We start from the raw sequence: 144,179 nt of genomic DNA on the forward strand, positions 1-144,179 counted from the left end.
CTTGTTGCAATGCATGGATTTTACACAACAGCAAACGATTATTTGTAACGTGTCTGCAGTTGTACATCAATAATACATTTTTAATAATAGACTGTGTGTTTTAGGGATATTATCTGTACTTCGGAATTAAGTAGTTTATCTCGAAATTAATATATTATACAAAAATGTAGTGTCAATGCCGGATTGAAATGCTGAATATAATATTGATTACAGCGGTTTTATTAGATTCGTGATCCGGCACGATTCAGTTGCAATAAAGGCAGTGCCTTGACACATTTATGTTTAGATCTGATTTACGTTTTCGCTATATGGTTAACCTCGCGTATGAACATAATATTATACATCAAAGCAAGTGAACTTTTATTGCCAATCGAGAGCGGTGCTTCTATGTCTATGAGTTTATCGGCTGTATGGTTTTAATTCCAGTAAAAAAAATAAGGATACGGATATTGCCGCTATATATATTATTCAGGCGAATGAATATTGTAAATGATATTTGATAAGCAAGATCGGAACCGAAGATCGAAATATTCAAAATAGAGACATCTCTTTCTACTTTTACACAAATGCATATATACAACAATGGAGTAAATCTTTATTGTTTAGTCTACAGGCATGCTTTCCTGAGTTTATCGGCTATTATGTGGTTCAATAGGTATTCAATACTATTCTAGGAGCAAAACGCCACCGCAACACCTGCATGGCCACTGTCAACTTCCACATACAATCTAGTCTTATCAGTTTTATTGTTCTTATATATTGAATACAATGGAAATATTCAATGGAAATTGAATAAATTCAATATTTTTTCATTGATTTTTACATATCAAAGTTTGCTTTATAACCATGACAGGTATTATTAATCAACCTTATGCTACTGGTTCTTCATTTTCGCAGTTAAATTATGTATCTTTGACAGCAATTTTTCCTTCTGATAAGAACGTCTAGTTCATAAACCATATATACAGTATCTGAACGGCTTTCGGTGAGCAAAATTTATGAGTGCGTTTTTCTTAACATAAGACAAAACTAACCAAGAATGTTACCACAAATATAGACTTGTCCTTTAGTTAGGTTGAAGTAAAAGCGGTAAATTTACATTCGAATGTCTTTAATTAATAAGAAAATTTCAACTTAATTTCAGGTATTCTCATTATAAACAGACATTTCGTCTTATTAAGCAAACAATTCTGCCGACGCAATTTAGCCAGATATACAATAAACTCAACCTTTTATTTTTATTTGTTTTCATTGTTTCACTGTTTGTTTTCATTTTTATTTACTTTTTTACTTGTTCACGCATAGTTTTAAATAAATTTTGTCCGGTTCAGGCGGCATAAAAGTGTGGAAAATTTAGCCCATGTTTCGGCAATTGATTCTGCGAAATCCTGCAACTTTCAGGAAATAGTAAAATAATACAGGTATACGTCGTAATTTAAAAGTATAGTATCTGAACTTTCTAAGCATTAGTATATATGCAAATATGTATTGTATATAGTGTCAATCAATTATTAAAATTTTAACTAAAATGTGACTCTTGACAAAAACGTTATAAAAATTCAATTTGGAATGAAATAATATATATATTAATTAATTATTGATATGATGATATCAGTATATGAGTCTCTTTTATTAAGAAGCGCTCTTTTTGTGAACATGTCGTTCAAGATGATCTTCGTTTGAAAGAATTTTAAACATGAAGCTGAGAGTTTAGTGATCATAATAAACTAAATAAAGAGGTATATTAAATTATTTTCATAATAGTTTGTATGTATTAAAACATAAATGGAGGGAAAATCGTCTGAACTGAGCTGATAACGATTATTTTGTTTGAGCTATATAACATCAGTTTACACATAATAATTATATTCATCCTTAAATTACAATAGTATGAATAATTATTGTTCTTTGTTCAATAACTGCTGACCAGGAACGTTTGCGAAAAATATGCAACTATATTGTTCCCTGATAGAGATCAAAATATACTAAGATTATTATGCGCGGCCTTGTCAGTTTCTCATATCTAAAATTCTGCGTGATAAGCAGAATATTTCGTAGGCTGTATAAAAGATTTTGCTACTATAGCCGGATATCCAATACGGAGGTTTCTCATAGTTTAATTTTCACATCGACTTCAAGGAATTGTATTTTATCTTCATTTTTGATAGGGCCAACATCTGTAATAATGCTGCCAATCAATATCAGTGGTACACAGTACAACGATTGTAATCAAACATGGCTGACAGGCAGAAAATTGTCCATTTTTGAGGAATTTTATAGAAGACTTCTTCTATCACTCGGAATTATATTAATTTCCATCACCATTTTTACACTTTTGGGAAATACTTTGGTCTTGATTGTAACCTGGAGAGAAAGAAGTCTTCATCAACCAAATAAATATTTTATTGCTTTTCTGGCTGTGGCTGATCTTCTCGTTGGTGTGTTGGTGATACCATTGAAATTGTACAAACAAAATCTCGACATTGAATCTCTACGCACAATGTCTGCTCATCTGAGTCGCTTTTTAGTGTGGATTGACACTTTTGCGTTATCAACGTCCATTTACACACTGACTTTCATCAGTTTTGATCGATATCTCAAAATCAGCAAACCACTTCAATATAAATCACGAATGACAACTTCCAGATCAGTAAAAATAATTTTCCTGCTTTTTTTCATTTCATCGTCCATTGCCACGTACGCCGCCACTCCGTTCGCTGACAGCAGAGGATTTGTGAACAGCGATGGCGATTCCTGCCGAAAAGAAGGCGAATTAAATAAAATGAAAGTTTTTTATACTTTTTTGGCAATAAGTACGTTTATTCTTCCCACCATATTCATAATGATTATGTACGTTCTCATTTTTCGTGTTGCTCATAAACGACAAAAGATGTTCTTAAACGGGGACCTTGGTCAAACAATAAACAATCAAAACCAACGAGGTACATTTCGTCAAGATTTAAAAATAGTTAGAATGTTGTTGGTTGTCGTTGGAGTTTTCATGTGTTGCTGGGCACCTTGGATCATAATAATATTGCTTTCGAATTACCATTCAAAAATATTTGATGTAAGAGATTCCTCATTGGGCACCATTTACCTCATATACATACTGTTGTTTGCAACGCGTTCCCTTCCATTACTGAACAGTATGTGCAATCCAATAATTTACGCCTGTCTCGACCAAACATACAGAGAAGCCTTTAAACGCCTTTTGTGTAAACCAGGCATCAGAAGACAACAGCAAACATTGCAATTACCTCAACCAACAAGCGAATGACCGATTCTATTCCGGTCTGTTGTATAAACTGAATAGGAAACCCTGTACTATCCGCGGTTGCGACTGCGATGTTTTCCCTTTAATTATTTAAAGTTACTATCAAACGGTTAACAATATTATATTACACGTTTAATTATGACCATAAAAAATACGGAAGCACCAATAAATGCATTTCTTAGGGCAAATCTTAGTCTTTCCGCCTGGAATCCTATTTTTTATGCTTGAGCGAAGCCTATTTGCTTTGTTCTAACAATTTATTTTCAGGTTAAATATCTTCCTAAATAGCTTTAGAAAATTGCATGAATGCCTTAATTTTCTTTGGCGCCGTTGCCAAGTCTTTTAAAAAGAAGAGTTTCCCCTAAAAATTTCCTATAAAATTTGTGTTCCAGACTGCTCATGCTTGCATGTGGTGTGAACGTTGAAGATAAGAACTCTCTAATATAGAATCTCTACGAGGCTTGCAATTGAGTGGGAGGTGTCGACGAATATGGTTGCCATTTTTATGACGCCATATTAGACAGATCTCTGTTACATACAAGAAATTCGGAGACACGGGGTGGGATGACTTGCTGTGAGGTGGGATGGATACAAATATCTCGACTTCAGGTTTGAACCATTCAAATGCCAGAAGCAATACTGTAATTATTTGCACAAGCGTTCAAATCCAATTTACAGCGTCTACGTATGCAAACTATAATATTTCCATTTTTCATACAGCCTGTAGAATCTATACTCCTATAACCTCATTGATATATTGTAGTCTTTGGTGCATGGTATTATTTAAAATGTAATTGAAGAAAGTTCAGATGAAGTCCTTAATTTCAATATTAATAGTTTATTAAGAACACCGAACCTCTAGTAATACACATTATGTCAAACCATTACGTCAGCATGCGCGTTAATCTTCTTGACGAGGCCACACCGTTTTCTTTTAATCAGCAGAATAACGACGACAATACAAATTGATATGAGTACCATTCCTGTTATGGTTAGAACATAACCTGTAGATAATAATGTCGACTTTGTCTTGTAGTGGGTAACTTGCGATAGCGAATGATTAGGGAGCTCTGAACGTAACAAGGAAACGATAATTAGTATACGTAATAGTGTGATTTCAGTCGAGTGCAATTACGGATTAACAAGCAAGCACGAGTAAGTTTTTAAGGGCTGCAAAACGTTCTCAACACTCAAATAAACTCCACATTTTCGCCATCCACGTATTATTCTCTATATGTTCAGTTTTGAGAAAGTGATCAGGACTATTTTCCTAAGAATATACTTGTCTTAAGGCTAATTTTCACTCCGGAAAACGAGCAGCGGATCGGGTCTGATCGAAACGAAAGATAATATGCGCGTGCGCCGTTTGTTGAAATTTTTTACTTATATTGATCCGAAAGCGTCCGAGACCGGATAAAAAAAAGTTCAAATAGTTTTAACTCTTTTTTATCCGATCCGAAATCACTTCATAGATCGGACCAGGCTCAGAAAAAAATCCGATCCGCTGCTCGTTTTTCGGAGTTAAAATTAGCCTTTAGTTGTCCAACTTTTTTCTTTTATTTATGCCCTGACCTAATGTTAGTGACTCTTCATTCCATGCACCTCCACATTTTTGATAACGTGATTATTACTCCGGCGTCAGCGACGGAGTTGAAAATTCGCCTCGGTTTTGTTTTGTTTTTGTTTTTTTTTTTTTATTATTTTTCGTCGTCGCAAGTCTGAAATGGCGCGAACCATTCTAGTATTTGAAATGTGTATGTGACTGTATTTATCTACGTCCCAGTCTTATCTCTTAAGAGTTGTGGTGTACAGCTTCAGTGGCTAATTTTCCGATGCGCGATTCGATTTCGCTCGCATGATACGGCAATTCCTCCAAGAGGAACAAATAAACCGTTCTTTTCATGCTGTTCGATTAAGTTTAGATTGAATTGGGGTAAGAATATATTTAATACATGTAGATTCTGGTCCTATTTTAATAATATCGCTGCTATTTCGCCGTTTAACAAGATGAAGTGGTCGTGTATGGGCGCGTTGACACGTCGTAGTTTGCACAGGATTGAAGATTAATATTTAATATGACTATAAGCGCCTATTCCAAAAGCAAAGTGTGAGACAAAGCGAATGTATCATGCGGTTTATTTACATTTTTGAACAATTGAACTTCTATACTTTTTAAAGTACGACGTGCTTCTAAATTTCGCAATCGAACATTTATAGGTTCGCAACTCGCAAGGCATCTAAATGCGAATATGAACTGTATTGTTTATGTTCAGAAGCTCTATATTAAAGACTGGGACGTGCGCCGGAGTTAACGCCAGAACAGGCGTCTTGTTAATCAATAAAGCCGGTCAACGCGCGTTCGTTCTCTGAATCAAAAACAAATATAGTCCTTGCTGGGCTATATTTCGATGGCTCAACTTGAAACACATAGTTTGGCGTCTTAGTTTGACTACTCGTCCCCGAGCCGGTGCGAAGCACCGGGCGAGGGTACTAATTCCGCCCGGAGATTTTGATTACGCCCGGGAATGCAAATGCGAAATGAAAGTTGTCCGCCATTATGTCATGGACGTTGGGCGTTTTTGTAAGTTATGCGCATGCGTGAATTTAAGACGAGTTAAAACTGGTAACCAGCAAACGTTTGCAAGCGTGCGATTGGCTAAATCAAAATTTTGGTTCGCGTCAGCATAACTGATATTTTGAATTATAAAACTTTTTTAAAAATATTTTTCATTTGGATGGTTTTGAAAATATACGGAAAAATTCACTCGTAAAAATGATTAAAATGTAAAGTAGATGATGCTTTCGGATAGAAAAACTTTGATTCAAATAGATGGTGAAAAATCTACGATTTTAAAGCATTTTTGGAGTGTTTTGAACAGGTATAAATAGGTAGATTATGTATTTTAAAGCATGCAAGTATTTCGTAGTTTAACTTGTAGATTTATCAACAAACGTACGACACCTCTTTGAATTTATTCGTCAATATCGTTAAAATTATTTTGATTGGGAAAGCATATATTTTTAAAGGTCAATCTGTTTAAAAAGGAATTGAAATTTCGCTAAAAATTGTAGTATTTAAAACTATTCGTAGCACAATTTATAATGAATTATGATTATAGTTGAATGTGATAGCTCGAGAGTCAACTTTATACGTAATTGTACCAAGATATAGGATTTTACTTGCACGGCTTCGATCATTCAGCAGAAACGAGTATTATGGAATTTCAGTGATGGAAATATAAGTTTATTGCTTCAGACGAGGGGACTTTGCATGCAATGTATTTCTAGTATAAAATAATAACTGGTTAATGTTTTGTGGTTTCTGCTTCAAAACAAAAACATAAAATCCAAATCCATCCAAGGCAAGCACATAAGAAATAAATTTGACGGCATTAAAGCGCGAAATAACATGCAACACTGCTGTTTTAGTCATTATGAAGGGTTTTACGTGATCCATGTGGTGAAACTATCCTGGAATTTTTTCCAACCTTCTATGCATACCTAAACCTTTTCATCCTAGACACTACACGACGTTACCTGGACGATGAGTGGGGTTTGGATCATCATGCTGAATTGAATTAACATTAACTCTCTTCTTCTTTTCAAAAGGGGGTATTGTCGATAGAAAATCCAAATATTTCCTTACACCTGTATTTTAAAAAAAAAATTTAACGAGGGATCATTATTCAACTACTCAATTTAATACCACGTATCGTATTTTCGCTATTCCTATTATCTACTCATAATTTGATGGGTGCAAAAGAGCAAATAGTTATGAAAGTCATGAATACAAGCCCTTATATGAACACTGAGAAGGAAAAACACTTGTCTGTATTTATTGAAACAAGAGAATCGCAACAAATTGTAAACAGCCTTCATTCGATGCAACTGACTTCGGAATATTTTTATAACCTGAATCTAGATTAGTGAATCTAGATCGATTATGACAACTAAGGACAAAATTTAATTATAATGATTTGAAAAAGATATACTTACGTAGAATAATGTCGTCATAATTCTCAATTATTTCGTTTCCAGATACATATTGTGCATGACAACGATATGTTCCTTGGTCACCTGCAGTTACTCTCTTTATTACTATTTTACATCGCTTAAAAGCTTTTTCCATATCCACAGTACAGCTTCCAGGAACAACATTTTCACCATTGGGGAACGTAATGCTGACCAACATCAAGTTAAACAAATATTGTTGTTTTTTATTGAATGAAACTTTGCAATATAAAGTTACGTGTGAATTTTTAACAACATTATTTGTCTTCATGGAGGTTCCATTCAATTTTGCTCTGATCGCAATGGAAATTGAGACGTCATTGTTGAATATATGAGAACCTAGTGAATGGTAAATTTAGTGAAATTTGGTGATGTTTTCTACGCTTCTTCTTTCTATACTTGCTGTTGAACAACATATGACAATAATGAGGGAGTTGTTCAAAAGGTGATTAGCTTAACCGGTACCCTTGGTTTTAATAATTATATTGATATTTGTACCAGTCAAGTTTTATAACAGTTTATTTATTAATTCGAATCGGTTGCCTCCTGTTCCAACATAGATTTCATTATATAAAGGCCCAAACAACAAGGGGAGATTTCGTTTTACACAAATCAGCAAGTTTGTTTACATTTTCAGTAAACCAATCAGAATGCATTCTTAGGTACAGTATAAAAATTTAGGCATTCTGATTGGCTTAGGTTTGCAAAATGTAAACACATAAGCCGAATAATTTAAAACGAAATTCCTCGTTGTTCGCCCGAACGAGCACCCATCTATAAATATTGTACATAAACTATAGCGTTGCCAGCCGACGATTTAGTTCCATTATACTAAATTTTATTTTTCACCGAAAGTCTAAAATTCTACTTTGGAATTTCGCTAATTGGGCAGCAACGACAACAACAAAGCAATGGAAACATTTACTTCGTGCAAATATATAGCTTGATATAGACGAACCCTGATTTCTTGGTCATTAACGATTAAAGACGTTGCAACCAGTCAAATCTTACAAGCAATAAAATATAACATCATCAATTAATTTGTACAAAAACGTGTATTTGTTATATGCAGTGCTTTTGGTTCGTTAAACCGGCCTTTATCAGTGCAATTCCCGGGTTAACGGACCGAAAGCTCCGCTTAAAACAGGTACGCGTAATGCTTCTACAATTTAATTATTTATTTTTCTAATTCATTATTCAAAACTTCATGAGTATAATTACATTGCATTTACAGCGATATGTATATTTGATTCCTGTGTGATACTTGGATTAAATTACATACTTCATTTTGGCAAGGGTTAAAAAGACCATGTTTCTTTGCCGTGCAATTTGTTCCCACGTTTTCTAAATAACCGCGAGTCATGTTAACGTAGAATGAGTTCAGATGAGTTTCATCGTGCAATAATTGATTGGTCTAAGTAATATATGCTCTACACATCTTCAGAAATATTACGTTTCCTGACCTGACAAAATAAGCTTTGAATTATTTCAGAAAAAACACTCATGTTGTCGCAAAGAATTTCACAAGATAGATATTATATTACTTTGATTGTGGCAAACGGTTTTGATATACAAAGAACGCACTTCTGGGATTGACGTAGAGAAGGTAATGTACAGAGAATTTACTTGTTCCTATATTCTTTCACTTTTGAGAGACTTTGAAAAGAGATTCGAGTGGTTACCTAAGATGTATGAATTGAAAGAGATTGATTGTATAAAGATCCATTCTCAGCATTAACATTCAATAAAAATTGTTATCACAGAACTGTCGACCTCACGAAATCCGAATATGAAAGCAGATAGACAGATCACTAGATAATTCATTGAAACACTACCTTGCCGTCTTGTGTAGAATGACCGAACATAATGTCTCTCAAAAATATCTCACTAATTCAAAGGGATATGGCAATAAAAATTATTTCTGTTTTGTTGAAAAGAAAATTTGCATTTTTTACAGAGCCTTTGTACAAAATTTGTTTATCTTCCCTATGGCAATCAAAAGCATCGACTATCGAGATATATATCCGCCATCTTGTTTTAAAATCAGGTCTATTTACGTGATGTCAAAATGCAGGGTTAGAAATTAGCCATTACATGTTTAAGGTTCAGTTTAAAATTCTTACAATTTAAACGCCATAATTTCAGATAAGAGCGATTGCAATACCATGGAATTATCACTTCATTGGATCGTTAATTTGAAGTTACAAAACAAATTTTCACCCAGCTTATGCCGTAACGCATATCAGAGCAAGAGTATATGCATATCCAAAATGCGGATAGAAGATTATTTCATTCGAAAATATCTTGAGAAGTAATAAAAACGACTTTTATAAATAATCATGACGTTCTTTTAAAATAGACAAAGATCATTCTTATTGCCGTATCCCTTTAAATTTAAATGATGTTTTATTCAATTTTGATCGCGTAAAAAATCCTGCAACCAGGCTTTCCCCCACTATATCACTTTCCCCCACTATTCTTTTTCTCCTATATACCTGAATCAATCAAAGGCTATGCAAGATATTCGATTAGGCGCTAATCCTAAGATCAACAAGCGGTAGATATAATATATTAGTAGTTGAATATATATATATGAACCTGGCTATCTAGGCTCTAACATGCAGTGACCCCGATTGACCTCAGATCAAAATTCTGATGCATCGTTCAACTGCAACTGCGAAGTTATCTATACTTATGCTCCAATTGATATTGAAGATAACAGCAAAAAAGTTAATGTATTTTTAAATGAAGGTTCAATTGTTTCCTTTCTTTCACTCGATTGATTTCTTTAGTCTTAATTGACTCTGTATAGTGTGTGTCTTTCTTAAATATCCGGTCATTATGCTTATATCAAAGCCAGATGATATATTGCCATTTAAAACCAGAGACCTCCTCAAGAAAATTGACCAAATAGGAAAAAATACTCATAATTGCAAGTAATGCTTTAAGCGTTTTTAACAATATTCTTCTATATATTGCTGCGTGGTTGTCTGTAGACTCGGAGAAATGAAGATATCTTTGTTTAAAACATGCAAATGATTACATCATAACGTTATAAGTTCGCCGGGGACGCGCATAAGTCGGTGTATATTCAATTTCAATCGTGCATGAATGAAATAGGCTAAATGAAAGGTCAAAAATTTCTGCGATTAAGTATTCGTGTTGCAAACACTTGCCAATTGTATACCGGTTCGAAATATGAGTATTCTAGGCTTGACTATGGCAACAAATTGAATCTCATTTTTTATAATCATTCACCTTACAAATTGCTCTTGCTAAAAGTATTTATTTAATAAAAGCTATCTTGAATTAATATGAGTGTATGATTGTAGAAGCCTTCTAAATCTTTCTAGGCGTATAAGAGTTATATATAGGCTATATACCGTTTTAGAGCTTCTATTGCATTACTATTATGTAATGTGTCATATGTATATAATGTGTCTTAAACATCGCAATTCTTGAGTGCGAAAAGCATACGTCTTAATAATCTGCTAAAATTAACGTTTTTTTTATTTCATTGACATTGTGCACTAGGCACACTCTATCTTGAACCACAGAATTCGCAGGCAGAACTAACCTGAATCGTTTCTTGGTCTTGTAAAAACGGTTGTTATCGATCCAACTGTCAAGGTCTGCAAAATTAAGATCAGGCAATATTTCCCATACATGTTGCCTACTGACCTTCCCGCATGTATACTGACAAGTACGTATAGTGAGCTAAAACCAGCCACGCGCACTTATACGCGATATATGGACACAGTTATGTATTATGATGTAAGATTCAAAGAGTTAAATGAGTATTTCCGTTGGGTTAATTATTATGGAGTACAATCTGGGGAATATCACGCAACGGAATAATATAATGTGTGAGCAAATTTTGTGAACAATAACTATAGCTTATGACGAGCTATGACGACAATCTGTGAAAAAGTTGATGGATGCACCACCTACAATAACACTGGGCCTATGACAAACGCAATAAAAACATTGCAACTTTCACATATTAATAATTTATTCTGCCTTTGGGCTGTTTATATAGCCCGGCTAGCCGGGCCGACGCGGTCGCTATATTAAACAGACCTGGGTGGTTGCCAAGTGAAAATTGGCGGGGAGTCCTGTGTTTACGAGTTGATAGTGTATGGGATTTAACAAATAGGTTGAAATATAACATTGTTCAGACTTACCTCTATTCAACAGACTGACCTTAATTGTAAACTGATGTTGCTAATGAGGTTTAACACATATTTACTTTACTGTTGAAATTAACAAATTATGGAATAATTATGAGCTTATGAATGAGACTATGTTCACAGAGTGTACGAACAGGAGATTGGTTCACAGTTTAGTTCACAGAGATTTTTTTATTTTTATGAATGCGCTCCTTCGCAAGAAGGATTGGAAACCGAGCGAGTGGGCCTAGCGATCGATCATTCACAACGCGTGCAAATAAAATCGTACAAAAGAGCCAACCATATTAGAAGTAATTACTTTGCTTATTTTATTAGTATAGAGATTAACTTCACAATGGCAAGCTTTCAGAAAGCAAAGATGCAGCGAGTACAAGACCATATTTATCGCAACTTCGTTTCGTTTCGTTTTCATTTACGGAAATTTGCCTTTGACTACCGCGAGTATAGGATGAATGCATATATACAGGGTGAGTAAAAAAAAAGTCCCCCTATTGAAATGAAGCCTTTGTTGATTTGAATGCATGATCAACGCAGTAGTGTGTAAATAGCATAGTTATTAGGTTGAGGCATTCAAATAAAGCGTCTTGCTTTCAATTGGGTTTATCATAATATTAAGGCAATCAGATTCTAACAAAGGCTTGATTTCAATAGAGGGGACTTTTTTCTGACTCACCCTGTATGTTTTTCCAAATTGGAAACCGAAAATTAAGCTGTCGAAGTTTCCGTCCTGGAGTGTTAATATAAATCACTAGACTAGTCAAGTTATAAACATACATAATTATCCCCGAGCGGGCGCGGAGCGCCTGCGAGGGTACTAATTCCGCTCGGAGATTAGGAATTACACCCGGAACCCGGTAGAACATGGGCGGATCCAAAGTTGTCCAAATTCTTTGTCATGGACGGTCGACGTTGGGTGGTTTTGTAAGTTATGCGCATGCGCGAGTAACGTCTTTTAATCAACGAACGTTCTGATTGGCTAAGACAGAAAGTTTGTATTTCAATGAGAACGTCAGCAATTTATATTAACTGTCAACTTTGTATGCCGTTTATTTGTTAAATTTTAGCTTTTTATGCAAACGCATAAACCTGTGAAAGGCTATTACACCTTTGCTTTAACTTCTAAAAGTGTTTTTGAAAGTGAAATTTGAATTTTAATATCAAAAATACACACTATATTTATAAAGTATAAAACTTTTTGCCGCCGGCGTCGACTGCAATTACAGAATAAAATAACATTTGAAGTTTTTTCTTTGTCTGTGAAGATTTTGTACTGTTTTAATCGTTTGAAACTTCGATTTTAAACCGTTACTTAATTGCTGGCATGGTATAATGCAGAAAAATTGAACGGGGAATGTTTACACTAGCTTTATGATTATTTTTGTATTGAATCATTAGCTATAATATATTCGGTAAAATATAATAAGACTGATTTGAGTTTTGTGTCATTTCATAATATAAGTTTAGGTCAGGTTAACTCAGAAAATTGTGTACTTGGTTTGAAATAGCGAGGGGTTGCTGCATGCACGTATTTCTAGTAAATCATTAACACAGCATTGACAACTCCTTAAAGGTCTGTTTACACGATCCAATTTTGTTGGATCCATGCAATTCACTTTTGGCGCATGGAATACAGTTGATGAAGCTGTAGCGCATTGAAGTGTATTGACTTCAGTGGATTTGCTCATCCATCACAAGTGAATTGGATCCAACAAAATTGGATCGTGTGAACAGGCCTTTAAACCGTAACAATCGTTTGTTAAAGTATCGTTGAATCGTTGAGGAATCGTAGATTATAACTAACCTTCATTCCTGTCAATCTTGTCAATCCGCAATTTAAAGAGTTTCTAAGAGTGTCCACACATCTTATATATAATACACTGGATAAAACACTGACTATGCATAGCTGAAATCATCTGGAATATTCAGTTTTCAGAAGCACATCAATTAAAATCTGGAAGAAAAATTTTGAATCTATCGACTCCAGAACAGTCAAATTGTACGATCGTTAAATAATCAACAAGAATATAGTGATAGGGTAAAGCGTTATTTGCTTTTAGAAAATAAAAAAGTTTAAAAGATCGCGCAGCGTTGTGCTGGGTTGTGGGTCTGTAGACCGTTAAATGTGAAAAGTTGCATGTCTTGTTAATTTTAACGGTTGCGCGATGACGTTTCTACTTTCTATGCAGACATTGACACGTTTCTAGCGCGTGGATTCAATGTTTATGTCTAAAATTTAAACGTTGCTGACAAAAATGGCAAACTGAAAAGAATGCCGAAAAATGACAGAACGTTAAAGCCAAGCCCTATATCGAAATAAAATTAACGTGAAAAATATTCACATTTAACGTTTTACCAAAATCCGCAGTAAAATAATTTTTATAACCATTGTATAAACTGGTGTTAAATACAAAGTCCTACTGAAAAAAATTTAAAGCCATTAATTGCACAATGTGAAAAAATAGATGCTGGGGAAAAGAAATAAACTAAAAAATCATCAAAAATACGAAAGTGAATAAAAAACGCTGTAAATCACCCACTTATCTGGATAGATTTAGCAGATCTGCTAAGATCATAAGAGAACTGCAATTTAATTAGGTAGTTTTCAATGAATAGATTCTTTTGCAGGTTTTTCCTGAAGCGTTGTCTTTACGGCGCAAAGGGTTCACATTTGTCGTAAGAGTCTGAAATTACTTTGTCTGAGATCATCCGTGTGCATACTTTGTCTGTCGGAAAATAATACACTGATGGATCCCAAGATAATAGAAAAGGGAAAAACCCCGCAAAAGTGCGATTAATCTATAGCAACCTCGTTCCCAGGGCCTTGGTGGGAAGGGGGCGAGGTGGAGAGAAGGGCTTGGCAAAGGCTGGTATCACGTGACCAAATTGGGGGGATTAAATTAGATTATATTAAAGACAATAATTGTAAAAGGGTTGCTTCTAAAGAAAGATTTCACCCTTGTGCTTGCACTTCGCTCTAAAAAGTTGTAGCATGCAACGGCGGAGGTGTCTGTAGTTAAATGCAAACTCGCCTGAAGTATTTAGTGGGTATATAATCATAGACACATTATACGAATTTGAACATGAAATATTGTGTAAGTGTATTTAAAAAGAAAGGATTAACAGGTCGTGCAATAAAGATTTCGTTGTTATATGGAAAATCTTTTTTCATCTAAAATTTATCAAATCATCTAAAATTTAATTAAATGTTCGTTTTAATTGTTTGCTATTAAAAGGGCAAGTAATATGTTTGTTTTGCTTATTTTTTCAGTCCAAATACTCGCGGACGGATTTTCATCGATGTTGATTTCAGGGAATAATGATACCCTTTCCACGTACGCCAGTGGATACCATCAGCATATGGGTTGTATGCACCATGATGATACAGACCATTGAGATTAGATGAAATGCAGTCACTATACCACCAAGCACCCTTGAATGACACAGCACAGTGGCTGCTATGTCTATCATTGTCGGAATCTTTTGTTGAGAACGACATTCCTTTGTGTTCAGTGAAGGAATCTCCTGCATTGCCTAAATTAGATTTAGAAAATTGTAACATTCCCTGTAGATGGTAGTGGTCATATGCTTTGGTGCAAATAAACCATTCCAAATAAAACCAAATATTCAATTGGAAAAATTCGTCGGTTCAGATTTGTGCAGCTGGAAAAAGTGTTCCTGAAAATTCGCAAAATTAGAAATTTTTTGCGCGCGATACTAAAATACACAAATTTTTGAAGTTCAGATCAGGGCCGAAGCTAGACCGTTTAGTTTTGGCTGGGCGGTTGTATATTCGTATATTCATGTTTAAATATCGTTATCAGGCGTAACCCGAATAATATTAATATGCACCCTCCCGATTACGTTTCTAGCAGCGATGTCCCTGCTCAGTCGGACATTAGCGAAGTTCCCAGCCAAAACCTAGAATAATTGGCTCGTGCAAAACATTAGAATGTACTGCTGCTTGACAATAATCACAATATGCGAATAAAACGAAAACAGATAGATATTAAAGAACTTTGGTAATCATAGAAAAGCACATCTTAATTTGTTTCAGCTATGTAATAATAACGATAAAGCAGAACCGCTAAAAAAGACAACAGTATTTAATTGTTACACACACCAGAATAAGTCCCAAGACTAAGCTGATATTTCTGCCGTTCGCTGGTCACAGCAAACAAATCATATTCTGCGTATCTTCTGTTCCCAGAAGTGTCTTCCATATCAATACGAAGCTCATTTTGCGAAGCGGATGTAAGCCTGCGGATTTTTTCCAGTCCAAGCCAGAATTCTCCCTTCAAATCACCAAAGCCATGCTTATAATCTTGCCATCCTCGGTAGAAATCAACACTGCCATCAATACGACGTTGAAGCACCGTCCATCCTCCACCAGATGTCGTCATATCACAGCGAACATTGAAACTGCCCTTGCCGTCTGGATCTATCTTGTAAACTCCATTCTGTTTTACACCTTTTTTGTACAAATCAGCACAATGTTTACCTAAAACCATTACAATTTTTTAATTTTATTTTATAATTATTTGTTTAGTTTGCACCACTTCTCCACAGCCTCCTAGGACGCGTGGTGACACCGAAAACGAGTGTACCTCTGGAATATATAAATAAGTCCACCCCACTTAACAAGCTGGTGCCGCCACTGAGACGGGATGTTTGCCGGGATGAGACAATGACCGCGGGATCTCGCCTTGTATATGTTTGTATAATATCTTTCGTTCGGTGTTTATATGAAACTAGGATTTTTTTGTCCCGTCCCCCCATTTGAACGCCTTCCTTAAATATTTCAAATAACGATTAATGACAAACATGGCACTGCTTGCACTGTGTTTACAACATTCATAAGCGAAGTTCATCACTAGTTTTGTTAAGTTCCAAAGAGTTAATTTTGAATGCTTTTAGTCCCAAACTCTCCCTAGTGGAAATTTGCGATTCTTACTAATACATTTTGTATCAACATCGGACCCGATCATTTTTTGTACGTCCATTTGGTTATGAAAACATGTCATTCCATCGTTAAAAGCCTGTACTTTCGGAATGAGTAAAAAAATTCGTTTATAGACTGAGTAGTTCACGCACAATGGCGTGTTAAAGTTGGATTACCTTTTCAGTATACACCCTGTATACTTATCATTTATAGACCTTCCGCTCGGGGAATTCGACGAAATATTACCCCCTCGGGAAGATATATCCCGAGGGCTTATCGAAACAACGTGTAGGCAGCGCAAAAGCTGGGTGAAATAGCTTCTTTTGCCTCCATTTTGAAATTGTTGACAACCTCGAGTCGTGTGCGAGGCATCCACGCGTGGTACACGCAAACTCGAATACCCGCTGCAGCGGGGTATTCGACTTTTATAGCATAATGTGAAAAAATTCGATGGAACTCCATGATCAAATTACTGTTCACGTGGTATAAATCGAGCTTTCTGATTGGATGATTTACAGTTGAGATATAATATTTTAAGAAAGCCTATAAGCAGCTCAGTCAATGCGGTTACGTCACAGCATATATATACATAAGATAGACAAGATACTAAGTATTTACCGCATTTTCTGAGAGTTCACTGATTGCAAGTTCTTTGATAAACACGACTGAAAAGCATCGTTATATTTTAAACATTACTGAAATGAGCTTGTTGGTTTACCTTTCACTGTATTTGAATCATTGATACAGACGACTGATTTCCCCAGTGTTTTCTTTAGTTCCAGTAATTCAGATTTCATCTCAGACAACAATGTCTTTATATTCATCATGTCAGATTTACAAGCACACTTTCCAGCCGTGGTGGTGCTAAACGTTTAATTCCAATACGTTTTAATTAAAACACGAGTCTTGAATTTGCGGGAAGTACCCAGTGCATATGGCAAATGTTTAAAAACGTATGATTTTTTAAGGTTTTCTCCTTCTTATAAGTTTATATTATAGCGGGTTAATTGGGGGTCGTTTTCAAAGGTAATGCTCATGCTGTTGCACAAAAGAAAAATAATATAAGTGCATATACCACTTGTGGGATCTTTACGGATTTGAATAGAGCTTGAAAAATTAGTTTATAAGTTCTACAACAGTTCCCGCATTTTTCACTTGAAAAGCGCAAACTATATCGCAAGTGAAACACTTCATGTTTATATTATAAAAGACGGCGTGTTTGCAAATCATTCCTGAGTCCCAGTCCCCCCAACCGACGTATTTTCGAAACTATTTAATTATATCAAAAAAGGATGTAGAACTTATAAACCAATTTTTCAAGCTCTATTCAAATCCGTAAAGATCCCACAAGTGATATAGGCACTTTAAAGCAGTAAGCAGAAGTAAAAAGTCTAATTAAACATGTCAAAATTTTGTTACCACCATATGTGTACCTTCATTATTCCAGAATTAATCAAAATAAACTCTACCAGGACCATTTTATTTGAACCATTCTCTTCACACATCATATCCTACCTCTACTATATACAAGCCTCAGAATTACAACCCTCACCTCTAATTTAGCATAATATGTTCACATTGTATGACATTATTAAAGTTGCAGACCGTGTCTAAAATCCGCTACGGTCGAATTCTCGCAATTGAAAAGAAATCCAGCGAAAAATTTCGTTCGGTTGAAAAATTCCGCCTAGTGGAAAACCGGCTTAAAGGCGATTCTCCATTACCGTTCGCTTCACCCGCGCGGGCGAAGCGGCTTTTGAAATTCTGTCCATGCAACCGTGACGGGTCTGAAAAACAAAGCGCGCTTCGCCCGCGCGGGCAAAGCGGACTTAATGGAGAATCGCCTTAAGACAGTAAACTGAAATAAGACTGGAACGCCAGCTCTGCGTTCTAGTATGAACCGCATGAAGCCTTTCTTATAGGTATGATCCAGGCTTCCACGCGGAATTTTGAAGTAATATAGCGGCAATTATGATTATAATTTCTTTTGAAATGGGAACACTCAAGACGAACTATTTTATTTATTCTGTTGAAAGAAAATATGGAAATATTTCGCTAGCGCGCGAACTTAGGTTTTTCTATGTAATTTAGACAGGTACGAATTCTTCGATGCGAAATTAAATGTTAACCATAATTTAAAAGACAAGTCAATTGCAGAGTATTACCATGATATGAAAAGTCTTAAAAGATTGTAAATGTGCTGAAACGATTGCTCACCTTTGCATTCCCCATATAAAGAAACCGAGGAAGAACGAAAACGATTTTAGCATCATCTTGTGCATGATCACCGTTAATGCTGTGAGAATTTCTTTGACGGTAAACTAGAAAAGAAGAAAAAGTCCAAAACAAAATAATGCATATTATTTTCGTACTCACATGCAACTCAGGATCATAGTTTGTGGGAAAGAAAAGGAGAGCTTTATCAGAGCTTCTGCTTTAACTCAGCTCGTGTAGCCAGCTCACCTTTCTTTGATGAATTGTGTCTTCGTCAATGCTACCAAGTCAACAGGAAGGCTGAATATGAGTTAGAAAACACTGAAACATCATTGATATTTATCTTCCGGAATCATTTCTCTATTATGACGCGTGCTGAAACGGAAATTACGAAGAAGAATTATCAGTGGATAAATTTTCGATTAATAATAGTATAGATGATATTTGCTTAAAGCATGATTTAATTAACATATACAATTATCATATAAATGGACATATTGGCAACTATGCGATCACCAATGTACGCAGATTTTGAAACGAGAGGGCACTCTACCAATAGTTCTTGCCACGTAACAAAAAAATTGTTTCTTGCTTTCTTTTTGTCTGAGTTTCATTTGCCTTTAGATTTCGAATCCAGATTAATGTCGCTAGATAACATTAACGATTATATTGGCTATTTAAGGAGAATTGCATTGTTGTATAATTATGAATTTTATCATTGTAAAATCAGATAACTCGTTTTAAGAAAACTTTATTTACTTTTACAATGGTTTGTGCTTTTATTATCAATACTTGGTAGGTTTTGTGAGTTTTGTTTAACCGAGGAGGTGAAATTCTATTCTACGGCGCGAGTATCACGATGATGAACAGCTTTCCATGCATCTGTCTGTTTTGGCAAGGACGTGGGCGGATTCTTTTAATTTCCTTAAATTATTATATAGATTGACTTGCTAAAGGCAAGGCTTCAATAAGATATTAGCCAGGAATATCATGGGACACATGAACAGGTGAAGAGTAACCTACAAAAGCACTTACGTTGTCGAGTTATTTTTAAAGGAAATCTTTCTGTTCACAAAACAAAGATCAGTACGTAGGCGATATTTATTTAATGCATGATTTAGCATTGATCTTTATCATATAAATCGACATATTAGCAACCAATGTACGCGCATTTTGGGGCTACAATGCACGTTTCAATAGTTTCTCAATTGCTTTGTCCTCTCAGTTCTTGCCAGGTACTTTTCCTTGCATTCTTGTCACCCCTTCATTCCCCTCCAGACTTCAAATTCAGATTAGTTTTGTTATAAAAACGTCAACAATTATACTATTTACGTAATGGCTACTTTGAATAAATTTTAATTAATTTTGTCATGTGTTGTGCTTTTATATAATTATAACGATATAGATCTTTTAACTTGTTCGTTTAACTTTTAACAACCCCAGTATTTGTCATATGCACCGATCTTTTGCTATATATTTTTTGTCGAAAAGGTTGTCCTGTCCATCAGTGGTATATTTTAATGTAAAAATATTCTTTACGAATCAATAACCAACATGCAGCGTTGTTATTAAAGTGTTTTGAATTTAAAATTAAGCTCTGTAATTTATTCTGCACACCCCTAGATCCACCCACCACTGACTGTCCATATATACATAAATACCTAAATATGAATATTCGCGTAGGTTTTTCGTGGTTTTCGCCCTTCGGCGACCGACTATAAAACATCTATCAGAAGTGAATTGGATCCAACAAAATTGGATCGTGTGAACAAACATTTAAACCGTAACAATCGTTGGTTAAAGTGTCGTTGAATCGTTGAAGAATCGTTGATTAATTAACCTTCAATCCTGTCAATTCGCTATTTAAAGAGTTGCCAAGAGTGTCCACAGATCTTATAATACACTGGATAAAACACTGACAATGCATAGCTGAAATCATCAGGAATATTCAGTTTTCAGAAGCACATCAATTCATATCTAGAGGCAAAATTTCGAATCTATCGACGCCAGAGCAGTCAAATTGTACGACCGTTAAATAATCAACAAGAACATATTCATATAGGTAAAGCATTATTTGACTTTCGAAAATAAAAAAAATTAAAAGATCGCGCCGCGTTGTGCTGCGTTCTGGATTTGTAGACCGTTAAAATGTGAAAAGTAGCATGTCTTTTTAATTTTAACTGTTGCGCGATGCAGTTCTAGTTTCTATGCAGACATTAACACGTTTCTAGGGCGTGGATTCAATGTTTATGTTTAAAATTCAAACTTTGCTGACAAAAGTGTGTAAAATAGAATGCCGAAAAAAGACAGAACGTTAAAGCCACGCCCTATATCGAAACAAAATTAACGTGAAAAATATTCACATTTAACGTTTAACCAGAATCCGCAGTAACATATAACCAATGTATAAACTGGTGTTAAATACAAAATCCTACTAAAATAAATTTAAAGCGATTGGAGAATGTGAAAAAATAGAAATACTGTGGAGAAGAAATAAACTAAAAATTTATCAAAAATACGAAAGTGAATAAAAAACGCAATAAATCACCCACCTATCTCGATAGAGTTAGCAGATCTGCTAAGATCATAAGAGAAGTGCGATTTAATTTAGTAGTTTTCAATAGATCCTTTTGCGGGTTTTTTCTGATGCGTTGTCTTTGTGGCGCAAAGGGTTCATATTTGTCGTAAGAGTCCAAGATTCCTTTGTCTGAAATCAGCCGTGTGCATGCTTTGTCTTTTAGAAAATAATACAATTGATCCCAAAGACAATGGCATGGGGAAAACCCGCAAAAGTGCAATTGCTCCATAGTGAATCGGGGCGACTAAATCACTCATTCAAAAAAATGGGAAGATTAAAGGTTGCTTCTAAAGAAAGATTTCGCCCTCGGGCTTGCACTTCGCTGTAAAAAATTGTACTATCGCATGCCTAACCATGCAATGGTTGAGGTGTCTGGTATTTAATGCAAACTCGCCTGAAGTATTTTGTCGATAAATCATTATAGACACATGAATTTGAACATGAAACACCCGCATATGCATATTAAGTAGGCATAAATCACATCAGGAGAACATTCCATGAACAATGCGGCGGCGATGTCAACTTTGTATCGATAGGGATGGTGGTCAAGTTGAAGGCATCGGCGCATAATCTCTTTTAAAAAATGTAAATGTAAATAATTGCAATAAACATGTTGTAAAACCAGTGCAAGCTGTGACATGTTCGTGATTAATTGTTTTTTCTTTTGTTATGCACTGCTTAAATTAGGCTCAAAGGTGAAAATATGCGATTGTGACTAACATTTTTTATCAGCCTCGTATGTGCTCATTTTTTCATCATTTGGTATTAAAAGCATGTCATCAGATAGTTAAAAGCCTGATCTTTCCGAATGTGAAAAAAATTCGTTCATAGACTGAGTAGTTCACGTACAATAGCGTGTTGAAGTTGGATTAACTTTTTTTGATACACCCTGTATACTTATAAGCCCGTAAACAGCTTGGTCAATGCGGTTACGTCACAGCATATACATAAGATGGACAAGATGGTATTTATTGTACCGCATTTTCTCAGAGTTCACTGATTTCAAGTTTTTTGATAAACACGATTGAAAAGCATCGCTATATTAAACATTATTGAAACAGGCTTGTTGGTTTACCTTTCACTGTATTTGGATCATTGATACAGACGACTGTTTTCCTCATTGTTTTCTTTAGTTCCAGTAAGATCTCAGATTTCATATCAGACAACAATGTCTTTAGATTCATTATGTCAGATTTACGAGCACAATTTCCAGCCGTAGTGGTACTAAACGTGTAATTCCAAAAAATTTTAATTCTAACACGAGTCTTGAATTTGCGAGTACCCAGTGCATATGGCAAGTGTTAAAAAACGTATGATTTTTTCAAGTTTTCTCCTTCTTATCCCCGAGCCGGTGCGGAGCATTGTGCTAGGGTACTAATTCCACTCGGATATTTACACCCACGATGTGCAAATGCGAAATCAAAGTCGCCCGCCATTATGCAATTGTCCTCACGCCATGGACGGTCTTCTACGCCATGCGCATGCGCCAGTGTGAACTACTAAACTCTTGATTGGTCGAGACAAAAACGTCAATTTTCAAACGTCAATGAATAACTGTCATTTCGAAAAATTTTAATGAAATTTACAAATCTATATTTTCCTAAATATGGAATATATGTATTTTTACTATACTAGGTGGAAACTCGAATGTGGTTAGGACTTCTCACGGTTTAACAAATAACAATACCAAATTTTCGACCGAATTCATCGTGTATATAAAAGTCGGAAGATTTTACACTTGATAATATCTCATCCGGCAGTCCGGCACAGCTTTAAAAAGTAATTACTTTGTGGTAAACACAACTTTAATATTCTCAAATGTATTTCACAATAAATCTGAATGTGTCATGTGATATACGACATTATAATTCTATTTATAAACTCATAATGACAAAAAGAAAACAAAATCAAAACATTCCGTGCAAAAAACAGTCGAAGCGTAACATAAAACCATAGGCAGCCAACTTATGTATGCATGTATGTTTATATATAATATATATATTTATAAAAGGTAGGCAACTCTACGAGCTCTGGCCAAGTATACGATGTGAACAATTGAAAAATATACGCACAAACACTGATGAAAACTAAAAAAATGTTAAGAAACAAAACAATGACAGTTTTCCTCAATTCTCATAAAAAATTTTGTTTAAATAGAGTGGATAAGTGCGAAAATATAGGCAATTTTTAAAGCATTTGCTGCCAAAATTTCTTGTCTCAATGCTGGATGCCAAGGGTGCCGGTATTAGTCATTTTTTATAAATACAACACGCAATATGATTAGGCAGAATATTTTTCTATACTTTTCGGGCAGAAGAAGACCTTCGCCCGATGGTATTGATACCTCAGTAGCAAAATCATGAAAGCTATTAAGCTAACAAACGTTTTTATTTTCTGCGTGTATTATGGAAAGCAATCAGACTTATCATAGAGTATGCCGCCCTTGTGTGGTCTGCAGTTCCGGATTACCTAAGTGCTAAAGTCCAAAAGGGAGCTTTGAAAATAATTGACCCTGGCCGAGTCATTGTGCAGAGCTGCATGTTGTTCACACACTGACTAAAAGTTGGGTAGCGGTTTCTCGTTTAGCGAACGCTAGCTCTATTATATATAAGCCTCCGAATTACGACCATCACCTCTAATTTAGCATAATATGTTCACATTGTATGACATATTAAATTTGCAGACCGTGTCTAAAATCGGGTACGGTCGAATTCTCGCAATTGAAAAGAAAATCAAGCGAAAAATTTCGTTCGGTCGAAAAATTCCGCCTAGTGGAAAACCGGCTTAAGACAGCGAACTGAAATAAGACTGGAACGCCAGCTCTGCGAAAAATTTGAAGCTAAGACGGCGGTATATGAAGCCTTTCTTGTGTAGGTATGATCAGTGGCGTAGCCAGAACGATAATTGGGGGGGCCCATATTCATATATTCGTGATGCGCAGGTTTGATTTCTTTTCAAATCAATTGTCTTTACAGTCTGTTAACATGAATATATGAATATGGGCCCCCCCAATTATCGATGCTGGCTACGCCACTGGGTATGATCCAGGCCTCCACGCAGAAATTTCGTCGGTAAAATGGCGGCTATTATGATTATAATTTCTTTTGAAATGAGAACACTCAAGACGAACTAATTTATTAACTCTGTTAAAAGAAAATATCGAAATATTTCGCTAGCGCGCGAACTTAGGTTTTTCTATGTTATTTAGAGCGGCACGAATTCTTCGATGCGAAATTAGATTTTAACCATAATCTAGAAGTCCAGTCAATTGCAGCCGGAATATTACCATGATATGAAAAGTCTTAAAAGATTGTAAATCTGCTGAAACGATTGCTTACCTTTGCATTCCCCATATAAAGAAACCGAGGAAGAACGAAAACGATTTTAGCATCATCTTGTGCATGATCACCGTTAATGCTGTGAGAATTTCTTTGACGGTAAGCTAGAAAAGAAGAAAAAGTCAATAACAAAATAATGCATATTATATTTTCGTACTCACATGCAGCTCAGCATCATAGTTTGTGGGAAAGAAAAGGAGAGTTTTATCCAAGCCTCGATCTGCTTTAACTCACCTCGTGTAGCAAGCGAGTACACAATACAGCCTTTGCCAAATCTATTTCTTTTGAGTCTACAGTATGCTCACCTTTCTTTGATGAATTGTGTCTTCGTCAATGCTATCAAGTCAACAGGAAGGCTGAATATGAGTTAGGAAACACTGAAACATCATTGATATTTTTCTTCCGGAATCATTTCTCTATTATGACGCGTGCTGAAACGGAAATTACGAAGAAGAATTATCAGTGGATAAATTGTCGATTTGTAATAGTATAGATGATATTTACTTTAAAGCATGATTTAATTGAGATATACAATTATCATATAAATGGACATATTGCCAACTATGCAATCACCATTGTACGCAGATTTTGAAACGAGAAGGCACTCTACCAATAGTTCTTGCTACATAACAACAAGATTGTTTCTTGCTTTCTTGTCGTTTCAGTTTCATTTGCCTTTAGATTTCAAATTCAGATTAATCTCGCTAACATGAACGATTATATTGGCTATTTAAGGAGAATTGCATTGTTGTATCATTATAAATTTTATCATTGTATAATTACATAACTCATTTTAAGAAAACTTTATTTACTTTTACAATGGTTTGTGCTTTTACTATCAATACTCGGTATGTTTTGTGAGTTTTATAATTAACCGAGGAGGTGAAATTCTGTTCTACGGTGCGATTATCACGACGATGAACAGCTTCCATGAATCTGTCTGTTTTGGAAAGGACGTGGGCGGATTCGTTTAATTTCTTCAAATTAATATTATATAGATTTACTTGCTAAAGCTTCAACAAAATGTTAGGGAACAACATGGCCTTCGTGCGACGCATGAACAGGTGAAGAATAACCTAGAAAAGCAATTTCGTGGTAACTTAGTAAACGAATTGAATTATTTTTAAAGAATATTTTTCAGAGCACAAAACAAATTTAGTGAGTATATACAATAGATCAATAGGCGATATTTATTTAATGCATGATTTGGCATTTGTCATTATCATATAAATCGACATATTAGCTGCCAATGTACGTGCATTTTGAGGCGATAATATACACTCTTCCAATTTAGTTTTTCTTATTCTTTTTCCTCTGAGTTCTTGCCACTTAACAACAGGATTGTTTCTCCCATTCTGATCGCCCTTTCATTCGCCTTTATTTTTCAAATTCAAACTAGTGTTGCTAGACAATGTTGACCATTATATGTATGGAGAATTTTATCGTTGCATACTTTGTTTTATAATAAAGTTTCGGGAAGTCTTAAATTGTGACCAATATCACTTAATTGAGGATGTGAAATTATGTAGTACGTCTCGTGTTTTGATATAATCTAAACCAAGTGATTCAATTTAGCATTTTGTTTGTAGCTATATCCATGAGTTCTTAGAATTATCGAAGCTATGATTTATCACGAAAATATGCAGCTTTTCATGCATACATGTGCCTGTTGACACGAGGACGTGGGCGGATTCCTTAAAATAGTTTTTTTAAATATAGATATAAACAGTACCAAGCCAAAGCATGCTTGAAAGCTCAGGATTCAAAGGTATAGGTGAACTACGATAGGGAATACCACAGGACGCATGAACAGGTGAACTGAGAGTAACATACAAAAGCACCTACTGTGTCGAGTTCTTTCAAAAGGAAATAATTTCTGGTCACGAAAATTAAAGAGCTATTGTAATTGGCGAAAGCTGTAGCAAGTTCCTGCCATTGTATGTCCCTGTCATTGTATGTCCCTGTCATTGTATGTCTCTGTCATTGTATGTCCCTGCATTCTGTGTCTGTACACTGTATGTCCCTTGTCTGTTTGTTTCAAGTATGTTTTTGGCAAAGTTGAATAAATAAATAAAACAAAACAGAGATCAGTAGGCGATATTTATTTAATGCATGATTTAGTATTAATCATTATCACATAAATCGAACAATGTACGTGCACTTTGAGGCGACAAAGCACTTTTCAATCGTTTCTCAATTGCTTTATTTCCCTCCAAAGGTATGAACCTTTGCATTTTTTCATTTTTGTCACCCTTTCATTGACCTCTAGACTTCAAAGTCAGATTAGTTTTGCTATAAAAACGTGCAGCGAATATATTATATACGTAATGGCTACTTTGAATAAATTTCAAATGCATGAATTTTGTCATGGTTTGTGCTTTCATACATAACGATATAGATCTTTTAACTTTTTCACCACCCAGGGTTTGTCATACGCAATGATCTTTTGCTGTATATCTATATGATTTTATAGTCGTCGTTGCTGAAAACGTTGTCCTGTCCATATATACATAAATACCTAAATATCAATGTTCGCGTGGGATACTAGATACTTCGCGTGCGAAAAAGATACTAGCGAAAAATAGACTGAAAATTTATTAAAAATATGACCTGAATGTATCGTATATATGTACTGATTTTGTCCTCTTAAAATTTTAAGAATAAAAAACGTAGTAAATCATTCACTTATCTCGATAAAGCTAAAAATATTGATCATAACTGAATTGTAATTTTAAATTTAGTATTTTTGCGACTTTTCCTTATGACAATGTATTGTTTTTACCGCAAAACATTAAAGCCTGTTCACACTAGCTCCTATAATAATAAGAATCGGGGCCGGGACCCATTGTGTCATTTTCCGATGGACAAAGCATATTGCGCACCAGTGACCTCAGTACAACAATACAGTAGATACCCGATTCTTAGAAGCGAAACCCGCAAAAGTTAAATTAATCCACATGCAGTGAATAGGGGTGACTAAACCACTCGTGGTCTATTACACTGAAACACGATTTCTACTGTTTTGTATATATATATATATTATATATATTATATATATATATATATATAACATGTGTAAAACAATGTGCCCTCCCGGCTATCACCAGAGCGCAATGGTGACTCCTGCACCAGGGACACAGGACGATATAAAGAACGCGAGAATTCATTATTATTAAAAGAAAAGTTTTAATTATTCCGGGGGTTTTTTCGGAGTTGAACCACAAAGAGTTGTATTCCGTTCAGTCGAAGTAAAATAGCGGTTGTTTATTTTAAATCAATCGAAGAAGTTTTGTATTTTTAGCGAAAAAACGTTTAGTATCGCAAAAGTTTTATTTTCGAGGTTCAGCTCCGAGGAAAAAATATTTACAACTAAATACGACTAATTTCATTCTTCTAGCAATAAAACCTGGTTAGATATCCTTCTCACAAAATCATCAATACTCCAATGATTGAGCGTGTCTGGTGTTCTTATCTATGGTGACTGCGCATTGATAAAACTCTTTTTTTGGTCAGAATAACCCCGGCTTAGTAATACAGGAAGACTAAAGTTTAATGTTCAAGACAAGTTCAGAAAGTTCCAACGTTAAGAAAAAATATATTTAGATTATCAGACCCTCTTAAACATCATTCGAAAAGTGAGGGGATTAAATCAGATTATATTAATAAAGGCTATGAAGTGGTAATCATGGTTAATCATCAAATGGTTGTTTCTAATGAAAGATTTCACCCTCGAAATTGCACTTAAAAGTTGTCCCATGGCATGCCCAACCATGCAACGGTGGAGGTGTCTTTAAATTAAATAATGCAAACTCGCCCGATGTATTTGATTGGTAAATCATCATAGACACATAATATGAACTTGAACATGAAATATTGTGTAAGTTTATTTAAAAGAAAGGATTAACAGGTCGTGCAATAAAGATATCGTTGTTATGTCGAAAACAATTTTTGAGTCTTAAATCGAGTTACATGTTCGTTTTGATTATGGCTAATGAAAAGTGCAAATTATGCTTATTTTTTCAGTCCAAATGCTTGCGCGTGGATTTTCATCGATGTTGCTTTCAGGGAATAGTGATTCCCTTTCCAAACACGCCAGTTGATACCATCAGCATACGACTTGTGTGCACCATGATGATACAGACCATTGAGATTTGATGAATGGCAGCCACGATACCACCAAGCACCCTTGTGTGAGACAGCACAGTTGTCGCTACTTAAATCATTGTCGGAATCTTTTGTTGTAAACGAGCTTCCTCTCTGATAAGTGAAGGAATCTCCTGCATTACCTGAATGAAACAGAAAAGTAATGTAACATTGACACGGCACGGTACACGTGCTGAATTTTATTAGTGCTCAGACTACCAAAACAAAGGCCGAGCAGAGATAAAACATTGAATTGTAGGTAAATTGGAAGGCTAATTCCTGACAAACTTCTCTATAATTTTATTAGCTTGAAGCCAAAATAGTTTTAGTTATGAGCTGAAATACTTGACACCAGACGTTGGCCTGGGTATCAAATTAAAGCTATTTAAAAGTCATGTTTTATGTGGAAGTATTCAAGACTTAAACTGCACAGGAAATATATATAAAAAAAAATTACTAACCGGCAAAAAACCGGGAAATTTTAAAATAATTTTTAGATATTTTCTTTTAAGCTGAACTCTCGAAATTTCTACACGAAATATAACCTTGTAATAGCTTGAATAGCGTCTAGTATTTCAGCTCAAAACTCAGAAAAAGTAAAAAGCACTGCTTCAATTTTCCGTCCTGAGTTATCATTCCAGTTTGTTTACAGTTCAATTAATGGGACAAAATGGGCACGGGTATTCATTTTAGCCGTGCTGCGTGCCAATAAGGACTAATTACACGCGCTAATTACACACCAGAGTAAGTCCCAAGACTAAGTCGATATTTCTGACGTTCGCTGGTCACAGCAAAAAAATCATATTCTGCGTATTTTCTGTTCCCAGAAGTGTCTTCCATGTCGATACGCAGCTTGTTTTTAGAAGCGGATGTAAGCCTGCGGATTTTTTCCAGTCCAAGCCAGAATTCCCCTTTCAAATCACCAAAGCCATGCTTATAATCTTGCCATCCTCGGTAGAAATCAACACTGCCATCAAGACGACGTTGAAACACCGTCCATCCTCCACCAGATGTCGTCATTTCACAGCGAACATTGAAACTGCCCTTGCCGTCTGGATCAATCTTGTAAACTCTATTCTTCCTTATACCTTTTTGGTATAAATCAGCGCAATTTTTACCTAAAACCATATTTATCTTATTACATCTCTGTTTGAATTGCACCACTTCTACACAGCCTGCATGCTAGGGGCGCATATCAGTTGAAAAATATCCCTCGTTGTAAAACGTGTTTTGCTGTAGTGCGCGAAATGATTTAGGTAACTTTTAGTCGAATTTGATTATAAGTTCTTTGATAAACGCGTCTGAAAAGCATCGCTAAATTAAACATTGCTTTGGCATGTTGTGTTATATTCTTACGTATTTAAAAGAAAGTCTCGCTCGAAGAATTACATACAAGTGTTTTCTATTACACAATGTGGTGTCTTTTATACTAAATATTAATATAATCTATGAGTATCGAATATATTATTACAACTCCCTCTTTTTATTGTTTTATTACCTTTCAGTGTATTTGAATCATTGATACACACGACTGATTTCGCCAGTGTTTTTCTCAGTTCCAGTAAAATCTCAGCTTTCATCTCGGACAACAATGTCTTTATTTTCGATATGCCCGGTTTACAAGCACAATATCCAGCCGTAGTGGTGGTGCTAAACGTGTAATAATTTCCATACTTTTTATAATCAAAACACGAGCCTTGTAATGGAGGGAAGTAGCCAGCCACCGGCCGTGCGTGTATATGGCAAATGGGGAAAAACCTTTTCTTTCTGCAAGTCTATAATTATTATAGCGAGTTATTGGGGTGATTTTCGAATATGATGCTCATGCAGTTGCACAAATTAAAAGGAAAGAATATTAAAGGGGATGTATGGAACAAGTGAAATATTTTTGTCATAGAATTACCATAGTTATATACCTTCATTATTTTAGAATCAATCAAATAAAAAATTATACTACAGCAGCTTAATGCTAAACCCTTAAACCCATAAAATTTGTGCAATACAGGTGTTGACCTTTTTATTACTATTCTTAGACAATATTTTCTGAGGACTCAAAGTAATTCCAACTCAAAGTGATTTTCAGCGGGGCTCTGAGTTTAAATATATGGAGTAAAATTTAGAATTTTAAACTACGTTTAAGTTAGAAGATCATCATAGAAGATCGTGTCAGAAGGAAATCACATAAACAAGAATTTCCTAAGCCTCAATTTGACTGAAATTCTAAACATCTCATCATTCAAACAAAATTCTCTACGCATCTCGTGAGGGAGCATATCTTCCATATTTTCTACGCAAAACCAAAGGAAACCAGTTCAGGGTTCTCATGCAGGGCTTCGGTAGCAGATGATATCGGCTGCATGTCCAGAATCACTTCAGCAAGGCTATTATGCAGTATTTGGATTTGGTTAAATTTAATAAATAATTAAATTTATTATTAATAATAAATAATTTGGTTTTCATTAAAACTAGGTTGTTTTTAAATCCCCATACAAAGTAAGCATAGAATTACTCAGCAATTTGCTAAAGTAATTGGAGCAAAGAAGGTAGTAAGTGTTTAATTCTCCTAATGAGGCCAATACGCTGAGCAATTTTACTTGATAGCGTTTCAATATGACCGCCCATGTTAATGATTAATTTACTCAAAACAACGCCAAGATACTTAAAAGATGTTACACGGCTAAGATCATAGTCGCTAACACAAAGTTTAACTTCGTTTAGCTTAGCCAACTTTGCCGGATTTCCAAAGATTTAGATAAATTTAGGTAAATTTCCGAAGATAAATTTACATTTTAAATGACGAAGTGTTGTCTTGAAGTTGTTGAGTCGATTTGGTGTTGTGACTTTACACTTTTCACAAGCTTTTGTAATATCGTTTAAATCAACTTTATCGAACATTTATAATTCAATAATACTACCATATTTTGATTATTGCTCGCCACTGTGGGATAAATGTGGCAGTGTGTTAAGAGATAAACTCCAAAAGCTTCAAAACAGAGCTGCAAGAGTTATTTCAGGGGCATCTTATGAAACTCGTTCCTCTGATATCCATGCACCAGGCTGAATCGATATTCATAATTATGAATTACATAGGGAAACGTATTTGATTATCCCTAAACCTAAGAGCGAATATCTTAAAAAAACTTTTAAATTTAGTGGAGCTGTAACATGGAATTCGCTCTTTACAGATGCAAAGCTATCAACTACTTAAAGTGCTTTTAAAAGGCATCTTGAAGCCTAGTTTGATCAATAGCTATTGTCAAGGAACTTCTAAGAAACCTTCCATTCAAGTTTTATTTTTTTGTAAATATGTTTTATCTCTGTTACGCTTCTCAGGAAAAACCTCAATTTAATGGTGATGAGAAAGGCGTCATTAAATAAATTGTTTATGTATGTATGTATGTATGTATGTATGTATGTAAACAAGGAAGAAGGAAGAGCAGTGGCCTCAATATACTCCGGCGGCGGCACTCCGACTTTTCAAATTTTGACGCCGATGCCAACAGTCTAATTAGAAAAATTAGGGTGGAATGATTTAAGTCAGCAAAGCCAATTTTTATAAGCGCAGATAGTGTTTAAATCTCTAAATAACCTTGCACCATGCAGAGTACCTGCATGTGCTCAAAATTTATCAATAGTAATGTAGCTCCTTACACATTTCGAGGCTGAGTATAAACTCGATGTTCCTTCACCCAGCACAAATTATCTTAAAAATAGCTTTACCTACCAAGCAATATAAGGCAAGTGGAATCTTTTATAAAATTTAATAGAAGCTTAATTGGGAAGTGTATATTTATTTATTCATCATATGCCCGATTGATTTCTTCTGTACGCTATTGTTCCTATGAGCCGGCCCTTTGATTACGTAATCATGAATGTATATTGAATATACACCCACAAACGGCCATTTACATGATAGGCCAACTTGTTATCTAAGTAACAAGAGGGAAATAAATCACCACAGCTAAAAAGAGCATACTGAAATTAGTATACGATTGCCAAGTTTCGCTGCAAAATATGAAGTAGTACGGAAAATATAGTCATATGAACATGGCAATTTTTATATACTTTTGTATTACGTAACGGAAGCGTGTAACTAATTTAATTACACCCTTCTGACCATAACACAAAAGTAAAGAAATTTGCAAACTTCGCAGCCAAAGTTTCAATTTAGCTTACTCATATATACAAACACACCAAACCTGGCTAGTTTAGTATGCACTTTTCGGAAATTCCCTTTTTGTCGCCTAAATCAAAAGTTGGTCTATTATCCATGCCAGTGGCCGTTAAACAGGCGCCTAATTACCGCCAAGGAAATAAAGATTTTTTGAGGTTTGTTGAACGTAAAAAAGTCGAAACTTTTCATTCTTTTACCAAATAAAGCTCCAAGATAATGTCTGAACCAAATCATATATCAATTGAGTCATGATAGAATATATTATTCTGTCTCATCAGTTTTTACCAAGGACGTGGGCGGATTCAACGCCTGTTCTGGATTTAACTACGCCGTGCCGTGCACGTGCCAGTCTTCAATATAAAGTTTCTGGACATAAACAATACAGTTCATACTAATTTAGATGCCTTGCGAGTTGCGAACCTCAATGTTGTTCGATCACGAAATTCAGAAGCACATCGTACTTTAAAAAGTATACAAGTTCAATTGTTCAAGAATGTAAATAAACCGCATGATACATTCACTTTGTCTTGCACTTTGCCTTTGGAATTCGTGTTTATATAGTTATATTAATTCAAACTGCGACGTGTCAACGCGCCCGTACACGACCACATCTCGTTAAACGGCGAAATAGCAGCGATATTAATGAAATAGGACATGAATTTACATGTATTACATATATATATTCTGACCCCAATTAAGTCTGAACCTAATTGAACAGCATCAAAAGAACGGTTTATTTGTTCTTCTTCATGCAGCCTCGTACTGCAGGCGCTTTATTAGTAAAATATATAACGTTGCAATCAGGTATTGTATAGAGTTCAGCTGAAAAAAGCAAGCGCGCAGGGGTGCTTGGGGTGGTTTTGTTTAGCAAGGAAGCGCTTGGCAGAAAATGACCGATTTCTGACAAATCGTTACCGATTTCTGAAAAATCCCGAATCTAAATCAAGTAATTATAGTATATAATTATATTGTATTATATTGCATAAGGTCTCAAAAACAGCCCGAGGTCGAAGGCCGAGGCTATACGGACCGACTAGATAAATAATACTGGTAAATAATAGATTCAGATTTTTAAATCCCGCCCCCCGTGCGTGCGTGCGTGCTTTTACATCTCGCGCCTTATACGGACCGCTCGCGTAGCCAATCAGGAAACGTTTAAATATTAATTCGAATCGCAAGAAAAAAAATAAAAACTCATATTCGTTTGTTTACAGGTTTAATAATCCGATGAGGAATTCAACGCGATATGGCAACAACTTGAATTTAAAAGTAAATCGATTCCATACGTGATACTTATCGGATATAATTCGTAACATGAAATGTTCAATATTAATCAACAGATAACATGCATCTTTAAAAACCGGTTTATCTGTAAAAACCTGAATCTAATTCAAGTAATTATAGTATATAATTATATTTTGTGTTGTGTACTGTAATCGTTTTCTGCAAGGCGCTTCCTTTGCCAAAACCACCCCAAGCACCCCCGCGCGCTCGGGTTTTTTTCAGCTGACCTCTATACAGTAACTTGAAGAATCGTTGATTAGTTAACCTTCATAGGCCGTGGGATGAGCATCCAAAAGATGCTTAGAAAACGGATTCCGTTGCACCCCTCGTGGAACTACATAATTTTCACATGAATTAAGAGATAAAAATTTACTTTATCAGAATCGGTTGTTCCCCAAGCGAAACAGACGCACAATTGGGAAAACAATTCCTCCAAAGTTTGCTAATTTCGCGTTTCGAAATATTCGAACCGCCATTGTTTTAGCAGCAAAATACGCATGCGCTTGTCAGGCAAACTCGGACTGCGCACGCGCATAAGCACGCAAATGCTTCGAAGTGGAAACACGCTTAGTTATTCAAAACAATAATGGCTGAAGATATTTATAAAACTCGAATATCCTCATGTTTTATTCATTTTGATGGCGTTACGGAGCAACTTTGCAAAGTTACACGCCAAAGGCTTAAGAAATTTCTTGAGTGTAGGTCTAAATGGCTTAAATGTCAACAAGCTGAAATAGCTAAGAAATCGTACGCGAACATCGATGACGGATCTGTCAATTTATACATGGAAAAGAACCCTGACAGCATTCACTTAGAATGGTACCATCATATGAAATGCTGGAAGAGATTTTGTGATGAAGAGAAGATCCGTAGACAACAGCGAAAAGAAGATAGCTCTAAAACTGTAACTTCTACCGAAGAACTACATGTAGGAGTGGAACCAATGGAACCAAGGCGAAAAATTACACGCCAATCAGTCGCAGATGTTAATAAGACCCTGCCTAAAAGAAACGAGCACGTACTTCCAGAGATATGTATTGTTTGTGGAAGAGACGCCTCTTGGTTCTCACTAGACAAGGTATGGTCATTTTGATAGATATAATTATACTAGTGCAATGTGCACTAGTAGCACAACATTCTCGGGTTTGGTTTTAAAATATCTTGTTCACACCAGGTAACTAAGAAGAGAAGAAGAACCCCACTCATGTTAGCAGAAACAATATTTATTGATGCTGGTCTTCTACGTACAGCTGCCGAGAAAAGGAATGATGAACGGATACTCATGCAAATCCGAGGGAAAGACTGTGTAGCACTGGAACTCCTCTATCACAAAGTTTGTTACTACAATTATACAAAATTTCTCACCAGAGAGGCAAAAAAGCAATTGGAGACTAAAATATCTACATCAGTGTACGAGAAGTCTTATGATGTCTGTAAGAAAGTAATCGAGACTGAGGTCATTGCAAATAAGTAAATAAGGTATATGAAAGATTTGCTGGAGAAATTTGTTATCATTTCTAAGGACAAAGAGAATGTGGATGCATCCAAATATAGAGCTTCATCCAAATAACAACTGATGAAAAGTTATCCCCAACTTTTGTGTTCTATGTACCGAAAATGAGAAATGTTAGTGAGATTGCATGTAAATGTGGAAAATTTGGATTCTTCCAAATTGGTTGAGGAACATATGTCAAACAAGTCAGAAAACAGCTATGAAGACTTTGATGAAGAAAGCTATACCATTGATGATGATGATCTGAACACAGAAACTGAGGGAAATTCTAAAGTCAATGAGTTACAAATTCTATACAATGCTTCATTGATTCTTTGCCAAAAGGTCCAAGAAATACCAAAACTAAATCTTTCTTATTCACCATTGGATCTGATTTGACAATGGATAATGTGCAAAAAGTGGTTCCATGTGAACTTTTTAATGTATTGACTTGGATTTGTGGATTCTCTTCAGAGCCAACTTTAAGTGAGTACGTCAGCAGGGCCGTAACTAGAACGATAATTGGAGGGGTTTTTATTCATATATTCAGTTCTGCCCGACGGATTTCCATTGTGAGCTATTGCACTTACAAAAAAAATCCGTCGGGCAGAACTGAATATATGAATAAACACCCCCCCCCCCAATTATCGTTCTAGTTACGGCCCTGAGTACGTGCCAATAAATATGGCAAGAACAGTGCCATACTAACATCAATTTTACAAGACCTTGTGAATTTAGCATCTGGGGGAAGGAATCCTATGCCCAAGAGCATAGCACTTGCCATGACACTTAGACAACTGACAGGTTCAGCCTCAGTAATTTTTCTATTGAGTGGCTTTGGACATTGCATGTCACACTAATTTGTATTGTGCCATGAGACTGCCCTTGCACAGATGAATATATCCAAGGAATCCGCAGTAACATATAGCCATTGTATAAACTGGTGTTAAATACAAAATCCTATTGTGATAAATTTAAAGCGATTGGAGAATGTGAAAAAAATAGATACTGGGGAAAAGAAATAAACTAAAAATTTATAAAAAATATGAAAGTGAATAAAAAACGTAGTAAATCACCCACTTATCTCGAAAGAGTTAGCAGATCTGTTAAGATCATAAGAGAAGTGCGATTTAATTTAGTAGTTTTCAATAGATTCTTTTGCAGGTTTTTTCTGATGCGTTGTATTTACGGCGCGAAGGGTTCACATTTGTCGTAAGGGTCTGAGATTACTTTGTTTGAGGTCAGTCGTGTGCATACTTTGTCTGTCGGAAAATAATTAAATGGATCCCCAATATAATAGAAGAGGGGAAAACCCGCAAAAGTGCGATTAATCCATAGTGAATCGCGCGACTAAATCACTCTTTCCAAAACTGGGGGAATTAAATTAGATTATATTAAAGACAATAATTATCAAAGGGTTGCTTTAAAGAAAGATTTCACCCTCGGGCTTGCACTTCGCTGTAAAAAATTGTACTATCGCATGCCCAACCATGCAATGTTTGAGGAGTCTGTTATTTAATGCAAACTCGCCTGAAGTATTTTGTGGGTAAATCATCATAGACACATAATTTTATGAATTTGAACATGAAATATTGTGTAAGTTTATTTAAAAAGAAAGGATTAACAGGTCCTGCAATAAAGATGTCGTTATTATATGGAAAATCATTTTTGAGTCTAAAATTTAGTTAAATATTCGTTTTGGTAATATAAAGTGCAAGTAATACGTTTGTTTTGCCTATTTTTTCAGTCCAAATGTTCGAGGACGGATTTTCATCGATGTTGATTTCAAGGAATAATGATACCCTTTCCACGCACGCCAGTTGATACCATCAGCAAATGAGTTGTGTGCACCATGATGATACAGACCATTGAGATTGGATGAATGGCAGCCACGATACCACCAAGCACCCTTGAATCGCACAGCACAGTGGCTGATACTTGGATCATTGTCGGAATCTTTTGTTGAGAATGCGTGACCTTTGTGAGAAGAGAAAGAATCTCCAGCATTGTCTAAATATATATAAGATATAAAAAATTATAACTTTCTCATTTGAGCTCCGTTTACTCTACACTCAATTTATTGTCACGGCACAGTACCCGCGCTGAATTGGTACCCGGGCTGAATTTTATTAGTGCTCAGGCTAAAAAAACAAAGGCCGAGCAGGGATAAAACTTTGAATTGTAGGTAAATTGGAAGGCTAATTCCTGACAAATTTCCCTATAATTTATTAGCTTGAAGCCAAAATAGTTTTTCTGAGTTATGAACTGAAATACTTGACGCCAGATGTTGGGCTGGGTGTCAAATTAAAGCTATTGAAAAGTTATATTTTATGTGGAAATTTCAAGACTTAAACTGCACAGGAAATACATAAAAAAATAAAAAAAATAAAAAAATTACCAACCGGCAAAAAAGCAGGAAATTTTCAAATATTTTTCAGATGTTTCCCTTTAAGCTAAACCCTCAAAATTTTCACACGAAATATAACCTTTTAAGAGCTTTAATTTCATATACCGCTCAACATTTGGCGTCAAGTATTTCAGCTCATAACTCAGAAAAAGTAAAAAGCACTGGCTTCAATTTTCCGTCCTGAGTTGTCGTTCCAGTTTGTTTACCGTTCAATGGAATAAATTGGGCACGGGTATTCATTTTAGCCGTGCTTCGTGCCAATAAAGACTAATTACACGTGCTAATTACACACCAGAGTAAGTCCCAAGACTAAGTTGATATTTCTGACGCTCGCTGGTCACAGCAAACAAACCATATTCTGCGTATTTTCTGTTCCCAGAAGTGTCTTCCATGTCGATACGCAGCTTGTTTCTAGATGCGGATGTAAGCCTGCGGATTTTTTTTCAGTCCAAGCCAGAATTCTCCGCTCAAATCACCAAAGCCGTGTTTATAATCTTTCCATCCTCGGTAGAAATCAACACTGCCATCAAGACGACGTTGAAACACCGTCCATCCTCCTCCAGGTGTCGTCATATCACAGCGAACATTGAAACTGCCCTTGCCGTCTGGATCAATCTTGTAAACTCCATTCTTCCTTATACCTTTTTTGTATAAATCAGCGCAATTTTTACCTAAAATCATATTTATCTTATAACATTTCTGTTTGGATTGCACCACTCCTCCACAGCCTGCAAAAGGCGCACATGCATCAGTTGAAGAATGTCCCTCGTTGTAAAACGTGTTTTTCTGTAGTGCGCGAAATGAATTAGCTAACTTTTAGTCGAATTTGATTATAGGTTCTTTGATAAACGTGTCTGAAAAGCATCGCTATTATAAATTAAATATTGCTTTGGCTTGTTGGTTTACCTTTCACTGTATTTGAATCATTGATACACACGACTGATTTCGCCAGTGTTTTCTTCAGTTCCAGTAAGATCTCAGCTTTCATCTCGGACAACAATTTCTTTATATTCATTATGTCAGATTTACGAGCACAATATCCAGCCGTAGTGGTGGTGCTAAACGTGTAATAATTTCCATACTTTTTAATTAGAACACGAGCCTTGTATTGGAGGGAAGTAGCCAGGCACTGACCATGCGTGTATATGGCAAATTGTGCAAAAACCTATGATTTTATCAGGTTTTTTTCTTTCTGCAATTCTATAATTATTATAGCGAGTTATTGGGGTGGTTGTCGAATATGATGCTCATGCAGTTGCACAAATTAAAAGGAAAAGAATATTAAAGGGGAAGTAAGGGACACGTGAAATTTTTTTGTCATAGAATTACCATAATTATATACCTTCATTATTTTAGAATTAATCAAATATATTACAGCAGCTTAATGCTGAACCCTTCAACCCATAAAATTTGTGCAATACGGGTGCTGACCTTTTTAGTACTATTATTAAGACAATATTTTCTGAGGACGCCCGACTCAAAGTGATTTTCAGCGGGGCTCTGAGCTCAAATAAGGTGGAAACATGTACAAATATATGAAGTAAAATTTAGAATTTTAAAGGCAAAAGATCATCATAGAAGATCATGTCAGAAGGAAATCAGAAAAACAAGAGTTTCCTAAGTCTCAATTTGACTGAAATTATAAACATCTCATCATTCAATCAAAATTCTTTACGCATCTCGTGATGGAGCATATTTTCCAGTCTGTAGCCCCCAAATAGGTGGAAGTATGCTTGCCGTAATTCCTGTTCGGTTTAGAAATATATAAATACTGTTTATTACGTGAATTCTATCTATGCACATCAGAGGTAAGCTTAACGTTAAAGTCAAAGTCAACTCCCCCGTTCAGACATTTATGCTTCAGGACACATCGATGATATTTTCTATGCAAAACCAAAGGAAACCAGTTCAGGGTTCTCAGGCCTTCGGTAGCAGATGATCTCGGTTGCAGGTCCAGAATCACTTCACCCAGGCTATTATGCAGTATTTGGATTTGGTTTATTAAAACTAGGTTGTCTTTATATCCCCCATGCAAAGTCACCATAGTCAAAGAATGGAATTACTCAGCATTTGCTAAAGTATAATTCGAGTATAGTAAGGTAGTAAGTGTTTAATTCTTCTAATGGGGCCAATATATATACGCTGAGCATTTATACTTGATAGCGTTTCAATATGACCGCCCATGTTAATGATTGACTCAAAACAACGCCAAGTTACTTAAAACAAAGTTCAACTTCGTTTAGCTTACTTCCGAAGATGATGATAAATTTACATATTAATGCACTAAGTGTTAAGCGATTCTTGGGAAACCACTTCGATAAGTGGAAAAATATAAATTGAGATTGTCTTGAAGTTGTTGAGCCGATTTGGTGTTGTGACTTTACACTTTTCACAAGCTTTTGTAATATTGTTTATATAAACAAGGAAGAGCAGTGACCCCATCCCATACGGAACTCCGACTTTTCTAATTTTGACGCTGATGCATGTCAACAGTCTAATTAGAAAAACTAGGGTGGAATGATTTAAGTCAGCAAAGCCAATTTTATAAAAAGCGCAGGTAACGTTTAAATATCTAAATAATCTTGCACCCGAGTACCTGTGCTCAAAATTTATCAATAGTAATGTAATTCCTAACGTATCTCGAGACTGAGTATAAATTCGCTGTTCCTTTACCCCGCACAAATAATCTTAAAAATAGCTTTAGCTACCAAGCAATATAAGGCAAGCGGAATCTCTTATAGAATTTGAAAATTGTTAAGGTATCATTAACGATAGACACACCATTCATGGAAAGCAGGTTTAATTATATATTTATTAATGTATATATAGGCTTGCAATTATTACCTTTGCAAATATTAATTTTGTTGTAACCTGATGAAGCTACCGTGTTTAAACAAACAAACATCGACTTGATTGAACTACATTATTTGGGGCACCAAAAATGTTGAAGGAACTACAAGATTTCAGCGCGCCCTTTTTTGATAAACAACTGCAACCAGTGTCCTTTGCAAATGATTTAGGAATGGAATTGGATGGCCGTTTGAGTCATGATGAACACTGTCAGAACACATAACAAGATTAGTATCGAAATGCATCAACTCTGTGCATGTGTCAAGTGGTGCCAAATAAACCGAATTAAGCATATCTTAGATTATCAAACAAGAACATCGCGAAACAACAACGTGTACAAACTTTGCTGCAAGAATAGTAATTGCGAAAGATAAATTTGACTATAATTATAACACCAGCGTTACATCGTTACAGCGAATAAACAGAAAACTCATGCTGTATAGTTTATGCCATGTGGTGATTATCAGAAAGCAACTTTCACTAATTAAACCTGCAGAGAAGCGATAATTGCGATGGATATAAAAGTTGTACTGTGTAAAATATAAAAATAAATATATTTGTAATTCTTGTTCTGTCATTCAAGCGGTAAATGAAAACAACGTTTACCAACGCTGTAAACTCAGAAAACATATCGAGATTTCGATGAAAAGCACAGTGTCGTGATTGTCGGTAGTGATTACACTAAGGCTATTTCAGGCTACGTCTACGTAAGCAAAAGGCCTTTATATTTTTTTCTGCAAAGATACTCGAGAAACATTATAGCTCAGTTATGGTTACTTATTGTAACAAGCCCACTTAGCTTAAACAGGGTGGTTCAGTTCAAAAAAGAAAGCAAGTCTATCGCTTTTGTCAACAAGCAAACTAAATGTAGTTAATCGCTTAATACAAACTAATATACTGTTTATAACTACATATTCAGTGCATAATATCCAAGTTGACTCATTTAAGAGAGATGTAAGGAAAACAGAACTTCATTAACCATCTCTGCAGGTGATCTTATTATAATTACAACACTAACCAGGCTAACAACAAGGAAATGATTATTTACTAAGAGAGCTCCGTTAGGTTTTTCTAGGTTATTTAATGCAGGTATCAGTTTCTCGGTGCGAAATTACATTTTAACCAAGTCAAGCATGAATTGCAGAATATTACCATGTTATGAAAAGTCATAAAAATATAAACCTGTGAAATGATTGCTTACCTTTGCATTCCCCATATAAAGAAGATGAGGATGAACGAAAATGATTTTAGCATCTTCTTGTGATCACCGTTAATGCTGTGAGAATTCCTTTTGCGATATGAAAAAGCCAAAAACATTAATTATAAAAGATACATATTTCTTAACATACGCGCAGTCGGCGATCCTAGTTTGTGGGGAAAGGATAGCTTTATCCGAGTTTCCATTCAAACTCAAGGCGAGGACTCGATACTTGCTTTGCCATTTCTTTCGAGTCTGCAGTATGCTCACCTTTCTTCGATTAATTGTGTCTTCGTCAATGCTATCAAGTCAACATGAAGGTTGAACATGAGTTAGGAGACACAGAAACATCATTAATATTTACCTTCTGGAATCATCGCTCCATTATGACGCGTGCTGAAACGGAAATTGCAAATACAACTTAATTCGGAAGTGTATATTAATTTATTTGTCATATGCCCGACTAATTTCTTCTGTACGCTATTGTTTCTATAAGTCCTACAATATGTAAACATGAGTGTATGAATGTATGAATATACACCCCAAACGGCCATTTACATGATAGGCCAACTTTTTATCTAAGTAACAAGAGGGAAATAAATCACCACAGCTAAAAAGAGCATACTCGAATTAGCTAGTATGATTGCCAAGTTTGGCTGCAAAATATGAAGTAGGCCTAGTACGGAAAATAAATTATAGTCATATGAACTTGGCTTATATATACTTTTGCATTACGGGCGGAAGTGTGTAATTTAATTACACTCGTCTGACCATATAAACACAAACGTAAATAAACTTTGCTTGGCTATATTTTCGATACTTTACAATATTTCACAGCCAAAGTTTGCAATAGGGCTAGTTTATTATTCTCCTCAGTTTTGGAAATTCCCTTTTTGTCGCCTGAATCAAAAGTTGGTCTATTATATATGCAACTGGCCCAGCCAATAATATATTATTAGAGGTTGGTTGAAACGTAAAAAAGTCTAAACTTGTCATTCTTTTACCAGATAAAGCTTCAAGATAGTGTCTGAACCAAATTGTATTTCAATAGACCTTTTCAATAATTACGTCACAAGATTTTAACGTCACAACGTTTTCGAGACGGATTTCAAATTTAACTCTCACGAGCCACGTGCAAAGATGCAACATCCTTCTTTAACACATGCATGAAAAATATTTTTTATTTTGACCAATAAATGTGGAAATAAGCCATAACACGAGAACGAGGCTCAGGGGCCAAGAAGTTATGTCGTATTTCCATACTTATTTGTAAAAATGAAAAATTCTTTTTCATGCATGTGTTGAAGAAGGATGTTTTGCATCTTTGCACATAGCTCGTGAGAGTAAAACTTGAAATCCATCTCATTTAAGGTGGTTCGAAATTTAAAGCTACAATGTTGTGACGTACCAAAAAGGTCCATTGAATAATTGAGTCATGATAGAATATATCATTCTGTCTCACGAGGACGTGGGCGGATTCCTTAAATTCCTTAAATATAAAAATGACCAAGCTTGCCAAGGCTTCAATAAAATATTAGAGAACTTCATTGGGACACACGAACCTAGAAAAGCATTTTCGTGGTCCCTTAGTAAACGAATTTGGTTGTTTTCTAGAGATGCATTTGCGAGCACAAAAAAAGTTTAGTAAGTACAATAGAATAGTAGGAGATATTTAATCCATGATTTGGCATTTACCATAAATCAACATAAAATAATTGGCAACAAATGTACCAGCATTTAGAGGCTAGAAGGAACCCATAGTTTTAGAATTTCTTTTTTCCTCTGAATTCTTCCACTTATCAACAGAATTGTTTCTTGTATGCTCGTCATTCTAGCTTTCATTCGCTTTTAGATTTCAATTCAGATTAGCGTTGCTAGACAACGTCAATGATTATGTGCTGTGTTACCCCCGTGCAACTTTCCCGCTTCCAACTTTCAATGCAATTATAACTTTGAGGAATGTTCATTCGTAAAGAGTGTTCGAAATGCTAGCTAAGAACACAGTAGCAGATCATAAATTAAGAAATGTTCGTGTTTGACAACTTTAGATGCCTCGTGAGTGGAATTGCTTTGCAATTTGCAAGGAAAGTTGCATGCATATTGTAACACTACATTGAATAAAGTTTTAATTAATTTTGTAATTTCGCTTTAAATGTTGTATGTATAAAAACTGCCTTAAATAGACAAAACCACTTCCGTTTCGACGTTTACGGCATGCACACGGCTAACCGCAATCTGCAAATTTTAAATCAGAGTTGGAGGCCAACTTTTAGTTGTTCAAACTTTGCGGGGCAATTTTTTCTATGAAAACTGAAGTATGAATTAGCTACCTGGCGGGTAAAAACTTGTGAAGTTTGCCTCTAAAAGCGATTTGAAGTTTGCCGTTTGCTGTTAGCCGTGTGTCGTAAACGTCAATCTTAAGGTCCCTAATAACTCTCCTGACGAAGGCCCTGGGTCGAAACGTCCAGAAATGTTTTGGTCTTTTTCAGGCAATTATTATACCACATTTGAAACGAAGTTATTTGATGACCCTGCCAAGCTGCTCCCTGGTTATCAAATCTATAGATTTTGGTGCAATTTAAACTCGCTTATAACCAGGGAGCAAAATAAAATATTTAACAAAATTATTCGCTGCAGGCGAGGTGATTATCGGGAAATATCCATGCACCGAGATGAAGTCGAGGGGAATATTCCCCGATAATCGCCGAGCCTAGGGCGAATAATTGTTTTAGTATTTTTGACACAAGAACTACATTTGTTCGCTTATTTCTTTGTACGAAACGTCCACAAAACAGCTAGCTGCCACAGCAAAATACGTCAAATGTGACCAATCAGAATGTAGGATTTCTTATATTCACTTGCGCAAAAATACTAAAAATGTATAGATATAAGTATGAAAACTGCTGCTAGTGTTAGGAAACCAGTATTAATTTGTTGTACATACGGCTTTGACATTGTCTATCAAAAGAGTCTATAATTTTCCTTGCAGTTTAGAAACTGTGGAAATTAGAGAAGTTTTATTTCACGTCTGCGTCGTAGATTCGGTAAAACTTAAACTCACCATTATTATTGGAACGATTCGGGGATTAAGTTTAATGAGTAATATCACTGAAGGTGGCTCCCTACAGTTTCTGGTAATATTTAAATGCACATTTTAATATAAACAGGGATATTGAATATTGATATTCAGCATGACTAGAAAACTAAAATTCGTTTATTGCTCTTCGAGCATTTTTAAAACGGTTGAAAAAATTCACTATCCAGTGGATAGCGCTAACCGGCTTTCATACAACTGGCCCCATAGTGATACCCTTTCCGCAAATACCAGTTGATACCACCAGCAAATGAGGTGTGTGCACCGATATGGTAAAGACCATTGAGATCTATGGCATTGATAATAACACCATCCCCCCCCCCCCAAATAGGAGAACAGCATAGTGTGCGAGAATGCCATGCCACTTTGAAACAGCGTTTCCACAACTTATATTTGCATAAAGCTGTCCTCATGGGGAGATGGTAATGAAAAAGAAAGAAACAAAAAACTTTGAAAAGAATGCATAATATATCCTATTAAGACTAAACCTCCCTCCCTCATGGTTGACATTTTGAAGGAAATTTCCTTCAAATGTGGAAACGCTGCTTTGAAACCTATTCCTAAACACGTGTGTTTTAAAAAAGTTATCAATAGACCTTTCCCCTGGCTTAGCTTTCAAGCGCGCAATGCGTGACGTTAATTATTAAACAACTTTGAGTTGCGATATCGCTCTGATTAATAGCGATTGTGTTTGTAAAAAAACCTTGCCGATTCGTTTTGCTTCTTTGTTAAACTAAATCGCTCCTGAACATGGCGAAATTACAACTCAAATTGACCTTAATAATCAACTACAGTCACGCGTTGCGCGCTTGAAAGCTAAAAGGGGAAAGGTATGTTCATGATTAACGTAATACTATTATAATGCAATTGGTGCACCGTCCATAGTGAATGGAGGAGACAAAGCTTTTCAAAGACTAGAACAAATTAGACTGATTTCTTATACAAGCATATAATATCTGAGATGGTTGCTGTAAAACGTTGCGTCATTACGACGTTGCAACATGGCATGCGCAACATTACAAAGGACAAGGTTTCTTTAGTTAAACTACTCGTCTGAAGTGTTCATTGTTTAGAGGGCCCTAACTTTGGGGCAAGCACGTTTAATGGTGTCCTGCGACAACCGCAACGACGCGGAAATTTAGAATTCTAGGGCTTCTAAAATTCTCAAAAATGGATGTTGCCAAACGCGGGAGATTTGAGCAAGATTGCAAGTTTCGGTTTTTATCTTGTAAATTTGCCTTCTTCACAATGATAACCCCCCCCCCCCTCAACGGTTGTCGCTAAAGATTGGGGGTCAGCTGCGCCCTTTGCTTTTCCTTGGCTACGCCCCTGTCATAGATGAGCATGAAAATGAAATATTGAGTAGATTTATTAAGAAAAAATTGACAATTACTTCACTAACAAAGGTTAACTAACTTCCCTAAATCATATTTTTGTGAGCCTTAAAGTGAGTTACATGTTCGTTTTCATTGTTGAATAATGCAAAGTGCGGGTAATGATAGTTATGCCCTCAGGCCAAATGCTCGTGGACGGATTTTCATTGCTGTTGATTTCAAGGAATAGTAATACCCTTTCCACGCACGCCAGTTGATACCATCAGCAAATGAACTGTGTGCACCATGATGATACAGACCATTAAGGTTGGAATTATGGCAAACCTGATACCACCAACCACCCTTGTATGCGATTGCACATTTTCCGGAGTATATGTCATTGTCGGAATCCTTTGTTGAGAACGCCATATCTTTCTGACGAGTTAGAGAATCTCCTGCATTGCCTAAATATGATATAGAAGAATGTAACTTGACGCTTCTTGACATCTGTTTTGCAGGCAATTATACCACACGTTTCGCAGCCAATTATAACACACGTTTTTCTTCTAAAGCTGGTATTCGAAAGCAGCCCTCCCCTCAACCTGGCATTAGTGTGGGGCATTTGGCCAAAACACAGCCAATTGGATAGTGACTTAGTCGATTTCGAGCGTTTTCAAAACATTTTTGTCCATTTTATTGTTTCTACGCCCTATCCACACGATGCAAGGAAAAATACGATCAATATATCGGTTAAATTAGCTTCAACTTCTATTGTAAATTGACGGTGTTTGAAACGGGTTTCGCATAAAAACCAATGTGAAAACTCTCGAGAACATTACCGTGCGCACATAAGCTTAGTGATGACTTGTAAAACGTGTGTTGCTGATTGACAAAAACAAACAAAGCGAAAGCAGAGATTTTAAAGCACATAAGATCCTAAAGTTATTTGTTTATTCTTTAAATTGGAATGTCAGTCGAATGAGTCGAACATGTCGGATAAATTAAGATTGAATAATTACAAATACTTACCAGAATATGTTCCAAGGCTAAGTTGATATTTCTGACGCTCGCTGGTCACAGCAAATAAACCATATTCTGCGTACCTTTTGCTCCCAGAAGTGTCTTCCAGGTCGATACGAAGCTTATTTCGAGAAGCCGTTGTCAGTCTGTGGATTTTGTCTAATCCAAGCCAGAACTCGCCCTTCAAATCACCAAAGCCATGCTTATAATCTTGCCATCCTCGGTAGAAATCAACACTGCCATCAAGACGACGTTGAAACACCGTCCATCCTCCACCAGATGTCGTCATATCACAGCGAACATTGAAACTGCCCTTGCCGTCTGGATCAATCTTGTAAACTCCATTCTGTCTAACTCCCTTCATGTACAAATCAGCGCAGTCTTTACCTACAGTGCGGCAATGAGATTTATCCATCACTATAGACCTTTAAAAAAGTCATATTCCTGTTTGGTCAACTTGGCGCAAACCTGAACTGAATACTTTACAATTATACCACGAGCTCGAGTCGTATATGCATGAGCTGATAACGGATGAGGTTTGTAGCACCGAGAGACGCAAGTTGCCTATAATCCACAGTCTCGTACCAAGGCGCGCCGCTTTAATAATAAAATATACAACGTTGCATTCAGGTATTGTATAGAGGTCAGCTGAAAAAAGAAAGCGCACAGGGGTGTTTGGGGTGGTTTTGTTTTCTCGCGCTTTACTGGAATCGAGTGTTGATGGGCTAGCCAAGTATTACGAACGTTTCTTTCGGCGAAGAATCATTTGAAGGTACTATTATTTAAATGTTTTCCGTCGGCGTGACTATATCGTAGAACCGAAACCACCCCAATAACCTCTGCGCGCTCGCGTTTTTTCAGCTGACGTCTACAATTATAGCCTGCTCGCAGACTGAATTAGGAGGCCGGAAATTAAACGGGAAAAATTCAGTCTGCTGAACTGCATAACACTTACACGGATTTAAGTAACTGAACGTGATTGGCTCAAACATATCAACGATAGATAGATCAAGCGTTTTGATTCGTTTAGTCGCTAAATATTTTGAATAAATTATTTTTGGAAATATACTATTTTTACACTGTTTGTTATGAAAACATAGCGTCGACGAAGCACAGTTACGATACAGATGTTCAGTGTTCACCGTTGGCAAACTGCCTTGCGGACTGTGCGCTCTACATTTAATATTAAGGTGTTGTATGCTGAGCAAACAGCTGGGGTTGAATGTGAAATTGGAGTTTGTATTTCCAACAGTTCTGGCAGCGCACTGACCAGTTCACGTGTACTGGCAACGGATTTCGTAGCCTTTGTGAATGTCTGGGATGCGCTGGGCAAATTTGGCGCTGTAATACATGGCTTTTTGCTGCTCGGTTCTTCTCAGTCTTCAAAGACTTGTCGGCTTTTAAGTAGTCCTTTTTCGTATGCCTCTTTAAGTTCGCTCATAATGAGGTTATCTTGAGCAAGAAGAGCGGATCGTTTCCTTACTCTTAGTTTATCGAGACACTGTCGACAAATGTAAAGTGATGTCTCTAAAAGTCTAAAACATCAAATGGCAACTTTGGTAGAGCCGACTAGCGTTAAATTTCGTCTTCCCGGTTAACAAATATAGGATACAATTTCGGATAAAATTGTGAGTTATTTCAAACCAAACGGTTGGGCTTCTTATTAGTTACCTTTTATTTGCATTGAATCATTGGTACAGACGATTGATTTAATCAGTGTTTCTTGTAACTGAAACAAGATCTCAGCTTTCATCTCAGACAACAATGCTTTTATTTCCACTAGATCTGGTTTTAGAGCACAATTTTCAGCCGTTGTATTTTTCCTTGCCAAGCAGATTTCTTCCTTCTCGTTAAGAACAACTTCGAAAGCAGTTGCGCTAAAATGTAATATAAACTCACTAGTTAATAATTAAGTCCAAACATTGCATTGCGCATGTGGAGACATTGAACGAACAAGAAGTTACGCAATAATTTTGTTAATAATTGTATTTATCGCATTTATTCAGTAAATATAATAACATAATATGTCATGGACAGCGGAGAAGGAAGGGCTGTTAGGCGCTATAGGACTATGTGGACTTTGTTTTTAACCTTTTAAAAGGTAAAGGATATGATCCTTAACAGTGTAAGTATAACTGGTTCACATTTCCCGTAAAACCTCGTTGCAAAGACTGCAACATTATATATTATTATACATCGTATAGCAGTCTATAATTATATTGCTGCATAATATTTCATATGTTTGTGTATTTTTGGTATTTTATGGTATTTTTTAATCCATTATTAGGGGACAAGAAGCGCCCTATACCCTAGTTAACTCTAATTATGATAACCCTGTAACACGTATGTATTTACGCATGTAAGACTTTACCCCATACGCGCATAATACGTGATGATTCATATTTCATTCTGACTTTCGAACTTGTTTGACCTTATAGTTACGTTTTTTAATCCCAACGTAAAAAAATGTGTTGCAAATGCTGACGGTTGTGAACAACCTTCAAATTTCAATCAACAAGGTTAACTAAAACTGACATTCAATCACGTTCGAGAAATGTTAAAAAATGCCAGCTATAATTACTAAATGAAAGAAAATTCGATTAACTTTTCCAAAGCGGGAGTTCTTGTCTGTCTCATGACGTAAATAAAGTTGTGAGCATTAACAAACATTCAAAATGTTGTCTAAATTCTCAACAATTTTGCACATCGCATCGTTTTTTTTTCGCCCCTCGCAATAACGTTATCATAATTACCATCAATTGATGACATTAATTCACTTCTAAGGGGGAACTATTTTGTTAACAACATAACATGGGCGCGTTTAACACTTCATTGTTGGGTATTGTTGTTGTTATTCATCGGTAGTACAAGGTAGTCCTAACTTAAGGTATAGTTTTCTTTGTATATATTTGTTTATAGATTACGCAAATTACATCAAATTTGATATAGGCCTTTACTTGCTTTTTGCCTTTGGAATCTTATCGTAAATTCCAGTGAAATTAACTCGAAATGGTCAAACGTGGCTGCTACATGCATGCTTCATTAGGCTCGTGAGAGATTTATCAAGAATAGTTGGTGGTGTCTTCAGATCACATTTGCAAGTCTCTTTCCCCGTTCTAACCTAATTTCTTAATTGCAAATAAATATAATTGCAAAGTTCGTAACGAAGCTTAAGTTCTGTAAATAAAAAAATGGCTGTTGCACGCAACCTTACCTGTGCATTCCGCAGAGGAAGCAAAAACAAAGGAAGAACGAACGTGGTTTTAACATCATCATTCTTGTGATTACCCTTGAGTTTCTTTCCCTGCATTTGAAAGCAAAAAAAAAAACCGTCATACATATCTTACAGACTAAACACAATTTTCTCCTCCGTAAATATTCAAAATCATGGTTTTATCAGACTTTCGTAGTTCCCGTACGCATGGAAGAATTTCATTCTGGTACAGCATGTACTATTAGTATTGACTTTATGCTTACCTTTACTGATTTTTATGCTTAGATGTTATTAACCCAACAGTCTAAGATTAACTGAAGCTTATTGAAACCGCAGTCGTATTATAAACATAGCTAGTGACGCTTGCTCAAAACATAACGGAAATTGATTAAATAGATTAAATTTGCGTGGAACGCTAAAGCACAATTAAATTAGTCCAATTTCATCCCATTCTAGTATCAACATGAATCCTTGTTGACAAATTTAAAAAACATGCGTAAGTTTTTAAAATAGCTGGTTTTATTATTTATCTTATATTTCTCTAGGTAAAAGCCACTTTGTGATCGGTAAACGTTCCTAGAAAATTCAAATGTAACTCTCTTTTGCACCAATCTTATGTATTTGTGTATCCTAATTCGTATCCACCGCTACGAATCCCAACAAGAGTTTATTTCGGTATGGCTACTATCCAGTTACGCGTTTTTCATACGCACGTACACGCACGTAGAAGTCTAAATCCTTATGCATGATATATTTTAAAAAACTAAGTAAATAAATCGAAGGAACTTAGTTTCCTGCTTATTTTAGTATGCATTAGTTGACCTAGATGTTAAATAATGAAAATTTAAAAGCATTTAAAATTTTCCGTACGTGTACGTGCGTATAAAAAACGCGTAAGTGGAAAGCAGCCTAGCTTTTTCTTGGCATTTTCAATAATATATAATTACAGACACCCGAGGTCATTTTTAACAAAGAGTTTACGATTCAAGACGCGGCCAGCTCGAAGACCCGCTTGCGAAACAAAAAAGTTTTTTTTCCAGTTTTTATGGGCATTAATTCTGGTAATAAAGTCAACAAAAGGATTCGAACTTGCATGGGATGTACAATCAGGGTTGACGATATCATCTCAATTTGTGCCATTTTTCTTGCGACTTGCAATGCAATTCTTCTTTTGAGAGATGTAAATTTGGCTAAACTATCCAAATTCATGCAATTCATGGCCTTTCTTACACTTACATTTTGAAGCTTCCTCACTAATTTACATCTCTCGAAAGTAGAAACGCATTCGAAGTTGCAAGAAAAATTGTACCGTGCAACATGGCCATAGTCTTTCGACGCACCAACAGAGGCAGCATATTTGGCTTACAGCCCCCTATTTGGTTTCAAATAGGTCGCTTTTTTCGCGTCGATTGTAATTCAAACAAATGATGATGAGATAATAAACATCTATAATGATCAATTGCTTGAATTGCATTCGACGCGACCAAGATGCGACGTTTAACCTTAGCCTGAAGCAACTGGAAGACCAACGTGTTTTTAACCGTGCGCCCGCATACATAAATGTAACAAAACAAATAAGAGAGACAAAAACAAAATTTTCAGTTAGGAATATGACATCGCATCCTCGGATTTCGAATGATACTATTGCTACCTCAGCAAATAACTATCACAGGTGCTGCATGTATATGGAGTCAAAACTAATGCAGATTTTAAACTACACAAAACCAGACCTGCATGTTTTTGCGTCAAAGCCCAAAGGGTGCGACAGCTGTGCCCATTAAGGATATTATGTGCCCATTAAGCAAGGCACGATCGTCTCCTCGCGACTATGTGTTAGATTTCGTAAATGAACACATAAAATTATCAGGAATTAACTGATATTTGTGACCGATGTTTTGATCTCTAATTAAATAAGCATTCAGGTAACGAGATTCTTGCTAATGGCTTACTGTGGAGTAAAATATAGACTGAAAATAATACTAAAAGTTAACGGAGTTCTAACTATTATACAATTATAAGTAGATAATAATTATAGACAATTAAATTTAGGGGCTGTTCACATGAGCCCGGTATTGACACGAGTAAATAACAAGCACGATTCTCAGTAGGCGTGTAATCATACTCACTATAGCATGTGATTGTTCTGTTTCAAAAAGACTTATTTCAGTACTTCAAAATCCATTTTACGGCCCCTTAGAATCTTTTTATATACAACTTACCTCCTCGATCAACTTAATTAAACTCCTTATTATTGGAACGATTCGGGAATTAAGTTTAATGAGTAATATCACTTAAGGTGGCTCCCTACAGTTTCTGGTAATGTTTAAATGCACGTTTTAATATAAACAGGGATATTCAATATTGATATTCAGCATGACTAGAAGACTAAAATTCGTTTATTGCTCTTCGAGAATTTTTAGAACGGTTGAAAAAATTCACTATCCAGTGGATAGCGCTAACCGGCTTTCATACAACCGGCCCCATAGTGATACCCTTTCCACAAATATCAGTTTATACCACCAGCAAATGAGGTGTGTGCACCATTATGGTACAGACCATTGAGATCTATGGCATTGATGATCACACCAACCCCCCCCCCCCCAAATATAGGAGGACAGCATAGTGTGCGAGAATGCCATGCCACTTTGAAACCTATTCTTTCGCGTGTGTTTTAAAAAAGTTATCAATCGACCTTTCCCCCGGCTTAGCTTTCAAGCGCGCAATGCGTGACGGTAGTTAATTATTAAAAACTTTGAGTTGCGATATCGCTCTGATTAATAGCGATTGTGTTTGTAAAAAAACCTTGCTGATTCGTTTTGCTTCTTTGTTAAACTAAATCGCTCCGGAACATGGCGAAATTACAACTCAAATTGACCTTAATAATAAACTACCGTTACGTGTTGCGCGCTTGAAAGCTAAAAGGGGAAAGGTATGTTCATGATTAACGTAATACTATTATAATGCAATTAGTCCACCGTCCAGAGTGAATGGGGGAGACAAAGCCATTCAAAGACAAGAACAAATTAGACTGATTTCTTATACAAGTATATAATATCTGAGATGGTTGCTGTGAAACGTTGCGTCATTACGACGTTGCATGCATACGCAACATTACAAAGGACAAGGTTTCTTTAGTTAAACTACTCGTCTGAAGTGTTCATTGTTTAGAGGGCCCTAACTTTGGGGCAAGCACGTTTACTGGTGTCCTGCGACAACCGCACCGACGCGGAAATTTAGAATTCTAGGGCTTCTAAAATTCTCAAAAATGGATGTTGCCAAACGCGGGAGATTTGAGCAAGATTGCAAGTTTCGGTTTCTATTTTGTAAATTGGCCTTCTTCACAATGATAACCCCCCACCCCCTCAACAGTTTTTCTAGCCAGATTTCAACGTTTTGGGAAAATAATTTCGCTAAAGATTGGGGGTCAGCCGCGCCCTTTGCTTTTCCTTCGCTACGCCCCTTTCATAGATGAGCATGAAAATGAAATATTGAGAAGATTTATTAAGAAAAAATCGACAATTACTTCACTAACAAAGATTAACTAACTTCCCTAAATCATATTTTTGTGAGCCTTAAAGTGAGTTACATGTTCGTTTTCATTGTTGAATAATGCAGAGTGCGGGTAATGATAGTTACGCCCTCAGGCCAAATGCTCGCGGACGGATTTTCATCGCTGTTGATTTCAAGGAATAGTAATACCCTTTCCACGTACGCCAGTTGATACCATCAGCAAATGAACTGTGTGCACCATGATGATACAGACCATTGAGTTTGGATCTATGGCAGACATCATACCACCAAGCACCCACAAATTTGACAGCACAGTTAATGGCATGTCCGTCATTGTCGGAATCTTTTGTTGAAAACGACCTTCCTTTGTGAACAGAGAAAGAATCTCCAGCATTGCCTAAATAAAACAGAAAAGAAATGTAACATTCCGCGAATCTGGTAGCGTCGATTTTCTCCCGCCAATCATGACACGATGTTTCCAATTAAAACTCGTGACCCCGCCCAAGAACGGTTCTACCGGGTGTTCAATAACAGCACTTTGCTTAACATAGAACTAAATAATTAAGAATATACAGTACCAGAATAAGTCCCAAGACTAAGCTGATATTTCTGACGCTCGCTGGTCACAGCAAATAAACCATATTCTGCGTACTTTCTGTTCCCAGAAGTGTCTTCCATGTCGATACGAAGCTTATTTCCAGAAGCCGCTGTTAATCTGTGGATTTCGTCTAATCCAAGCCAGAATTCGCCCTTCAAATCACCAAAGCCATGCTTATAATCTTGCCATCCTCGGTAGAAATTAACACTGCCATCAAGACGACGTTGAAACACCGTCCATCCTCCACCAGATGTCGTCATATCACAGCGAACATTGAAACTGCCCTTTCCGTCTGGATCAATCTTGTAAACTCCATTCTGTCTAACTCCCTTCTCGTACAAATCAGCGCAGTCTTTACCTACAGTGCGGCAATGAGATTTATCCATCACTATAGACCTTTAAAAAAGTCATATTCCTGTTTGGTCAACTTGGCGCATAACCGCGCATTGGCCAGTCCACATTTGACCATTGACAGTTTTTACCCTAGCAGCAGAACCTGAACTGAATACTTAACAATTATACGACGAGCTCGAGTTACGCATAAGCTGATAGCCGATAAGGTTCGTAGCACCGCGAGACGTGAGTTGCCTATTATCCAAACCCAAGCGCTTTAATAGTAAAATATATAACGTTGCATTCAGGTATTGTTTAGAGGTCAGCTGAAAAAAAGCAAGCGCGCAGGGGTGGTTTTGTTTAGCGAGGAAGCGCCTGGCAGAAAATGATTGATTTCTGAAAAACGTTTGTATTTTGCTTTTTTTTTAATTATTGACAATTTTTTACTGGAATCGACTGTCGATAGGCTAGCCAAGTATTATGAACGTTTCCTTTGGCGGAGAATCATCTGAAGGTACTTTTATTTAAATCTTTTCCGTCGGAGTGACTATATCGTAGAGTACTCGAATAATTGCCTACCATATTTACATATTTACTATTGGGAAATGCGAGCGCATTTACAACATTTTAAGAGATTTCTGTTCGTGACATAGAATATATATATATATATATATATATATATATATATATATATATATATATATATATATATATATATATATATATATATATATATATATATGATATTTACCAAATTGGGAATAGGGAAGTATTTCCCAAGGTCTCAAAAACAGCCCGAGGCCGAAGGCGGAGGTACGTTTTTGAGACCGAGGGAAATATTTCCCTATACGGACCGACTAAACTGGTAAATTATAGATTTATTTTGAATTACGGCCCCCGTGCGTGCGTGCTTTTACATCTCGCGCAGTCCGTACGGCCTCATACGGACCGCTCGCGTAGCCAATCAGATTGCAGGAAACGCTAAAATATGAATTCGGACGGCAAGAAAAAAATAAAAACTCATATTCGTTTGTTTACAGGTTTTATAATCCGATGATGAATTCAACGCGATAATTATGGCAACAACTTGAATTTAAAAGTAAATTGATTCCATACGTGATACTTATCGAATATAATTTGTAACATGAATTGTTCAATATTAATCAACCTTTAACATTTTTAAAAACCGATTTATCTGTAAAAACTTAAATCTAATTCAAGTAATTATAGTATGTAATCATATTGTATTGTGTTATATTGTATAATTCATTTGATTGTTTACATGTTGAAATCATTATCTGCCGGGCGCTTCCTTTGCAAAAACCACCCCCAAAAAAGGCAAAAATCTCCGCGCGCTAGCGTTTTCCAGCTGATCTCTACAATTAATAAATAATGCGACATTATTTTTTTTACTATTAAAGCGCGTGGGTACGACGAGGTTGTAGCTACAATTTATATACGACGAGAGGATCATTAGTGGCTGTTTACATGAGCCTGGTTACCCGTGATTCAACGAAGCAAGAGATGATTTTGAGGTATTAAAATGAGCAGATAACATGATCCTGGCAGTTGTATAATTGCCACAACAATAGCATGTGCTTGTTTGGTGTCATAAAGACTTATTTCAATACCTCAAAGTCCCCTCACGCTTCGTTGAATCTCAGGTAACCGGGCTCATGTACACAGCCCCTTAATCTCGAAAGCACTTACAATGGTGCATCCGCAGTTAATTTCTTTTCCTTATTCTATTAGTATTGGTCTATATTTACATTGAATCCATTATCCAATAACCGTTACAGCTAGCTTGGCTATTTATTTCATTTCAGTCAATCTTTCGCTGTATTTTTTTAGCTCATTATGACTCATATAGGGCCTATATGACTTCAATCTAGAGCATGTTATTGTCTAAAAGAACTTTTACTGTGTGACGACTACTATTACTCGTTTACTTTCATACACTACACAATAATTGTGTTAAAAAGCCTTCAAATCAAATCACCCAATTATTGTTTGAAGTTTTACATACCACTGTTAATGGTATCATTTCGGGGAAAATAACTGTAAGAAAGTGTACTAATCTGTTATCTAGTTTAAGAAGCTGAGAAAAACCCCCATCAACTTGGACAAAGAGCTCCTTCGTAGTCCAAAATTAGGTTCGTAGTCAAGTCATATATGAGGTTCGGTATAATATTAATACTAGTTGTTGCAATAGTTATTCGCCCAAAAATTACACCTCTGGATGAAATATCTGCGTTCATTGAATATCAATTAAAATTCTAATAATAAATCAATCCTAGACAAGTATAGGATACAATTCCAGATACAATTGTGAGTTATATCAAACGAAACGGTTGGGCTTCTTATTAGTTACCTTTCACTTGCAGTGAGTCATTGGTACAGACGATTGATTTAATCAGTGTTTCTTGTAACTGGAACAAGATCTCAGCTTTCATTTCAGACAACAATGCTTTTATTTCCACTAGATCTGGTTTTAGAGCACAATTTTCTGCCGTTGTATTTTTCTTTGCCAAGCGGATTTCTTCCTTCTCGTTAAGAACAACTTAAAAAGCAGTTGCGCTAAAATGTAATATAAACTCACAAGTTAATAATTCCAAACATTGCATGATGAATGCATGTGGAGGCATTGAGCGAACAAAAAGTTACGCAATAATTTGTTAATAATTGCATTTATCGCATTTATTTAGTCAATATAATAACATAATATGTCATGGACAGCGGAGAAGGAGGGGCTGTGGGGCTATAGGACTATGAACTAGTTAACTCTAATTATTATAACCTTGTACTCGTATGTAATTACGCACGTAGGACTTTACCCCATACGCGACTTGCAAACTTGGCTGACCTTCCGTTTTTTAAACCCAACGTAAAAAAAATATGTTGCAAATGCTGACAGTAGTGAACGACCTTCAAATTTCAACACGGTTAACTAAAACTGACATTCAAGCACGTTCTTTTCCCAAGCGGAAGTTCTTGTCTGTCTCATGACGTAAATGTGAGCATTAGCAAACATTCAAAATGTTGTGTAAATTTTCAGAGGATTTTGCACATCGCATCGTTTTTTTTCCGCCCCTCGCAGCAACGTTATCATAATTACCATAAATTGACATTAATTCACTTCTAAGGGGGAACTATTTTGTTAACAATATGACATGGGCGCGTTTAACACTTAAGGCGTAGTATAATTAATCAGCACAACATGTCATTGTTCGGTATTGTTGTTGTTATTCATCGGTAGTACAAGGTAGCTCTAACTTAAGGTATAGTTTTCTTTGTATATTTGCTTATAGATTACGCAAATTACATCAAAGTTGATATAGGCCCCTACTTGCTTTTAGCCTTTGGAATCGTATCGTAAATTCCAGTGAAATTAGCTCGAAATGGTCAAACGTGGCTGCTACATGAATGCTTCATTAGGCTCGTGAGAGATTTATCAAGAATAGTTGGTGGTGTCCTCAAATCGCATTTGCAAGTTCCTTTCCCCGTTCTAACCCGATTTCTTGAATTCAAATAAATATATGTTTCCAAAGTTCGTAACGAAGTTATACAAAGTAAAAAATGGCTGTTGCACGCAACCTTACCTCTGCATTCCGCAGAAGAAGCAAAAACAAAGGAAGAACGAACGTGGTTTTAACATCATCATTCTTGTGATTACCCTTGAGTTTCTTTCCCTGCATTTGAAAGCAAAAAAAACCCGTCATACATATCTTACAGACTAAACATGATTTTCTCCTCCGTAAATATTCAAAATCATAGTTTTATCAGACATTCGTAGTTCCCGTACACATGCATGGAAGAATTTCATTCTGGTACAGAATGATTGATTAAATGGATTAAATTTGCGTGGCGCTAAAATAACGCTAAAGCACAATTAAATTAGTCCAATTTCATCCCATTTTAGTTTCAACATGAATCCTTGTTGACAAATTTAAAAAACATGCGTAAGTTTTTAAAATAGCTGGTTTTATTATTTATCTTATTCCTCTAGGTGAAAGCCACTTTGTGATTGGTTAACGTTCCGAGAAAATTCAAATGTAGCACTCGACTTTTGTAACCAATCTTTTGTATTTGTGTATCCTATTTCGTATCCACCGCTACGAATCTCTTCAAGGGTTTATTTCTGTATGGCTATATAAAGCCGTTTTCCACTTACGCGTTTTTTATACGCACGTACACGCACGTAAAAATCTAAATCCTTATGTATGATATCTTTGAAAAAAATAGGTAAATAAATCGAAAAAACTTAGTTTTCCGCATATTTTAGTATGCCTTGCAGACCTGAATGTTGGAAGCTTTTCAAATTTTCCGTGCGTGTACGTGCGTATATAAAAAAACGCGTAACCGGAAAGCAGCCCCCAAGGGCTGTTTTGATGATTGCGGAATCGCGTAAGTGGAAAACAGCCTTTAAGGCTGTTTTTCACTTACGCGTTTTTCATACGCACGTACACGAACGTCAAAGTCGAAATCCATATACATGTTACCTTTGAAAAAAATAAGTGAATAAATCGAAAGAAGTTAGTTTCTTGCTTATTTTAGTATGCATTAGTTGACCTAGATGTTAAATAATAAAAATTTAAAAGCATTTAAAATTTTCCGTACGTGTACGTGCGTATAAAAAACGCGTAAGTGGAAAGCAGCCTTAACCTTGAAATGAACATACGGCAAAAATTCCGCAATCATCAAAACGTTCTTTTTTAATAAATGTTTATGTGACGAGTTTTAATTGTTCGTTTTGTCAAAGTACAAATTTTGCTCGTCTTTATCAGTCAACAAAGAAACTTGTCACATAATGTGAGCACTTGTATGCGGTAGGCCAGCGGACTATAGTATTTTGCAATGGCGCGCTCTCGCGGCTCATGGTTGGCTGCAAACTAAATTAACAAAGTAAACTTGTTGGCAGGTTTACACGAGCAAATAAAACTCGTCAAAGAAAAACTTGCTGTACGTATATACTACACACGTATACGAGCAAACATATCTAGACGCTGGCTGAAACGGAAATTGATTATTAAATAGATTAAATTTGCGTGGAACGTCAAAGCACAATTAAAGAGTTCAATTTCACCTCATTTTTGTATCAACATGAATGCTTGATGACAAATTTAAAAAACATGCCTAAGTTTTTAAAATAGCTGGTTTTATAATTATACTTACGCGTCAGTGACGGAGTTCAAAATTCCCCTCGGTTTTGTTTTGGTTTTTTTGGGGTTTTTATTATTTTTCGTCGTCGCAAGTGTGTTTTTGCGCGAAATATTCTAGTATTTGAAATGTGTGTGTGACCGTATTTATCTATTTGTCTCCCAAGAGTTGTGGTGCACAGCTTTGGCCAATTTTCCGATGCGAGATTAGATTTCGCTCGCATAATACGGCAATTCCTCCATGCAAGAGGAACAAATAAATCGTTCTTTGGATGCTGTTCGATCAAGTTTAGATTGAATTGGGGTAAGAATATATTTTATACATGTAGATTCTGGTCCTATTCTAATAACATCGCTTCTATTTCGCCGTTTAACAAGATGTGGTCGTGTGCGGGCGCGTTGACACGTCGCAGTTTGAATTAATATAACTATATTTATAAGCGCGAATTCCAAAGGCAAAGTGAAAGACAAAATGAACGTATCATGCCGTTTATTTACATTTTTGAACAATTGAACTTCTATACTTTTTAAAGTGCGATGTGCTTCAGAATTTTGCGATCGAGTAAAATTATGGTTGGCAAGGCATCTAAATGAGTATGAAGTATACTGTATTGTTTTGTTCAGAAGCTTTCTATTGAAGACTGGCAAGTGCAGGGCACGCCGGAGTTAATTTAACGCTAGAACAGGCGTCTTGTTTAGTCTCTTTGTGATCGGTTAACGTTTCGAGAAAATTCAAATGTAACACTCTTTTGTACCAATCTTTTGTATTTGTGTATCCTAATTCGTATCCACCGCTACGAATCTCTACAAGAGTTTATTTCGTTACGCGTTTTTCATACGCACGTAAAAGTCTAAATCCTTATGTATGATATATTTGAAAAAACCAAGTAAATAAATCGAAAAAACTTAGTTTTCCGCATATTTTAGTATGCACTTGTAGACCTGGATGTTAGAAGCATTTCACATTTTCCGTGCGTGTATACGTGCGTATAAAAAACGTGTAACCGGAAAGCAGCCCTAACCTTGGAATGAACATACGGCAAAAATTTCGCAATCATCAAAACTGTTTTATTAATTTTTATGTGACGAGTTTCAATTGTTTGTCTGTACTCTTAACTGTCAAAGATTTTTTCCGTATGACAAGTACACTTGATCAAAATTTGTGCAAAATTTGTACTTTCTCTGACAAGTATACTTGTTCATTTAAATAATTAATACAAATGATCAAAACAAGTGTACTTGTCATAGAAAAAATTGTCACAGTACAAATTTTGCTCGTCTGTATCAGTCAACAAAGAAACTTGTTACATAATGTGAGCACTTGTATGCGGTAGGCCAGCGGACTATAGTATCAGGGCGCTCTAAAACACGGGCGTGGAAACGGGTATATAAACGCGCAAACTACGTATGATGCATCAAAGGACTGGCACGAGGGCGCATTTCTTAAAAAATGTAAAGAAAGCAAATCCAAAATGTCGCGGGAAAATTTAAAGTAGTGAGAAATTTAAAATTAAACGAGACTTACCGTAAGTTGAAGTTTGATTGTAATTCTATGAGTACTTGGACACGGAAACTAAGGAGTAATGTGAGATATGCGCACGCAGATCGAGCAGTCAGTTTTTAACGCAACGAGAGATTACAACAGTACCTTCAAAGGGAGGGAACAAGCTCAATATACCCAAACACGAATTGTGTAATATGGGCGGGTGACTCCTTAGTTTCCGTGTCCAAGTACTCATAGAATTACAATCAAACTTCAACTTACGGTAAGTCTCGTTTAATTTTAAATTCTATTTCGTCCTTGGACTACGTCACTAAGGAGTCATGTGAGATGTTCAAAGTGTTGTAATCACGAGTGATAACAATTTACCACAGAACTCAAACAACGAAGTAACTTTATTCCAATTTTACTAGAATGCATAATTAACTTGTGAAAGCTTGTAATAACGATGAACCAAAGTCCTCTTCCAACCGTAATGGTTTGTTATAATATTTTTGAAAAGTTTGAGCGTTAGACCACCCAGCTGCTTCTAATATTGTATCAATAGAAATAGATGTGTTAGTTGCGGCTGACGACGATGCCGCTCTTGTACTGTGACCACAAAAATCATTTATTCCGGCCAGTTTTAGAACTGTTTTCAGCCATCTCGAGATGGTGTCTGTGCTCACTTCTTTATGTGGTTTTTGGAAGCTAATCAACAACTGTCGGGAGTTTCCTCTTAAACTCCGCGTTCTTTCGATATACTCTGTTAGAAGCTTGAATGGGCAAAGCGTGGGATCTGGCTGATATGGTTTAACCATTAGGGGCGCCAGGTGTTTTCCGGGTCTAGATGTTTTTAACAGTCTTTCAAAATGGAACACATATTTCCCGTCTGCGCACGACATACTGTCAAGTGACAAGGCTTTAAGAGTTTGACACCTCTGTGCCGAAGTAAGAGCAAGAATCATGACCAGTTTTAGCGTCAACGTTTTGAGGGTTAAATTTCTGGTTGGCTGAAGAGTTCGTAGGTAGTCTAATACTATTCCATGGCCAGAAAATTCGGACATAATTAACATTCTACTTCCGCATAAATTTGCATATGGTGTCAAAATAAAGCTTCGTGAGCTTATAGTAAACTGTAATGTGCACAGTACTAAACGCTATAAATACAGCTTTAGGTGGTCGATTATAATTTGCCTTAATTGCTCGTTGCAGAGAAAGTTAATCTTAATATTTTGAGACAGTATTTCAAAATGTTTTATCAGTATTCGTCCTGCATTTTCAAAACAAAGTTTTGGTCATTTATCACGTTGAATACCATATAAAACGAAAACCGTAATAGCGTACAAATAAAATAAAAATGCAGAGCCGACATAAACCTTTACCAGCAAAATATTAACTCAGGATCTTTAATATGACACGAATTACAAGAAACAACCAGGGCAAATTGCAAAGATGCAATGGTTTTCCTTAATTTTGCGAAATTTAAGAATGCGCAATGTAATTTTTAGTTCTGCAAACGAATAATATTTGAACAGATATGCAAATTTGCTACGGCAATCTGCATATTCCATGTCCGCAATTTCTGGCCATGGAACATCCCAAATATCATTGTGCCTTGGTAAGGATGGTCGACTTTCAAATACCCCTTTCAGGAAACGACAAACCATCGGGTGTGTTCCAAAGTTGGTGTTATTTGATAAAAGTATGATAGAGGACAGAGCACTACGTGCTGTATTTAATGCACTGTAACCAAGACCCTTTTTAAACAAGTCTGCGAGAAAATTTATCCCTTCTTCAACAGTGGGTGCAAAGGGATTGATATTCTGTTCACTACAATATTGTTTCCATTTTCCCAAGTATCCTTCATATTGTTTTCGCGTACCTGTTCTCCATGCTGCTTCAAGGACTTCTTTAGCTGTTGTCGAAAGGCCTCTGTTTTCAAACTGTTCCCTGATAAGTGACACACAAGTAGGACTAGTTTCTCGTGAAGAGGGTGCTTCTCCAATGGGTTGCTTGGGAGGTGCAATGTTGATGTTGTGCTGGGAAGTATGATGGGTGACTGTATCAGCATTCGGATTGCCACTGGCCACCAAGATTGGGTTGGCCATTTGGGTATAACAACTAGGCCCTCGGATTCTTCCTTTTGGATCTTTTGTAGGACCTGGCTAATTAAACAGAATGGTGGAAAAGCATAAAAATCATATTCAACCCATGGGTGGTGAAAAGCGTTAACTGCTATTGCTTCAGGATCAGCAGTGTATGACATGTAGGGCTTAACTTGGTAATTTATACGCGATGCGAAAAGGTCAATGTTTGGCTTAAAATTAAGCTTTGCACAAGCATTGTGAAACATGTCTTTGTCTAAGCACCACTCCGTGGTACGCCTAGTTTGTCGAGACTCGTAGTCTGCGTCAACATTATCTTTACCAGGTATACGGGCAACTGTGATCCATACATCATTTGCAAAACACCAGTCCCATATAGTTTTGATAAGACTGTTCAGCGTTGGTGAGTGGCTTGTTCCCATTTTATTTAAGGTAATTTGAACAGTAGTATTATCTACTAATACTTTAACATGCTTTGTTGAGACCAGTTTTTTATGTGCTTTGAGGCTAAAAAATACTGCTAGCAACTCTAAATAATTGATATGATATTTGCTCTCTTTCAGAGTCCAAAGTCCTCCTGTTTTAAGATTTTCAATTGCACATCCCCAGCCAATTTTTGAGGCATCAGTGCACATAGTCACATTTGGTTCTGGTTTATAGATCAGATTGTTTGCTGTTTCTATATTATCTGCCCACCATTGCAGTTCAGATTTTGCATTGTTGGATAACTGCATTTGTGTGTCAAAATTATTGTGATTAAGTTTTAGGGCCTGAGCTTTTTCGCCCTCTGTAATTCTAAAATGAAGGGGTCCCTGCATAACCCCTGGAAAGGTAGAGATTAACAGACCAACAACCTGAGCAACCTCTCTTATAAGAGGCATATCCTGAGAAAGAAGGCAAATGACTGCCGACTTCAACTTCTTTGCCTTTCCTGGTGTTAGTGAGACAGTCATTGTTATAGAATTGAGAATGAACCCAAGATACACAATTATTTGCTTTGGCAAAAACACAGATTTATCAGGATGAGGCACAAAATTCAATTTGTCTAACACTGTTACTGTGTCAATGACATTGGATACACACTCTCTATTAGTGCTACCAATCAAGATGGAATCATCAATATATGGTGATGAAATATGTCCCTTGTTTCTTAAGAATGAGTATACTGGTTTTAATAACTTTGTAAACTTTCTAGGGGCAAGAGCTAGCCCATTGGGGAGGCAAGTAAATTTATACAATACCCCATTCCAGCAGAATTTTAAATATTTTTGGTGCTTGGCACTTACACGCACTGAATAGTAGGCGTCTTTTAGATCTACAGATGCCATATAGCACTGAGGCTTCATAAGCCTAATGGCATTCCAAATGGAATCCATTTTGAAATGCCGGTAAACTACATGTTTATTCAAACTTTTTAGATTTAAAATCATCCTGTATGACCCATCAGGTTTGGGTCTTACAAAGATTGGTGAGATGAATTCATGTTCTTCATGTGCAGAGTGAACAATGACGCCTTTGTTTAAAAGCTTTTTAATTTCCAGTTCAATAACAAGTTGCTCAGCTCTGGAAAATATGTTCGCTTTTGGTGCCTTAAGTTGATGAGGTAAGGAAGAAAATTCTATTTCTTCCCCCATGACTGTCTGTAAAACTTCCGAATCAGAAGTGAGTTTGCGCCACTCACAAAGTTTGTGACTTAATTGGCCAGCTTGAAAGTTATCTACTCGGTTAGTAAAATATTCCACCAATGATGGAAGGTCTGTCTGAAAATTACTAACCTGTAAATTTTTTAAAACTGTCGCCTCTCTTTCTTTCTCCATAGTCATTGGTTCTGTTGATGCTTGGGTGCTGGGTTCTTCTTGGTTTGAAAACTGGATCTTGGTGGGTGCTGTTTCCACTGCCGGCTGTGGGATAAAAAATGCCCCCTTGTTGCCTTACTTCCAGAGCTGGAGTTACATGGCCAGAAAATTCGGACATATTTAACATTCTACTTCCGCCTAAATTTGCATATGGTGTCAAAATAAAGCTTCGTGAGTTTATAGTAAACTGTAATGTGCACAGAACTAAACGCTAAAAATACACCTTTAGGTAGGTCAATTATAATTTGCCTTAATTGCTCGTTGCAGAGCAAGTTAATCTTAATATTTTTATACAGTATTTCAAAATGTTTTATCAGTATTCGTCCTGCATTTTCAAAACAAAGTTTTGGTCATTTATCACGTTGAATACCATATAAAACGAAAACCGTAATAGCGTAGAAATAAAATAAAAATGCAGAGCCGACATAAACCTTTGCCAGCAAAATATTACCTCAGGATCTTCAATATGACACGAGTTACAAGAAACAACCAGGGCAAATAGCAAAGATGCAATGATTTTCTTAAATTTTGCAAAATTTAAGAATGCGCAATATAATTTATAGTTCTGCAAACGAATAATATTTGAACAGATATGCAAATTTGCTACGGCAATCTGCATATTCCATGTCCGCAATTTCTGGCCATGGTAGCACCCCAGTGGCGGCCATATGGTTTGGGTTTATCAAACCGATGTGGCACTGTTACTTTACTAATTTTGTTGGAAGCTCGGATGTCATTGAGCTGTGTTTGGAGGTTATCTCCAAACAAATACGTTGTGATTGGCACATGTGAAGCACAGAGGCTACTATAATCTTTATGTAGATTTGGTTTGATAGCGTCGCGTCGACGCATAGAGAGGTCGCACATGGTGTGCCCTAATAATGCCAAAGCGTCGGTATTCATCGTAATAATCTGGGCAATATCAGGCGAATCATCATGACGCATTTGCAATAATTTATCAGTCGTCATTGAAAGTATCGAGCCGACTTTGGCTAGCAATTTTTGTGTGGTGGAAGCACGGAGGTCATTATGCTTAGTTTTATTATCAAGCTTGTCCCATATTTCTGCATTGACGCGAGGGACAACAATCTTTTCACAATTCCCTGGTCGAGGGTATTTATCCATTTTTTCCCTCTGTTTTGCGTCAATAAGCTTCGTGGACCATCTTTTGTTGACAATATCAGCAAGTTGCTGATTTATATTGCCTCCAACCTCCTCTTCTTGTTCCAAATCCTGAGAGATTTCTGTCAGGAGAGCGTCATGCTCGAGTCGAACATGTGTATCACTCATTACACCCTCATTTGCCGAGTCGGCATCGGGTTCATTGTTTCGAAGCAATCCCTCTGCATCACTAATGTTACCGTCCGTTTCTGTTATATTTTGGGAGGCTGAACGTCGCTTTTTCTTTGGTCCACCATTTGTATCAGAGGTTTCGCTCGGTTGTAGTCGCTTGATGGATTTTTCCATGTTGAGCATGGCTGTGGATATGGTCTCCAATGTTTTTCCCAATCCAGATAACACTTTTGGCATCGATTCTTCTTCCGACACCGCTGTTTCTTTCTCTTCTAGTAATGCCATTTCCAATTCGTCGCCAGAAGACATAATATCAGTAAATTTTCGTGAATTTATTTAAATTTCTCCGCTTCGTTTGCATAAAACAACCGCTCGCTCGAAAAACTACGCGGGCAACTGACTGCTCGATCTGCGTGCGCATATCTCACATGACTCCTTAGTGACGTAGTCCAAGGACGAAATAGAATTGCAAGATTTAAATGGTAAGTGATTATTTATTCCAAATAATGATAACAAATAAATATTATTGAGTTCAGCTGCTTGTAATATGACGGTATCTTTTACTGTTAAACGCAGTCCAACAACCGAAAAATTCACGAAAACTTTCGGTGATCAGAGAAAAAAATGAACAAAATATTGGCGAAACTTACGAGCGCATTTTTTGAAAACTATGTTTTCTGTCCGGTGAGGTCGTTTGAGGTTATTAAACACACACTAGGTTTTGGACAATGTTACGAGGTATACAAAATATATAAAATTGAAAGGGGCTTTTGGGGGCTTTTTGAATTATCAAAGCGAGAAGTCGATAAACTTTTTTTAGACCAGCGACCCGGAAAAATACTCATTACAACAGTTTGCACTAACATTGTATACTGACAACGTAACAGATTATTATTCACTAGAACACATGCATAAATAGATATAAAGCCTGAGTTTACCAAGCAAAAGATGCATAAATAGTAAGAAAGGTATACGGATACTGATAATATAATTTATCCTGTATTACCTGCAAAGAAACGGCGGCTATTCATATGTATAGAAATTAAATCTTTTGTTTACTATAATCACTCGACCGAATGTTCAGCTACGTCAAGTGCAATTAAACTCACGTAAAAATAAATTTTTGCCTTTGAATGTCAGAATTATAGCTAATAAGTAAAATGAAAGACTATAAAGTAGCCTAACCTGCTAACTTAGACACAAAATATGTCTTTTTCGAAAGAGCATACTCAAACAACTACAGTAGAGCTTGTTATTTGTCTAGTTGCCATCTCATGATTGCTAAAATATGAACCTCGTAGATTGTGAAATGTTGTTACGTGCAATATCCAGGGAAGAACGACTTCAATTTCTTGGAAAAAGTATTTTACTGAGGCCAATTGAAGTAGATTACTTTGATATAGCATAACCGAAAGTCGGTGAACAGTTTAAGCAGGATAGTATTTTGGAATTGCGCGCTCACGTTGTCCGCTGTATAATTACATCGCTGGCTGCAAACTAAATTGTCAAGTAAACTTGTTGGCACGTTCACATGAGCAAATAAACTCGTCAAAGAAAAACTTGTAATAGAAAATATTTTGTTATACACGCGTGCAATTGCCAATAAAAACTTGTCATATAAAAACTTATCATAGAAAACTTGCTCGTCTGTAAGAGGCTTAATATGAACGACCCAGAATAGTTAATACTGACGATTGGGTAATTGATTATTTTTATTTCGCTACGTAGCGATGTTGCATAAAAGTATATCAAATGTGGTTTATCTCATGGGGGAAACATCAACCTTATAATTATAATAAAACTGATATAAATGATCAATAATTCCAAGTCGCACTTTTTACGTACCAAATATTGTCGTTACAAAAATTTAATCATTGCATGCATCAAAGTTCAAAAAATTGTATTTTTGTCCATTTTGATTACAGAATATATGTAGTATTTAAAACACGAGTAGGAGTGTTTTATGCGGTATAAAACGCGAGGCGCAGCCGAGCGGTTTATAGCGCATAAAACACGAGCTACAAGTACGAAGCTTATTTCCAGAAGCCGTTGTTAATCTGTGGATTTTGTCAAGTCCGAGCCAGAATTCTCCGTTCAAATCACCAAAGCCGTGTTTATAATCTTTCCATCCTCGGTAGAAGTCAACACTGCCATCACGGCGACGTTGAAACACCGTCCATCCTCCACCAGATGTCGTCATATCACAGCGAACATTGAAACTGCCCTTGCCGTCTGGGTCAATCTTGTAAACTCCATTCTGTCTTATACCTTTGTTGTACAAATCAGCGCAGTTCTTACCTATAATAACGAGGTGTCAATCACCGCAGATGTTAAAAAACCTAAATAATCCGGGCGTATTTTGCAACAACATATTTCTGAACTATGCCAGAGTGATGACTATATTATAAAGGTCCCCAGTATGAACACGCATTACCGCATTGGTCGAGATTAATTAGCTGTTTTGAGTTTTACCTTCAGACAATTAAGAGCCTTAACTAAATTAGCTGTATACTCACCGAAAGGTCCCTCGTATTTATTTATTTATTTATTTATTATGCTTTGCCACTTGAATACAAGATACAATATTACAAACACGAACAGCACAAAATTAATACAAATGCATGAATATTCACAATAATCGAGGCAGGGTATTGCTACAGCTCACACTAATTACAGCAGCCCTTTCAAAACAAATAAAACAGACATCATACAATCTCCACACAATATATAGTTCACACTCAGGAAAATCTTCCTCGTGATAGGAGCAGAATAGAATAGTACTTCGAGAGTAAAATGACTGCTCACATCCCACAGGAAGATCCACCTGTGAGGAAACTTGTAACAATGCTGGACAAAACGAACACGAGGACACACATATGAATTAACAGCAGCATGAGTTAGAATTAGACAAATTACGGGACGCGTTACAAGACAAACAAACAGACTTCCAAGTTCTAGGATTTTCGGCGTCATATATATATTCAAGGCCGAATGGTAATAGTAATAAAGATCGTTTTTGAACCAACAAAGGCTTATGTTCTTCGTTGTCAGCCCTTTTGGAAGAACATTCCATACTCTTGCGCACCTAGAAAAGAATGACTTCTGGAATGTTACAGTCTTGCACTTTGGTGTGATGAACGTCAAACACGCGGGGTTGGCTGATCGTGTTGATTTCTCCCGGTTCTTAATTGATGGTAGAACACTATCTTTAACTTTTATCATCCCATTGATGCATTTAAAGTAGAACACCAGATCCAAAAATTCGTGCCAATAGCAGAGTGGAATAACGTCTAACATTTCGAGTCGCTTACTGTAGGTAATGTCGCAGATAAATGGTAGATCCAAAATATACTTGCTCGCGCGCCTCTGAATTCTCTCCGTCCGTTTAATCAGTTCCACAGTTTGTGGCGCCCAGACTTGAGATGCATAGCATAGCTTTGAAGTTAAATACAGAGTACGACGAACCAAGATAGATTTTATATCCAGTGTAGACCTCCTAACGTATCCGAGCATTCTCGTTGATTGAGCACATTGGTCTTCAACATGTTTGGACCAAGTCAAATTGGAAGAAGTCCATACTCCTAAATCACGCTCTTACACGCACGTATAATCTCAACTCAGTAGAGCATGTATATTAAATGTTCCTCTATATGACAATCATTATTATTGCATATAAAAAGTTGTTTTGAACAAAAAGCTTTTGAATAAAATTGCACCATGACAGTTTGGAGTTTTACATTATACGACTATGAATTATGGTATTATCTAGATCGTGGAAGTGTAATTTATTTATGATATAAATATAATATAAATATTTCTGAAATTGAAAGAACCCTTAAAAAATTAATCAGGGATTAACGTGTACCTACATTTTTCACATTTATAAGTATTTTAGATCTTGTTGAAAAATCGCGTGTTGTCTGACCTTTCAGTGTATTAGGATCAGTGATGCAGACGACTGATTTCCTCATTGTTTCCTTTAGTTCCAGTAAGATCTCAGATTTCATTTTCGACAACATTGTCTTTATTTCCATTACGTCCGATTTACGAGCCCAATTTTGAGTCGCAGTTGCGCTAAAATTAATGTAATTTCATTTTCAATAAAATTCAATGAAACTTCCATAGGCTACCATTCATGGCTACCATGAATTTCTCTAACGCGTCGAACTCAAAAACCTGCTACACTCGCCTGTATATTCAATATCCTTATGTATGTGGCGGTAAAGCAAAACATCGTCAAAATGAAACTCATCATCAGATCAAATCATCGTCCGAATCAAATCATCAAAAAAATTCAATTAGTTTAGGATTTGTAGTTCCTAATAATAATGTTGTTTCACGATCTCAGTAAGCAGCCTGGAGAATTATTCTTATTTTTAGGTGAAACTCGATAATCGATTATCGATTTGCAATCTCTCATCTAACGAATTAGTTGCTACGTAGACGTAGCCGTACTCTTATATAGTCGCTGCTAATGCTCCCTATTAAAGTTGCAAGTATATAACGTCCAAAGCGTTACAAAACTGTTTTCATTCATCTAAATTTTCAGACGATTTTGCACATCACGTCGTTTTCTTTCGTCCCTAGCGGGTTGGCAGTCACTTCGCGAGAGTAATTTTAATTGATTTTTTTTTAAATTTCTCAAGTCTCAAATGGGATGATTCATTAGACGCATGAAAGATTTATCAAGAAAAATTGCAGGTGTGCTCAGATTGCCTTTGCAATTTTCTTTCCCTGTTTTAATCCGATTTCTCAAATTCAGGTTTATATATCTTTATATAGCAGTTAAGCGGACAATCTCGGAGGTATTTAAGTGCGTTTTCTTTCGACGGTATATTTTCTAAAGAACGATCGATAATTATACTACATATACATCCTTTTTTGACGAACTATATATGGCTATTTATGCAGTCAGGGCCTATAGAAGCTTATATAATTGAGGGGAAAATATTGATGTATTCGGCTTATTACAATTGTACATAAAGAGCGCACGCCGTGCTGTGTGTCACATCTATTAATCTGTTTAATGTGTAATAAACGCGTGAAATGACCTAATATTATATAGCTGGCTTGTTGCAGGAGGTCTTACCTGTGCATTCCGTAGAGGAAGCAAAAACAGAGGAAGAACGAACGTGATTTTAACATCATCAAACCCTCGAGTTTCTTTTCCTGCATTTGAAAGCAAACAAACGTTGATCATATCTGACAGGTCTACTATGTATGATTTTCTCTTCCGTAAATATTCCTTGTCTAACTCAGAATCAACTAAGTCGTGGATAGAAAGTCATAGTTTTATCAGGCTTTCGTACAGCCAGTTCCCGTACACAGGGAAGAATTTTATCAGCCAGTTCCCGTACACAGGGAAGAATTTTATTCTGGTACTGGATGTACTATTAGTATTGACTTTATGCTTACCTTTACTGATTTGTTATCAAGTCAACAGTCTAAGATTAACTGAAGCTTTTGAAACCGCAGTAGTATTTACGTGCAAACATATCTAGTGACGATTGCTGAAACGGAAATTGATTAAATATATCAAATTTGCTTGGAACGTTAAAGCACAATTAAAGATTTAAAGGAGTCCAATTTCATCCCATTCTTGATGAATCCTTGATGACAAATTTAAAAAACATGCGTAACTATTTACCTTTTTGGCTCACAAAAGAAGCAAAATCAGCCGAGTCGCTTCGTTTGTTTAATTAAATCAATTGTTGTTGGACACTGAAACGCATCCTACTTATATCCATATGCATATAATTTATCTGTGTGAAACTGTCTGTGTGTAATTGTCCTGTTTGGTAGTCCTATTACTTGTTTTTAATATTTAAACACGCCCCTCATGGAAACCAGCCTAGAGTTGATGGTGCTAGCGTGTTTCTTAGTTTTAAATAATTATAATAAAATTAATATAAATGATCAATAATTAATTCCAAGTTGCACTTTTTACGTATCAAATATTTTGGTGACAAAAATTTGTTAATCATACTAAAGTTCAAAAAATTGTATTTTTGTCCATTTTAATTAGAGAAGATATATAGTTATAAAAGAACGAATAAAGTCGTGGAATGAATGCCAAAAATCCTACCCGTGGTTAAAAAATGAACCCGCCTCTACACGCTGTCGACTTGTTAACTTTTGGTATCAGATCATATCTTACCATCGACATCATCGTCACGTCATCGATCGTTCTGTTTGGCAGCATTTTTACCCCATGGATAACTTGAGACTGTCCCAGTATTGTATATCTAAAGGCCGATATAAAGGCGCTTGCTCAGGGGGTTACGTTACATACTGTATATTACTATATAATGATTTTGTATTGCAGAGTAATCGTATATTGTGGCCCGCATTATGTGGGGAAAGACAGCAACTTTTTTGCTATGTACACCTGCTGTCTTTTGGATTGTCTATGTTTTCAACCATACGAGAAGGTGTTGGATGGATGGTACAGAATATCCGTTTGCTAAATGGTAAGACACAAGGTATAGAATGTGGATACTAGGTGGGGGAGGGAGTATATTAATATTTTGATGTTTATACTGTTGGACCAATATTTTTTCCAAATAAATCCGTTTGGGAGAAAGAAAATATATGATCATGTTATAGATACACGGTATGACGTCATTAATGATAAGAATTGAAAAAGTGACCAAGAGACGCCGATGCGAGTATATAGTTTTGTAAACAGTTATTGTGACACCTATCCTGCTCATTAATTTCATTGTGAAACCTTAAGGGTTATGGATGGGCTGCAAGCTTGGTACCAAGTCGCTTTTTGATGACATATTAATACAATAATTAAGTGTTCTAGGTCACATTCCGGTGATTTAGTAGGCGAAATTATACGGACACACACAAGGCCATTAAATATTGTTTAATTAGGGAAAATAATTAATTAGGAAAAAGAATCAACAGTTGGAGAACTGACACATGTTAACTAAATTTCAAAAATCAAGTTTTGGTTTTTACATATTTGTTTAATTGTTTAATAATAATGAGAAGTGCCGGTTATGTTTGTTCTTATTTTTTCAGTCCAGCTGCTCGAGAATGGATTTTCATCGATGTTGATTTCAAGGAATAATGATACCCTTTCCACGCTTGCCAGTTGACACCAGTAGCATATGAGTTGTGTGCACCATGATGATACAGACCATTGAGATTTGATGTATGGCAAGCATTATACCACCAACCACCCTTGTATGCGACAGCACAGTGCTTGGTATGTGCGTCATTGTCGGAATCTTTTGTTGAAAACGACATTCCTTTGTGAGCAGAGAAGGAATCTCCTGCATTGCCTGAATAAAACAGAAAAGAAATGTAGCATTTGGCATATCTGGTAGCGCTTTAGGCGGCAATCATGACACGATATTTCCAATTGAAACTCGTAACCACGCCCAAGAACGGTTCTACCATGGTGTTCAATAACAGCGTTCTGCTTAACATAGAACTAGATAATTAAGAATATACACTACCAGAATAAGTCCCAAGACTAAGTTGATATTTCTGACGCTCGCTGGTCAAAGCAAATAAACCATATTCTGCGTACTTTCTGTGCCCAGAAGTGTCTTCCATGTCGATACGAAGCTTATTTCCAGAAGCCGTTGTTAATCTGTGGATTTTGTCAAGTCCGAGCCAGAATTCTCCGTTCAAATCACCAAAACCATGCTTATAATCTTGCCATCCTCGGTAGAAATCAACACTGCCATCGCGGCGACGTTGAAACACCGTCCATCCTCCACCAGATGTCGTCATATCACAGCGAACATTGAAACTGCCCTTGCCGTCTGGATCAATCTTGTAAACTCCATTCTGTCTGATACCTTTGTTGTACAAATCAGCGCAGTTCTTACCTATAATAGTGAGGTGTCAATCACCGCAGACCTTAAAAAACCTAATATGAACACGCATGACCGCATTGATACCCCATGCAAGGGCATTTTCAGTCATAGAGATCGAGATTAATTAGCTGTTTTGAGTTTTACCTTCAGACAATGGCCTTAACTAAATTAGCTGTATACTTAGCGCAAGGTGCCTCGTATAACCTCTATCTCAGCAGTGCATGTATATTCACTGTTCCTCTATATTACGATCATTATTGCACATACAAAATTGTTTTGAACTAAAAGCTTTTGAGTAAAATTGACCATAACAAAAAAGATGGCGGATGTACATTTTACTAGAATGCATTGCGGTCGGAAATCGTATAAAAAAGCGAACTGACGTCTTGTAAAGGACAGGCATAAAAACAGGAGGTTATTTTCTTCACTGTGTTAAAATTTCACGTCATTATGAGTTTTTCTTGCCATCTTTTTTCAGTCAAATTATTCTTAATGCCCGCAATGCATTCTGGTAAAATGGACACGCCGCCATCTTTTTCGTTACGGTCAATTGCACAATGACAGTTTGGCATATTAATACGACCATGAATTTTGGTATCATCCGGCTTAGATCGTGGAAGTGTAATCTATTTAGTGATATAAATATAATATAAATATTTCTGAAATTGAAAGAACCCTTAAAAAATTAATCAGGGATTAACGTGTACCTACATTGTTCACATTTATATAAGTATTTTAGATCTTGTTGAAAAATCGCGTGCTGTCTGACCTTTCAGTGTATTAGGATCATTGATACAGACGACTGATTTCTGTTTCCTTTAGTTCCAGTAAGATCTCAGATTTCATTTTCGACAACATTGTCTTTATTTCCATTACGTCCGATTTACGAGCCCAATTTTGAGTCGCAGTGGCGCTAAAATTAATGTAATTTCATTTTCAATAAAATTCAATGAAACTTCCATAGGCTACCATTCATGGCTACAATGAATTTCTCTAACGCGTCGAACTCAAAAACCTGCTACACTCGTCTGTATATTCAATATCCTTATGTATGTGGCGGTAAAGCAAAACATCGTCAAAATGAAACTCATCATCAGATCAAATCATCGTCAGAATCAAATCATCAAAAAGAATAAATTAGTTTAAGATTTGTAGTTCCCTAATAATATTGTTTCAGGATCTCAGTAAGCAGCCTGGAGAATTATTCCTATTTTTAGTGAAACTCGATAATCGATTATCGATTTGCAATCTCTCATCTAACGAATTAGTTGCTACGTAGACGTAGCCGTACTCTTATATAGTCGCTGCTAATGCTCCCTATTAAAGTTGCAAGTATATACGCCGTGCTGTGTGTCACATCCTTAATAATCTATTTAATGTGTAATAAACGCGTGAAATGACCTAATATAGCTGGCTGGTTGCAGGACGTCTTACCTGTGCATTCCGCAGAGGAAGCAAAAACAGAGGAAGAACGAACGTGATTTTAACATCATCAAACCCTCGAGTTTCTTTTCCTGCATTTGAAAGCAAACAAACGTTGATCATATCTGACAGGTCTACTATGCATGATTTTCTCTTCCGTAAATATTCCTTGTCTAACTCAGAATCAATTATAAGTCGTGGATAAAAAGTCATAGCTTTATCAGGCTTTCGTACAGCCAGTTCCCGTACACAGGGAAGAATTTTATTCTGGTAAACCATGTACTATTAGTATTGACTTTATGCTTACCTTTACTGATTTGTTATTAAGTCAACAGTCTAAGATTAACTGAAGCTTATTGAAACCGCACCGTATTTACGTGCAAACATATATCTAGTGACGATTGCTGAAACGGAAATTGATTGAATAGCTTAAATTTCCGTGGAACGTCACACCACAATTAAAGGAGTCCAAAGAGCAATGGCTACTCGTTTAGCCGGAGAAATAGCATCTCGAAAAGCAGTGTTTCTTTTTAAAATTTCCGGCTCAACCAACTCAACAAGTCGCAAGAACGTTGGTTTCTGCATGCGAAAATGTTCTTTCCAGTATCGTGATTGACGCTCGTCTTGAAGGATCACTTCAAACCATCCAACAGACTCTCGGCCTTGGAATAACCCAAAACTCACGATCAAGTCTAGGGTTTACCATTCTGGCGACTGCGAGGAGAAGCAATGTTGTGGTCGTCTGAAGTATCTGTACTCGTCGCATGTCTTGCTTCATTTGATGAAGCAAAAGGTGCATGCGACGTCGTCTGCGATTAAGCGCCCTTCGCTTTCTATCATTGCGAAGCCGTTGGTACATAAAGTAAAGTATTGAGAGCAAAGAATCTCTCTCCATCTTTAGGTTTCAATTTATCAATTACAGAATATTCTAAAATGGCGCGTAATTTAGCCTGCGTGCAGTCCCAGACTTCCAAAGGAAGAAGGAAGTCTGGGACTGCACGCAGGCTACGCGTAATTTGAACTTGGCAAGAATACCAAAGATAATTTATCTGTGATTACAATCTTAAGCAAGCATAAGTACTTTTTCAGTGTGACCGCGACGTGCTTGCTTAACATTCTAGCACTTGCTTGGATTTAAATAAGGTTTTACGGTTTTACCTACCTACCTACCTACCTACTTTTGGTTTCGAAACGGAAGGTCGTTCAAGTTGTTATTTTGTAAAAGACCTTCTGGCAAAAACAAGTTGTTATTTTCCGTTTCAGCGCAAAGATTTACATCAAATGCGTAAATTTGGTTAGCAAATGCGCAATGCGGTTGCCTTGCCTAGCCACGCTATGTCCGTCGCAAAAAGACACCGCGTTTCTATGTTTTCGAAATCCGGTTCATTCCACACAAAAACAGCCTACCTAGCTTAGGTTATTCATTCTACGTTGATTCTCGAATGTGGACGCTTGTATTAAAGAAGCAAAGGTTTATGCTACAATTCTATTCGCATTGTAAGACAAAAATTCTATCTTTATTCTACCTCGATCAAAGCTATATCTACGCGCATGATAGTTAAAGTTGGTGCATCTGCAAACCAAATTCGAACCGACGTAATATTCTCAATCGACTTATTCGACCCAAACCTGTATATATCCTGTTAATAAATTATCAAAATTCCTACGTCGAGTTCGTTTCATTCTACGCACCGCGTCTACCCCTGTAGATTTATTGGGAACTCGTTGACATTGAATTTCTGTCCCAGTAAAGCTACACTTACCTTATTCCTGTGGGTAAAAGCCTCTTTGTGATCGTTTAACGTTCCGAGAGAATTCCAATGTAACACTCTTTTGTAACCAATCTTTTGTATTTGTGTCTCCTAATTCGTATCCACCGCTACCAATCTCTACAAGAGTTTATTTTGGTATGGCTATATAACATTGGAATGAATGCACGCCAAAAATCCCGCAATCATTAAAAGGTTTTTGCAAGAAGCCGTGGCTTCCTGTCTATGATATTCACGTAATTCTTTCAGTACGTAGCAATGCCGCGTGAAAGTGCTTCATGTGGAGTGTCTCGTGGAGAGGCACCATCATTCCTATAATTATAATAAAATTAATATAAATGATCAATAATTAATTCCAAGTTGCACTTTTTACGTATCAAATATTGCGGCAGGGCCGTAGCTAGAAGCTTAATTGGGGGGTGCATATTCATTTATTCGTCTTATGCCTGACTGATTTCTTTTGTACGCTAATGTTTTCTACCGTATATAAACATGAATATATGAATATATCCCCCCCCCGAACTAAGCGGTCTGGCTACGGCCCTTGATTGTGGTGACAAAAATTTAATAATTACAACATTTTTGTCCATTTTAATTGCAGAAGATATCGGTTATAAAAGAACAAATAAAGTCGTGAAATGAATGCTAAAAATCATACCCGTGGTTAAAAAATGAACCCGCTGCTACGCAGTCGGCTTGTTACCCTTTGTTATCAGACCACACCCGAACATCGAGTTAGGGGGTTAGGTTACATACTGCATGTATATTACTTTAATCATACTGATTTTGTATTGCAGACTTGCATTAATCGTTTATTGTGGCTTGCATCATGTGGGGAAAGACAACAACTTTTATGCTATGTAGACCTGCTGTATGTAAAAAGGCTAGTACAACTTAAATATGTTTGCCAGCAGCGTCTTAAATAATATTGATTAGTTTCAACCATGCGAGAAGGTGTTGGATGATACAGAATCTGCTTTTGTTAAATGGTAAGACAAGATATATAATATCTTTTAATAAGCATTTATGGTACTGGTTAACCGGGCATATTAATATTTTCATGTTTATATATTGTTCGAACAATATCTTTCCAAAGAGATCCGTTTGGGAGAAAGAAAATATATGATCATGCACCCCTCCCCCCCCCTCCCAATTAATCTTCTAGTTATAGTCCTGGTAATTAGTTACTCTATTTACGGGACACTTTTGAGATTCAGATGCTAGCTTGAAAGTTAAAACAGGTGTGAGGTGTCCGCTTGAAAGAAATTTTGCTCAACAGGATTTTGCAAATACCACATTTTCGGATCTGTCGTGGTATTTGCCCATATAGTAAGGTTGCACCGCGTATAATATCACTTGCATTATCATTGCATTATGATTCATGATATGCTCTTTTCTTCGCGCTAGTGGAAGAAATTTAACAAATAGATAACATTGAACAGTTGTCTGTTCAGTTATAGATACACAGTATGACGTCATTTGTGATGAGTACTAAAAAAGTGTCCAGGAGTCGCCGATGCGAGTATACAGTTTTGTAAACAGTTATTGTGACACCTGATCGATAATTTTATTGTTAAACCTTAACTGCGCAAGCTTGGTACCAAGTCGCTTTTTGGTGACAAATTAATAAAATAATTAATTGGTCCTGGTCGCAACCCGGTAATTTTGTGGGCAAAATTATATAGACGCACAAATGCATTAAATATTCTTTAATTAAGGAAAAGAATCAACTAACACATGTTAACTAAATTTCAAAAATCAAGTTTTTGTTTTACATATTCGTTTAATTGTTCAATAATAATGAGGAGTGCGGGTTATGTTTGTTCTTATTTTTTCACTCCAAATGCTCGCGGACGAATTTTCATCGATGTTGATTTCAAGGAATAGCGAAGCCTTTTCCACGCATACCAGTTGATACCATCACCATATGACTTGTGTGCACCATGATGATACAGACCATTGAGATTTGATAAATGGCATTCACCATACCACCAACCACCTTTGAACATAACAGCACAGTTGCCGCTAGATAAATCATTGTCGGAATCTTTTGTTGTAAACGACATTCCTTTGTGATAAGTGAAGGAATCTCCTGCATTCCCTGAATAAAACAGAAAAGAAATGTAACATTCGGCGTATCTAGTAGCGCTTTAGGTGGCAGTCATGACACGATATTTCCAATTAGAACTCGTAACCGCGCCCAAGAACCGTTCTACCTGGTTTTCAATAACAGCGTTCTGCTTAACATGCATAAGACATATTATTTTGATTCAATGGCGTGACATAACCCTATTTGACAATTTACTCGCCATTCTGACTACGTCTTTGAATTTCTTGCTGAACGGCGTTGCCATGCACAGCTTGCAGCGCACCTTCCCCTGGCTATTGAATTTATTTGGAACCCTATGCCTTGTATTACAAAATACAATTCCTTGTGCAGCAAGTTAATAGGTTCTCAAATTATATTCGTATCCTTCTTGCACAAAATGGCACTGTGTAAAAATCATGCCTGGTAAAACGTATGTTAATTAAGCATTTGAAATAAACGACAAAATTTTTAATTGCAAGCATGTTTCGACTTAACTATAAGCCATCTTCATGCGAATGAATTAGTTATTTAGGTTATAAAATAATATATAAAGTAGAAACAAGATACAGGAGAGGTGATACTCGATGAATAACATAATTATTTACAACATTGATTGACAACATAACAGGATACAAAATATGCATAATAAGTAGAAAAACACGAAAGACAAAAATTATAACTGAAAAATAGTCTTAAAAAGTTGAACCTGTTTATTGAGGTCTGCATGGTTTGCAAATGCACAGAGCCTCCTTGAGTTTTAGAGGGATGGTACTGTTAGCAGTGTCTAGGATAGTGAAGCAAGAACGGGTGTATTTCGATTTGCAGTTAGGGTTTGTAGGTGTTTGTAGACATTTGAGTTTTTGTCAGTGAAAGTGTGTTCTTTGATCCTTGTGGCGAGATGACGGGTGGTTTCATCAATGTAACAGGAATTACACACTGCGCAAGTAAAGATGTTTCATTGACATAACGTCGGTAGAAAAGAGGCTTATTTCCGATGTAATTACTAATCCAATTTCTTTCGTGGTGGCCATTGATAAGATTGGCCAGAAGTTTTGCATGTTTGAAAATGAAATTGTCGCTAAAATATTTTTCGATTATCTAAATTCTTGCCATAAGAATATTAGGTTTACTTTCGAAACGGAACAAATTTCTTTCCTTGATATACCTATTAAGAAATCTCCCACTACATTTTTGACTTCAGTTATCAAAAGAAAACTTACACCGGCCTTTTGATCAACTTTTTTACCTTTACGTAATTTCGGCATAAATCGGGTCTCAAACACTTATAGATCGCATTTACAAAATTAATAACACCGAAGATGGCCTCAACAACGATCTTAAAGAACTTAAACTAACACACACTTCAACGCAATTCGTTCCCACAACATCTGGTTGAACGCATCATTAGTTCTTACAATAACAGGAATACCTCACAAACAACAAACACCCTCAACACCAATCTACCTAGTCAACAGCAACCCAACGTTCATTACTTCAAATTCCCATACAGTGGCGTAGCCGGCCTGACGATTTTCATAAAGCTAGTGTTCACTTCCCACAAAATCAAAAACGTTTTTGTTTTATAAGGACATGCACGTCAACCCCTAGTGATCTTAAATCCCTCTTGATATATAAATTTACTTGCGCAAGATCCAGTTCCATCTCTCTCAAGCTTAAAAAGGTTTTGTACATTCGCAAACACAAGCGAGACCTTAACAAACAGGTTCAACATTTTAATACCATTTTTCAGTTATAATTCTTGTCTGTCGTGTTGTTCTACTTATTATGCATATCTTGTATCCTGTTATGTTGCGAATCATTGTTGCAAATAATTATGTTATTCATTGTATCACCTCGCCTGTATCTTGTTTCTACTTTATATATTTCATAATGTAAATAACTAATTCATTCGCACTGAAGATGGCTTATAGTTAAGTCGAAACATGTTTGCAATTAAAAATTTTGTCGTTTATTTCAGATCATATCGTAACATGTTGATTCAAATTCAATGTCAAACATAAGGATGCAGCTGATCACGTCGGATAAATTAGAATTAAATAATTAAGATCTAATAATTACCAGAATAGGTCCCAAGACTAAGTTGATATTTCTGACGCTCGCTGGTCACAGCAAATAAATCATATTCTGCGTACTTTCTGTTCCCAGAAGTGTCTTCCATGTCGATACGAAGCTTATTTCCAGAAGCCGTTGTTAATCTGTGGATTTTGTCCAATCCAAGCCAGAATCAGTCTCCGTTCAAATCACCAAATCCGTGTTTATAATCTTGCCATCCTCGGTAGAAATCAACACTGCCATCAAGACGACGTTGAAACACCGTCCATCCTCCACCAGATGTCGTCATATCACAGCGAACATTGAAGCTGCCCTTGCCGTCTGGGTCAATCTTGTAAACTCCATTCTGTTTTACACCTTTCTTGAACAAATCAGCGCAGTTCTTACCTATAATAGTCAATCACCGCAGACCTTTAAAAACCTAAATAATGCGGGCGTATTTTGCAGTAAAACCATTTTGAGTTCCTGAACTACGCCAGAGTGATGAACACGCATTACCGCATTGATGCGCCAAGGGTATTTTCCGTCATAAAGATAGAGATTTAGCAGTATTGAGTTTATCTTTAGACAAGCTAAGGGACTAAACCAGCTGTATACCTACCGCGATGTTCCTCATAATTGATTTTAATTATATGACATAATCTTGAGCATGTATATTAACTGCTCCTCTATAACGATCATTATTGCATATAAAAAATTGTTTTGAACTATAAAAGCTTTTGAATAAAATTGCACAATGAAAGTTTGGAATTTTACATAGCAAGGACCATGAATTGTATTATCTTACATCGTGAGGAAGAGTAATCTATTTAGTGATGTAAATATAATATCTGACATTGAAAGAACCCTTCAAAATTAACTTTCAGGGATTAACTTTTACCTTTTTTTCACAAGTATTTTAGAACTTGTAAAAAAATCGCTTGTTGTCTGACCTTTCACTGTATTTGGATCATTGATGCAGACGACTGATTTCCTCATTGTTTTTTTTAGTTCCAGTAAGATCTCAGATTTCATTTTCGACAACATTGTCTTTATTTCCATTACGTCGGATTCACGAGCACAATTTCGAGTCGCTGTTGCGCTAAAAATGTGATTTCATTTTCATGCAATTCAATGCAAAACAAGAAATTTCAACCTCGGGGAGAGGGAAATGAACATAATATTATTGTCTTGATCAATCTTCAGGTCCGGGCGAGAAACAAATAATAAAAAATAGATTATTTACCGGTTTGTTCAGTCCGTATAGGGAAATATTACCCTAGCTTGGTCACAAACCTTGGTTCCTAATACGGACCTCCAATCCTGTAAGGGGCTGTTTACATGAGCCCGGTTACCCGAGATTCAACGAAGCGTGAGATGATTTTGAGGTATTGAAATGAGCAGATAACATGATCCTGGCAGTCGTATAATCACCACAACAATAGCATGTGCTTGTTTGGTGTCATAAAGATTTATTTCAATACCTCAAAGACCTCTCACGCTTCGTTGAATCTCGGGTAAACGGACTCATGTAAGCAGCCCCTAAGTTATGTGGAGCAACTCCGTGTTTCTTAGGTAAACATGACTGTCAATTAGCTTCAATTACTAGATATCGACTGTACTTAAGAGCATCTTAAACGCTCTAAGAGCATCTTAAACTTCCCTTGGTGATTTAATCCAGACACTAGTTTCTTGGTGCGAAGATTAATTTTAGCCACAGTAGAACTCCGTCTGTGTAAAATTGTGTCTCCGTCATAGTAGACTCCGCACGTAATTGAAACTCCGTTTTAAAAAATTGGTCTTTGGTTTTGGTAATTTTAAGTCAATGACACGATTTCGCAGATAATAGTGGCCCTCTTAATCTCGGAGTCATTCTGGGACTGGCATCGTAATTTGAACCAGTTTAATCACTTTAGCCGCACGATAATTCTGAAGCACATGCAATTAAGACTGAGAAGAGAATCTAATGAGACAAAATATTTTATTCTCCTCACGACACCTATACCAGAATATTTTTTTAAATAATTCTTCTATATCAAAGGCCAGCTTCTCATCAAGATCAATCCCCAGACATTTGTTGGATAGTGACGCTAGAGCGTAGCCTACCAACTTTCGAACGTTTAGATTATACTGTATCTAGAGCCTATAACCATAAGCTTGGTTTTAGAAGGACGGGACTGAAGTTTGTTTACATTTAGCCAGTCTGTTATGTTTCCCAAGTCGCTAACTCCACAGAGTCGTATAATGAGGAGAAACGATAAAGTTTTTCATTAATTAGCTACATGTAATTTTCATACATTACATGTTTTTTACATGTAACAAGACGCCGTTCTGGCGTTAACTCCGGCGCACGTGCCAGTCTTCAATATAGAGCTTCTGAACATAAACAATACAGTTCGCGTATTGTTTCGCATACATATTCGCATTTAGATGCCTTGCGAACCTAAATGTTCGATCGCGAAATTCAGAAGCACATCGCAGTATAGAAGTTCAATTGTTCAAAAATGTAAATAAACCGCATGATACATTCGCTTCGTCTTACACTTTGCCTTTGGAATTCGCGCTTATATATAGTTGTATTAAATCTTCGATCCTGTGCAAACTACGCGACGTGTCAACGCGCCCATACACGACCACATCATCTTGTTAAACGGCGAAATAGCAGCGATATTATTAAAATAGGACCGAGTCTACATGTATTAAATATATTCTTACCCCAATTCAATCTAAACTTAATCGAACAGCATAAAAAGAACGGTTTATTTGTTCCTCTTGGAGGAATTGCCATATCATGCGAGCGAAATCGAATCGCGCATTGGAAAATTAGCCAAAGCTGTGCACCACAACTCTTGGGAGATAAGACTGGGACGTAGATAAATACGATCACATACACTATTCAAATACTAGTATATTTCGCGCCATTACAGACTTGCGACGACGAAAAATAATAAAAAAAAAAATAAAAAAACAAAAACAAAAACAAAACAAAACCGGGGCGAATTTTCAACTCCGTCGCTGACGCCGGAGTAATTATAATTGAGCGACTCCGTATAGAAAGAATATTGCAGTAACTGTTTTATAATCCGTGTTGTCCGTGTGTTAATGATGTTGCAGACATTTTCACGCGCCAATTTCTATTCCGGCAAAGTTGTCGCCCGAGGAGTAGAATATACCTTCGCAGTTCCAAATGAACTCCAACAGACTCTCGAAATAAAAAGTCAAGGAAATGACTGTAATCTGTTGCAATTTGAAAAGACTGCTTACCTTGATATTCCCGAGAAGAAGAAAAAAAAGCTGAGGAGAAATGGTTTCAATAACATCATCTTGTGGTCACCGTTTATGCTGTGATGATTTCTCTCACTGCATGAAGGAACGAAGTAATTTTAACAAAATGCGGCGATATATAGCACTCTTTTCCTGAGTCGATTAGAGTCGTCGAAATTATGATAGCTTTGTGAAGCCCTGGTCCTGCCAGAGCATACTAGTGATATACAACAGGCAACAAGGATTTAATATTCGCGTTGCTAAATTTAATTCTATCCACTCACCTTTCCTTTATTGTATTTCCAAAAAAAATTATATTATCGAGTCGACAGACTGAACTTGAATTATAGAAAAATAAAACTGCGTTGATATTTACCGCAGATATGAATGCTTGATTATGACGCGTGCTGAGACGGATGCACTACTTGACAAAGTGCATTAAATTTCGACATCATCAAGGCAAGTAGGACGCATGAAAACAATGGAGTTATCTTTATAACTGCAAAAATACCGCAATAATGCATAATTTCGCATCAATTATTACTATACGCCATATCAATAATGCACTCCCCATATCTGTAATCTCGTTTGAAAAATTTTTGTTATTTAATTAAAGTCTAAAATTGTGTAGTGCTTCGGTGTTGCTCATTTTACGCGACTTGAACTGTAGTTGTTGCTTGCAACGTCAACAAGCGGATGTATGGAGAGTGTTAAAAACTGAAATACTGCTACTTCCATTTTTGTAACGAAAGCCCCGTTTACTCTACACTCGATTTATTGGCACAGCATGGCTAAAATAGTTACCCGAACCCATTTCATTCGTGCTCGGCTTTCTTTTGGTAGCCTGAACACTAATAAAATTGAGTACGGGTACCCATTTTAGCCGTGCCGTGCTAATAAATTGACTGTAGTGTAAACAGGCCAGTAATAATAATTATGCGGTAGATAACTTTTGTGACATGCTAGTTAAGCACGGTGCTCTCATAATTTAATTATGCATATTTTCACTGTGGGGAGGTTGTTTTGAATAACCTGAGAGGCTGAGACAAACTGGAATATTTGAAAAGAATATAATTGATTAACTACTCCTCCCCCCTCTCGATAGAGTCAAACTTTTCTAAAGAAATTTCCTTAGAATTAAGTGAGAACTCTGGGCCATCACCATTTAGTTCTACCCACATGCACCCAGCTCCACCAATTTTTTCTACATAGTTGTTGATAAATGAGAGTTTTCTGAAACGATCGAGGATTTCGAGAGCAAACAAAACCCAGTATGATTGGCATGTTTTGGCATGTACTTGTATTTTATTAATATGTAGTATGAAACCATAACACCAAAATATTAGCATAGCAAGACAAAGTCGTCAAGCTGGCTACGCTACTGAAGGCCATAGAAAAGACTATATTTGATGGTTAGAGACTGTTGTGAGTGTTTCGTTCACAATATACAATGAACGAGAAATTTCAATATTAACATCCTGATTTAAAGAACTGTAACTCACATTTATGATAGTAAATTTGACGAAATGTTCCCAAAATCTTTTTAATTCTGAATCGTCTCCCAAAGCTTCAAATTTCCGCTTCAGCTTACGTCGAGCACATCGTATATTGAAGTTCTTTCACCTGTCTTCTATACTTTGATAGACCACAGTTACTCTTTCACTTTCCTCAATTGACCATTGCACATGCTTATTCCAAAACTCTTACTGCTCCCTATTTTCCCACAAACTACCGGGTTTACAAAAATTTGTTCCTGTAAAAATTATACATCAGTTTCTTGAAAGTTTAATGTTATTGATTATTATTAACCGCCTGAGTCTTTGGTACAAAAGATGAATCAATGAATTGCGGTATTACGCATTTTACCAAGTATTCAGTAATGTCGTGACTAAAATTTAACAATCACATTGAAGTTCAAAATATGGAATTTCTGTGGCTTTTTAAATAAAAAGGTATATTACTAATATAAGACCCTGTTTATATGAGAGGCGGGACGGGGTGACGTTTTTATCCCGCGTTTACATGGTACTTCAAAGCATAGAGATTATAAAGAACACCAGACGAGACATTGGTATCGCTATTCGCAATGTTCGAAACAAAGCATGAGTAAAAAATACCGCTTAATGATGTCAATGATAAATGGCGTACGGACCGCCAATGGACCGACGAACAATAAGTGCGAGCGAGAGCATTGGGAAATAGAATACGCTAATAGGGGGGGGGGGGGGGGAAATGGCAAAATTGAGTCCCTAATGCTAAGCACAGCGTTTATTGGCTACATCGATGCCTCCTTAGCAACCACGTTTGCAACAACGAAAATTTGTATTAAAAATCTTCTATTCGTTGTTTGAGGTCGTTTTGCCTGTTTTTGAGGGAAAACAGTGTTTTTTTAACTGGTTTTACTACCTTAGACATCCTGAAATGTTATTTTTTGGTAAAAATATAAAATGAAAAAACTCGTTAAAAAGACTTATTTTGGCCTCGGACATCCGGAACTGAGTGAAAAATGAACATCCGGGACTTATATTTGCCCCCATTAATGCGCTCCCCAATTTCTCCTCGGCTCGATGTCCCCTCTGGGGGACATTTTACTGAGAATTTGTTTCTTTGCATGACTGCATCTGTTTCTCTGCATGTGGGTGCCGCATTTCGTACAGTCGTGTGAGTATGCATTTTCTGCCATAAATTCAACTACGCACTTCAGATTTGATTCATTTTGAGTTATTACTCCGGCGTCAGCGACGGAGTTGAAAATTCGCCTCGGTTTTGTTTTGTTTTTGTTTTTTTTTTTTTATTTTGTTTTTTTATTATTTTTCGTCGTGCAAGTCTGAAATGGCGCGAAATATACTAGTATTTAAAATGTGTATGTGATTGGATTTATCTATGTCTCAGTCTTGTCTCCCAAGAGTTGTGGTGCACAGCTTTGGCTAATTTTCCGATGCGCGATTCGATTTCGCTCGCATGATACGGCAATTCCTCCAAGAGCAACAAATAAACCGTTCTTTTCATGCTTTTCGACTAAGTTTAGATTGAATTGGGGTAAGAATATACTTAATACATGTAGATTTTGGTCCTATTTTAATAATATCGCTGCTATTTCGCCGTTTAACAAGATGATGTGGTCGTGTATGGGCGCGTTGACACGTCGTAGTTTATAAGCCCGAATTCCAAAGGCAAAGTGTAAGACAAAGTGAATGTATACATTCGCTGTCATGCGGTTTATTTACATGTTTGAACAATTGAACTTCTATTCTTTTTAAAGTACGATATGCTTCTGAATTTCGCGATCGAACATTTATAGGTTCGCAAGGCATCTAAATGCGAATATGAAATATTATGAACTGTATTGTTTATGTTCAGAAGCTCTATATTAAAGACTGGCACGTGCGCCGGATTTAACGCCAGAACAGGCGTCTTGATTTCATATATTTTCACCTTATGTTTTCAGTTTCTTGTTTCGTTTTGGTTTCGAAACGCTTTAACACTAGTTTTTCTTTATTTTTTTGGCCAGCTTCCTAGCATAGGGCTTTTTTAAGGTTTCTTTGGGTACATTATGAGCCTTGTTTATAAATTTCAAACTCGTACGTTTTTCAGCATAATTTTCTTTCTTATTAATTTTTTACATGAATGAAAGCCTCATATAGAAGAATTAAACTAGGAGAGGTTTTATAAATTTTTTTTTTTTAGGGGGAGCATATTCTGTGAGTAAATGTTGTGATTTGTGAAAACATCAACAATCTGCCACTACATAGCTTTCCTTGTAAGATATCGCTTATTTCTATTTTTTTGTCAATGAAAGTATTTCAATACAAAGCATTAGTGTTATACGAGATTTAGCGTTTATATCATGCCAAAAAAGCATAGCATCGACATCCTGCTTTTTGGCAGCATTTCTACCCTATGATATACCCAGTACTTCAGGGTAATTATTATTACCAGTTAGGTGAATAATGAATAAAGAATATTACCCCTGATATTACTACCCAGTATTGTATCAAGGCGCCTGCTCAGGGGTTAGGTTACATGTATATTACTATATACTGATTTTGTATTGCAAACTTGCAGTATATTGTGGCCCGCATTATGTGGGGAAAGACAACAACTTTTTTGCTATGTAGACCTGCTGTAAGCAGGATAGTACAACTTAGATATGTTTGCCAGCAGCGTCTTGTACCTGTAGCTGTGCGGCTATTAACGAGATACAATGGTTTTCACTCAAGTGCAAGGGTAGCTTCGTATCAAGAAAATTATCAGAAGTCTATTGCAAGTCCGATGATATTTTGGGACGATGTTGCAAATAATATTGATTGGTTTCAACCGTATGAGAAGGTGTTAGATGATACGGAATCTCCCTTTTCTAAATGGTAAAGTATATGATAGAATATATTTTTGTAAACATATGTGGTACTGGTTAGCCGAGCCGTATCTGGAGGAGAGGTTATATTAATATTTTCATGTTTATATACTGTAGCTAGGAACAATATCTTCCCAAAGAAATCAGTTTGGAGAAAGACAAATTTAGGATTATGCAACCCCCTTCCCTCCCAATGAATCTTCTACATAGCTATGACCCTGGCAATTAATTAGTACACCTATTGCCTTATTGCCTCTATTTAGGGGGCACTTTTGTGATTCATTCAGATGCTACAGTAGCTTGAAAGTTAAAACAGGTGTGATTTGTCTGCTTGAAAGAGATTTTGCACATCAGGGGCATTTTTTTGTGTTATTACCATCAAATAACATACCATATAGGTACAATGATATATTGTGTAAAGTAAGTCTGCTGAATAGGTGCCTTATTTTAGGATATTTCTATTAAACTAATACTGCACTGAATGTGGTATAACAACTGCCTAAAATAGACCAAACAACTCTGAAGTTATACCACATTTGATGCTAAGTTGTTTGAAGACGGTGCCAGTCGCTGCTTCCTGGTTATATTGGAATGTATCTAATAATGCACCGCCAATATTTCACATTTGTTAGCTGAGTACGTACCTTAAAGTCTATAAACACTTGCTTTCAAATCTCGTGCAATTGTTATTAACAATGTTGAAGTTGAAAATATAACATATTTTAAATATACCGTTCTGCATGTTTATAGTATGTGACTCAATCTCTTGACAGTATAGATGAATTCAACCACAGACAATTTTTCATGTAACTAACTAGGACACAGATTACAGCATTTTTAGTGTACAAAATAAGTCAATGCAGGCTACACCTGCATAACACATGCTAAAAAGCTGTTGTTACAATTGCTTTAAATAGTTTATAGTCTGTTTTGAGACATATATGTTACAAGATTGGGGTCTTTTTCCTTAAAATTTTGTGTACCTTAATTTATTTTATTTTGGTCAAATGCATTGTATATCATATGCATTGGAATTTACATCACATATTGTACCATGAATACATTGTATGTATTTGGACCAAACACTAAGGTGTATATTAATACTTTCATGTTTATATATGCTTTGGGAAAAGATGAATATATGAATTTGCACCTTGCTTCCGATTAATCTTCTAGGCATGACCTTGGTGATTAAGCTAGTATGCTTATTGCCTCTATTTATTGGACATTTTTGATATTCAGAAGCAGTAGCTCAAAGTTAAAACAGGTGTGAGGTGTTGGCTTGAAAGAAATTTTGCACAACAGGGGCAATATTTGGTGTTATTTTATTACCATCAAACAACATACCATGTACAGTGATCTGTATTGTATAAAGCCTTCTGAATATGTGCCTTGAGAATAATGGTTTTAAGTTAATAACAATATTGAAGTTTAATAATTAAACATACCAAATACCTGCATGGTAAAAGTATGTGACTAGCAGGTGACAAGACACAGAGGCGGGACTATAGGTGGCGTAATTAAATATGGGGGCTGTATACCTGCTTTTTCCGTGCCTGCATGTGAGCTAAAAGTGACCAACTTTGCATGCTTGGCAAATTCCTGAAATGCTCAAAATGGCTTGAATTTCTTGGTAAAAACATTTTGGATAATTAAAGCTTTACTATATTGTCATTTATATAGCATTTTACGCACTTAAGATAAATTGCAAAATTCATGTTTATATTACTTTCAATCTTATGCACTTGCCAAGCATTTGCACTAAAAAAGTGGGTACGCTAGTTCTAATTTTCTTACTCTGTGTTCATACAACCCCAATTTTTGTACTCAAAATAACTTCCCTAAAACCCTAGTTGTATGGAAACAATAGATCTTGCAAAATAATGTTTCACGAGAGGTCAACCCCCTTAAGTATGAAATTCAGTCAGAATTTATACATGTGTATAAGCTACCTTGTTTGGTTTTCAGCACAAATGATGTAACCCACGTACGCTGTAACCCACCGGGTGGGTTGGGCTAGCATCCGGTGAACTATATACAGTAAATTGAGAGCAAAATTCTTCCAATTTCTTGCTATGTAGAAAGATGTATAACGATTAAAAACAACTGCAGGGGTGATGGTTTTGACGTTCTAGTGGTAGAGAGTTGGGATATCGCGAAGATTATTTGTAGTTAAAAGGACAGTTTTAGCAGAATGATCAACGGCTTGTTGTGCGACCCTAATTAAAATGCTTGTAAATTGGCTTGGTCAGTGAAGAGTAGTTTTAGAAAATGACAATGGTCCTAACATCGTAGTATACAGGTGAGTTTAGATCTTATTGAAAACGTTGCTTCAACACAAAGTAAATGCCATTTAACGTATGTGTTGAATTATTGAATTATACAGCGTCAAAGTTGACTATCAGGTAGGAAATAGACTAGCCTGTCGCAGCATCATCGATCATGAAAGCAGAAGATAGTTTAGAGAAAGCTACGACGTGGTTTGTACGTATCACTGCTCAGGTCGACGATGATTGATCTGGCCTGGTTGTGGACATACGAAAAACGAAGTTAAGGCACGTTTAGAAACCTGACGTAGTTAACAAAATTAGGTAGGATTTTGAGGTTTGTGCAAAAGTGAAAGCAAATCTGCAAAGCGTGGTTTACTAGTAAATACAGTATACAGTAAATACTGTATGATAAATTTATGGCAGAGAAGGCATATTGATCTAGGATGCTCAGGTCATTTTAAAGGAAGCGATAGTATTTCAGCATTTAGTAAAGAGGTTGGACCTATTAGAGAAGCGTCTATAAAAGTGATGCATGGCTTTGCTGTGCTGTTAAGCGAAAGGTGGTGACTTTAAGAAATCTTATAATATAACGTTTCTGGTCTTCACAATTATACATATTTACAAACATGTCGGGGTCACAGGACATGCACAGGAGAGGGCAATTGCTTTCGTACGTATTTAACAATTACAAGAAACTTAAGAAGTTTCTAATCTCGCAAGTAATTTTGACATCTTCCACTATAGCCAAGGAATTACATTTAGAAGGTATACTTTCTTACTTTCTTACTTACTTATGCACGTTCGCATCAGGAAGAGTTAATACTATACTCATATCTGCATGATAAACCAACCATAAACAAGTCCGTTGAACGTCAGTATCGTATTTATCATCAACCAAATTGGCCCTTTATTAAGCTGTCCAATGTCCATGGCCTAAAAACTCCAGCATGGCTGTAAAAAATATTAACCGGTATATAACCCATTATATATTTTATTTTAAAAATTTTTGCTGAATCTATTTTTTGGTCATTTCTATCAGAACTTTACATCACGCTTACGCCTTAAGCGGCCAAAATGGTCAAACGGGTCATATTTTGAATTTAAATTGAGTATTTCGTAGAAAATATATAGCGGTCAAACTGCATTTTTGTGCCAGGCTGAGGTAAATAACGATATTTGAAGGCATAGAAACACCCCATGCAGTAATCTCTCTGTACTGAAATTCACGAGGAACAGTCTTTCCGTTTTTACCGTATAAAGAAAAGCGCCGATGCATGGATTGTATTTCTGGATATCTATTTATCAGCAGAATCGGTAATGAGGGATACTGCTAACCGCTATAATTGCTCACTAACCGCCAAAAAATGGCCGCAATCAATTTTCAAGCAAAGATATGACGAAAACATATTACTCACATGCATTATAAACCTTAAGGCACTCAAATATGGAGAGGACTAAACTGAAATATCTCATACCTGCGCAATACTTCTTTGTCGAAGAGACCTTTCCGAAAATCCATATTTGAGACTGTTTTATCTTGTTTAGGTTTGTTGGAGGAGAAATGAACACGTGTTTCAATGCACTGGATCGACATGTTAAATCTGGTCATGGAAAACAATTTGCCCTGATATACGATAGTCCTGTGACAAATACCATTGAAAGATATACCTACGAAGAACTGTTAGAACAAGTAAGATATTGAATACTATTTTTTTTTAACTTCTCAGCTACTTGTGAGTTTGGTCTTTGTTTTTCTTCTAAAAATGAGAAATATACGTAGCTAGCTACTCTTCTCAGTAATCATTACATCATGGGTAATTATTTGAAACCATATGGACGCTCGTGGCAAGATATGTCATGAACTTTCGGCTGTCAATCTTTAGCGGGTGGCTCAAACATCATCTCAGTAAATAATATACATGCATGCAGAAAAAAAATATATAACATGTTACAGTTTTAAGCTTGCAAGAAACAAATATGCTCTGTAGTGATTGCCGTGTATTTTACTGATAATTCACTCTCATTTTTATCCACCCGTTTTTTTATTTACACTCCGCATAAGGTTTCAACATGCATATTGATACACCACGCAGTATATGCGTAGAAATTAAGACATAATAATTATATATTTTAACTTCAATTTTTAGGTTAGCCTATTTGCTGGAGGTTTAGTAAATCTTGGCGTTGTTAAAGGTGATCGTGTCATAATTTATATGCCGATGATTCCACAGGTACGTATAGGGTAAGTGAAGAAGTGCACACTATGTTTTTTTGCGTGTACATTAATCGCAATGCAACAGAAATATATATGAATTCCCATATTATCATGTTCAAAGAGTATCTTCATGAACGGCCGGGTTCATCAAAACGCTGGTCGTATAACGTTTTTACATTTTTATTATGCCTAAATTAGCATTTGGAATAGTAGAGCTTTATTTACTACCTTTTTTATTTAAACTGTGGCTTTTTGGCTAATTTGCAGGCTATTGTGGCCATGTTAGCTTGCAGTCGGATTGGAGCAATTCATTCTGTTGTCTTTGGTGGTTTTGCGTCCGAGGAACTAGGTCGAAGAATACAGCATGCTGAGGTATATTTTTTTCATCTTTCGTAAACACTTTTTCATTGTCTTTCACAGCCCGAAAGGCTTGTTACGGGGCTTCTAGCTTAATTCTTCTAAGCGTGGTTCAAATTTAGAGACATGTTGATTAATTGAAGCGTCGAGTTTCGTTTAAATGCACACTACTTTCCTTTGGTGTTGTTTTGCGAGCATTATTGAGAATTCCATCATTTCCATGATTTTAAGACGAGAAATAAAAGGAGCTGGCTTTGAATATCATAGACATAGTATAATGTTACATTTTCCTTGTAATTTTTTTCATGAATATATCTCAAACTCGAAATGAATAATTTTTAATAAGATTATGTACGGATAACTTGTTCAGATTGCCAAGTATTTTGCTGTTATCATTTTTCAAAGTCTGCTTATTTTTTGGCCATACATAGAAGGTGTGCTATTTAGTACAACTTAAGATGTGTCCTCTATCACACCTTATTTTAGCGAGCTAAATAGCACACCTTGGTGTGATACCTTAACACCACAGTATATGGCAGGCACACCTTTTTACAGCGTATGCTGACCACCACATAATTAGTGATAATCTGTCAAAGAGGGATATATAGGTCGCTATAATTCGCTCGAGAGATATAGGCTAACTCGCTTATTTAGTAAGTTCATACTTTGTAATTTCTCAATTTAGCCTAAGGTTGTAATTACAGCTTCGTGTGGGATTGAGCCAAGAGGGATACTGCCTTATAAACCGTTGGTGGACGAGGCTTTAGAATTCGCCCAGCACAAAGTTGAGAAATGTGTTATTTACCAAAGAGATATGGTTTGTAAAACAATTATTATTATACTTTTTATTTCATCAAATGTTATACATGCAGTCAGATGTTATACATGCACTCAGGCTGTGATCAATGCATGTCTGCCGATCATAAAAGTCTTCTGTTTAAAGGACTCCCGCGACTTCAGCATTAGAAAATATATTCCAATATAACCATGCTCTCTGCAGAGAGCAGCGTGGCAGCGTCCTCAAATAACTTAGCATCAAATTTAGTCTAGGTCTACTTTACTTACTAGTAGATACGAACTCTCCTAAAGAAGGCCATCATGTCGAAACGTCAAGAAGTGTTTCTCTCTATTTTAGGCAGTTGTTATACCAATGAACTAAGTTAATTGAAAATATAGTTTTTAGTTTAATTTTTAGTTTTATTACGATATAGTGCAAATAATATTCCCAGGTGGCTAAAACTATCGACTGAAGTCCAATTTAATTTGTCATCTTTTACGCTAACGCATTGACGCTAACCCAGGAACTTATGCAGAAATAATTAAATACAGTAAAGTCTAGAGGGTTAGACATGCATATGCAGTTAATTAAACACCATTCGGTTCACTTTATATGTAGTCTAAATGAAGGGAAACATGGAAACTTTAAGTCTAAATGTAGGAAAACATGCATGAGAAACTTTCAATTCTAAATGAAAGGAAACATGCATGAGAAACTTTCAATTCTAAATCATGAAGTATGTAGCCCATCACTTCTCTGAACATAAGACTTTAATGTATCTCTAAATCAATAAGAATAACTATTTGCTGTTCTTTGACAAATTTAGCAAACGCCTCATATTTAAACTTCGAACAGTTCAGACGTACCTGTTTGATCTCTAAATAGTTAACAATTAACGTTATGTAAATTGTTCTATAGTACAAAGCAACCATGGTGGATGGCAGGGACGTACAATGGGATGATTTTATAGCGAAAGCCTCCCATCAAGATTGTGTACCTGTTCTAGCGACGGATCCTATCTATATCTTGTACACATCGGGCACAACAGGTGATCCTAAGGTAGGTGGTTTAAAGATAGCCTTAGCATGCACTAGCGCCATTTAAAACAGCATATTGGAATTCATTTTCAATTATATATCTAGTATGGAAATATGCTATACTCATACTCACCGGCAATTAGTGTGGATCTTATAAACTTCCATAGTTTGTCAACTTACATTCATACTGTTTCCGTAATATGGTTTTTAAACCAGTGATATATGAATCACGGCCAAGGAAAGCATTTTATAAATCATAACTTGCCTGCAAAAACATCATAACAGAGCAGCTGGTGTTATGGAACCACTCAATGAACAAAGAAATAAAGCGAAAGCAAAAATCATGTTTAAAACGCTTAATAACATGGGACCAAATTGTCCTCAAGAGCTAGTTATTTACTTACAAAAAGGACGTATGAAACCATTGTCTTCGTGACAGCTCGTGTCTACGTTTGCCAATTCCAAACACGAACAACATATTAGAAAAAAAAATCACTCTGAAGTTTTAAAAAAAAAAACTTGTTAGCATTATGGGAAGTTGACGAGGGCGGTTATGAGCAGACAAGCTAGGTGGTCATGTAGGCATGTAGGCACCATGGGATATTTCGCGATACATAATAAATCAATTATAATTAACATCAGTTTTGAGTTTTAATGGCTGACTTTATTTCAGGGTATTGTACGTCCGTCAGGTGGACATGCTGTAGTTCTAAACTGGTCAATGAAACACATATTCGGCATCGAGCCTGGCGAGGTATGACGATCTATTGCATAGAACATTTTCAAATCGTATGGAAACGTAGATCAGGTAGATGTTTTGCTCTCCAGGAGGCAGCTGTATAAAAGTCTAGTTAACTTTTAATTGCATAAAGACATATTTGGGCAATCAGAGTTATGTATTCCTGGATCTAACAATGGAAAATGTAGTTAAAGAGTTTTAAAAAACCGGCTTGTGAGATACACTTTTATTAGTATAAAGATTCTCGAGCTGGCGAAATTTTCCTAAATGATAAATTGATCTCGATTTCGCGTGTAAACAAAAGACATTTAGGTTGTTTCCAGCAAGAATATGCACAATACAGTAGGCATATTTGAGGCTAGGGCCATTTAGAAGACAGATTCGCCATATGTAAAGCATGTTTGCCTTCCTCTGCCCTCGCGGTATCAATATATCACTTTATTAGGTTCAGTGGCGTAGCCAGCCTAACAATTTGGTCATGCTATGCAAATTTCAAGTCATTAGAATTATTAATTTCTTTGGAAATTCATTGCTTTCACACTCAATGAACACCAAAATATTAGCATAGCATTACGAAATTGTCAGGCTGGCTACGCCACTGATTAGGTTACAGGATTTTCTGATAATTTCTCTGATATTTAGGTATGGTGGGCTGCTTCTGACCTTGGATGGGTTGTTGGTCATTCATATATCGTCTATGGACCGCTATTGGCAAGAGCCACCTCAATACTTTTCGAGGTACGTTTAAGTTTATACGCTTTCGAGTGGGAAATTTGAAAAAGCTCGTGCACGTGGTATTTCGCACTTGTGTGAATAAAGTTTTGTGTAATTCGTCTGGAATGTTAGTCGAATACTGAGGCCAAATTATTTACCCTATATCTACTGCCCAAGAGGCTTCATAGTTGAACATTTGGACGATAGAGTTAAACATTTGGACGACGTTTATAAAATTGTTGCGCGTTGAACAGTATCCATTCCAGCCTAAAGCCGGTTTTCCACTAGCGATATTTTTCGCGCGAAGCGACATTTTACTTTTGTTTCAGAGCTCTCAACTGCAACCATCTGGAACAAATTGCTCAAATACAAAGGAATAAAGTCGCTTCGCGCGAAAAATATCGCTAGTGGAAGACCGGCTTAAGTATCTATTTACACCTGGACTGATGTGATATATTTCTGTAGGGAAAGCCTGTAGGAACTCCAGATGCTGGAGCTTTCTTTCGGGTAATCGAGCAACACAACGTCTGCGGTATGTTTACAGCACCAACTGCAATACGCGTAATCAGAGCAGAGGTAAGTTAAAGGAATAATAGACCTTGTCGCGTGGCGAGTGGGTTTCGCGCGAAGAGATTTGATTGGCTAACACGCAGCGCGGGAAAAAGCTCGGGCAATCAAAAAAAAACATTCAGACTACCATTCTACCAATTAATTGGATGTAATGATTTGGATGACAATTGAAAATATAAGAACCTAAAAAGAGGAATAACAGGACCGAGGAATAACAGACCCCGTCTGCATTTCGAATCTCATCGACCCATTTTTTTTCTTTCAGGACCCTGATGGGGAAACCATCAGAAAGTACAATTTATCACAGTGAGTAGTAAATGCGATATTTTTACGGTTGTTTCGTTTTGTTTATTGCCGGAAAAATGTATGATTTGGATCATTATCATTGAGGATATTCGATGACATAAAAATACGATTGTTCAGAATCCCTCCCCCATTATATCGAACTCCTCTTATAGCCAGGGAAAGGTTACTATTTATAAAGAGGCTCTTGCAAATATTAGCAAATAACAGTACAACAGTTTACGTATTTACCACAAATGAATATTTTATACTTTCTGCATCATGATCAGCAAAATGGTAGAGTTTATTAGATCGTAAGGCGTCTAAAAGTGCGTTTATAGGCGCGTCTTTCAATATAATTAATAACGTACTGAGGTGATTAAGTTATGGCTCATACTTTTGAATGAATGGCTCATATTTTTGGTCCTTTTATGAACAGCAGAAAGTTTTATGAGACAGTCGAAGCTTTTCCGAATAGCTGGGTACTAGTTTTTTTTGTTTTTCACACTGCATGTACATTTCCCAATTAGCTCATTTCAATAGGGTTCTGCATGTGAATCACGTGTAAACTCTCCTTAGATACAGGCATATTTTCATAAAGATTGTGATCGAATCAAATTTAATCTTTTTCAGCTTCCGTAACTTATTTCTTGCTGGAGAACACTGTGATAAAGACACTCTTAAATGGGCAAGTGACGTCTTGAAATGCCCTGTGCTTGATAACTGGTGGCAGACAGGTATAAGACTAAAAATCTGTCTCTTTGCCATATTGCAACTTGCATAGTATAAATTAAATTTCGTAGCAGTTTAATATCATAGTGACGACGCAGAGCATATGTCGAGGTGCTGGAGCGGATGTCGAATACGTACAAAGCATTTGGGTTAACCCATTAACTAGGTCCTAGCAAATTCACAAGTTTATATATTGAATATAATTATTAGCCCTTTTCTTCCCCTTTGCTCATATTATATTCTTCCATTTGCTATCGAGCCGTTTCAGAAGTAAACGCAAGCTTTGAGTAACATTTTTCACACTTTTTAGCCTTGGCTAACCGCATATTTATTTTCAATTATATATTTCGTTGGTATAGAAACTGGTTGGCCAATTACAGCTCATTCTGTAGGATTTGGAGATGTGGCTACAGATCATCTGCAAACAACGGGAAGACCGGTTCCTGGTTACGATGGTATAACCCTGCTTTTTCTTTTTGAATTTAAATTTTTCATGCCATGCCATGTTACTAAATGTGAGGCAGTTATTCTAAGTGAAGAATAAAGTAAGAGTTCTGGGTGTCTGTAGTTGCCATACACGTTGGTCCATATTGGCTAAATTTATCCTACCCGTGCAAGCTCATATTGTCAGCGGACAACTTACACAAAATTGAGAGCAGTGCGTAAAACGAAAAGCTTTTAATTTCTTACGCGAAGACCGGTAGAAAATAATTACAAAAAACGAGATAACTGACGAACTTATGATGGCAAAAACATGGAATTACTTTTACTTTGGATTTTAGGAAAATTTATTTTTTATCATTTCTTATTTCAATCGTTCACCGCAAGAAGCGAAGATAACCTAGATGATTTTAAAATGTATGCCAGCTATGTGGTATCTGATACATGAGAATTTTCATCACTATGTATGATTTATACATTATATTAAACAAAGTTAAACAAATGTAATCTCATGTTGTATAGTAAAATTAACACACCAGTCCATCATGTATTTCCAAGGCCCTTTTCAGACGTTGAACTTTTCATGTGCCGAAAATCGCATTGAATGTTAATAAAATAAACACTAATATAAGCTTCAGCTTATGAACATTAGTTTTGAAACATCTGACGTCTGAAATGGAGAAAAAGAGAAGCTAAATGATATTACTGTGATGATTTTTTTAGTTCGTATCATCAATCCAGATTTGACATATTGCAAGGAGGGAGAAATGGGGCAGGTTGTCATACGGTAATAAATGATAAATTATTTAGGTTTATAGTCACATTATTGCGCCCTAAGTTCCGCTCCCGAAGTACCGAATTTTAGGCCAAACTTTTTTTAAAGAGCGCCGCTGTCGCAGTGAAGAAAGCATCCCTTCCAGTCTCGTACCCAGCCAATGATTTATGTAACAGCCTGGAGTGTGCCTATGTATAGAGTTATTTAAAACCGCCTGGGTACGAGGCTGTTTCCCTGTGTAGAGTGGCGTAGGAGCACGATAATTGCAATTGGGGGGGGGTGCACATATTCATATATGTTACTTACAGACTTCAGAGAAAATCAATTAGAAATTAAATTCCTTTATTATTTAGGCTTCCATTGCCACCTGGAGTAGCATCTACTCTTTGGAAGAATGACGAAAGATTTGTAGAAAGTTATTTTAAAAAATATCCGGTACGATTTCTTCACTTCACAACTAATCTGATAAAACAACAGGCAATCTGCAGCTGTTCTTGTTCCATTATTGATCGTGCATTATTGACTCGGTTGTTTCCGTTTCCTTGAAACAGATTAGAAAAGTAAAATAATTTTCTTTTAAATCCCAGGGTCATTATGACTCGATGGATGAGGGTGTTATGGATTCTAACGGTTGTGTATCGATAATGACGAGAGCTGATGACGTCATTAATGTAGCAGGTCACCGTTTGTCAACAAAAGGCATTGAAGAGGTAAAAGTCATCGTTTGTATGTAAATGGCGGGAATCGTTTTCCCTTACTTCAAGCAGACATTTCATTGGCTTTCATAGCTTTATTATTCTAAAAATTAAATTGCTCGGTTAAATGCCGCTATCCCGTTAATACAATTGGATTTTAATTATAGAGGCGTTAGCTATATGCCTAAAATCCTTAGGCTTACAAGGCTATGGATCTTAGGCATACAACGCTTCAAAAGCGAAAAAAACAGTTAAGTTGGTCGGCTTAAAAAGCGAAAAAAAAGGTTTTAAGACCGACTTTTAAGAGATAAGATAGTGTTTCGCATCCCCATGCACACCTCCCTATTGTGTCTACTTTTGTCCACTTTTGATAAAAACTTGCCTGCAGATAATAACGTTACATTTTACCGTTAGGCGTTGCTTAAAGACAAAGACGTTATGGATGCAGCTGTGGTTGGGTTGGATGACAGTATTAAAGGTCACGTGCCATTTGGATTCCTTGTTGTAAAAAAAGGTGATTTTCTTATTATTGTTAATACGTCAACGATGTCGTCTTTTTACTCAGATAATCAAGCATGCGCAAGTGAAAACTAATAATGATTAGAATTTCCTTAAATGAAAAGAAAAAAATAAGAAAAATCTCGTTTCGAAAGCGAACATTTTGATATTTGTTATTCGGTCATTCAATTATTCGTCCCTGACATGGCATCTGGATTGTCCGAGATCACAATAGACATCGATGAACTGAAAATGGGATGTTTAGAGTGAGCGATTCTCTCTGGATAATTCTCTGAATGATATCTGGCATGCATTAACAATGGCCAGCATCAATATATCCTTAGATGGAAACCGAAACATCTCCTCTTCGTTTTCGAATCAAATCATTCATACGATTTTTATAGGTTTGGAGAAGTCACGCGAGGATATCATTTCTGATGCTGTGGAGGCAGTTCGTGAGCATTTGGGTCCTGTTGTAGCCTTCAAATCCGCTGTCATTGTCCCGGCGTTACCAAAGGTTTGTTGCATCTGCTACATTTCCTCTCACTCCCAGGAAACATTCATGTTTTTTGCATGTCTCAAATTTATGTTTTTGGCATTTTCCAAACTGCTAAGAAATGTTTTTAAGATTATTGCTTATTCTGTGATTAGTTTGTGAACTTTCTAAGTCTTTTTTTCGGAGACTATTGATGGTATATTAACACGTTGACTTATATTTTCTTAGACTAGATCGGGTAAAACATTGCGTTCTCCGCTTCAGAAGTTAATAAATGGTAAACAATACAAGGCAAGTAGAGTAACTCAATTTGCAATTAAATATACAAAATAAGTTCATTTTAATATGTAAGATAATTCACATATAATTCACATATATTCACATATAATAAGGCATGGAATTACAACTACATGCAGTGTATCCCAGATTTAAGAGTTTTCTTCAAGCTACAACTTGAAGCTCTGCGCACAAGAATTATAATTCTGCACAGAAGTTTGCAATCATGCCCATATATATAATTTGACCGAACAGTATAAGTCAAAAGCTATTCGCCTTCAAACCACATTTCCCTTATTTTCTTTTAAATGTTAGATTCGCCGTATCATCGGGCTAGATTAGACACATGCACATCTATGCACATGCATGAATTGCCAAGTTATACCAACAATTTGACTGTCATATCCAGACTACTTAATGACTATTCAGAGGTGAACTTGTAGCCTTAATAAGTCGAACAAACGTTTATTTTAAATTTCAAGATAACCCTTATTCCTTAATTTTTTCCCTTCGTTTACTTTCAGTTACCAGGTACTGTGGAAAATCCGGAGATTCTCGACGTAATAAAGGATATTTTGAAAGATGAAGGTTATCCTAAAGAATCCTGATTTTTTATTATGAATATATTGAAACAATGCTACAATGGGATGGGGTGCCGGTAATCAAAATTTCTTTTGCACGTATAATCATTTCTATATAGGTAATGGATATTTTTTAGCAAATGTATAGTGATTTAGTAGACGACTTCGGCCCGTTTCAGGCGTCAAAATTTTCCTGTGCCCAACGTATGCAATGATGAGCTAAAGTCTAAGTTCATTTACATAAAAAGAAAAATTTGACGTCTGAAACAGGCCTTAGAATTTCAGGACGGTTAATTTTGCTCGCATGGTGTGTCACCGTTCTTATGTATTCTAGTTCGAAATTCGTTGAAAGACTTCAGCAGTGATTCGTAGGGGCCATGGATTCATGGAAGATTCAATCCTGCAATTGACAATTCAATCTTCATTCGAACGTTTTTTTAAGTTATAGTCAATATAGAATATATTCGGCTAGATTGAATCTACAGTACTGCTCAGAAGTAACTTAACACTGCGTTCGCGTTCCGTTCGCGTTCAAATCGCGTTCCGAACGCGACCGGAACGCGTTCCGAACGGGTTCCAAAATGCGTTCCATTGCGTTCCGAACGCGTTCCATAAAATATTTGGAACGCGTTCCTCGGTTAATTTAAAACCGCGTTCCTACTTCGGAAATTTTCGAGTTGAGTAGGGTTGTTCCCGATGACCCAATCGGAAATTCGGGAATACACTAATACACTATACAGTACTCTATAGCGATCACAGACACAGTTTTGGGATAAATTGGCAAAATACAAAAATTATTTGAAATACACAAAGAATTGCAAATGTGACAAAACTAATGATCTAAAAACTTTTGGCTTTAAAATCGAATACCAGAATTTCGAATATTTGTTTTCACGACAATATTAAACGGCAATGTTGCTAGAACCGACTTTGTTGACACAAATGAAATAAAAGCTTTCTCCTCGTCAAAAGGCAAAACAAAGTGGTAAAAAAATCACTGCACTGAGACGAAGACAATATAGACGGGGTTAAAAAAGAATTCTTACATAACAATTATCAAAAGCCGTTGCTCGAAGTGGTAGACCTTAGGCTTAGTCCTTATTTCGAATATTTGTTTTTCGAAGTACATGACCCCAAGGGCACTGCTGCTAAAACTATATTTCACACAATTATATGCTTCCTACTTGTCAAAAGCAATGAGCGTCTTTGAGCGCTCTCAGTGGAACATGTCGTTACATGATACACAAAACTGTCAAAACATGTTGATCAAAAACAGACAATAGAGCGATTAGAGGGGGTCATAAAAAATCCGTTTAAAAATACAAGAATCGAATGTTACAAAACTGATCATCACAAACCTTTCGCTTTCAATTTTTTTATAGTAAATCAGAATTTTTATGATATTTATGATAATCGCCTTTATGATTTGTAAAAATTGATATTGTTGGTGACTTTTACTAAACTCACTACCGTCTGCCTATTGCGTATTCATCACACTATCGCACTTGATCATAGCATACCGCTTGATCATTAGCAACCATTAGCGGGTCTGAGGTAATTAAAATATGAGGTGTGGAGGTTATTTTTATTCGTGACTCACACAAGTTGAAACAATAATAAAACCGTAGTTCCATGCCAAACACTTTATTCTGCGATCTACACCCTGTGCGATCTTCACTCTCTGACACCTCGGCGAAACTTTTGTGGTTGGTTTTTGGCTTAATTTTGAGATGGCTTCTTTGCGAAAACTCATTCGTGAGCCAGCAAAACGTATGCTGATATTCTTCAGCGTTGACCAGACGACGACTGTGCTGGATACAGCGAAAGTAAAGGAAATTATAGAAGGGGACAAAATTGAAGAGGGAGCAAAAGTGCTTGTAAAATTTGGAAAAGATAATTTCGAAGCAAGGATAATTAAGCTTCACGGTAAGCAATAAGTACACCTCGTAGTCTATATATTATTTAAACTCTGGCTTCCTTCCTGACAATCTTGTGGTAGTTGAATAACATACTGAGTTTATTTCTGTATAGACGATCCTGGCGTGCTGCTCGAAGCAGAGACGGAGTTTTTGATTCAGATGTTTGGGGGGGGAAATGATGCACACGACGCAGACAAAGAAAACCAAACCCCGACCGCTGAACCAAATGCGAGGAGGCCTCCATTGGCAAATAAGACCAATTCACCACATCCACAGGCAACAAAGAAACGAAAAAAAAACCGGAGATCAATCGAAGGCCAAAAAAGCGAAGAAGGTATATAGTCATACTACAGGTCATTGAGATTACATGATGCTAGGGCCTGAAACTGTCAACCATTGGCATTGATGCCAATAATCTTAAATTGGTTTACAACAGTTCAACAAGTATTCACAACCACTTTATTCTTGTTGTATTTAGTTAATCAACATAGAAGCAGAGTCATTGCCTGATGAGCCATATGGTAATGCTGATGGGGAAGAACCTTGTGGAACAAAAGAACCTTGTGGAACAAAAGAACCACTGTCATTTATGCATCCCATGGAACAAGAAAAGGTGAGAAGATTGGTGGCTGAATACCAAAAACTTGATGAGAAAGAAGTTGGTGTTCAGACAGATTGTGTTCCATCAAATGAAGTTGGTATACAAATAAATTCTAAAGAAGATCAGCCAAAGATGATGAACCAGTGTTCGTGTCATGATGTCTTGCTGGAAAAGGTATCAATCCTAGAAAGTAAACTAGATAAGCTTGTTTCACCATTAGAAAATCCAAAGCAAAAGAGAAGAGTTCTATTGGGGTTTCTTCACAGCAATACGGAAGTATGTTAATTCCAATCATTATGTCAAAATTGCCCAGTGAAATCCGTCTCGAAATTGCCCGTAAGTCGACTACCGAGGTTTGGGAAATTGATGAGCTGCTTGACACAATAAAAACGGAAGTTGAAGCACGGGAAGTAAGTGAAGGAGTTCAGTCAAATCTACAAGGTAAAAAATCGGGTGCCCCACTCTACCCCCCTAGAGTACCATCTGCTGGTGCATTCACTGCTCAAGAACAAAGTGGTAAACAAATTTAATGTGTTTACTGCAAGGAATTTCATTTTTCGGCATCATGTGATCGTGTGACCAACCCAAATGAACGCAAAGATATATTGAGGAGAGACAATCGCTGTTTTGTATGTTTGGGAAAGGGGCATCGGAGTTCCCGGTGCATGTCAAAGAAAAGTTGTCGACATTGTAACAGTCGACGTCATCAATCGATATGTGAAGCCTCTAAGCCCCCTAATGATGTACCACCTTCCTTCGGAGTAGATAAATCAAACGCATCCCATGGAAACGAAGAGTCATTTTCAACGAAAGATCCTCAAAACACCAATGCCACCACTGTGATAAATGGTAGAGACAAAATGACTCCCCCTGAGAATTCTATTGGGACAGATCAGGCAACTGTTGCAGATAACTCAATGACGACTACAACGACGACCAAAACCCGAAATAAAGTCCTACTACAAACAGCAGTTACATATCCGCAAGTAAAGAATGGTTCAAATTCAATACCAGTTCGTTTACTTCTGGACAGTGGTAGCCAGGGTTCTTACATCACCAACTCATTGAAGAAACGACTCGAGCTGGCTCCCATTCGAACCGAGACCCTTAATTTGAATACCTTTGGGAATGATCACTTTACAAAACGACGTTGTGCTGTAGTCCAGTTAGTACTGAAAGGAAACAGTGGTCGCTGAAAAATAAACGCACTTTGTTTCCCAAGTCTTTGCTCACCTTTGACAAGCACAATCGACCTTAGTTTAAATCCCCACCTACAAGATTTACAGCTTTCAGATTCCAACATCATCGAAGGACGTCAGAACGATAGCAATATTGATATACTCATTGGTGCGGATTATTACTTTGATATTCTTACGGGTGAAATGATACGTGGTGAAAGTGGTCCTGTAGCTATCAATAGTGAATTTGGGTGGGTCGTTACTGGACCGACTGGTAACATAGAATCATGTTCTGAGGTATCTGAAGCACATTTCCTGATCGAGGAGAAATGTTCTACTACAACCGATTTCACACCGGTTCTGGGAAATTGAATCAATGGGTATTGCGGGGGCAGAAGCTAAAAAAGAAGAGTTTTTAAGGGATATAAACTATCTCGAGAATGATGCAAGGTACGAAGTTAGTTTACCGTGGAAAGATAAGTGCGTTCCAAAATCGCCTAGGTACAGTATGTGTTTGAAGCGACTTTATCAACTCAAGGCTCGTCTCGATAAAGACAAATCTTTACTCGAACAGTATGACAACATAATTAAGGAACAAGCGAAAAGTGGAATTACAGAACCCGTAGTTAAGCCTGCACAACGCAGCCATTATTTACCTCATCACGGAGTACAACGTGAAGATAAAGAGACTACGAAATTGAGAGTCGTATTCGATGGTTCAGCAAGATCGTTCAAAGATGACGTGTCTTTGAACGATTGTCTTGAAAAGGGGCCGAATTTAGTCCCTCATCTGTTCGATACCGTAGTTAAATTTTCGTGGCTATCTTATCGGACTTGTCGCGGATATTGAGAAGGCCTTTCATCAAATTGCAATTGCTCCTGATGATCGAAAGATGTTGAAGTTTCTTTGGTTCGAGGATATCAATCAAGATTCCCCAACTGTCAAGGAATATGAGTTTCGACGCCTGCCATTTGGTTTAACCTTAAGCCCTTTTATACTATCCAGCATTATAGCTTATCATCTTTAAAAATATAAGGAAATCGAGCCAGAAATTGTCGCCTTGCTACTTGAGTCCCTGTATGTGGATGATTTTGCTGGAGGGGCTTATGATGACGACGAAGCACTGGTTATCTATCGAAAGTCTCAAGATCTAATGAGCAAGGGTGGTTTCAAACTTCGAAAATGGCATTCATTCGAAATTGCATCTCAGCACAAAAAAATGCTATCGAAAGCTCGAAGGACGAAATGCCTAAATCAAAGTTAAAGCACAGCAGTTGCAATACAAAGAATGACACTGAAGAAAGCCTTGTCGAAGATTCGTTATCATGCCAAACATCACAAAATCCCCTGGCGTCTAAGCAGAATTGCGTAAACATTCTTGGGACAAGTTGGAATGAGTACAGCGATCAATTTTGTTACGATCTCAGCGAATCAGTTGAATACCCCAAATCCCTTCCCCCGACCAAACGGTCTGTGCTCAAACTTTCAGCCAAGATCTTCGACCCTATCGGTCTTTTCGCTCCATTTACAGTAACCATTAAGATATTATTTCAAACCCTCTGTTCTGGTAGCATAGATTGGAATGACGAGTTAGACGGCAAAACATTAGCAAGCTGGAAGTCTCTTGTGAACGATCTACGAGCCTTGAGTGATATACGTGTGCCACGCTGTTACTTCCACCATACAGACGAATTGTCTGAAAACCATGAGATTCACGGTTTCACTGATGCTTCTGATCTTGCGTTCGCTGCTGTCGTGTACCTTCGCACAGAGTATAGTAATGGAGATGTCCTTGATTGCATCCAAGACAAGAGTCGCACCTATTAAAAGATAAACTATACCGAGACTCGAGTTGTTAGGAGCAAATTTACAAGCCCGATTGGTCGACACGATTATCAAAGCACTCACGTCAATCAAGATAATAACCAATGTTGTCTTATGGACGGACTCGTTCACTACTTTATGTTGAATTCGAAACCATAAGGTATGGAAGACTATGTTCAGAACCGAGTAAACGAGATAAGAGAGCGAAAAAGCAACTACGAATGGAGACATTGAATCCCGCTGATCTGCCATCTCGTGGTTGCTCGGGACGTGAACTAGCAGAAGCTGAAACATGGTGGAATGGTCGGAAGTTCTTCAGACTTCACGGGAACATTGGCCACAGGATCCTCAACCTCCAAGTAAAGTTAATGACGAGGCTCTAAGCGAAGAAATGAAAAATCCAACTGAAATCGTACACTCGTATGATAGATCGCTAAATGATTTTGTCCATATCGAAGAAATCATTGACCCCAAGAAATATAGCACGAAGATAAAGTTGCTTTGCGTTACCGCACGAATAATTCGATTCATACGAAAGATTAGTAAGCAACTACGCACAACGTCAATGGAATTAAGCGCTGATGAATTAATGGAAGCTGAGAAATTATGGATCAGAAGTATTCAATCTATCGCATTTGCCGAAGAAATCAACATCATCACATCGATAGCAAGAATGTACTAGTGCAGCAATTTGGATTGCTTCTTGACGAGGATCATATTATTCGTTGTGACGGTCGAATTAATCATTCTACGATGCCTGACGAAGCAAAACAACCGGTACTTTTGCCATCGAAGCACGAATTTACGAACATGGTTATCCACGAAAGTCACAAATTTACTAATTTACTAGTACATCACGATGGAATCACGGAAACCTTAAATTGCGTGCGTGGGAAATATTGGGTTTTACGAGGACGAGAAAGAGTAAAGAGTGTCTTAAGACAATGTGTAACTTGTAAAACTTTCGAAGCGAGGCCCTTTGCTGCAGAAAAAGAGCCTGTTTTACCATCCAGTCGAGTAAGCGAAGAACCTCCATTTTTAAACACAGGCATTGATGATACAAGTAATGGGAAATCATAGAAAGTATATATTTGTTTGTTTACGTGCTGCTCCACGAGAGCTGTCCATTTGGAACTTGTTCCAAGTTTGAGTGTTCCTTTATTTCTTCAAACATTTCGACGATTTAAATCTCGAAGAGGTTTACCGTCATGATTAATAACAGACAATGCTAAAACATTTAAGAGCGCATCAAAGGAGGTAAAGAATATCTTGAGATCGGTAGAAATTCAACAAGAAATGGCTTCGAAGGGAATAAAATAGGATTTCATCATAGAACAGGCACCATGGCAGGGAGGATTCTACGAGCGAATGATTCAAAGCACTAAGAGATGTTTAAAGAAGATTCTTGGACGATCTTCGGTGGATTTCGAATCTTTAAGAACACTCTAAGTTGAAATCGAAATGACTATAAATAATAGACCGCTCACGTATATGTATGACGACGAAGAGGGAATCTCGTACCCACTAATACCTTCACAATTAATCTATGGAAGACAGATATCACTGACACCTAGTGATCGACAGTTCGATATCATCAGCACGAACAATGCGTTGACCAAAAGAGCAAAGAAACACCGACGCTTACTCGAGCAATTTACAACTCGATGGAAAACAGAATATTTACTGAGTCTATGAGAGACCGCCCGCGTACATAAAGGTCCATCACGGGATTTCGTGGCGGTTGGTGATGTGGTTGTTCTGAAAAATGACTCAACTTCCCGCGTGTTTTGGAAGTCAGCGTGTGTGAAAGAGCTCATAAAGAGCAAAGACGGTGTAACTTGCGCAGCAAAGGTTTGCGTGTTAAACTCTGGAAAATCTCGAGTGATCGAACTACGTCGACCTATTCAGCATTTAGTCCCCTTAGAGTTGACATTGAGACAAGGTGCAGAAACGGTACAGCACGAAGATGATATATTTTGATCACTCTAGTGTGATCAACGCCGGGAGTGTGAGAAACTGTACATCACATATTTATATTTTGTTAACGTGGACACTTATATACTCTACATAGTGGATATTTATAGAACAATTAGTTTAATTGTATGTCCTGTCAATCATGTAATCGCATTGGATATTGTTCGGTATTTTGTGCTCGATTGAAAGTATAGTGTGAGAGTTGTTTAACGAAAGCGATTGAATTTAAAGATCAAATCTACGAAGCGAACCCTGTCGGTATTTATTACAGAAATGTACCCATGGAAAATTATTTGAACCAAAAGAATTGCACGAACACTCGCCATTATATAAAGCCGAAATTGCACATTCTATTCATGACATTATTGATTCAGACCAATTTGCTTATAAAAACGGCCACAACACTATAATGGCCCTGATTAAGTGCCAACATATGGCATTAAAATGGCTGGAAGACGGTGCCAGATATGTGAGAGTCTTTTCATTCGACTTAAAGAAAGCCTTTGACAGTGTGCCGCATGACATCCTTTGTAGCAAATTGAAAAACCTTCCTCTCAATCCATATATTATTAACTGGATTATTAGTTTCTTGGACAATCGTCATCAAAGAGTAAAGGTTGATGGAATTAGAACAAACTACGTTAACATCAATAGAGGAGTTCCTCAAGGAACTGTGTTGGGTCCAGTACTGTTTTCGATAATGGTAAATGACATTAAAACAGTCAATACCCAAAATGAATTAGTGAAATTTGCTGACGACTTGACATTAGAAATCCCCGGGTATGATCATGGAGATACATCAATGATGGAGGTAAGCAATATTAAAGAATGGTCCGAAAGAAATAGAATGCAGCTCAATATGGAAAAAACATATGAAATGGTCATACAAAGTAAAATCCCAACACCCTTACCGACTCCCATTCCAAATATCGTACGTAAATCATGGCTGGAATTATTAGGAATAACGTTGGAAAATGTACCTGATAAATGGGACTTACACTTTAAGGAAATGATTAGCAAAGCAGGAGGAAGAATGTACATATTGAGAGTTTGTAAGTATTATGGTATACAAACCAAACAGTTAGACCTTTTATTCAAAGCTTAATAATGTCGTTATTTGTTTACGGAATTGAACTTTGGGGAGGCACCCATAGCAAGTACATTGATCAAATCGAAAAATTCATTGGCCGTGCATATCGAAATGGTTACATATCAGAAAAGTATGATTTTAAAGAAATTATTGTGGACAGAGACAGGAAATTATGGAAGAATATTACAAACAATAAAAACAATGCATTACAAGAATTGTTGCCGAATAAGTTAAATAGACAATTAAGACAGAGGGGACACGAGTTCGAGTTACCTGTAATAAGAACCGAACGTTATAAACGCACTTTCATAAATAGATGCCTTTTTAAATTTGTATAATAAATCCACTTATTATTGTCTTGGTCTTGTAGATTACAGCCAATTATCGTCTTAGTTTTATAGTAATTAATAGTTAAAATTATGTAAATAACAGTAAATCTTATCCTGTAATATATTTAATCTTAGAAAACGCTGTAAACTCAAACGTGTGTTTTGAGTACTATTCTTGTAAGAATAATAAAGAATTCTATCTATCTATCATTACGTTTCTTCAGTGAGGAATAATCATCTGAAAGGCGTATTTTCATTCGCAGTCCGTAGTCCGTGGTCCGAAGTCCGTTGTCCGTAGTCCGTGTCCGTAGTCCGTGGTCCGTGTTTTCCACCAAGCCCAAAATGTTTATGTTGTTGGGACAAACGTCTGGTTGCTTAGGTATTACAGGACATGAAAACTTTGCACTATCCTTGGATCCAGTAGTATTTTTGTTCATTATATGTGTATAGAGATTTATGCACAGCAGAATGATGAAATAAAAATCGTATTCCACTGTGTAAATTAATTTCATGCAATTTGATTGGACGTACAATGTTTTTCACGTGTGAAAAAATGGCGGCAATTTGTTTACATTTTCTTCCAAGATGGCGTCGTATATAGGAGTGAGATTCAAAACATAATTCTCATATTCAAGATATTTTCATATTCAGCACATTTTCAAATCTTTAGGAAAGAATATCTAATTGCTTTTGAACGAAATTACAAAGAAACTGAACGGTAATAAATATGTTTTGATGCATGAAATTTCGATTTTTTTGTTGGCTGTGTTTTTGTATATTTAAAGCGTGTCGTTGTCAAATTATTATTTATTATTATTATTGGGAGCTAGATTGCTGTCTTATTGCCATGCATTTACATAAATTACGTTACATAAATAGAAAATTTAGAAAGGTTAATAATATAAAAGTTACTATGATTCATTATTACAATTTATAAGTATTAAAACGGTATGCATGTTGAGTTAAAATGTTAGAAAAACAGTTAGGATCTTGTTAAAGTATTATTATAAGAATTTATGGCATACACTAAAGGACCATTCTTAAATCTATTAGTCTTAAATTTAAAATTGTAATACGTTTCAGCATTAGATCTGGTTACCCTTTGTCTTTTGTCTTTGACACGATCTGGAAGCAGGTCATGTAGACAGTGCTCAGGGGCAGATAAATTTGTAATCAAGTCCACGCAGTGGATTTCACGTCTTTCGCTCAGCATTTGCATCTTGAGATAATTTAAAGCTGTGGAGTTATCAACACCTGGTAGTATTATTCTGAAGGCTCTTTTCTGGATTCTTTCAATATTAACACTTTGAGAATTGGTTATTCCTCCATGCCACAGCACATTTCCGTATTCAAGAGTTGATCTAATTACGCTACAATAAAATTGCAAGAGATCTTGCATTGGCGCTCCATACTTTTTAAGGACCTTAAGGAAGTACAACTTCTTTCTTGCTTTCTTCATGATGTAATCAGTATTACTATTCCATTTTAAACCGTCGTCGAGCCATATTCCTAACAGTTTAAAGAACGAGACCCTTTCAATTTCTAGGTCGTATAAATCGATGCTCCTAATCGTAGTTTTCTTAACACGAAAGTCAAAGATCATGTCTTTTGTTTTCTTAACATTCAACAGCATTCTTTGCTCGCGACAGAACGTTGAAATCCTTTGCATGGATATTAAATTTCATATTTCCAATTGGTTGATTTGATTTATGGTCGGTTACATTCAGTATTTCGGATAGGGTAGTGTCATCTATAAACATTGAAACTTGTTTTGTATTAGTTGAGTTGCCTTTACTGCAACATCAGGTAAACAATTGATTTTAGTAATAAAGGAAAACGGTCCGATCTTGCTTCCTTGCGGTGCACCAGCATTAATATTACGGAAATTGGATTTTAATCTAATTTTACTCTTTCTTGACGTTGGGACAGATATGACGTTAACCAGGGTAAAAAGGCAGGCCTTACACCAAACTTTTCCAAATCAGATAGAAGAATATTATGATCTATAAGATCAAACGCTTTGGTGAAGTCCAAAAATATGACACGGATCACTGTATCAGGGCTTTCCATAGCTGCATACCATTTGTGAAACATCTCAAGGAGGGCCAATACTGGCGAGGACCCGGGAATTCCTCCAAATTTTCTGCTGCTAATATTGTGTTTAGCATCATACATCATCCACTGTAGCGCATAACTCGCTTGTATTTTAGAAAAAATACTTGTAGTTGCTTAGGTCTAATACTCTCGATGACAGTACAAGGGTTAGACTTAGGGATTGGACACACATAGGCTTTCCAAATATCACCAAAACGTTTCTCACGAAAGGAGGAATTAATAATGTCCGTAAGATGGATTGAAAATTCCTCGCCAAACATTTTAATTATTTTCTGTGGCGGGTTAAAAGGTGCTGGGGATTTATTCACATTAAGCTGATGGAGCTTTCGTGCGACAGATTGTCTTGATACGGTTGGAAGTTCTAAATCTCGACCTTCGACGAGGCAACGCTCGTGCACTGTACTATAATCTTTTGTTATAGGTTAACAAAATACTTATTAATTATTTCAGCCGCATCTTCTTGTGTTAAAGGTTCTCCATTTTCTTGATTAGAGAGAGATATATTTTTGTTATTTTTTGAATAACAAACCTTTTTAATCGCTTTCCACCACAATTTAGAGTCACTGCTTTTTAGTGGTTTTATTTTCTTATTATAGAACATTCTTTTCTGCTTCTTGATTTCATTAGTGACCTTGTTACGTAGTACCCTATAGTGTTCTTTATCAATGTTGCGGAATGCTCTATTTCGCTGTATAATTAAGTTTTTAATTTTCCCAGTAATAAATGGCTTGTCGTCTACATGAAACTTTACAGTACGCTTCAGAAAATAGTGTTCAATTTTATGTGAGTAAAATGTTCTAATTTCTCATTCAATGTATAGCTGTACGTAATAGGCTCCCATTGGTATGTTTTTAACCAATTACCAAAACTTTCAAGACTGGATTTTTTAACTGGGCGGACTTCAATACCCTTCGATTTCCAAAGTACCAGCAAATGATCTGAGTTATCTAAAGGCGCATGTGTTCTTGGTGGATAATAGTATTTAGATATATTAGTGAATATTAGATCCAAGACGTGTTCTTTCCTCGTTGGTACCTGCACGACTTGTTTAAGACGGCATTGTAATTCCACATGTCTAGATCGAAAGTTATTACTGTTGGGGTTAAAATCTCCAGTGATTATAAAAGCAGTTTCAGTGCTCTCCAAAATAAGCGTATCAATGCAGCAACATAAATAATCATAAAATTCTTCGATCTCATCATTCATAATTGACGGGGGTAAATAAATTATTGCAACAGCTATCCTCGATACACTTCTGGGTAACCATTTGGGCCTTATCGTGACCCAGATGCATTCTATTGAGTTATGAGCCAGATCGGATCTAAGTTTAAACGGAATAGTATTTTTATTGTAAATACAAACACCACCACCGTTACTATCATTTGCTCTATCCTTTCTAACAATTGAATGACCGTCTATTGTGACAATTTCATCAGGCATATCGTTGGTAAGCCAAGTTTCTGTGTTACAAATTACGTCCGACATAGTTTGATTAGCCCGTAATAAGAGTTCATCCACTTTATTACGAAGTGAGCGAGAATTCAGCAGCATTACATTTGGAAGCGATTTATTCAGGATCAAGAATTTTTTAACGGGGGCACTATTAGAATTAATAGGAACTTCTATTAATTAAAATTATCAGTTGTATTCCTAAACATGTTATGATCATAGTTTCGAGCGGGCGCAATACTATCGTAGTTCGTCTTTATATTCAACGCCTGAAAGGACGCATCGGAATGTCTATTTGTCGCTGAAAATACGGATAGTTGAGGAAAGGATGATAAATTGGGTATTTCATCGAAGGTAAAAAATCAAGTGGTAAGGTGCGTTGTTGGGGGAATTGGAAAGGTTGTTGAACATCAATATTGTGAGAGAAATCACACCTTCGTCCTTTAAGACAATGACCTTTCCTTCGTAGAAATGGACAAGGAACCAAATGCTTAGGAGTACTAGCTCCGCGGCTTGATGGATTATGTAATTCAGTTGAAGCCTTTTTTTGAGAGGCACGGCGATGATTGGAGGCATCAGAATTATTAGCCTCATTATTACCCTCAACAATGAGATTATCATTGATTTCAATAGCCTCACTAGAGGTATTAACAACTGTACTTATGCAAATTCCACTGGTATTATTTCCACTAGCTAATTTTTGAGTAGAACTAGGCGTTGTTTTCCCTTCGTCACTTGGCCGATTTTTCGCAAAATCTGCTTGAAATTGCTTTACAAATTCAGCAACTTGTACAAAGGAGTCAGATAAAGTTTGAATGGTTTCTCTATCAACAGCCTCTCTAGACTTAAGTGCCTGAATTTCTGAGTTAATGTCCGCACACATGCACGGAGGTTCCGACGGGATGTCAGCAGGCGTTTGAGATAAAATATCCTTATTCACATTGTCCTTAGATGGATATAGGCTTAAAATTTTCAAGCATAGTCGCTGTATTACCTTATACACCTCATCGCTTTTGATCAGCAAGAGGCCTTTGCTTTTCCTCCAAGAGATTGAGCCGTTATTGAACTTAAAGACTTTTTTGTCATTGCCAGGTTGTTCCCACGTACCGCTTAAATTCAGATCTTCAGCAACTAATATTTTCAATGCATCATAATCACCAGTCATTTTATTTTCAATACATAGTTTTTCGAGAGCTCTAAATTACACGTCTGTTCGCCTTGAAGTTCAGTGGCAGTTCTCTATATCTATGATCTCTATACACATTTAATAAACAAATTACTTCATGGTTGGCTCGTTTGTACGATTTTTATTATGAACTCGTTGTGAGATGAAGTAATCCCTATTTATATTATTATATTATTATCATGTAAGATACAGACTGGCTTGCCTGACTGTTTAAAAATTCCCAAATGACAATTATTGGTCTATATTCCAACATACCTGTGGATTTTCTTTATTGGACAATCAAAGTAAATACACATTTAAATGAAGTTTTTGTAATACAACAGTATGCGAAGTTATCCGATAATAAACTTGCTGGACTTTGGGGGACTTTACAAAAAATGTTGCCAAGCGGTGCCCATGTAATAACAATAATATTGATTCAATAACAATAATATTGATTCAATAAAGGAAAACATATTTTCTATTACTTATTAAGTGCGGTGCAGGTTCGTTTAATTATTCAATAATGAGGAGTGCGCGTAATGTTTGTATTCAATCAAATATACTCATGGACGAACTTTCATCGATGTTGCTTTCAGGGAATAGTAATGCCCTTTCCATGCATACCAGTTGATACCATCAGCATATGTCCTGTGTGCACCATGAAGATACAGACCATTCAGATTGGATTTATGGCAATCATTATGCCACCAAGCACCCTTATATACGACAGCACAGTTATATCCGAGTGCGTCATTGTCGAAATCTTTTGTTGTGAACGCCCTTCCTTTGTGAAAAGAGAAAGAATCTCCAGCATTGCCTAAATAAGATACGGAAGTACGTAGCAATTATCTGGGAAAATTCGTGGGGTCTGTATAGGCCCTGGTTCTCCATGAGGTGTACAGCTGGAAAGAGCAACCCAAAATTAATAAAACGGGAAGGTTCGGTTGCGAAATGTCGAAAAATATCACGTTGCGAAGTTGGAAAACAATATTATACAAAATTTGCCAACTTCGCACTGCGATATTTTTCACAGTTTACAATATTTCGCCACAAAACTTTCCGCTTTTGGGATGCTCTTTCCAGCCGTACTAATTTTGGGATGCTCTTTCTAGCCGTACTGATGAAAATTTCTAATTTTAAAATCAATTCAGTTTAATAAGAGAATGGTCCATTTGTAATTGTTTGCGCTGTTTCTTGCGTTTATTTCATTTAATAATTTCCATGCACGTTTTTATTATAATTTAAAACATTTATATAGATCAAGATTATTAATAAAGTGCGACTGTTTTACTTTTCTCAAATCATTATTCGCAAGGTTTCTGACCTTGGCAGAGCTGTGACATGGCAAATTGTGTGATTACCCGATCGCAACTCTATAGGCACACCGCAAAATACGTCAGAAAGCAGACCTTTTGTAGGGATCCGTAGTGCACTGCCCAATGGCCATAAGAAATTATGCAAATATGTTGACGAAAGCACATGCATAGCCATGCATAGGTAGTTCTACCGTGTTAACTGTAATAGACCTTTTTCGTAATGACGTCAAACGCCGACAGTATGATGTTACACAAAGTTTGATTGGCTCAATAGTTTTGTGGAGCCAAATTTCGTGTAAAATCAGACTTTCCGCGTTTGACGTCGTTATAAGAAAGGTCTATTAAAGACCATCTTTGTTTTCTGTTTCAATTATAAAATTTAAAATATAACGTTCTGGACTAACTCTTCGGATAAATAAATATATATATTTACGAATATATATATTTACGATTACATACCAGAATAAGTCCCTAGGCTAAGTTGATATTTTCGTTTCTCACTGGTCACGGAAAAGGAACTATATTCTGCAAACTTTTTGTTGCCCGAAGTGTCTTCCATGTCGATTCGGAGCTTATTTCCAGACGCCGTTGTAATTCTGTGGATTTTGTCCAGTCCAAGCCAGAATTCTCCATTCAAATCACCAAAGCCCAGTTTATAATCTTGCCATCCTCGGTAGAAATCAACACTGCCATCACGACGACGTTGAAACACCGTCCATCCTCCACCAGATGTCGTCATATCACAGCGAACTTCGAAACTGCCCTTGCCGTCTGGGTCAATCTTGTAAACTCCATCAGTCTGTCTTATACCTTTCTTGTACAAATTAGCGCAGCTTTTTTCTGTAACAATAAAAAACAATTAGCAAATAACCTTGTCTAAACACGCTTTTATATAGCCCTGGGGCTGGGCAGAAAAGGACGTGGAAAAATATCTTGCTACTGCGATAGTTTATGTTGAGTTGATTTTTCAACGAGGTCAATATATGCTAAGCATATGACTAACATAACTTATAGACACAAGTTAATATGAAAAAATATTCTTTTAATTTTGTTAAAGATGATGCAAAGTCCGTTTTGCGCATATATACCGCGCATAACAATGTTTGTTTACGTTTGTTATATAATCTTTACTTGACGTATGTGTCGTTTTAATTTTCTTATTTTCTTCTCGTTCTCGCTCGACCGGCTGTGATGAATATGCTTATTTTATATTATATTTTGAAGAAGATATAAAGCGAAGCTTGTAAATAAACCGTCACTTAAAACTTTATATATTTGTAATTGTAGGACAAGCGAGAAAGTAGCGTCTGTAGCGAGGACAAATAGCCTCGCCATTTGGTTTCTATATCTGTATACGCGTGGGCGTTTGGAAGAACGAGAAATAGTTAGTGGGAAAACGAGCCCGTAGGGCGAGTTTTTTCACGTTATATCGAGTTCTCCCAAACTCCCACAAGTGTTTCTATAACTGTATAGAAACAATAGAAAAAAAATGTTTTCTATTTCTTTTATAATATGACTCGATAAAAAAATTTTGTACAAATATTATAATTCGATTCAACTACAAATTCTTATTACATCGCTTCGCTTGTCAAGTTCGGCGGGAAAATTCCCGTGTTTCTATACAGTTATAGAAACACGCTTCTCGAGTAATCAGCACAAGCGTACTATATAAATGTTTTATTAAATGCAAATATGAGTATAGTACGAGTATAGTACTCATTAAAAGGGTAAATTTTCTCGTTTAAAAAGTGTCGAATTATTTGACATGCACCGAAGGACTTATAACCTTATTAATGAAGGAAACTTACGTTAAGATCATTGTTCCCTATTGGCTGAGACGGCCAAATTCGTTCGTTACCGTAAAATCCCGGGCTCGCATTGCATGGTTGAACGTTTAGTGTGATATATTCATGAACGAAAATAAGTTTGCAGTTCTGTTTTACATAATTTTTCAACGCAAGTTGAATGCTTTATATATTCTAATCTTAAAACGCCTTTAAACTGATCGATCATTATGTAGCTTATGTACATTCAAATTCAAACTCATTTGATATTATTTAGACCCTAAAATTCTGTCTAAAGTTCTTCGACACACAGCATTTCGCTCTCGGTATTTTGGTATAAGGGTCTAACATCTGCTGGAAGCTGTTGAAACCTCTCGTCCCTAACGGCTTCATTTACGACGACATCCCAAAGACCCTCATTCCTTCTATATAGTGATCGTAAATCAAATTTCTCTGTTGACTTCACGGATTACTCTGCGCCCTCTATGTGCTCGCGGTGGCATAATTATTGAAGGCAGTAAGACTTTTAGTTTTATAAAAGTTTATCTATTATCGCAGCTTGGTAAATTCGACTGAATAAATATTTCAATTGTTTGTAAAAGACTGCTTTATATCTCTCTATATTAATTGTGCTGACCGAAAACTCGTCCCAAAGGACTGAGTTTTTATTTGTCGTATGAGATGAAAACTTACACCGTCATTCCTTGCGTGTTATAATTGTTTTCTGACTCTTGATTAATGTTGGGTGCATATAAAAATTTAGGTTAAGTTAGGTTCAAGTATACGGGGTGTGTTGTCCGCAGTCCCTGCTATAAACCTAACGAAAAATACCATAAATATATAGAAAATAAATCTGTGCTCGACTAATAACCATGCAAGATCATGTCAATTAATAACTCATTACAGAAAGTGGGAACACATGTATACACCATAGCTCTTATCTGAAATCCACTTATATATAGATGCCTAATCTGCCTGATCATAACAAGCGAAAGTTGAGACCGGTCAAGATCTCTATCGTTCAGCTATAAACATCGTTTAAGGCACTCAAAGAGGTTTGAGTATAGTTTAATTTGGTGGTCACATTACTGAGATAACTTAAATGGTTGCATCTACACTCAAACAATTATTAACTTTAACTTGTTCCCAACTGAAAATTGATGCAAATTCGCATGCATATAATTTGTGTGTATAGATGTGAGCTTAGACAGGCAGGACAAGCAAATAAGATTTTTCCCGACACAAGAGTCAATAGATGCGCATGTTACATTTTATGCCTAAACATTTGATAATGTGTCTGGAGAAGTCTTGCTTGGGTTATCCTAGTGGAGGCACAAAATAATTAATTGTGTCACAATTGTGGATTGATTTTTTGTTGTAATGGTGAGTATAAACTCTCCCGTGCGTGCGTTTGGGATTGTCGTTTCTATATGGGCGACTGCACTGCTATATGCTTTGCGACACAATTTGTGCGCACTATTGACACTTTCAAACCGCTGTTTCTATATTAGCAGTATGCTATTGCTATATGCTTTTGTAAAAAAATTGTGCACCTTTACGCTGGGATGGAGTGTTAAGTTGCTTAACAAGGGCCGGTTGTATAAAAACGTAGTTAACTTTAACTATGATTAGCGCTAATCACTGTAGTTAAATCCTTAACTATGATTAGTTAACTACACGACTTAACTGCGTTGCACAAAACGTAGTTAGTCGGATGATTCACTAATCACATAGTTGATTATGTAACTTGCGTGGGGTTGTTAAACAGAGAAATAGCATGAAGTATCTCGAAATTATTGACCGCTATTATTGATTTTGAACAAGACTGTGGACTCAAAAAATTACAGTATTTTGACTTAAAATATTGTAAAAAATGCAATAAAACTAGGAAAAAGTTCAATTTAATTCAACGAAAACGGCGCTCTTAATATAAAAAGGTCCCTTTGAGTCAAAATACCGGTTGCAATTGGCTAATCTTTGCTGGGATCGTAATTTGGCATCGACACATCTCCCGAAGCAAAAATATTCTCCGTTGCTACCCAAATGACAAAAATAAAAGCATATTGAGATTTTACAAGCTTCGACGGGGCCTTTTCTGAGTGGATAACGGTTGACAACCTTGGTATGTGTTGATTTTAATGTTTTCTCACTCCTCAAAAGCTCAAGACGCCATTTTTAACTATGTTTTGAAAAGTTAACGATGTTCTTGAGGATTGTTAACTTTCACTATATTTTAACTACGATTAACGCTAACTACGTTTTTACACAACTGGCTTAACTGCGTGATTAAATTCAACTACAGTTGGGTGGTTAAAAAGTAGTTAAAACGTAGTTAAGAGTTTTATACAACCGGCCCCAGGGCGGAAATCTTGACCTTCCGATTACGGAACGTCGAGCCTTCCTATATTCAACAAACAAAAACTTCTTTTTCATGCAGGTTATACAGTATGCTATTCAATAGCATCAGTATTCTACTGTTAATGTTTGGCCGGCAGATGCTCTAAAGTATGGAAGGAAATAAAGTATTTGCTGATGAAATTTTTAGAGATATTTTGTGACCATCAATACTTTTTAGTTAAACAAGACGCCTACTAGGCGTTATGGTCGCGTCGTTCACAGCGGCGTAGCCAGCCCAGCTATGCAAATTTTGTGTCGTAAATGTTCTTAATAATAAAAATGAACAATATACCGAACTATAGGTCAGCCACAATCGATTGATACAGAAATTATATAAAGCTGGTTTCAGTGGAAATTTGCTTAAGTGGTTTAGCTCATACCTATTCGAACGTCGTCAACGTGTTACCGTTATGGGTGCTACTTCGGATGAGCTCCCCGTTACTTCCGGAGTGCTCCAAGGATCCATATTGGGTCCTGTCTTCTTTTTGTTGCACGTTAGCGATTTGCCAAAATCAATTTCTAACAGCCGTGCTATAATATATGCTGATGATATAAAGATAAGCAGACAAATTAGAAATTTAGAGGATACTAATTTGCTACAGTCTGATCTCGACAGCTTGCACACCTGGTCCGCCGCCTCAGGCTTTGTTTTTAATGCAACGAAGTGCAAAGCTATGAGTGTTACTAGAAAAATCAAGGCGGTTTCAACAACATATAGATTTACTGATATTGATCTCGAAAAGATTGAAGATGAACGAGATTTAGGTGTATGGACTACAAACAAATTAACATGGAATAGACAAGTCTCAGAACAAACTGGCAAGGCCAATAAACTTCTAGGATATATTAAGGTGGCTCCCTACAATTTTTTAAAATATTAAAAACTTGTCGTTTTGATTTAACATTTTAGCAGGAGATTTCTTGCTATGGAAAAGAAATTTCCCAGATATATTAACCAACATTCTAACAGTCAGAAATTGCCCATAAGCATGACGTCATTACCGTTGTTATGGTAACAATGGCGATTCAATATGGCCGACATTTTACTTATTCATGCATTTTACTCGAAAACAAGTTCGGTTACCCCAATTTTTTATTTTATAAAAATATTTCTTACAAAAAAATGGAAAATTTGAACTAGTTAAAAAAAATTCTATGGAGCCAAAATTATTAAAAATTAAAAAACGTGATTTTTCGTTATAGAAATTTCTTGGCTCTATAGAATTTTTTTAAACTTGCTCAAATTTTTTATTTTTTTGTAAGGAAACTTTTTATAAAATAAAAAATTGGGGTAACCGAACTTGTTTTCGAGTAAAATGCGTGAATAGGTGAAATGTCGGCCGTATTGAATCGCCATTGTTACTATAACAATGACGTCATGCTCATGGGCAATTTCTGACTGTTAGAATGTTGGTTAATATATCTGGAAAATTTCATTTCGTTTAGCAAGAAATTTCCTGCCAAAAATTTCAATCTAAATCATTAGTTTTCAATATTCTTAAAACTGTAGGGAGCCACCTTAAGCGAAACACCATTTATATCAAAGGCGTATCAATCAGGCGTACGCTCTATTTAGGATTGATCCGACCTCATTTAGGTCATGCCACCTAGGTGTGGGCTCCGCAGTCCGTCCAATTGATTGGTAAATTAGAGCGTATACAAAGGCGTGCAACGAGATATATTCTTAGCATCCCATATAGTTCTAATGTAGATTACACTCTTCGATTGGAAAAATTGAATCTTATCCCTATTACTTACTGGCATGAACTGCAGGATATGATAATTTTCTTCAAGATCATTCACGGACTATAGTCATTATAGATCATACCGTAAAACCCACAGCCAGAATCTCTAGGTCGACCAAATCATCAGCGAGCAACGTGATAAAGTTTGTAGTGCCAAAATGCTAAACAACCACACATCAGCGTTCTTACTTTGTACGAACATGTAGAGTATGGAACGTTTTGGCAGATGAACTTTGTTTGAGTACTAACAATCTGATGTCTTTTAAAACAATCATATGCTTAATTATTACAAAGCATCATTGTCAAATTATCAACAGGATGATCCACGCTCTTTCAAAACGGTTTGAATCAAGTGTAATCGAGGACGTTCGCTGAACAAACCAATTTCTTGTTGCATTGGTAATTGGCAACCGCTGTTGTGGTGTTTCATTTACTAGGGTAATTTAGTAGTTATTTGTATCATAGGAAGCCCAGACAAATGAGTTGAAGTCAATAAAAATCCGTCAAACACTTGAGATATGTGTTAAAAGTAATTAAAGTATGTAATATGCTACAAAACTACTGTTAGAACCATGTATGTAGCGTGCTCCAGTGGCTCTCCCATTTGACTATACAACTAGTGACGTAACTTACTATATTATTAGGAAGGATGGAAACTCTCGCCTCAATTTTCAACATGTTCAGAAATGAAAACACAAATTACTATTAGTAAAACGGCACGTCGACTGCTAAATGCCTACCGTAGGTTTAGGTTGAATAATCAAACTATACTTTCATAATAAAAATAGTGCTGAATTCAAAGGAAAGCGCTGGAAAAACGTACACAAACTTTGTTAATTTGCCGAAATTTTCGTGAATACATGCGGGATGTAAGTACCTACCCAAAATGGCGGCGGCGGAAGAATTTGATTGGTCGAGAAAGGTAAACAAAGTATGATAAACCAATCTGATTGGTCGAGAAAGGTAAACAAAGAATGATCGACCAATCAGATTCTTCTGCTAGCGCCGCCATTTTGGGTAGGTACTTACATCCCGCATGTATTCACGAAAATTTCGGCAAATTTACAAAGTTTGTGTACGTTTTTCCAGCGCTTTCTTTTGAATTCAGCATTATTTTTATTATGAAAGTATAGTTTGATTATTCAACTTAAACCTATGGTAGGCATTTAGCAGTCGACGTGTCGTTTTACTATAGTAATTTGTGTTTTACTTTGTCAACATGTTGAAAATTGAGGCGAGAGTTTCCATCCTTCCCAATAATATAGTAATTTACGTCACTAGTTGCATAGTCAAATGGCCGACTCATTTGTCTGGGCTTCCTATGATTTGTATATGTAATGCACGTATTTTTCAGTGGCAAATTTAATAAAATCAAATAAAAAATTAGTTTTATTATATTTACATCTCAGATATGTTGCTTAGTATGCATAGAATATAATTGCTATCTTCTCACACGCACTAGAAATAGCTACATTTATAATTGCGAAAAACCCTAGGATTGTGAGGCCTATTGACCCAGGTGATTATGTCAAAAACATATTTTTCAGGCAATGCAAGCTGGCAAATCACGAGCGGCGGCATCACCGTGTAATACCTTATTGAAAGACCCTCGACAGACACATATTTTGAAACGAGAATTTTGTTGTAATCAGTGATAGGGATCTCACTTTTGTCTTTGGTATTCGACCCATTTTGCTTGCCTTTGATATAGAATATACTTTTATACGTATATTTTATACAATTAACTTTACAAGGGTCCCGCCTGTCGCATAGAAATATTTAATTGCGCGTCTAGCGGAAACGTTTGAGTGGCCTAGGTGAAACCTGTCCTGTTTACGTCTGTATATAAAAAAACATTTTAACGGCTTTATTTAAACGTTTTCACGACTCTACCAAATCGTTTTCACGGCTTTGCCAAAACGTTTTTACGGCGCTAACCAAGCGTTTTAGCAGCTCTACCAAAATGTTTTCACGGATCCATCAAAACGTTTTCACGGATGGATCAAAACGTTTTCACGTTTTGAACAAACCGTTTTAACGCCAAGCAATAAAATTTAAACGGGCGTTTAAATTTTTTTCACGGCAACCGTTTTTGATTTTCACTGTTAAAAAACGGATAGCAAACGGTATTTCAGCCCGTTTTTTCAAACCGTTAATGTATGTTTTTCTGTGGAGGGTCACATATTGTGCCGTTGTATATGTTGTTACAATTGAAAACGGTAAAATGTATGTTAAGTTGATCGCTAGTAAAACTAGAGTTGCGCCGCTAGAGAAATTAACGATACCACGATTGGAATTAATGGCGGCCAGGATTTTGGCACAATTGATGCATGCAGTAAAGAATACCTTAGAATCAGAGTATAAGTTTGAGGGTACTAAGTATTGGACGGATAGTAAAACGACGCTATGTTGGATACGCAACACAGGAGAGTGGAAACAGTTTGTTAGAGATTTTGAAATTGACTAATAAGCATGATTTTGGACATTGCTAGGGAAAGGAAAATCCCGCTGATTTAGGGTGCAGAGGTGTTTTGGTGTCAGAATTGAAAAATAGCAAACTTTGGTGGCTAGCACCGGTATGGTTAACAGGGTTAGCAAGTGACTGACCACAGTTGGGGGATATTCTACCCACACCAGAGAGTAAGGGAGAAGAGAAAAAATTGAGTGTCAATTTGCAGGGGATAGCATAGTCAATGGAACGTTGCATGAGAGTGAGTTGAGAGAAGCTGAGGTAGAGTGGATAGAGGTAGCACAATTAGTTTGAAAAAGACCAAACTAGTTATAGCCAGTTAGAACGACAGTACGGGTTAATAGAAAGAGATGGCATATTGTATTGTACCGGAAAATTAGGTAAATCCGATTTAGACATCGAAGCAAGAGAGCCAATAGTTTTGCCAAAGGGTCATATATTTACCAAGTCAGTTATAAAACGTTGCACAATGGCAAACGTTTGCACAATGGTGTAATTAACGTCTACTTTTGATAGCACAGCTTAGGTCGAAATATTGGGTTCCTCAGGGAAGACAAGAGGTAAAACGAGTGTTAGCAACTTGTGTAATATGCAAGAAATGGAAATGCAAGGCTTTGCAAGCCATGTACCAAACCGCGCCAGGCGGCATTGCCAAGATTTCGCGTAAAGTCTGCACCATTTGCAAACTCCGGCGTCGATTTCGCGGGGCCGTTATATTGTGAAAGCTAAGAACGGCAAGGGTATGAATAAGGTTTATCCCCGAGCGGGCGCGGAGCGCCTGCGAGGGTACTAATTCCGCTCGGAGATTAGGAGTTACACCCGGAACCCGGTAGAACATAGCCGAATCCAAAGTAGTCCAAATTCTTTGTCATGGACGGTCGACGTTGGGTGGTTTTGTAAGTTATGCGCATGCGCGAGTAATCAACGAACGTTCTGATTGGCTAAGACAGAAAGTTTGTATTTCAATGAAAACGTCAGCAATTTAAATTAACTGTCATTTCGTAAACATTTTAATAATTTGTAAAAGCGTTTCATAAACTTTGTGCAAAGAAAGTAAAACGAGAAGGAACAAGATATATGAAGCATGGCAGTTAGCAAAGATGAACGTTGATACGGTCAAGACAAAGCTGTGTAAGAGGAATAATTCATAATCTGCAAACTTATAAATGTTTTCAAAGACAAAGGGTACGTGTTTACTTTGTCTATTTCGTATTTGTTTCGCGATAAGAAAGCCGTATTTGTATACTTTTCAGCTTTGTATGCCGTTTATTTGTTAAAATTTTCAGCTTTTTATGCAAACGCATAAACCTGTGAAAGGCTATTACACCTTTGCTTTAACTTCAAAAGTGTTTTGAAAGTGTAATTTGAATTTTGGTATCAAAAATACACACTATATTTATAAAGTATAAAACTTTTAGCCGCCGGCGTCGACTGCAATTACAGAATAAAATAACATTTGAAGTTTTTTCTTTGTCTGTGAAGATTTTGTACTGTTTTAATCGTTTGAAACTTCGATTTTAAACCGTTACTTAATTGCTGGCATGGTATAATGCAGCAAAATTGAACGGGCAATGTTTACACTAGCTTTATGATTATTTTTGTATTGAATGATGGAAACATTAGCTATAATATACTCGGTAAAATATAATAGGACTGATTTGAGTTTTGTGTCATTTCATAATATAAGTTTAGGTCAGGTTAACTCAGGAAATTGTGTACTTGGTTTGAAATAGCGAGGGGTTGCTGCGTGCATGTATTTCTAGTATAGCGCTATTTACGTGCTGCGTGACGCGAGCTGTGCATTTGGAGCTAGTTGAGAATTTGAAAGCGCCAACATTTTTGCGATGTTTTAGGCCGCTTTATCGGCAGAAGAGGTACGCCAAAAATTATGGTTTCTGATAACGCTAAAACGTTTAAGGCTAGCAAACGAATTTTACGAAATTTATTTGATAACGTCGAAGTGAAGGATTGTTTGAGTAACAAGGGAATAGACTGGATATCTAATTTAGAAAGGGCCACTTGGTGGGGAGGGTTTTTCGAAAGACTGGTGGGGGTCGTTAAAACGTGCTTGAGGAAAGTGATTGGGAGAGCGAAACTTACGTTCGATGAATCAAGAACGATATTAGTAGAAGTAAAAGCGACAGTAAATGATAGACCTTTAACCTAAATACGATGTACGATGAGGTAGGGAGCGAAGTATTGACACCCTCACACTTGATTCACGGCAGGCGAATTATTGCATTACCAGACAGCCAAACTCAGGTTAAGTAAGTATGAATCTAAGGGAGACACCAAAGCTAGGTTTAGGTATATAGGTACGGTCGTAGAGCATTTCTGGAATAGATGGAAACGGGAATATCTCATATACTTGAGAGAGTTCCACAAGGTAGGTATATCATAGAAGCGGCAGGTGTCAGTGAGTATAGGAGATGTTGTTATTGTGTTCAAGCAGGGAAAAAAGAGAGGAGAATGGAAGACGGGTATTGTGCAGGAGTTGATTGTCGGCAATGATGGAGTTGTTCGTCGTAGTAAGGTTTGTGTAGTGACAAATAGTTGCAAGCAGATGATTAATAGGGCCGTGCAGCACTTGTACCCGTTGGAAGCTGGTCGAGTTGGTAAAAAGGTTGAGGCGGTGCAGAAGGAATATGTTGTTAAGAGGGTTGCAAGGAAGGCCGCCTTGGATGTAAGGTGGAAAACACAGGTGATGCTTGACTCGTAGGCGAGTCAAGGGGGGAGAGTGCTGGGGAAATATTGTGTGTATGTGTGTATGTTAGTAAATGTGCGTGGTTGTCACTATCAGTGTGTTTATGTGAACCATAAATATATTTACTATATAATAAAAGTAAAACCAGCGTGTATAAAGATAAAAGTAAAACCAGCGTGTGCAGGTCAATTTACTAAACGAAGGCATTGAATTCTGCGACAACTCCTATTCGTTCTATTACCATTAGCAGTTTACTAGATATACCCCTCTGTAAGAGGGTGAGAGACTAACAAAGAAACTTGCAACAAACATACCAGGTGTGACAACAATTTTCACTTCGCACTCAATACCAAATTTTGTGTGGTTGCTGTTGTACGTGTAGTTGTATTGCAGCGTGTGATTACCAACAGGGAACCATGCGCTGGTTGTGTTTATGTTGCCCGAGCTTGGTGTGGTGGGACAGTTGGGTTTGGGTTCTTGCCAACTGATGAAAGCCAATTTCCTATTTTCTTCAACTCTTTTCACGGTTAGCGAACATGGACACTCACAGGCTAGACGGAGAAATCAAATTAGTTGTGGAGCATCAAATATGTTATTAATTAATCTTTAAGTTCTTTCAAAAAAATAGGCACTGGAGGAGTGCATTAGGATTTGCAATTTTGATAGTTTTATAATGCAAGAAAGATATAGAAAACTACTGCCCAAAATGACATATAACAGAGCACAACATGATGTCAACTTTTGAAGATATTTTAGCGTTTTTATTGTTCCAATGCTTCCGCTACAAGCAATTACATTTTCTCAAGTTCCACGACTGAAAAATAAAACAATAAACGGAAACACCACCTTCAAATTTATTTCATACACCTAAGTTCCGGCCACGATTATCAAGTTCTTCAAGAATGTACCATTTTCTCACTAATGATTTTAAGGATTTGTTAAAGCAAAATCCTTAATTATGTCATCGTCTGTGTAAGAATGTGACGTAATACGATATTTTCCGTGGACTAAAAAATTCGTGATCCGTCGGAAGTTTTTATCACCCATATTACCGTTTGTCAGTTTGTTGCAATTCGCGATCTTTCTGGCAAAACAATCCCTCTTATTTCGTAAAATGTAAAAGCAACTAAACATCCAACCAATTATTTTGAGTTAAACAAAGGGATAAATGTCTATTTTGTGCTGGAAATAGAAGTGGAAAAGATCCTAAAAGCCAACTGATTCTCTTAACCAAGGCCTAAACTTTGATTCTTTGAAAATATATACGGCTAGAACTGCATGGTAACGTATATGAGATTAAGTAAGAATTGATAAAAAATTGACAGTCGAGTTTAAAAGCATCATCTTCGAGGCCTTCGAGCCTGATCGCGCAGAAAAGTGATGTTACGTATTTTAATTTTGTCCGCCTCAATCCGGGAATTTATTTTTAAACTGAATAAAAATATCTGAATTTTTGTTCATTTTGCTAAAGTTTTTTGATTAAACCCACATTTAGTTTGCACTGATTTAGGGTTAGTAATCTAGTTTGGGTAATGTTGGAAACATGTTGTGGTCTTCTAGTGTTAACGCGTAAATTTAAACCTTATTTTTACAACTCCAATTTCATAACAACTCAACAGTTTTCTTCAAACTTTTTGAGTAGCAATTCCCCATTAGTCCTGTAAAAAATCACTCACGAACATTGCAAAATTTCCATTGGTGCCATAGGTGCTCCATGCGTATGATAATTAAACTATGATGTTTTGAAATGAAAATTAAAAATAATTATTCTTATCTTTTAACTTATATTTGAGTTTAAAGATATTCTTAGGTTATTTTTTGTGGGTCCTGTATCTAATTGCGTAATTCTCGTTTTCAATTGATTTTCGGATGGACGATACATTTTTGAGTTTAGTTTGCATGGAAAACGCACTTTTTGTGTCCTGAACCCCAGTCCTCTCCAATTACCATATACAGCAGTTATTTTGCTATTCAGTGTTTAATTCACATAAAATAGACTGAAAATCCGAGAATTTCATTTCTAGAAGCACATGCAGAAATTAGCACACATCAATTCTATAAAGTTTTAATTGTGTTTCAAAACAATATACTCGAAAGCACATTATTATAAAATACTCACGAACAACGTTAATGTTGACAAAACATTTAAACCCAGCAAACTTGCCATCACGCTTGGACCAGTACGAATAAATAATTGTGTTCTTTCCAAGAGGAAAATGCTCAGGAGACGTGATACCAGGTGGATCAACTTCACCTCTTCTATAATCAGAACATGTGACTTCCGGGACTGTCCAACTAGCTAATCCTGTGGGTGAACCTGGTTGAGCATACACAGTAGTTCCTTTATCACCGATGCATTCACATCCACCTAATGGAAAAAGAAAATTGGTTATCATTTTAGTATGATTGCCAAAACCACATTCAAAAAAGTGCCATTATTCCCTTAAAAGAAAACAGATCTGTTAAAATACTAGCGGCCGATCTGTATTGGAATTTACAATGCGTGCATAAACCCCATATTCATACAGTAAACGGCTGCGAGTATTTTAACGTGCTTGTGAAAGCTTAATGCATATTATAAGATTAATTCTATCAAATTTAATATAAGAATAACTCATAAAACCTTTATGGAAAATTACAGATGTATGCATCTGACCAAAACACTGCGCTCATTGGAAGTTAGACTTATTATTCTTTATTCATAAATTATTCATGATTTCACGAAGTATATTACCGGCACCAACATCGAACAGTATCAAAACAATTATTTAGTGTTTAGAGAGGTGTTCTAAGGACAACGTCTGAAAGGCAAAGTCTGAAGTTGTGTTGACTCTTTGTTCTTTCATTCATCCACTTCCCCGGAAACAATTCTATCGACAGTTTTTGCACTTTTTCACACAGTTGGAGTCCCTTAATTATTAGCTTTTATTTTAAAATTGTTATTATTTTGTACTATTCGGACTAATTTGGACAAATGTGATTAATGTGCTTTCGAAGAAGAAAAACTTTTTCCACTCGTTTTAAATGCAAAGTTAAATGCATTGTGGGATAAATGAGAAATCCGGTGCCACATAACCAAAATCGTCACCAGGACTTACCTAATGAAGCGCATAAAGCATCGACGGTTTTATTGACCACTTCGTCCAAGCTGCTCGTTATTAATGATTCGGCCACTAGCTGTTGTGGAGACCAGCGTTTAAGGTAAAGTTTCCAGTCTTTGAACTGAGTTACAATGCCACCAGATAAGCCAACAATGGTGACTGTTCCGTTCTTCTGTGTCATTAATTTATCAAAGATCCTAGCTTGAATTTTTAAGTTATCCTCCGTTTCATTGTTGAACATTAAAAACAAAATGACATCGTCGACGTTAGCACGAAAATTTTTGCGGCTGCTGTTGGTCAACGCCTGTGAAAAAGAATTAAACATTCGAATTTTTTTGTTATCTTAGTAATGATCAATAAACAGTGGCATTTAGTACCGGATCTAGCGTTAGGCAGAATAAATTAAAATGTTTAATTTTAAATTCAAAATGCCATAATAACAACGGTATTGGTCATGCATTTCTAAAAATTTAAATAAAAATCTACCAATGCGATTACGATTTTGAACTGTAGTAATTTATTCTGCTTAACCCTGAATCCGCTACTGGGCATTAATGCATAGGGCATTTAATGCAAATATAAATGAACGGTTGCTACTTAAATTGTACTTATCTGTGTATCTAATTAAATAAATATAACTTTTCTTTCCTTAAATATTATTTGTCAGAAAATTGGCCTTTCAAGAAAAACTATTAAAAGCGTAGAGATGGTAGAAGAACAACACGTCAACAGTTTAGTGTATAGACTTATAATAGCCAAGCTCTTTTTCTGCACACTTTATTTGTCATCTTCGCACTGTGAAATAATACTTTCAAGAATGTGATTTATAAATAATAATAAGCTCTTTAATAATCTACCTTAAGGTAAAAACTACAGTGGACTTACAGACGGTAAATACGTATAGATAATAAAAAAATGAATAATCTAGAAAAGGTATGTTATGATTTAAAAATATATCAGTGTATATATATATATATATATATATATATATTAATATATATATATATATATATATATATATATATAGCCTAGCGAAGGGAGATTATCGGTTGGTAAGCCAATAATACGTAAACTTCTTCTTTGGATGCGTTCGAGATCATTAACTGGGTAAAGGGGTAAGCCATCCCAAACTGGTGCCGCATATTCTAGCAGGGGGCGTATTTTATTGCAGTAAGTTGCAAGGCCGACTTCTGTAGCAAGATGTGCCTTCTTACACTCCTTGAGATGATAAAGTGTTCTTTTACGTGTTATTTCATTAATGTGTGAGTTCCATTTTAGGTTACTCTGACAACCTAGCCCAAGCAACTTGAAAGTGTCCACTCTTTCAACAATGGAATCCGCAATAGAAAGATTGGGAGGTTCCGAAATAGACTTACTAAAACATATCCACATATCCTTCGTTTTTTTCGCGTTTAACTGCATTTTATTATCATCAGATCACTTTTTTACAGAATCGAAGACTTCCTGAGTATTGCTACATTCCCCTGTATAACGCGGTCACTTTGGGTGCAGTCATCAGCGTATTTGTGTGTTCTGATCTTTAAGTGTTTAGGAACACAAGTATCTAAATCATCAATATGTATATTGAATAAGGTTGGAGAAAGTACAGACCCTTGGGGAACTCTAGCAAGACAGCTTTCGGTTGAGGATAGTGTTCCATTTATTTTGACTTGCTGGGTTCTACCCGATAGGAAGCTTTTAACTCACAGCCAGAAACGTTTGTTCACATTCATTCGTATAAGTTTATACAGCAAAATCTCTTGGTCGACTAAATCAAAAGCTTTTTTAAAATCTATAAAAAGGGCATGAATAGCTCATTTATCAGAATGGATTTTATCTGTAGCATTAAACCGTGGTTGTGTAATGGATATCAAGGCTGATGTAGTAGATCGGCCATTATAATGAAACCATGCTGGCTGGAACGCAATGTGATATCTTTATCATTTAGTTGAAATTGTATTCTCTCTAAGATTTTTCAGAGTGCAAATAGAGACATGCGCTCAATCTCGCTGACACCTATAATCTCTAAAGTCGCTGAAGATTACATTGTTGACGAATTTGTAAAACCAGCCAACTAGAGTTGATCCAAATGAATACGGTGCGATTCCTAGACTCAGCCCAGTATTCGCCCTCTTGAGTATGATTCATAAGTGGAGCGTACCCACGGACGGAACGAGGTTCCATGGTTAGAGTTGTTCTATTCGACTTCAAAAAGGCGTTCGATCTTGTCTATCACCACTTGCTACTCCCCAAACCAATCACGTACGATTTACCCCAATGGGTGTTTAAATGGATCAAAAACTTTCTCACAGGACGTAAACAACGGGTAAAACTAAACCAAGATTCGTATTCAGATTGGGAAGATATTTCAGCAGGTGTCCCTCAAGGCACAAAATTGGGACCGTGGTTGTTCATCATAATGATAAATGACCTAGAAATTAGTGACTTTAGTCACTTTAGACAATTAGTCACTTTAGACGAAATTGTGGAGAAAAATGAAGAAAGCAATATTCAATCGATTGTAGATGATCTATCCATGCAAATTTCTGAGGCAAAATTTAAACTTAACGAAACCAAGTGTAAAGAGTCACAAAGAGCAACGTTTGACCCTATTACGGTAAATGGTAAGAGCTTGGAAGTGGTTGATAGTGCGAAAATCCTTAGACTGAATATCTCTAACAACCTGAAATGGAACAATCATATTGATCAAATCACAACGAAAGCGCGAAAACGTCTTTATTCTCTCTCCCAACTTAAGAGAGCAAACGTTGGTATAGAGGAACTTGTTCTATTCTTTATAACGTTTATAAGGCCAATTCTGGAATATGCAAGTCCTGTATTCCACAACAGTTTAACAAACTACCTTGCCAAAATTTTGCGAGGATTCCGAAGAGAGCAGTACGAATTATTCTATCTGGACCTCATATGAAGAAGCTCTACAAATAACTGGTTTGGAGCGACTCAGCCATCGAAGAGACAGAAACTATTTGATGCAATATTTACTGATGATACTCACAAACTTTTCAATCTTCTCCAACCAAGTAATAAAACTGTTAATATGACCCTTAGATCCAGCCATAGATTAAATGTTATATTTAAAACTTATATTTCGTTATTGGGCGAATACTTGACCGACATTTTGGATTTAACAGGAGACATTGCTGGTCTGAGCGACCCAGAGGAGGGAGGTGTTGCACATCGTGAAACAGAGGTGACATGTTAGTCATTATCTGATCAGAATATTGTTCCCTCGGGTGGGTTTCTTGACAATTTTACGCAGATCAAAACGATTGCATAGTAAACCCAGGTTCATGCTGTTGTCCCCAGGAATGATAATTCCGGCAGATGGGTAATCATGAAGGATGGAATCGATTGCATTAGAAAGATAGTCGATCATAGATTTCTCGTTTTTAGCTAATTGACCAGGAGGAAAATAGACACCAACCATGATAATACCACTGAAAGGTCTTGGAAGTCTGGGTGGTTTCAGCAGGATCCATAAAACTTCTTTTCCTTCCCCCTCCAGGTTCGGCAGGCGATTAGAAGGTATTGATGATTTAACATAGGCAATCAATCCGCCACCGGGAATTTCTCTGTCTTTACGATATGAAACGAAACTGGTTCCGATAGATACAACTTCATTTGATATACTTGAATTCAACCAGGACTCAGAAATCAAAATGAGTCCAGGTTCGTTTATCTCCACAACGGAAGTAAGCTCGTCTATTTTATTCGAAATATGACAGGAATTTATTAAAAATAATGAAGGGGTGGTTTTTTTATCTATTTTGGCAACAGTGGGTATCTTAGTACAGTTCATAGGTACATGAGACCTCGCTTTAGCACGTGACACTACAGAATATGTAGTAATTCTTACGGGAATCTGGTTCTGGTTGGCGTCGTCAAAGTCTACAGGAGACGCGAGTTTAAAATTATTAGGCATTATTAATTTTCCATTAATAGGAGGTGGAACATATACAAAGTGATTAATTGTTGTTGTTTGTTGTTTTACACCAGGTATTAGGAAAATATTCCCACCTGGAATGTTCGCGCTGGAGGTGTTCGCGGAGGGATGTACATCTAATAATGAAATTGATAAAATATCATTTTGTCTCTCGATATTTTCTGTGTTCGATACGGTAGTTTCGATTTATGTTTGGGGGTGATACGAAAAAATTCTTCATCCGATCCATTTAGATTGGTATTTGTAATGATTTAGCATATTTAGCATATTTAACATATTTAGCATGTATAATCATGGTCAGCATATATAAACAGTGGGCATTGTAACTGACTTGTATCTTCATAGAGTTTTTGAAATATACTTTACAATCACTATGAATCCTGAGTGTGGAAGAGAAACACAACAGTATTATTCAACTTTTTATGATGAGACCGCAATGGCTTATTGTTTACTTGTTGATCATAGTTTGCATTACGTCTTAGGAGTTTCTTCTTCCGGGCTAGAGGTTCCGTTTTCGATTTCGTCTAAAGTGACTTCTGCTCGTAATACGAACGGGGATGGTCTTAGCATTGTAATTGTCAGTGACCTTTTTTGCGGTGTTAGAGCTACATTGTTAGAACTGTTTTGATTTATGAAAGTTTTGCTTAAATTGGCTATAAAATTAAATGGGGATTGTGATGCTCGCCTTCAACATCACCTGCTTGATCACAATAAATTATACGTGTTGATCGTGATGTGCAGTACGTCTTAGGTTTTTCTTCTTTCGGGCTGAGAGTTTTACTCAATTTGGGCTAAAGCGACTTCTGCTCGTAATACGGACGGGGATGGTCTTGGCATAGTTATTGTCAGTGACCTTCTGTTGCGGTGTTAGCGCCTATATTGCTAAGACTGTATTGACTTATGACGGTTTGGTTGTATTGATTGTAGCTATGTGAATCGGCATTTTGAAGCTGGTCTTCAACATTACTTACTTGATTACAATTTTCCCCCTCGTTAAGGGTTAACTCAGCAATCGCACTGTTAATATAATAGGGACCTTAAGCATGTAGGACGGGAACACGACGACGGCAGCTATCAATACCATGCTTCATTGAAAAGAAATGAATTATTAAATACTTGTGGGAGTTTTAGACGTGACGTTCTGTTTACAACGGCAGAACGTCGTTTATTACGTCCTATGTAGAACGCAGGGGTGGGTCCAGCACTAGTGCACTAATTTGCATGACACAAGAAAACTGCTAAAAATAACCACTTTGTTTTGTAATGCAAATTAGTGCACTAGTGCTGGATCCACCCGTGGTAGAACGTCTGCATTTTAGGACCCAGTGAGTGCTACCTCGAATTACGCTCTATATAATTGTCCCTAAACGTAAACACAATGTTTTCAACGTCTTATATCTCATTAAATTGGTACAGTTGACAATATAGAAGAACGCTTTATCATAACATTTACTTAAATGAGTATTCCAACCACATCGTCGTCGTGTTGCCGTCCTACATGCTTAAGGTCCCTAATCACACGATTGGGGCGGTTGAGGTAAAATCGGCGCCATTAATGGGTTAATAAGAGATGATCCTTACTGAACCTCTAGGAAGAACAGTTTAGAACTGATAGAGCTATCCAGTATAAATAAAGTTAGTTTAGTTTAGGTTTCCTCCTGTAGTAACACTGGATCAATAAGAGATGATCTTAACTGGACCTCTAGGAAGAACAGTTTAGAACTGATAGAGCTATCCAGTATAAATAAAGTTAGTTTAGTTTAGGTTCCTCCTGTAATAACACTGGATCAATAAGAGATTATCCTTACTGGCCCTTTAAGAAAAACAGTTTAGAATTGATAGACCTATCCAGTATAAATAAAGTTAGTTTAGTTCAGGTTTCCTCCTATAGTAACACTGGATGAAAGGGCTGTACATAAAATATAGATAGAGCCATTTAGGTATGGAAATCCTCTATTATATCGACTGATGTATGAAACAGTATCAAACCAAAGTCGTTATGGGAAATTTAAAGTTACGATTAACTTACATTAATTGCAAGCTCATATGCGTTTCTCTTTTTTGTCGTATTGCTTTTCCAATCGTACTGAAAACTATCCAGCCACTTTATCAATTCCGTTGTATTCTTAATTTTTCCAATTTTCAATACTTCGCTTGCTTCTTTGGCGTTTGTGATGCTGATAAAACCAAGATGAGTGCCTTGTTCCTCCACGTCCAGTTTTTTATTTGTCAGAAACTTCTTTAGGAAATCTTTCACGTTTGGGTCAAAGCCAGCACCATTGGAATTGTCCCAAAGAACAAGGATATCTTTTTTGCAATCTGAAACTACATAGCATACATTGGTTGATTATTGCGTTGTAGGGTCGTCCGTCGTCATGCAAAGTCAATTTTAATGGGCCAATGAGCAAAGGCGTGTTAAAGCTTCGCAGTATAGTTTAGAGTATAATCAATTGAGCGAATCCATATTTGTTTATTGGCGAATCCGCAATTGTGAAAACGATCATATTGGCACATATGCAATAATCTTAACTTCTTATTAAAGGAGCGCGAGGTCTTTACCGAGAAATATCGGACTGAGGTCTTTTTGTACAGACCGAGCTCGAAGAGCGAGTTTGTACAAAAAGATCGAGGTCCGATATTTCTCGGTAAAGACCTAGCAAGCGAGGTTAGTAAAAAGTTTATTATATGGGATAAGGCATGTATTTGCACTTGAAACAAACAAGAAATGCATGAATTCGTATTAGTAGCCTGGTACGCATTTGATAAAAACAAAAACAAGATATTCAATTATTTAGTTTACCTAAACTGTCTGGAGGCGTCTTATCCGGCGCCAGCGACGGAGTTGAAAATTCTCCTCGGTTTTGTTTTGTTTTGTTTTTTGTTTTTTTTTTCGTCGTCGCAAGTCTGTAATGGCCTGAAATATACTAGTATTTGAAATGTGACCGTATTTATCTATCTACGTCCCAGTCTTATCTCCCAAGAATTTTTGTGCACAGCTTTGGCAAATTTTCAGATGCGCGATTCGATTTCGCTCGCATGATACAGCAATTCCTCCAAGAGGAACAAATAAACCGTTCTTTTCATGCTGTTCGATTAAGTTTAGATTTAATTGGGGTAAGAATATGTTTAATTCATGTAGATTCTGGTCCTATTTTAATAATATCGCTGCTATTTCGCCGTTTAACAAGATGATGTGGTCGTGTATGGGCGCGTTGACACGTCGTAGTTTGCACAGGATTAAAGATTTATTATAACTATACCGGTACAAGCGCGAATTCCAAAGGCAAAGTGCTTAACAAAGCGAATGTATCATGCGGTTTATTTACATTTTTGAACAATTGAACTTCTATACTTTTTAAAGTACGATGTGCTTCTGAATTTCGCGATCGAACATTTATAGGTTTGCAAGGCATACGCCGGAGTTAACGCCAGAACAGGCGTCTTCTTAATTTCAAAATATATTAAATTCTCCTGAGCATTTATTTGTGCCTTTTTCATTCAGAATTTATCTGTTTTTCATCTGGTAATGGATCTCCGGTAACGTCAGTCCATTACGGGAAAGTGCCGGCGGGGAAGTAATGGGCCGCTGAAAATTCTTCTTAGCCTATCACTGAGCTCCATTTCACCGGAAGTGACGCTGGCGATATAATAATTACTTCTTAATTCATGCATCATTCAAACGAGACTTTTAGAAAAACCATGCAGTTTATTTATTATAAAGTATAAAATCAGCTGCATGGATAGAGTTAAAATTTTACACGAATTACCAGTGGCGTAGCCAGCCCGACAATTCAGTCATGCTATGCTAATATTTTGGTGTTCAATGACTGTGAAAACAATGAATTTCTAAAGAAATAAATAATGATAATAATGAAAAATTTGCACAGCACGACGAAATCGTCAGGCTAGCTACGCCACTGCGAATTACAGGGGTGGTAAAAAAACTAGCCCCCCATAAAACGTATCAGTTTCAGTTGTTTGAATTATATGAGAAGAAGGCACAAACAAATCAAGTCCGTTTTTAGTGCAAACTTTCAAAGAAACTTTGCAGTGTTGTGATGAGTGGCGAAAATTCAACGAGTAAGTCAGTCAGTCAGCCAGTCATTGTGTAAACTTTCCGGGCGGGGTAAATTGATTTATGCTTATAATAACTTTATGTACATGATCAGTAATTTAAAGTTTTTAAATCAGTTTAACTTGCTTTATTTACTAATGCACTATTCCTTTTGCTAAGTTCACCAAAATGTTGAGCAATTCTGACCATTACTGTAAATTTTAAAGCCTTGCTTTTCCGTGGTTCGTTGTTTGGGTTTTGTTTTAAACTTTAAAGGGATTTGCGCAGATTTGCCCCCCTGGAACACCCGATATTTTCCTTGAGAGCAATTCTTTGAGAATCTACGCAATTTATCAACTTATGTTATGACTTACTAGCATTCCATTTAACACAAATATAATTTGGAAGGTTTATTCCAAAAATAGAGCTAAGAGGTCAGGAAGAAACGACGCTGTGTTGTTTATGTATTGATAGATCTCTTACACGAATGTATATTATGTAGATAGCAAGTCGATACCTGTTATTCTGCATACAGTACATAATCGATACTATACATTTTGTGCAGTAATCAAATCATTTTGGCGATATACAGTATTGATTATAAGTATATTGTTTTGTATCGATTTACGCGTCCGGCGAAGCATCCCGGAGCCGTAGCTAGAAGCTTAATTGGCGGGGGGTGTATATTCATATATTCGTCCTATGCCCGACTGATTTCTTTTGTACGCTACTGTTCCTGCGGTATATAAAGATGAATATATGAATAACACCCCCCCCCCCAATTAAGCGGTCTATAGCTACGGCCCTGAAGCATCCACATCATAGACACAATATGCACCGCGGTTTATTTACATAATTTACAACGCAACTATTTTGGCTATTTTTATGAAATGACGGATAAATTGTTGCGATCATATAAATGTAGTAAATGTAGTCACAGTTGTTTGACGAAAAAAAGAGACCAAACTGAGAAATCGCGCCCGGTTTACATGAGCAACTAAAATTATAATTTAATAGTGACAATATCAAGCGACTAACGTAACTTGAGTACTTTGACTAATTTTTGTTATAATAACATGAAAAAAAATGCGTAATGCAATGAATGTTCTCAGAACAAAGTCAGCTTAAGGAGACAGAATTTGCATCCAAATGTGTATGGGCGGATTCTATATATTCCATATCTTCTTGAAAACCACCTTCTTGATTTTTAAAAAAATACTCTATTCATTTATTCTACTTTATATAATAACAATTTTTATCATCTGGCTTCTAAAACTAAAAAAGAAGAAATATGCGAAAATACATAATATTTATTGGCTCTACCCTCATTAATTTTATAGACACAGGTGTGCCACATTTCGTTGGGGGCCACTTTTTTTACCACCTCCTGCATGTAGAAATAATAAAATTCGTCATAGCACCTGTAAAACGTTCTTAAACCTTAATATTGGAAATTTGAAACGTCCTTATCTCTCTCAAACCTACTTTTGAGGACCTTTACTCGAGACAATGGATGGTATAATTTTTCCGAAAATCATTAGCTATAGTTTCACTGAAAAGTTCACTAGTAAATTTATGTCTTCATACAGCCAATGTTATAAAAACTAACTCTTCAAAAGCATCTTAGCTTATATCGGTGTTCTGGCAAAATAATTCTCCAGGCTCGTTTTTTAAGTCCTTCCAGTTCGTCAGATAGGTATTTTGGAAGTGAATCGGGGAAAAGCCTCATAGGGCATGCGCATATTCAATAACGGGCAGGGTACGTGTCATATAAAACAGATGAAGGTCTTTTTGTTGGACGTTAGGATGTTTCTGTTTTGTTGGATGTTTCTTGTATGTAAATTCATTTAAGGTCGTTTGTGATCGAGATGCACTTGCAGGGTAAAATCACTCACGAGGTACAAAGCGCTGGGACTATTTCCTTCGGGAGCATACATTAAGTATATAATATCCGGTTTTGTTATAGAGGGTGTCCCCAAAAAAACGAAAACTATTGAAATCACTCATTGTTAAAATTTAAATGCCGTGTTTACGAGTTTCAGCCCGTGGGGACTTAATGCAACTTATAAAATGCTAAATGCTTTGTGTTGCTAGAGAAAGGGGACATATTGAAGGTCATGGTCCTTGAGATGCACATACATTAAAATAATGTTATCCCCAAGCCGGCGCGGAGCGCCGTGCGAGGGTACTAATTCCGCCCGGAGATTAGGAATTACACCCGGGACCCGGGAGAACATAGCGGAATCCAAAGTTGCCAAAATGTCATGGACGTTCAAAGGCCATGGTAGTTGTACGCATGCGCAAAATTTGAACGAAGAAAGAACGGTCGTCTAGGACTTGCTGATTGGCTAAGACAAAAAGAAAGCATGCATAATAGCGTCAGCATTTTAACCGCCATTTTTCAAACCATTTTTTTAAAATGAAATAAAATAAAATGAAATCATGGAGTCAAATATTAAAACAATAATAAAAGATTTAAAGATCATCACAGCACAGAAACAGCTGGTGAAATAGGAACGACTCGTAGTTTATAATCTTTGAAGTGGTAGGTGTCTATATTTTGCTTATTCAGTGTCTGTTGTTATGTCGTTTTACAAGGAGCTAACCGACCGTTTAAGGCTTAACATCATCGCTTAAACTTTAAAAAGAGTTCTCAAAAGTGTACTTCAGAGTTTTGATAAAACAAATATCACTTTGCAGCTTGTATAGTCGCTAAAATCATTGAATGAAATAAATAATCGAAAAGCAACATTCGACGTTTAGTGCTTGTATGGTTATTATAATTATTTGTGCTGTTTTGATGTTTTGAAGGTTTAGCCATAGAAAAGTTTAGCACTCACTTAAACTGCAACGTAATGCAGCAGGCAAACAGGTGATTTCTTTTCACCTTTACGACTGTCTTTGTTTCCGAAAAATTTGCACGAGTTATTTCATAACATTAGCGTAAAAAGTTAGGTCTGGGTAGTGCACGAAATATTTTGCTTCGTTTAAAATGGCGAGGGGTTGCTGCATGCATGTATTTCTAGTCCATATTTATAAATTATAAATATTGTTAATAAATATCGTTTTTGCGAGCAAGCAAATTTGACTGCATCATATGCATGCATAAAAATGCTTATGGCAACCCCGATTTATACACTTGTGGGCCCGACAGAGTGCTTAGGCATTCAAACTCTAACAATGGCAATGTCATGGGTGATTTCAATAGTTTTCGTTTTTTTTTTGGTACACCTTGTATAGGAACAAAAACATACATGTTACACAACAATTTCATTTAAGAAAGAAACCCACTTTACTTTGTTATGACAAGAAGCGGGCAACAATTTTTCACTTGTTTCCCTTGCGGGAAACAATGCATTTAGTTTAAAGTCATGTGACTACGAAGGAACCAATCACATTTAAAATACAAAGTACCTATATAACAGCAAGAATTATTCAGACCTTGGTCAGAGTTATCTGCCTCAACCTCGCTTCGGCGGATAACTTTAACCTCGGTCTGAATAATTCTTGGTATCAGCTTCATCTAATAATTGGGTATTTATTTGCTATCAGCGTCAACAGCAATGTTATAATAATAAGATATTTAGACTACCATATACACATGTATACACACGCGATTACAGTAATTCATCAGAAAGAATCTACATGCATCCATTGACTATTAATTTTTTGTTTACAACCAAAA

The 144,179-nt window shown here is 36.5% G+C and overlaps 8 protein-coding genes, 1 long non-coding RNA gene and 2 pseudogenes across 11 annotated transcripts; 3 read left to right on the forward strand and 8 right to left on the reverse strand.

Moving 5' to 3' along the window:
• Window positions 1-14,731: 14,731 nt before the first annotated feature.
• On the reverse strand, window positions 14,732-17,238 carry LOC114533257 (ryncolin-4-like). The gene is made up of 4 exons (XM_028554759.1): window positions 17,111-17,238; window positions 16,335-16,402; window positions 15,596-15,973; window positions 14,732-15,006 (listed from the first exon to the last, which is right to left on the reverse strand). The coding sequence occupies exons 1-4, from the start codon at window positions 17,236-17,238 to the stop codon at window positions 14,732-14,734; spliced, it is 849 nt and encodes a 282-aa protein (XP_028410560.1).
• Window positions 17,239-28,555: 11,317 nt separating this feature from the next.
• Window positions 28,556-30,267, reverse strand: LOC114533259 (ryncolin-4-like). Its single transcript, XM_028554760.1, has 3 exons — window positions 30,162-30,267; window positions 29,428-29,805; window positions 28,556-28,830 (listed from the first exon to the last, which is right to left on the reverse strand). The coding sequence occupies exons 1-3, from the start codon at window positions 30,265-30,267 to the stop codon at window positions 28,556-28,558; spliced, it is 759 nt and encodes a 252-aa protein (XP_028410561.1).
• Window positions 30,268-37,327: 7,060 nt separating this feature from the next.
• Window positions 37,328-42,156, reverse strand: LOC114533265 (annotated as a pseudogene).
• Window positions 42,157-46,537: 4,381 nt separating this feature from the next.
• LOC114533226 (ryncolin-4-like) lies at window positions 46,538-58,859 on the reverse strand. 2 transcript variants are annotated; one of them, XM_028554726.1, is made up of 5 exons: window positions 50,997-51,082; window positions 50,734-50,823; window positions 49,191-49,396; window positions 47,529-47,906; window positions 46,538-46,963 (listed from the first exon to the last, which is right to left on the reverse strand). In XM_028554726.1, the coding sequence occupies exons 2-5, from the start codon at window positions 50,793-50,795 to the stop codon at window positions 46,689-46,691; spliced, it is 921 nt and encodes a 306-aa protein (XP_028410527.1). In that variant the 5' UTR covers window positions 50,796-50,823; window positions 50,997-51,082; the 3' UTR covers window positions 46,538-46,688. The 2 variants fall into 2 exon arrangements, with proteins under 2 accessions (XP_028410527.1, XP_028410528.1); XM_028554727.1 differs by lacking the exons at window positions 50,734-50,823; window positions 50,997-51,082 and adding an exon at window positions 58,774-58,859.
• Window positions 54,221-72,569, reverse strand: LOC114533227 (ryncolin-2-like). The gene is made up of 6 exons (XM_028554728.1): window positions 72,483-72,569; window positions 72,157-72,236; window positions 70,993-71,141; window positions 69,105-69,365; window positions 54,822-54,938; window positions 54,221-54,640 (listed from the first exon to the last, which is right to left on the reverse strand). The coding sequence occupies exons 2-6, from the start codon at window positions 72,213-72,215 to the stop codon at window positions 54,366-54,368; spliced, it is 861 nt and encodes a 286-aa protein (XP_028410529.1). The 5' UTR covers window positions 72,216-72,236; window positions 72,483-72,569; the 3' UTR covers window positions 54,221-54,365.
• A 1,364-nt stretch (window positions 72,570-73,933) lies between these two features.
• Window positions 73,934-75,720, reverse strand: LOC114533260 (ryncolin-4-like; the record flags this gene model as incomplete). Its single annotated transcript, XM_028554761.1, has 3 exons — window positions 73,934-74,362; window positions 74,540-74,917; window positions 75,675-75,720. Coding segments are annotated over 3 exons (699 nt in total), but the record flags the coding sequence as incomplete, so codon positions are not given.
• Window positions 75,721-75,722: 2 nt separating this feature from the next.
• Window positions 75,723-76,993, reverse strand: LOC114533232. Its single transcript, XR_003688034.1, has 3 exons — window positions 76,635-76,993; window positions 76,340-76,419; window positions 75,723-75,818 (listed from the first exon to the last, which is right to left on the reverse strand). It is a non-coding gene; the product is annotated as an uncharacterized LOC114533232 (long non-coding RNA).
• A 2,841-nt stretch (window positions 76,994-79,834) lies between these two features.
• On the reverse strand, window positions 79,835-83,322 carry LOC114533273 (annotated as a pseudogene).
• Window positions 83,323-89,513: 6,191 nt separating this feature from the next.
• LOC114533230 (acyl-CoA synthetase short-chain family member 3, mitochondrial-like) lies at window positions 89,514-104,772 on the forward strand. Of its 2 annotated transcripts, XM_028554731.1 has the most exons (19): window positions 89,514-89,865; window positions 93,671-93,815; window positions 94,273-94,356; window positions 94,608-94,712; window positions 95,383-95,514; window positions 96,394-96,534; window positions 97,186-97,266; window positions 97,894-97,989; window positions 98,431-98,541; window positions 98,801-98,841; window positions 99,451-99,554; window positions 99,909-100,004; window positions 100,714-100,777; window positions 101,119-101,200; window positions 101,353-101,475; window positions 101,875-101,974; window positions 102,363-102,475; window positions 102,683-102,745; window positions 103,255-104,772. In XM_028554731.1, exons 1-19 carry the CDS (start codon window positions 89,585-89,587, stop codon window positions 103,336-103,338), a joined length of 2,046 nt encoding a protein of 681 aa, XP_028410532.1. In that variant the 5' UTR covers window positions 89,514-89,584; the 3' UTR covers window positions 103,339-104,772. The 2 variants fall into 2 exon arrangements, with proteins under 2 accessions (XP_028410532.1, XP_028410533.1); XM_028554732.1 differs by lacking the exons at window positions 89,514-89,865; window positions 93,671-93,815 and having other exon boundaries at window positions 94,276-94,367.
• A 100-nt stretch (window positions 104,773-104,872) lies between these two features.
• LOC114533231 lies at window positions 104,873-111,040 on the forward strand. The gene is made up of 3 exons (XM_028554733.1): window positions 104,873-105,237; window positions 105,343-105,564; window positions 105,709-111,040. Exons 1-3 carry the CDS (start codon window positions 105,042-105,044, stop codon window positions 105,738-105,740), a joined length of 450 nt encoding a protein of 149 aa, XP_028410534.1. The 5' UTR covers window positions 104,873-105,041; the 3' UTR covers window positions 105,741-111,040.
• On the forward strand, window positions 107,386-107,859 carry LOC114533261. The gene has a single exon (XM_028554762.1). The coding sequence runs from the start codon at window positions 107,386-107,388 to the stop codon at window positions 107,857-107,859; it is 474 nt and encodes a 157-aa protein (XP_028410563.1).
• Window positions 111,041-144,179: the final 33,139 nt, after the last annotated feature.

The sequence above is a fragment of the Dendronephthya gigantea genome, unplaced genomic scaffold, assembly GCF_004324835.1.
Source record: "Dendronephthya gigantea isolate DGI-Jeju-01 unplaced genomic scaffold, DenGig_1.0 000088F, whole genome shotgun sequence".
NCBI lineage: Eukaryota > Metazoa > Cnidaria > Anthozoa > Malacalcyonacea > Nephtheidae > Dendronephthya > Dendronephthya gigantea.

Coding starts and splice junctions, on each gene's coding strand:
- LOC114533259 (XM_028554760.1), bottom strand. CDS start 30,267: ATGAAAGCTGAGATTTTACTGGAACTGAGAAAAACACTGGCGAAATCA. Junction 29,806..30,161: donor TAAAACAATAAAAAGAGGGA/GTTGTAATAATA, acceptor ATATGGTTTTAG/GTAAAAATTGCGCTGATTTA. Junction 28,831..29,427: donor TAGTCTTGGGACTTACTCTG/GTGTGTAATTAG, acceptor TGTTTCATTCAG/GTAATGCAGGAGATTCCTTC.
- LOC114533230 (XM_028554731.1), top strand. CDS start 89,585: ATGTGGGGAAAGACAACAACTTTTTTGCTATGTAGACCTGCTGTAAGC. Junction 95,515..96,393: donor TTATTTACCAAAGAGATATG/GTTTGTAAAACA, acceptor ATTGTTCTATAG/TACAAAGCAACCATGGTGGA. Junction 100,005..100,713: donor ACCGGTTCCTGGTTACGATG/GTATAACCCTGC, acceptor TGATTTTTTTAG/TTCGTATCATCAATCCAGAT.
- LOC114533261 (XM_028554762.1), top strand. CDS start 107,386: ATGGGTATTGCGGGGGCAGAAGCTAAAAAAGAAGAGTTTTTAAGGGAT.
- LOC114533226 (XM_028554727.1), bottom strand. CDS start 58,835: ATGATGATGTTAAAACCACGTTCGTTCTTCCTTTGTTTTTGCTTCTTC. Junction 49,397..58,773: donor TTCTTCTGCGGAATGCAGAG/GTAAGGTTGCGT, acceptor ATTACATTTTAG/CGCAACTGCTTTCGAAGTTG. Junction 46,964..47,528: donor TAGCCTTGGAACATATTCTG/GTAAGTATTTGT, acceptor TATCATATTTAG/GCAATGCAGGAGATTCTCTA.
- LOC114533231 (XM_028554733.1), top strand. CDS start 105,042: ATGGCTTCTTTGCGAAAACTCATTCGTGAGCCAGCAAAACGTATGCTG. Junction 105,238..105,342: donor AAGGATAATTAAGCTTCACG/GTAAGCAATAAG, acceptor ATTTCTGTATAG/ACGATCCTGGCGTGCTGCTC. Junction 105,565..105,708: donor AGGCCAAAAAAGCGAAGAAG/GTATATAGTCAT, acceptor TGTTGTATTTAG/TTAATCAACATAGAAGCAGA.
- LOC114533227 (XM_028554728.1), bottom strand. CDS start 72,215: ATGATGTTAAAATCACGTTCGTTCTTCCTCTGTTTTTGCTTCCTCTAC. Junction 71,142..72,156: donor TTCCTCTACGGAATGCACAG/GTAAGACCTCCT, acceptor CATTAATTTTAG/CGCAACTGCGACTCAAAATT. Junction 54,939..69,104: donor ATTAACAACGGCTTCTGGAA/ATAAGCTTCGTA, acceptor CGGCTTCTGGAA/ATAAGCTTCGTATCGACATG.
- LOC114533257 (XM_028554759.1), bottom strand. CDS start 17,238: ATGAATATAAAGACATTGTTGTCTGAGATGAAATCTGAATTACTGGAA. Junction 16,403..17,110: donor AAACCAACAAGCTCATTTCA/GTAATGTTTAAA, acceptor AATTTCCACTAG/GGAGAGTTTGGGACTAAAAG. Junction 15,974..16,334: donor CAAAACTAGTGATGAACTTC/GCTTATGAATGT, acceptor TAATGGTTTTAG/GTAAACATTGTGCTGATTTG.